A 144,179-nucleotide genomic window follows, 5' to 3' on the forward strand; every position below is an offset into this window, starting at 1 on the left:
TAATTTGTTTATCCGACATGATCATATCATATTTTTTTTATATGAATTATATTTAGAAAATCTCCCTTAAAGTAATTGAAATATGAATAAAATAATTTAAAAGTTGTTATTTATACTTTTCACTTGATCGTTATATTGGTTTTAATTAAGTATTGTTCCATAGGGCCAGGGGTGTATTTAGAGTTTTTCGCGTGGGTTGGAACGCTGGAGCTGTAGCTCCACCTAAAAAATTAAAAATTGAGCTGAGTTTTTATTTTTAGTTTAGAGTTTAAGCCTTTTTAAATACGCATCTTTAAATGGGCTCCTGCTTCAGCAGTACAACCCCAAACTGCGTCAAAGTAAGTTTATCTTGAAGTTTAGGAGTTGAGCTATAAAATTATGTAAAAGTTTTTATATAAGCTTTAAAAATAAGAAAGTTATGTTATCATGAAGTTGTACAAAAAATACAGCCAAATGTGTACATGAACGTCTTTAATTTCCCTGCCAAATCAGTTTTTTTTCAAATTTTTATATATAATGTTCAAAGTGTTCGTAAAATTAGAGCTGCAAGCTCAATCTTTGTCAGCTGCATCTTAAATGTATACAAGTTTTCAATACAAAAAATGTTGAAAAGTTGAATTTTGGAGCTGCATGAAATTTCTGCACAATGTGAATTAATTATGATCGTTTAAAATTACTACAACGCGAGAACAATAATACAAGTTGAACTCGAGCAGAAGAAACTTAAGGAGGGAATACTCAAGCAGGGGCAACTCGAGCAGGGGCAACTCGAGTAGGAAAAACTCGAACAGAAAAAACTCGAGCAGGGGCAACTCGAGCATGGAAAACTCAAGTAGGGGAAACCTATTTTTTTCAAATTTACTTGCATGTTTTTTTTTTGTTTTTAACATTAGTTAGACAAGTCATAAAACAAGGTTTGTAAATTTATAATTAGACAAATACAGAAACTTACATGGACATAAGTAAAAATCAACGTAGCTGTAGTTGTTAGGAAAGGGTGATGATATACAAAGGTATGAGATATGTGTGTCTTTTTTGGAATTATTTTATTTCATTTTTTATTAAATTTTCAACCAAATAGGCTATATTGTTATGTTTATGTCTTAACTACGTTGTCTCCAGTAACTTATTTAACTGACTGCTCTACTTACGAGTAGCTACAGTAATAAAGTTACAAAACTTATTCCTAAGTTATGAATAAAACACACTTTGAATAAATGCAATTTACTTTATTGTCAATAATGATTCTTAGTTCTGAAGAAAGAAACTATTAAATCACGACACAAACAAAATCTATAAAAAGTATTAACAATCGTATGGTTATATAAAACACTAACATCAACTCCGCGATGTAGACGTTTTCTTGATTCTCGAAACTAGTTAATGAAAGGTTGAATTTAATCGTAACTTGATGTGCGGAATAACTAGTTAACTCACCCGTATTTGAAAGACAAACGCAAATGTATACGCATTGAATTGAAATTAACTCCTTTAAATAAACAATGTTGTTTTGGAAATTGGGAATACTGTTTTACGAAAGCTTATCGAATGTTTTTGTTGTTACAAACACTTCCGAATTTACTCAAACGCTTTAGAATTATAAAATGAATTATCAGTTTCATTACACGCACTTGTTTTATATATGTATAAAAACTATGGAACGCGCATTGATATCTCTCAATTTTCAAAATACAACAAGCTCTCCATTTGTTTTTGCCAATCTTTTGTTTTCCGCGCTCAGCTTGTTGTGAACGCGGTGTCAGCTCAAAACAACAATTATTTGTGCAAGGCGTTTCAACAGCAAAAAAGGACTGACCATTGACTGCAAAGAAAACTGAAAGCTATTGAACTTTAAGAGCATGTTTATGATGTGTCGACGAGACGATAAAAATTCGCTTCTCTTGTTTAAACAGCCATCTAGTTTTGAATCATAAACAACGGCAGTTGATTCTTTTATGCACAGCCTGCAAACAGGGTTATTACCCTTGGCTGTAGGATGTGCTCTTTTTATCACCTCCCAAGTTATTCTAAAATGTTCTTACGCTTTTAGCTGCAAACTCCAAAAGAGAGAAATTTCATTTTCCACTCGCCGTCTTTAAAAGTTTTTTAATAGTCAGCACATCTTAACTAAGTTGAGTTGAGCATAAGCCGATGCAGATCTTCTTCTCAGGGTTTGCTGTTGCCTTGTGCATGATGTTTTCCGAACGACAAACCCCCCTATCAAATTATACTTGCAGCCACCAACGTAGTTTCATTGACTTTGATCATCTTTGTTAAACATTATAACGTGACTTGATTAATTTGTGCAAAGTAGCCGTGCACGAGCAGCTAATTTGCATATTATGTCTGTTGAAAATTTTCCGTAACGGATTGTTTTAATTAAAATGTTTTTTTACTAAATCTGTAAATTTTCTTCCAATATTTGTTTTAAGCGAACTACAAACAGTGTAATTATGCCAAACTGCATTTTGCTGTGGTTTTACTTTATTTGAAAAACAATTACCTTTTTGTTTAAGTTTGAGCTTTTTTGAAATTAGTAACTTTAACTATACTAATTGTTTCTAGAATTGAGAGGTGGTAAGTTTTTTTAGCTCTGGATAGAACTCAAATATTTTATCCACACAACTTAAAATTTCGTGAACAGATTGATGTTTTATCTTAGATTTTGCCTCACCATCAAATTTACCAAGTTTTTTATTGCATGCTGTTTTGGCACGAATTAAGTCGTTCAGCTGCACAATCTAATTTTTCTTACATTTTTATCATATAACTTGTTAACCTGTACATTGTTGCTTACTTTATGGAAAATTGTGAATTTCGAGCTTGTTGGCCTTGTCGTTTTGAACACTTTTTAACACAAATTTTTCTGAAACCAAACGACTTTTTTTTTTCTGTTTAAACATGTGTGTTGTTCAAAATACGCTAGATAGGTTTATTTAAATCACATCAAGTCGTTTAACAAAGAGTTCGGCAAACCTTGGCCAGAAAAGCATAAGTCTCGTGCACCGCGAGGTAGTAACATAAGTTTTTAAAACATTAAAAAAAAAGCTTTAAAAGAATAACTTACGTTTAGTTTTAGATGCTCTTAATTTGATATTAAGTAATTATTAATGCTTTGTTATCGCTCATTTAATTTTTCGTTTAAAACACACAATTTTCTTACAGATGACTACAAAGATTTTAAATAAACTCAGCCCATGGAAGTCTTTACTTCATAGAACGCGGCCCGCATTTTCGGTAAAGTCGGTCCGCCACTTACAAAAAGCTGCCGAATTCCGACTAAGAAATAAAAAAATCATTTTATCGTATAAGAAAGATTTCAAATAAAAAAACATTTGAACTTTGATACCTCTTTAAAACCTGAAACAGTTATTTTTGTTTTAAAATCCATTTTGAACATAATAATAAAAAAAAAAAGAAAAAGCTGATAAAAAGTTCAAAAAAAAAAAAATCTTTTTGAATTTAAACACACTCGAAGAGCGAACCGAATATGGCTCGCTAGGCAAATTTGTCTATGCAAATTTTATTTTTAGTTTAAAAAACTTTTAAAAATCAAAGGGTAAGAATACTTAGTTTTAAGAAAGTCTTTAAAGAGGGTAAAGGCCAAACTTTGAATTTGATAATGATAATTTTGTTATAAATTCGTAGTTGAACAAATATAAGTTTAATATAAGTATAATATAAGTTTACGAAAAAACAAATACCCGCGAAAGGCTTTGTCTGTAAAATTCAGCCCGCTATACAAAAAGCATCTGCTTAAACATGATTAATAAATATATGCTTTTTTACTACTAACTTTGATAATATCTTTAGTCTTTTAATTGTTTAAATTTTACATACTGTAATCATTACATTAGTTTATAGTAAAAAAAAAAAATTGTTAAATTGTTTTATTAGCGTTGATATTGATTTAATTTAATTCCAGTGGTTATACGTTAGCTTAGCTTCATCTTTTTATTACACACATGGATTACAGAAATATATTACAGAGTGCTCCTTTTTTAAAACAGCTGACTTTCGTTCAGCCTCCTCCCAAAACCTTTCTTAATGCTCCTTCTTTTGGGAATTCCCCTGCTTCTCCTGGGAATACTCCGGATATTTCCTTCATCCCTAGCGTCATTCCTCATCTGCCGGTAGCCTCTTTCATCTTCCGCCTTCTCCAGGTTTCGGAAACGGGAGTTTTCGGTCGAGCGCGGGAACCTGATGCCTTTTTCGTCTTTCGCTATTCTTGGGTCTCTCCTGAAAGCAGGTCCTTTTCTTTTGCTCGAGAATCTTCCACCTTTAATCAATATTTAAAATTTGTGCCGGTATAAAACGTAAATCTGCATGTGCAAGTAGATTTAATATTTTATGACATAAAGATTCAAATAAAAGATGTACAAAAACAAATGTTTTTCAAATTTTAAAATATAAAGCATCTTCTATATTTACCGTCGTTTTGGTTTTCAAAGTCTTCGTTATCCCATTCCGGCATCAAGTTATCTTCAAAGCGATCTTGGCTTTTACCGGCTGAAAACCTGGGTCGATTGAAATCTTTTACATTGAGTTTTTTCTGAGCGTCAAATTTGTTAGCAGTGCGCCAATCGTCACCATCAAACGAAGATTCAGTTTTCCCGCGCAAAGATCGCAAACGTTTTCCGAATCTAGGGCGGTCCCGGTTTTGATCATACTTTTGGTCCAAATGACGCTTTTCGTCATTTTTCTTCTTCTGTTTGGTGCCGTCCCAAATGAAATCTTTGTCAACGCCCCTCGGATAAATGTACTCATCTTCTACAATCTTTTTTGGTTGTTTGGTTCCGTCCCAATTAAAATACGGTTCAAAACCATCAAGGGGATTATAACTGGGCAAAATTCGCTTATTTTTTTCGAACGTGGGGCGGCCCCGGTTTGGATAGTACTTTCGAGGACGTTTTTTGTCAATGTTCGTTTTTGGTACGAGGTAATCCCCAAAAAAATCAGAGTCCACATCATCATACACCAGACCAGAATCATCTGCATTCCGGCTGAAGTCCTCCTCATACCACTTTTTCTTTCGGATTTGATCCTTTTTAGGTCTTTTGTTTGGAAGTTGGAAGCTTTCTAAAGGTAGATCATCATACGGATGATCAGAATCATAAACATGACCTTCAAACTCGTATTTCGAAGGTCTGTTGCTGGAGATTTTTGGAGATCGTATAGCAGCAAGACGTTTCTCAATCCAATCATCCTGATCATTTTCTGCTGGTTTCTTACCATACGGATGATCAGAATCATAAACAAATCCCTTGAGCTGGTCTTTTTCACGTATGTTGATGGGATTTTTAGGAAATTTTCTGACAAGAGGTTTTTTAACGGGGTCTTTCGGAAACCTATAAGGAGGACGGTCGGTGAGATTTTTTGGAATTTTACCAAAAGGTGGTTTGTTGTTAGAGGTTTTCGGAGATCGTCTAGCAGCAAGACGTTTCTCAATCAAATCTTTTAGTTTTAAATCTGCAGGTTTGTTACCATACGGATTATCAGAATCATAAACATATCCTTCGAGCTGGTCTATATTACGTATGTTGATGGGATCTTCCGGAAATCTACTGACAAGAGGTTTTTTAACGGGGTCTTTCGGAAACCGGTAAGCAGGACGTTTTTTGATGTTTATTGGAATTTTACGAAAAGGTGGTTTGTTGTTGGGCTTTTTGTTAGACGGTTTCCACCCAACACGGGTTCTATCATTGACATCCCGTAGATTTTCACCCGTAGGTTTTTTGTTGACAGGATATTCGGGTTCGCCGTATTCGTGCTCCCCTTTCGGTTGCCTGGTAAACCTGGGACTTGGGTTTTTCGAGTAAGACCTGCCTTCGACGGGATTTCCGTCGATGGGGTAATGGTACTTGTCGTTCGGGTCGGCGGTGACAGGCTTGTACTTATTTTTTTCACCGCCGTCCCAAACAAAGTCTTTGTTCCTCGGGTACATGTTTTCATCAAACACACTCCTCTTTGGTTTGTTGTCAACATACGGAACCTCACTGGGATGCACTTTGATGAGATTACCGGGAAGTATCTCCCACCTGGGCAGCGGGGGCAGCTCTTCCCACGGATTTTTCTTCGGGCCGTTCGCAGGTTTGTCGTTGGGATTCCATGGCCTACCTACGGGAGGTACTTTAACGTAATCTCGATCACTTGGGAACCCTACAACTTCAGGATTTACAAGGGCAGGGAAATGGTTTTTGTACTGGAGGTCTGTCAATGGCGGGAAATGGCTTTTGTACTGGAGGTCTGTCAGAGGCAGGAAATCTGGGTACGTCGTTGGCGGGAAATTGTCGGCCTGCAGGAGGTTTGCCGATCGGAGGAAACCGAGGTTTCTGATTGGGTTTTGTAACAGGCATCGGCTCTCCAATTGGCCATAACTTCGGAGGGTTTTTGGGTCTGGGTTTTTTTGGTCTGCCTGCTGGAGGATTGCCAAATGGAGGGTTGTTTGGACCTGTCGGTTTCAAACTTGGGTCTGTTCCAGGGCTAGGCATTAAGCGAGGTCGTCTACAAAAAAATATCAGGTCTACTTTCCGGTAACTTTTTAAATGATGTACAAAATCATAATAAACTATATCGCAACATATTATGTGAAACTAAAAATGCATAATAAAAAACAGTTTTCAAATTCAAATTTCAAAGAATTAATCAATTCAAATCCTTTAATTGATTAACTCTGTTACTCATTGAAAATACAGCGTTCAAACTTAAAACAAGGTAAAAAAAAGTCTGCTAAAAATGGAAGGTTTTTAATCTATTCAAACTTAAGCAGGTGTAGTTAAATTTAGAAGTTAGACTGAAATAAAAATATCAACTAACGGTGTCGGAGTATTGATTATTGTACGCGGGAGAGGTCTCGGATTAAACCGAGGGTTCCTACAAAACATTTTTTATTTACATTTCATAAAAAAATATTTGACCTTAACAGGTGTGCTTTAAACAAATAAACTAATAAGCTGTGGTTTGATAAAAAAATACTTAAATTTTTTTTTTTCAAAAAACAGTGTTTTTATTAAATTAAAGTAGAAAAACTCGTTTAAGATGTGGTGCTTTAGTTAAATTAATACAATAAGATGTAAATAAATCAAAATTTAACCTAAAAAAGAAGCAAGTCAGTGGTGAGAAGCAAAAAAAAAAAACAAATCAAAATAAAACAACCAACCAACGGTTTAACGTAATTGGTTCCGATTGACGCGTACATACCGTACGTTCCGTACATGAGCAGGAGGACCGCTCCCACGAACGATCCGATCCTCAGTGGGCTGAAAACGAGGTCCTCTTCGTCGTCTTCGTAGTCGAGCTCCGTCTGCGCCTGGCCGTTCCTCCTCGGACTGGAGCGTTGTTCAGAATAACGTATAACAAACAAAAATGTATAATCGGTAGTTAAGTTGTAGAACAAATTTTTCTTAAAACCATAACTTAGGCCTATTGACTTGTTTTAAACTTTTTATAAATGCAAATAAATACTTATAACATTAGATTGGTTTAGAACAAGACAAGCTAAGTAAGCAAACAGGAAAAGAAATATACAAAATTTGTTGGCTACAATAGCTTCCTTGCTAAAAAATTAATAAAATACTAGCACTGAGATGTTTCTTACTTTTACGTTAACGGTAATTGAGTTACTTATTTAACTGCGCAACATTTATAAATAGATTTTATAAAAGACCGTGCAAATGAACTTATATATATATATATATATATGTTTTAACGTCCTGTACAAGATGTTAAAAAGTATCCATGGTGTGCGACTCGATAACTGAAAGGTTTTTCGTGCTTCAGGTCCTAGGACTAACTTTTTTGAGCGATTTTTTTGTCTTTCCATAAACTATATATATATGTATATGCATATACAAGAAATACTAAATTAATAAACTAAAAATATTTGAAATACAAAAACAACCTAGTTTGGTTAAATTATTTTATAATCGTTGATATAGGTTTAATATTCTTTTTTTTTTTTACTGGTAAAATATTTTAATTTAAGTTCACTACAAGAATTTCCTTACTAGAAAAAATAAATACAAAACTAGATGAGAAGTTTACAATTTTTATTCCAACAGTAATTTTGTTATTAACTTTGCTAGGTAACATTTTTAAAGCTATCATATCAAAGACTTTGAAATTGTACCTACTAATTATTATTTTACATGGTATGAAACAAATAAAAACAAACAAGTTTTGTTAAGTTATTTTATTATTATTTTATTAATATTTATACTTACTTTACGCATTTTTACTGCTCATATACTTTAACTTATTTTTAATTTTTTTTTAACTGCGACGGTGCTTCTTTTTTTAAAGTTTTGATTTTTGTTCAGGTTCCTCCCGAACCCCTCATTCATTTTCCTTCTTCTGGGAACTCCCCTGCTTCTTCTGGGGCTGCCCCGGAGCTTTCCCTTGTCCCTAGCATCATTCCTCATTTGCTGGTAGCTTCTCATCCCGTCTGCATTCTCGAGGTTTCGGAAACGGGGGTTTCCGGTGGAGCGCGGGAACCGGAAGCTATTTTCGTCTTTCGCCATCCTGGAATTTCTCCTGAAAGAAGAACGTTTCTTCTTGCTTGGGTAGCTTCCACCTTCAAACAGTATTTGAAATTTATGCTGCTTTAAAACGTAAATCTGTATTATCAGGAAGACTAAATTTTGTTATGAGATTAAAGTTCAAACAAAAACTGTGCAAAAACAAAAAATAATTATTTTCTACCTTTGCCGTAGTTTTGGTTTTCAAAGTCTTCGTTATCCCATTCTGGCATCAAGTCATTTTCAAAGTGATCTCGGCTTTTACCGGCTGAAAATCTGGGGCGATTGAAACCTTTCACATTGGGCTTTTTCTGAGCGTCAAATTTCTTGGCAGTGTGCCAATCGTTACCACCAAACGAAAATTCAGTTTTCCCGCGCAAAAATCGCATGCGTTTTTCGAATCTGGGGCGATTGAAATCTTTTACGTTGTATTTTTTCCGAGAGTCCGCTTTCTCGACATTGCGCCAATCTTCACCATCAAGCGAAGGTTCAGTTTTCCCGCGCAAAGATCGCATAATTTTTTCGAATCTGGGGCGGTCCTGGTTTCGATCGTGTCTTCCCTTATTAGTATTTTTCGGAAATTCCCGTTGGGTGCCGTCCCAAACAAAGTCATTATTTCTGGGATACCCGTATTCATCTTCTACGCTTTTTTTTGGTTGTCTAGTTCCGTCCCAAACAAAACCCTGGTCAACACCGTCAAGGGGATTGTAATGGGGTAAAGTTCGCTTCTTTTTTTCGAACTTGAGGCGGCCCCGGTTGTTGATGCCATCTAGATGTTCACCGGCTGGAGCTTTGCTTTTCGAAGGTGATCCGGGTTTTTGAGGGCGTTTTTTATCAATGTTCGTTTTCGGTAAGAGGTAGTCCCAAAAAAAATCAGAGTCCACATCGTCATAAACCAGACCGGAGTCATTTGCGTTTCGGCTGAAGTCCTCCTCATACCACTTTTTCTTTCGGACTTGATTTCTTTTAGGACTTTTTTTGGGAAATCGGAAGCTTTCTACAGGCAGATCATCATAAGGATGTTTAGAATCGACATGACCTTTAAGCCGGTATTTCGTTGGTCTTTTGTTGGAGGTTTTATGAGATCGTATAGCAGCAAGACGTTTCTCAATCCAATCATCTAGATCAACTTCTCCCGATTTTTTACCATACGGGTTGTCAGAATCATAAACATATCCTTCGAGCTGGTCTTTTTCACGTATGTTGATGGGATCTTCCGGAAATTTTCTGACAAGAGGTTTTTTAACGGGGTCTTTCGGAAACCTATAAGGAGGACGGTCGGTGAGATTTTTTGGAATTTTACCAAAAGGTGTTTTGTTGTTGGAGGTTTTCGGAGATCGTCTAGCAGCAAGACGTTTTTCAATCAAATCCTCTAGGTCAAAATCTGCAGGTTTTTTACCATACGGATTATCAGAATCATAAACATATCCTTCGAGCTCTATATTACGTATGTTGATGTGATCTTCCGGAAGTTTTCTGGGAAGAGGTAATTTAACGTCCGGAAATATATAAGGAGGACGGTTGGTGAGATTTTTTGGAATTTTACCAAAAGGTGGTTTGTTGTTGGAGGTATTTGGAGAACGTCTAGCAGCAAGACGTTTTTCAATCAAATCCTCTAGGTCAAAATCTGCAGGTTTGTTACCATACGGATTATCAGAATCATAAACATATCCTTCGAGCTGGTCTTTATTACGTATGTTGATGGGATCTTCCGGAAATCTACTGACAAGAGATTTTTTAACGGGGTCTTTCGGAAACCGGTAAACAGGACGTTTTTTGATGTTTATTGGAATTTTACGATTAGGTGGTTTGTTGTTGGGCTTTCGATTGGACGGTTTCCGCCCAACACGGGTTCTATCATTGACATCCCGTAGATTTTCACCCGTAGGTTTTTTGTTGACAGGATATTCGGGTTCGCCGTATTCGTGCTCCCCTTTCGGTTGCCTGGTAAACCTGGGACTTGGGGTTTTCGAGTAAGACCTGCCTTCGACGGGATTTCCGTCGACGGGGTAATGGTACTTGTCGTTCGGGTCGGCGGTGACAGGCTTGTACTTATTTTTTTCACCGCCGTCCCAAACAAAGTCTTTGTTCCTCGGGTACTTGTTTTCATCAAACACACTCCTCTTTGGTTTGTTGTCAACATACGGAACCTCACTGGGATGCACTTTGGTGAGATTACCGGGAAGTATCTCCCACCTGGGCAGCGGGGGCAGCTCTTCCCACGGATTTTTCTTCCGGCCATTCGCGGGTTTGTCGTTGGGATTCCATGGTCTACCTACGGGAGGTACTTTAACGTAATCTCGATCACTCGGAAACCCTACAACTTCAGGATCTACAAGGGCAGGGAACTGTTTTCGTACTGGAGGTCTGCCAATGGCAGGAAATCTGGGTCCGTCGTTGGCGGGAAATTGTCGGCCTGCAGGAGGTTTGCCGATCAGAGGAAACCGAGGTTTCTGATTGGGTTTTGTAACAGGCATCGGCTCTCCAATTGGCCATAACTTCGGAGGGTTTTTGGGTCTGGGTTTTTTTGGTCTGCCTGCTGGAGGATTGCCAAATGGAGGGTTGTTTGGACCTGTCGGTTTCAAACTTGGGTCTGTTCCAGGGCTAGGCATTAAGCGAGGTCGTCTACAAAAAAATATCAGGTCTACTTGCCTGTAACTTTTTAAATGATGTACAAAATCATAATAAACTATATCGCAACATATTATGTGAAACAAAAAGTGCTTAATAAAAAACAGTTTTCAAATACCTTTAATTGATTAACTTTGTTACTCATTGAAAATACAACGTTCAAACTTAAAACAAGGTAAAAAAAAGTCTGCTAAAAATGGAAGGTTTTTAATCTTATCAAACTTAAGGAGGTGTAGTTAAATTTAGAAGTTAGACTGAAATAAAAATATCAACTAACGGTGTCGGAGTATTGATTATTGGACGCGGGAGAGGTCTCGGATTGAACCGAGAGTTCCTACAAAACATTTTTTATTTACATTTTATAAAAATATTTGACCTTAACAGGTGTGCATTAAACAAATAAACTAATAAGCTGTGGTTCGAAAAAAAATACTTTTTTTTTTTGTTTTGAAAAAACAATGCTTTTATTATATTAAAGTAGAAAAACTCGTTTAAGATGTGAGCTTTTAGTTAAATTTAATACAATAAGATTTAACTAAATTAAAACTTAACCTGAAAAAGAAGGAAGTCAGTGATGAGAAGCAAAAAAAAAGGATAAATCAAAATAAAACAATCAACTAACGGCTTAACGTAATTATTACTGGTTCCGATTGACGCGTACATACCGTACGTTCCGTACATCAGCAGGAGGACCGCTCCCACGAACGATCCGATTCTCAGCGGGCTGAAGACGAGGTCCTCTTCGTCATCTTCGTAGTCGAGTTCCGTCTGCGCCTGACCGTTCCTCCTCGGATTGGAGCGTTGTTCAGAATAACGTATAACAAACAAAAATGTATAATCGGTAGTTAAGTTGTACAACAAATTTTTCTTAAAACCATAACTTAGGCCTATTGACTTGTTTTAAACTTTTTATAAATGTAAATAAATACTTATAACATTAGATTAGTTTAGAACAAGACAAGCTAAGTAAGCAAACAGGAAAAGAAATATACAAAAATTGTTGGCTACAATAGCTTCCTTGCTAAAAAATTAATACAATACTAGCACTGAGATGTTTCTTACTTTTACGTTAACGGTAATTGAGTTACTAATTTAACTGCGCAACATTTATAAATAGATTTTATAAAAGACCGTGCAAATGAACTTATATATATATATATATGTATGTTTTAACGTCCTGTACAAGATGTTAAAAAGTATCCATGGTGTGCGACTCGATAACTGAAAGGTTTTTCGTGCTTCAGGTCCTAGGACTAACTTTTTTGAGCGATTTTTTTGTCTTTCCATAAACTATATATATATATGTATATGCATATACAAGAAATACTAAATTAATAAACTAAAAATATTTGAAATAAAAAACAACCTAGTTTGGTTAAATTATTTTATAATCGTTGATATTGGTTTAATATTCTTATTTTTTTACTGGTAAAATATTTTAATTTAAGTTCACTACAAGAATTTCCTTACTAGAAAAAATAAATACAAAACTAGATGAGAAGTTTACAATTTTTATTCCAACAGTAATTTTGTTATTAACTTTGCTAGGTAACATTTTTAAAGCTATCATATCAAAGACTTTGAAATTGTACCTACTAATTAATATTTTACATGTTATGAAACAAATAAAAACAAACAAGTTTTGTTAAGTTATTTTATTATTATTTTATTAATATTTATACTTACTTCACGCATTTTTACTGCTCATATACTTTAACTTATTTTTAATTTTTTTTTTAACTGCGACGGTGCTTCTTTTTTAAAAGTTTTGATTTTTGTTCAGGTTCCTCCCGAACCCCTCATTCATTTTCCTTCTTCTGGGAACTCCCCTGCTTCTCCTGGGGCTGCCCCGGAGCTTTCCCTTGTCCCTAGCATCATTCCTCATTTGCTGGTAGCTTCTCATCCCGTCTGCATTCTCGAGGTTTCGGAAACGGGGGTTTCCGGTGGAGCGCGGGAACCGGAAGCCATTTTCGTCTTTCGCCATCCTGGAATTTCTCCTGAAAGAAGAACGTTTCTTCTTGCTTGGGTAGCTTCCACCTTCAAACAGTATTTGAAATTTATGCTGCTTTAAAACGTAAATCTGTATTATCAGGAAGACTAAATTTTGTTATGAGATTAAAGTTCAAACAAAACCTGTGCAAAAACAAAAAAATAAGTATTTTCTACCTTTGCCATAGTTTTGGTTTTCAAAGTCTTCGTTATCCCATTCTGGCATCAAGTCATTTTCAAAGTGATCTCGGCTTTTACCGGCTGAAAATCTGGGGCGATTGAAACCTTTCACATTGGGTTTTTTCCGAGAGTCCGCTTTCTCGACATTGCGCCAATCGTCGCCATCAAGCGAAGGTTCAGTTTTCCCGCGCAAAGATCGCATAATTTTTTCGAATCTGGGGCGATTGAAATCTTTTACGTTGTATTTTTTACGAGAGTCCGTTTTCTCGACATTGCGCCAATCGTCGCCATCAAGCGAAGGTTCAGTTTTCCCGCGCAAAGATCGCATAATTTTTTCGAATCTGGGGCGGTCCTGGTTTCGATCGTGTCTTCCCTTATTAGTCTTTTTCGGAAATTCCCGTTGGGTGCCGTCCCAAACAAAGTCATTATTTCTGGGATACCCGTATTCATCTTCTACGCTTTTTTTTGGTTGTCTAGTTCCGTCCCAAACAAAACCCTGGTCAACACCGTCAAGGGGATTGTAATGGGGTAAAGTTCGCTTCTTTTTTTCGAACTTGAGGCGGCCCCGGTTGTTGATGCCATCTAGATGTTCACCGGCTGGAGCTTTGCTTTTCGAAGGTGATCCGGGTTTTTGAGGGCGTTTTTTATCAATGTTCGTTTTCGGTAAGAGGTAGTCCCAAAAAAATCAGAGTCCACATCGTCATAAACCAGACCTGAACCATCTGCGTTTCGGCTGAAGTCCTCCTCATACCACTTTTTCTTTCGGACTTGATATCTTTTAGGACTTTTTTTGGGAAATCGGAAGCTTTCTACAGGCAGATCATCATAAGGATGTTTAGAATCGACATGACCTTTAAGCCGGTATTTTGTTGGTCTTTTGTTGGAGGTTTTATGAGATCGTATAGCAGCAAGACGTTTCTCAATCCAATCATCTAGATCAACTTCTCCCGGTTTTTTACCATACGGGTTGTCAGAATCATAAACATATCCTTCGAGCTGGTCTTTTTCACGTATGTTGATGGGATCTTCCGGAAATTTTCTGGGAAGAGGTAATATAACGTCCGGAAACATATAAGGAGGACGGTTGGTGAGATTTTTTGGAATTTTACCAAAAGGTGGTTTGTTGTTGGAGGTATTTGGAGAACGTTTAGCAGCAAGACGTTTTTCAATCAAATCTTTTAGTCAAAATCTGCAGGTTTGTTACCATACGGATGATCAGAATCATAAACAAATCCTTCGAGCTGGTCTTTATTACGTATGTTGATGGGATCTTCCGAAAATCTTCTGACAAGAGGTTTTTTAACGGGGTCTTTCGGAAACCGGTAAGCAGGACGTTTTTTGATGTTTATTGGAATTTTACGAAAAGGTGGTTTGTTGTTGGGCTTTTTGTTAGACGGTTTCCACCCAACACGGGTTCTATCATTGACATCCCGTAGATTTTCACCCGTAGGTTTTTTGTTGACAGGATATTCGGGTTCGCCGTATTCGTGCTCCCCTTTCGGTTGCCTGGTAAACCTGGGACTTGGGTTTTTCGAGTAAGACCTGCCTTCAACGGGGTTACCGTCGACGGGGTAATGGTACTTGTCGTTCGGGTCGGCGGTGACAGGCTTGTACTTTTTTTTTTCACCGCCGTCCCAAACAAAGTCTTTGTTCCTCGGGTACATGTTTTCATCAAACACACTCCTCATTGGTTTGTTGTCAACATACGGAACCTCACTGGGATGCACTTTGATGAGATTACCGGGAAGTATCTCCCACCTGGGCAGCGGGGGCAGCTCTTCCCACGGATTTTTCTTCCGGCCATTCGCGGGTTTGTCGTTGGGATTCCATGGTCTACCTACGGGAGGTACTTTAACGTAATCTCGATCACTTGGAAACCCTACAACTTCAGGATCTACAAGGGCAGGGAATTGTTTTCGTACTGGAGGTCTGTCAATGGCAGGAAATGGTTTTTGTACAGGAGGTCTGTCAATGGCGGGAAATGGCTTTTGTACTGGAGGTCTGTCAATGGCGGGAAATCTGGGTCCGTCGTTGGCGGGAAATTGTCGGCCTGCAGGAGGTTTGCCGATCGGAGGAAACCGAGGTTTCTGATTGGGTTTTGTAACAGGCAGCGGCTCTCCAATTGGCCATAACTTCGGAGGGTTTTTGGGTATGGGTTTTTTTGGTCTGCCTGCTGGAGGATTGCCAAATGGAGGGTTGTTTGGACCTGTCGGTTTCAAACTTGGGTCTGTTCCAGGGCTAGGCATTAAGCGAGGTCGTCTACAAAAAATATCAGGTCTACTTTCCAGTAACTTTTTAAATGATGTACAAAATCATAATAAACTATATCGCAACATATTATGTGAAACAAAAAATGCATAATAAAAAACAGTTTTAAAATACCTTTAATTAATTAACTCTGTTACTCATTGAAAATACAACGTTCAAACTTAAAACAAGTCTGCTAAAAAAGTCTGCTAAAAATGGAAGGTTTTTAATCTTATCAAACTTAAGGAGGTGTAGTTAAATTTAGAAGTTAGACTGAAATAAAAATATCAACTAACGGTGTCGGAGTATTGATTATTGGACGCGGGAGAGGTCTCGGATTGAACCGAGGGTTCCTACAAAACATTTTTTATTTACATTTTATAAAAATATTTGACCTTAACAGGTGTGCTTTAAACAAATAAATTAATAAGCTGTGGCTTGAAAAAAAAAAACTTAAATTTTGTTTTTTTCAAAAAACAGTGTTTTTATTAAATTAAAGTAGAAAAACTCGTTTAAGATGTGGTGTTTTAGTTAAATTTAATACAATAAGATGTAAATAAATCAAAACTTAACCTAAAAAAGAAGTAAGTCCGTGATGAGAAGCAAGAAAAAAAAGGATAAATCAAAATAAAACAATCAACCAACGGTTTAACGTAATTATTACTGGTTCCGATTGACGCGTACATACCGTACGTTCCGTACATCAGCAGGAGGACTGCTCCCACGAACGATCCGATCCTCAGCGGGCTGAAGACGAGGTCCTCTTCGTCGTCTTCGTAGTCGAGCTCCGTCTGCGCCTGACCGTTTCTTCTCGGACTGGAGCGTTGTTCAGAATAACGTATAACAAACAAAAATGTATAATCGGTAGTTAAGTTGTAGAACAAATTTTGCTCAAAACCATAACTTAGGCCTATTGACTTGTTTTAAACTTTTTATAAATGTAAATAAATACTTATAACATTAGATTAGTTTAGAACAGGGTTTCCCAAACTTTTTTGCTAATGGCCCCCTTTAAAGAGTTTGAAAAAGTAATGGCCCCCTTCAACATATAGATTACTCATAAACTACGATAAAATATACATAAGACCTTTTTTTTTTTTTTTTGCTCTTCATCTGAAACTCAAGAATATCTAGTGTAAATTTCTAAACTGCCATAAAATACACATAAGACCTTTTTTTTTTTTTTGCTCTTCATCTGCAACTCAAGAATATCTAGTGTAAGTTTCAAGTTATGGCCTCATGGCCCCCCTGTGGCTCCTTTACTGCTCATGGCCCCCCCCCTCTTCCCCCTTTACTGCTCATGGCCCCCTGAGTATCTGTCATGGCCCCCTAGGGGGCCACTTGGCCCACTTTGGGAAACCCTGGTTTAGAACAAGACAAGCTAAGTAAGCAAACAGGAAAAGAAATATACAAAAAGTGTTGGCTACAATAGCTTCCTTGCTAAAAAATTAATACAATACTAGCGCTGAGATGTTTCTTACTTTTACGTTAACGGTAATTGAGTTACTAATTTAACTGCGCAACATTTAAAAATAGATTTTATAAAAGACCGTGCAAATGAACTTATATATATATATATATATATATGTTATAACGTCCTGTACAAGATGTTAAAAAGTATCCATGGTGTGCGACTCGATAACTGAAAGGTTTTTCGTGCTTCAGGTCCTAGGACTAACTTTTTTGAGCGATTTTTTTGTCTTTCCATAAACTATATATATATATGTATATGCATATACAAGAAATACTAAATTAATAAACTAAAAATATTTAAAATACAAAAACAACCTAGTTTGGTTAAATTATTTTATAATCGTTGATATTGGTTTAATATTCTTATTTTTTTACTGGTAAAATATTTTAATTTAAGTTCACTACAAGAATTTCCTTACTAGAAAAAATAAATACAAAACTAGATGAGAAGTTTACAATTTTTATTCCAACAGTAATTTTGTTATTAACTTTGCTAGGTAACATTTTTAAAGCTATCATATCAAAGACTTTGAAATTGTACCTACTAATTATTATTTTACATGGTATGAAACAAATAAAAACAAACAAGTTTTGTTAAGTTATTTTATTATTATTTTATTAATATTTATACTTACTTTACGCATTTTTACTGCTCATATACTTTAACTCATTTTTAATTTTTTTTTTAACTGCGACGGTGCTTCTTTTTTAAAAGTTTTGATTTTTGTTCAGGTTCCTCCCGAACCCCTCATTCATTTTCCTTCTTCTGGGAACTCCCCTGCTTCTCCTGGGGCTGCCCCGGAGCTTTTCCTTGTCCCTAGCATCATTCCTCATTTGCTGGTAGCTTCTCATCCCGTCTGCATTCTCGAGGTTTCGGAAACGGGGGTTTCCGGTGTAGCGCGGGAACCGGAAGCCATTTTCGTCTTTCGCCATCCTGGAATTTCTCCTGAAAGAAGAACGTTTCTTCTTGCTTGGGTAGCTTCCACCTTCAAACAGTATTTGAAATTTATGCTGCTTTAAAACGTAAATCTGTATTATCAGGAAGACTAAATTTTGTTATGAGATTAAAGTTTAAACAAAACCTGTGCAAAAGCAAAAAAATAAGTATTTACTACCTTTGCCGTAGTTTTGGTTTTCAAAGTCTTCGTTATCCCATTCTGGCATCAAGTCATTTTCAAGGTTATCTCGGCTTTTACCGGCTGAAAATCTGGGGCGATTGAAACTTTTCACATTGGGCTTTTTCTGAGCGTCAAATTTCTTGGCAGTGTGCCAATCGTTACCACCAAACGAAAATTCAGTTTTCCCGCGCAAAGATCTCATGCGTTTTTCGAATCTGGGGCGATTGAAATCTTTTACGTTGTATTTTTTACGAGAGTCCGTTTTCTCGACATTGCGCCAATCGTCGCCATCAAGCGAAGGTTCAGTTTTCCCGCGCAAAGATCGCATAATTTTTTCGAATCTGGGGCGGTCCCGGTTTCGATCGTGTCTTCCCTTATTAGTCTTTTTCGGAAATTCCCGTTGGGTGCCGTCCCAAACAAAGTCATTATTTCTGGGATACCCGTATTCATCTTCTACGCTTTTTTTTGGTTGTCTAGTTCCGTCCCAAAAAAAACCCTGGTCAACACCGTCAAGGGGATTGTAATGGGGTAAAGTTCGCTTTTTTTTTTCGAACTTGAGGCGGCCCCGGTTGTTGATGCCATCTAGATGTTCACCGGCTGGAGCTTTGCTTTTCGAAGGTGATCCGGGTTTTTGAGGGCGTTTTTTATCAATGTTCGTTCTCGGTAAGAGGTAGTCCCAAAAAAAATCAGAGTCCACATCGTCATAAACCAGACCGGAATCATCTGCGTTTCGGCTGAAGTCCTCCTCATACCACTTTTTCTTTCGGACTTGATATCTTTTAGGACTTTTTTTGGGAAATCGGAAGCTTTCTACAGGCAGATCATCATAAGGATGTTTAGAATCGACATGACCTTTAAGCCGGTATTTCGTTGGTCTTTTGTTGGAGGTTTTATGAGATCGTATAGCAGCAAGACGTTTCTCAATCCAATCATCTAGATCAACTTCTCCCGGTTTTTTACCATACGGGTAGTCAGAATCATAAACATATCCTTCGAGCTGGTCTTTTTCACGTATGTTGATGGGATTTTTAGGAAATTTTCTGACAAGAGGTTTTTTAACGCGGTCTTTCGGAAACCTATATGGAGGACGGTCGGTGAGATTTTTTGGAATTTTACCAAAAGGTGGTTTGTTGTTGGAGGTTTTCGGAGATCGTCTAGCAGCAAGACGTTTCTCAATCAAATCTTTTAGTTTTAAATCTGCAGGTTTTTTACCATACGGATTATCAGAATCATAAACATATCCTTCGAGCTGGTCTATATTACGTATGTTGATGGGATCTTCCGGAAATTTTCTGGGAAGAGGTAATTTAACGTCCGGAAACATATAAGGAGGACGGTTGGTGAGATTTTTTGGAATTTTACCAAAAGGTGGTTTGTTGTTGGGCTTTTTGTTAGACGGTTTCCGCCCAACACGGGTTCTATCATTGACATCCCGTAGATTTCCACCCGCAGGTTTGTTACCATACGGATTATCAGAATCATAAACATATCCTTCGAGCTGGTCTATATTACGTATGTTGATGGGATCTTCCGGAAATTTTCTGACAAGAGGTTTTTTAACGGGGTCTTTCGGAAACCGGTAAGCAGGACGTTTTTTGATGTTTATTGGAATTTTACGAAAAGGTGGTTTGTTGTTGGGCTTTCGATTGGACGGTTTCCACCCAACACGGGTTCTATCATTGACATCCCGTAGATTTTCACCCGTAGGTTTTTTGTTGACAGGATATTCGGGTTCGCCGTATTTGTGCTCCCCTTTCGGTTGCCTGGTAAACCTGGGACTTGGGTTTTTCGAGTAAGACCTGCCTTCGACGGGATTTCCGTCGACGGGGTAATGGTACTTGTCGTTCGGGTCGGCGGTGACAGGTTTGTACTTATTTTTTTTACCGCCGTCCCAAACAAAGTCTTTGTTCCTCGGGTACATGTTTTCATCAAACACACTCCTCCTTGGTTTGTTGTCAACATACGGAACCTCACTGGGATGCACTTTGATGAGATTACCGGGAAATTCCTCCCACCTGGGCAGCGGGGGCAGCTCTTCCCACGGGTTTTTCTTCGGGCCGTTCGCAGGTTTGTCGTTGGGATTCCATGGTCTACCTACGGGAGGTACTTTAACGTAATCTCGATCACTTGGAAACCCTACAACTTTAGGATCTACAAGGGCAGGGAAATGTTTTCGTACTGGAGGTCTGTCAATGGCGGGAAATGGTTTTTGTACAGGAGGTCTGTCAATGGCGGGAAATGGTTTTTGTACTGGAGGTCTGTCAGAGGCAGGAAATCTGGGTCCGTCGTTGGCGGGAAATTGTCGGCCTGCAGGAGGTTTGCCGATCGGAGGAAACCGAGGTTTCTGATTGGGTTTTGTAACAGGCATCGGCTCTCCAATTGGCCATAACTTCGGAGGGTTTTTGGGTCTGGGTTTTTTTGGTCTGCCTGCTGGAGGATTGCCAAATGGAGGGTTGTTTGGGCCTGTCGGTTTCAAACTTGGGTCTGTTCCAGGGCTAGGCATTAAGCGAGGTCGTCTACAAAAAAATATCAGGTCTACTTTCCGGTAACTTTTTAAATGATGTACAAAATCATAATAAACTATATCGCAACATATTATGTGAAACAAAAAATGCATAATAAAAAACAGTTTTCAAATACCTTTAATTAATTAACTCTGTTACTCATTGAAAATACAACGTTCAAACTTAAAACAAGGTAAAAAAAGTCTGCTAAAAATGGAAGGTTTTTAATCTATTCAAACTTAAGCAGGTGTAGTTAAATTTAGAAGTTAGACTGAAATAAAAATATCAGCTAACGGTGTCGGAGTATTGATTATTGGACGCGGGAGAGGTCTCGGATTGAACCGAGGGTTCCTACAAAACATTTTTTATTTACATTTTATAAAAATATTTGACCTTAACAGGTGTGCTTTAAACAAATTAACTAATAAGCTGTGGTTTGAAAAAAAAATACTAAAATTTTTTTTTTCAAAAAACAGTGTTTTTATTAAATTAAAGTAGAAAAACTCGTTTAAGATGTGGTGTTTTAGTTAAATTTAATACAATAAGACGTAAATAAATCAAAACTTAACCTAAAAAAGAAGTAAGTCCGTGATGAGAAGCAAGAAAAAAAAGGATAAATCAAAATAAAACAATCAACCAACGGTTTAACGTAATTATTACTGGTTCCGATTGACGCGTACATACCGTACGTTCCGTACATCAGCAGGAGGACCGCTCCCACGAACGATCCGATCCTCAGTGGGCTGAAGACGAGGTCCTCTTCGTCATCTTCGTAGTCGAGCTCCGTCTGCGCCTGACCGTTCCTCCTCGGACTGGAGCGTTGTTCAGAATAACGTATAACAAACAAAAATGTATAATCGGTACTTAAGTTGTAGAACAAATTTTGCTTAAAACCATAACTTAAGCCTATTGACTTGTTTTAAACTTTTTATAAATGTAAATAAATACTTATAACATTAGATTAGTTTAGAGCAAGACAAGCTAAGTAAGCAAACAGGAAAAGAAATATACAAAAATTGTTGGCTACAATAGCTTCCTTGCTAAAAAATTAATACAATACCAGCACTGAGATGTTTCTTACTTTTACGTTAACGGTAATTGAGTTACTAATTTAACTGCGCAACATTTATAAATAGATTTTATAAAAGACCGTGCAAATGAACTTATATATATATATATATATATATATATATATATATATGTTTTAACGTCCTGTACAAGATGTTAAAAAGTATCCATGGTGTGCGACTCGATAACTGAAAGGTTTTTCGTGCTTCAGGTCCTAGGACTAACTTTTTTGAGCGATTTTTTTGTCTTTCCATAAACTATATATATATGTATAGGCATATACAAGAAATACTAAATTAATAAACTAAAAATATTTAAAATACAAAAACAACTTAGTTTGGTTAAATTATTTTATAATCGTTGATATTGGTTTGATATTCTTATTTTTTTACTGGTAAAATATTTCAATTTAAGTTCACTACAAGAATTTCCTTACTAGAAAAAATAAATACAAAACTAGATGAGAAGTTTACAATTTTTATTCCAACAGTAATTTTGTTATTAACTTTGCTGGGTAACATTTTTAAAGCTATCATATCAAAGACTTTGAAATTGTACCTACTAATTATTATTTTACATGGTGTGAAACAAATAAAAACAAACAAGTTTTGTTAAGTTATTTTATTATTATTTTATTAATACTTATATTACTTTACGCATTTTTCTGCTCATATACTTTAACTTATTTTTAATTTTTTTTTAACTGCGACGGTGCTTCTTTTTTAAAAGTTTTGATTTTTGTTCAGGTTCCTCCCGAACCCCTCATTCATTTTCCTTCTTCTGGGAACTCCCCTGCTTCTCCTGGGGCTGCCCCGGAGCTTTCCCTTGTCCCTAGCATCATTCCTCATTTGCTGGTAGCTTCTCATCCCGTCTGCATTATCGAGGTTTCGGAAACGGGGGTTTCCGGTGGAGCGCGGGAACCGGAAGCCATTTTCGTCTTTCGCCATCCTGGAATTTTTCCTGAAAGAAGAACGTTTCTTCTTGCTTGGGTAGCTTCCACCTTCAAACAGTATTTGAAATTTATGCTGCTTTAAAACGTAAATCTGTATTATCAGGAAGACTAAATTTTGTTATGAGATTAAAGTTCAAACAAAACCTGTGCAAAAACAAAAAAATAAGTATTTTCTACCTTTGCCGTAGTTTTGCTTTTCAAAGTCTTCGTTATCCCATTCTGGCATCAAGTCATTTTCAAAGTGATCTCGGCTTTTACCGGCTGAAAATCTGGGGCGATTGAAACCTTTCACATTGGGCTTTTTCTGAGCGTCAAATTTCTTGGCAGTGTGCCAATCGTCACCATCAAGCGAAGGTTCAGTTTTCCCGCGCAAAAATCGCATGCGTTTATCGAATCTGGGGCGATTGAAATCTTTTACGTTGTATTTTTTCCGAGAGTCCGCTTTCTCGACATTGCGCCAATCGTCACCATCAAGCGAAGGTTCAGTTTTCCCGCGCAAAGATCGCATAATTTTTTCGAATCTGGGGCGGTCCCGGTTTCGATCGTGTCTTCCCTTATTAGTCTTTTTCGGAAATTCCCGTTGGGTGCCGTCCCAAACAAAGTCATTATTTCTGGGATACCCGTATTCATCTTCTACGCTTTTTTTTGGTTGTCTAGTTCCGTCCCAAACAAAACCCTGGTCAACACCGTCAAGGGGATTGTAATGGGGTAAAGTTCGCTTCTTTTTTTCGAACTTGAGGCGGCCCCGGTTGTTGATGCCATCTAGATGTTCACCGGCTGAAGCTTTGCTTTTCGAAGGTGATCCCGGTTTTTGAGGGCGTTTTTTATCAATGTTCGTTTTCGGTAAGAGGTAGTCCCAAAAAAAATCAGAGTCCACATCGTCATAAACCAGACCGGAATCATCTGCGTTTCGGCTGAAGTCCTCCTCATACCACTTTTTCTTTCGGACTTGATATCTTTTAGGACTTTTTTTGGGAAATCGGAAGCTTTCTACAGGCAGATCATCATAAGGATGTTTAGAATCGACATGACCTTTAAGCCGGTATTTCGTTGGTCTTTTGTTGGAGGTTTTATGAGATCGTATAGCAGCAAGACGTTTCTCAATCCAATCATCTAGATCAACTTCTCCCGGTTTTTTACCATACGGGTTGTCAGAATCATAAACATATCCTTCGAGCTGGTCTATATTACGTATGTTGATGGGATCTTCCGGAAATTTTCTGGGAAGAGGTAATTTAACGTCCGGAAACATATAAGGAGGACGGTTGGTGAGATTTTTTGGAATTTTACGAAAAGGTGGTTTGTTGTTGGGCTTTTTGTTAGACGGTTTCCGCCCAACACGGGTTCTATCATTGACATCCCGTAGATTTCCACCCGCAGGTTTGTTACCATACGGATTATCAGAATCATAAACATATCCTTCGAGTTGGTCTATATTACGTATGTTGATGGGATCTTCCGGAAATCTACTGACAAGAGGTTTTTTAACGGGGTCTTTCGGAAACCGGTAAGCAGGACGTTTTTTGATGTTTATTGGAATTTTACGAAAAGGTGGTTTGTTGTTGGGCTTTTGATTGGACGGTTTCCGCCCAACACGGGTTCTATCATTGACATCCCGTAGATTTTCACCCGTAGGTTTTTTGTTGACAGGATATTCGGGTTCGCCGTATTTGTGCTCCCCTTTCGGTTGCCTGGTAAACCTGGGACTTGGGTTTTTCGAGTAAGACCTGCCTTCGACGGGATTTCCGTCGACGGGGTAATGGTACTTGTCGTTCGGGTCGGCGGTGACAGGCTTGTACTTATTTTTTTCACCGCCGTCCCAAACAAAGTCTTTGTTCCTCGGGTACATGTTTTCATCAAACACACTCCTCTTTGGTTTGTTGTCAACATACGGAACCTCACTGGGATGCACTTTGATGAGATTACCGGGAAGTATCTCCCACCTGGGCAGCGGGGGCAGCTCTTCCCACGGATTTTTCTTCGGGCCGTTCGCAAGTTTGTCGTTGGGATTCCATGGTCTACCTACGGGAGGTACTTTAACGTAATCTCGATCACTTGGAAACCCTACAACTTCAGGATCAACAAGGGCAGGGAAATGTTTTCGTACTGGAGGTCTGCCAATGGCAGGAAATGGTTTTTGTACAGGAGGTCTGTCAATGGCGGGAAATGGTTTTTGTACAGGAGGTCTGTCAGAGGCAGGAATTCTGGGTCCGTCGTTGGCGGGAAATGGTTTTCGTACTGGAGGTCTGCCAATGGCAGGAAATGGTTTTTGTACTGGAGGTCTGTCAGAGGCAGGAAATCTGGGTCTGTCAATGGCGGGAAATTGTCGGCCTGCAGGAGGTTTGCCGATCGGAGGAAACCGAGGTTTCTGATTGGGTTTTGTAACAGGCATCGGCTCTCCAATTGGCCATAACTTCGGAGGGTTTTTGGGTCTGGGTTTTTTTGGTCTGCCCGCTGGAGGGTTGCCAAATGGAGGGTTGTTTGGACCTGTCGGTTTCAAACTTGGGTCTGTTCCAGGGCTAGGCATTAAGCGAGGTCGTCTACAAAAAAATATCAGGTCTACTTTCCGGTAACTTTTTAAATGATGTACAAAATCATAATAAACTGTATCGCAACATATTATGTGAAACAAAAAATCCATAATAATTTTTTAAACAAAAAACAGTTTTCAAATACCTTTAATTGATTAACTCTGTTACTTATTGAAAATACAACGTTCAAACTTAAAACAAGGTAAAAAAAAAGTCTGCTAAAAATGGAAGGTTTTTAATCTATTCAAACTTAAGGAGGTGTAGTTAAATTTAGAAGTTAGACTGAAATAAAAATATCAACTAACGGTGTCGGAGTATTGATTATTGGACGCGGGAGAGGTCTCGGATTGAACCGAGGGTTCCTACAAAACATTTTTTATTTACATTTTATAAAAATATTTGACCTTACATGGTGTGCTTTAAACAAATAAACTAATAAGCTGTGGTTTAAAAAAAAATTACTTAAATTTTTTCTTTCAAAAAACAGTGTTTTTATTAAATTAAAGTAGAAAAACTCGTTTAAGATGTGGTGTTTTAGTTAAATTTAATACAATAAGATGAAAATAAATCAAAACTTAACCTAAAAAAGAAGTAAGTCCGTGATGAGAAGCAAGAAAAAAAGACTAAATCAAAATAAAACAATCAACCAACGGTTTAACGTAATTAGTTCCGATTGACGCGTACATACCGTACGTTCCGTACATGAGCAGAAGGACCGCTCCCACGAACGATCCGATCCTCAGTGGGCTGAAGACGAGGTCCTCTTCGTCATCTTCGTAGTCGAGTTCCGTCTGCGCCTGACCGTTCCTCCTCGGATTGGAGCACACTTGGTTGGTCCTGGAACGCGATTGGTTAGTTTTGGAGCGCGATTGGTTGGTCCTGGAGCGCGATTGGTTGGTCCTGGAACGCGATTGGTTGGTCCAGGAACGCGACTGGTTGCTCTTGGACCGGGTTGGCTGGCACTGGTTGTTGTTCGACCGGTTAGACCGTGATCTGGCCGGTTGCAGAGTGTTCATTGCGTCTGCTGTAAGTTTTATGTGATTGAAGTTTTTAAAAAAGCATTAGCTCTACTGTATACTTATCAGCTTGAGGTTCTTCTCACGTTATTTTGTTTGTTCACTCTATCGTTGCCTGTTGAAAAAATTTAGTGATTTTTTACATTAATTGCTGGTTGCAAGTACTCGTTGCTCATCATGCTGATAATAAGTTGGGAGTGTAATAAAGTTTCTAAGCTAACCAGAAGTATCTTTGTTTTTCAACTTACTTTAAACTTGTTTGGTTTAACGATACATTAATTTAATGTTGTATGCTTGATAAAGTTTTTTAAATCTTAAAAGTCTATTTTTTTAGTTTTTTAAAACGATTTCAATTGCTTAAAAGTTAAAAGAAGTATAAGAGAGAAGTATAAAGTATATTTGGTTTATATTTATTCAAACTTTTAGTTTAGTTTAAGTTTAATGTAGACAAACACTTTTCATTTTGCTTTGGCCTGGTATATTTAATTTGTTTTTAGCATCATCAATCAAGTTAATATTACAGGTTTCTTGATATTGTTTGTTTATACATGTGAACATTTTTGACGTTTTACAGACCGCTGTCCTTTTAAAGTTTTTTAAAACGTTTATTATTTGAAAAAAAAGAAATCTTCAAGTACTACATACCAATTTATGTACTTATTTTTTATTAAAATAGTATATAATAAAAACAATAGATTTTTTAGTAAAATGCAAGAAGCAATCGGTAGCAGACTTTAAAAGTTTTAAGGTGTTAGAGAACATTTTTTTACAAATTGAATTATAATTTTTCTACAAAACATTTGTTGTACTTTAATCAAACGAAAGATTTATGACTGTTAGCTATTAACATTCTTTTGTTGCTGTTGCATAGCAAGTAAAGGCTGATAATTGAGGAAAGCATCTATACAAGAGAAATTTAGTTTAATGTTAATTAAACAAAACAGTTAACCTAACAACAAAAGTTTAGTTTAATTTACATAATTAGACTTAAAAAAAATTCACTTTAATAACTAACTAAAAAACTAACTCGCGACTATAAGAAATTAAGTTATAAGATTCAACAATATAACTAACCTTAAAGTTGCAAATTGCAATGAAGACAGCAATATGAAGAAAAATGAACAATTTCTTGTTGGATTCCTATATATTTCTATGGCTTTCTGTAAATAGATGATAGATGCTGATAATTTCAGTCTTATTCTGCTATTTTCACTGTTAGCTTTGATCAAAATTTCAGTTAGTAAACACGAAGTGGTCACTAAAATGTCTTTGTATTTGTAAATAAATCAAAATTTATTTTTAAAAGTCCGTAATTTACCATGGAGACTATTTTTTTATTGTTAGTAATAATGAAAATATTCTTAATTGAATAAATTATGAAATGAAATTGATAAACTTAAGTAACATTTAAAACTCCGGAAAAAATATGTTAATTGCATATAAAACTATAAGGTTAGTCTTCAATAAAATAGGGAACCGCTCAGTTCCAACCCGCGCACAATTCCCACCAGATCAAATCCGAGAACCGCTTACCGACCAAGTGATAGTAAAAAAATGGGTGAGAATTGTGAATATACGAACAAAAGACTGTAAAATTTATGAAGCAAAAGTCTGAAGCAAAATCATTATATGCCTGTTTAGTCTAAAAGAACTAGCTTTTCAAGCAAGGAAAACTACCGTAATTTTTCAAAATATAAAACAAATGCAAAAGCTATCTTTTTATAAAAGTAACACAAACACGAAGCTTACCACTAACAAACAAATAAAAACTATAATTTATGGTCAACAAACTAAAACTATTTATCAGCTTTTAGACTTTCTTATCAACCTAACGGATCTTATCTACAACAAACACAAAATGAAAGCATTTTAAACTAAAAAATAACTTTGTCTTTCAACATCTGCGTATTATTTATTTTTCTATAACAAAAAAAGTTAGAAAAATAACTTTGTGTTTATATTTCTGTGTATATTTTTTTTAAGATCAGGTGTTTAAAATTAAAAGTTGGACTTTACGGGTCTTGGCAAGCAGGGTTAGGACTTGAGATTGTATAAAACTATTTTTCAATGATTAAATTGCATAATTAAGTTTTATGTTTATCTGTGCAAATATTTCTCTGACTCAAAGCTTATACTTTAAGATCTATTTATTTTTAGTGTTTTAAGGATTTATTACAATACTCAGTTTCATTCAAAAAGCTCATCAGTTATATAAACTTTTGTCGAAATATATATTTTTATAAATTATAATGTTTTATTTTATTCTTGCATAAAAGTGATTTTACTGTGCGCAAGAAAGTTTTTTCAAAATAAAGGTTTTTTTTACCTTTACTTTTAAATCAAAAATGCTTTAAGTTTTAATTGTTTTTAGAACTTTTCTATACTACCAAAAAACCTGTAAGTAAGAACATAGCGACATAAGTTTTACCTGGAAAAATGATAAAATAAAGTGTGCACAATGCATACCCAGTTTTTGAAAGTCATGAGAACCAGTGGCATGCGAGCGAAATCACCGTGAAAAGGTGCACGTAAGTTGGTGTGAACATCGTTTGGTACGACGAAATACTTTCACGCTACTTTTTCATGTGTTCATTCAAAACTTGAAAACTTCTCATCCTCTAGTTAGAAAAAGGATCAATTTTATGTTGTGCTGATGATTAGTTGTTTGATTATCATCTAAACTTTAATATTTTGTACTTTTTCCTTCAAAATTTATTTTATCGTCTTAAAAATAACCGAAGAAAACTACATTATCTTTAAATATTTAAGGAGAATGCAAAAAATAATAAACAAAGGTGTAGTTTTAAGGCTGTTGATTAGTGATTAGAGTAATTTAATTGGTCAAAATCATATACAGCTTATGCATATTTTTTGTAACTAAAATATGTTTAAGTTACAATCATTAAACTATACATTAGATACTTTTTGTATTTCTGTGTTACTTTTGTGTCTCAAAAATGGAAGCCGATCAACTTTACCTTTTCAATTGTAAGCTTTTTTGATGTTTTAATTTTCTAACTTGCAAATTAGTACAAGTTAAACTAATTATTTTCTACCACAATAAGTTTCACTTTTTCGAACCCAGCATGTTTCTAAATTTTTATCTTTTGTCTTGTTTATTTTATTTCTGTACGTTTAAGGCGAAGTTTTTGCTCAAGTGTGATCTTAACAAGAAGTTTATATATAATTTGAGTTGTCTTTAGAACTTCAAGGTTTGAAATAATAAAATAAGAAATAAAAAAAACTATTGATATACTAGAAATGATAACTTTTAAAAAATATCAAAGTAAAAAAGATCAAGCTTGAAAACTATAAAAAAGAGAAAAGCTCGAATTGTGACCAAATGTAAAATTTTAAAGGTATCAAGTTAGAAAAATAGAATGTTGTCGTGAAAACGATTAATAAATGAATACTTTTGAAATTAAAAAGTTAGGTATGGTACTAAAAAGTCTCAAAATAAAATTAATTTTGTTTATAATGCTAAATATACTCTCGTTTTAAATCGGACTCAGAATTTAATCATCAATTTTAGTTTATTGAAGCCTAGAGTAGTCTTAATGTATTTTGAATTTTTTATGTGCTTAAACAACATATAGATTTAAAAAAATAAGAATCATCTTTTGATTTATTAGCTATTTGATGAAAAAAATATAACAAGACGTTCTGACTATGTCTTGGACTAATATAAGAATTATAGATTTCAATATTTTGTCTAATGCTAAATATAAGATTAAAAAACAATCTATGTTAAGTTTCGAGGAAATATTTATTTTTAAGCATGAATTAGCTCACACAGTTTTCATTTTACAAAATGACAACAAGACTAATAAAATTAAATTTATAGTTGTTCTAGGTCTAGAAACTTACATGTATTACTTATTGTTTTATTTTAAGACTTAGTTTAGCAAGGCGTAAAAAAACCAAGAATGTTCTCAGTCATGTTAGTTTATCTATCGCAAATGATTTTAGTTGTATTTCTGTTAAAAACAACGTTTATAAAAATGTAAACTCACTAAGTTCGTATATTAATAGTTACTAAGTTCTTTTGTTAAGCTAGTTCCACATAAGATTTATCTTACTTCCAAGTCAACTTAAATCTTTCTAAAATACAGTCAAACAGTATTATAGAGATTAATTAAAATTTTTCATAAAGTCAAGTTATGTAAGACTATTTTTATACTTAAGTAAACAGTTTCAGCTTTTTACTCGTTTTTAAATGTGTAATTTTGCTTATTTGCTTTTGGTCTAAAATTTATCAAAATACAATGTATTATTTTAAAGCGCTAATGAATAATAAAAAACGAAGCTTTGTTTTAAATTTCTTTTGATTAAGTGAAAAAGTAACGACAAGCTTAGCTTAACTTAAAAAAAAAATTTGTCGTTCTAAAGTAAGTAACTTTAAAAACAATCAGCATTATAAATTAAAAAGCTTTTTAGTCAAACTGAAGTTTATGTCAAGTACTGCTTTAGTTGTTAAAGTTCTATGTAGTCTATTGAACAACATTCTGAAAATTATGATGCTTATAGACATTTCCTTGATTTCTTCACATAACTTTAACAGCTTGCTAACCTTAAAAACTTAAATTTTCTTAAAAGTGCAACTTTTACTTATAAAAATGTAAGAACCTTGCTCTTTCATCATTATCAAAAAAAATATGTATAAAAACACCACATTAAATAATTTCAATACTGGTCTCATTCTAATTCAGGGTTTCTAAAAGTGGGCGGTGTTGCCCATCGAGGAGGAGTTAAAGTTTCCACCAAGTGAGCAATCATGAACAGGTCAGATTAAACAGCACAGCTTCAAAAGCATTTTTTTAATCAAGAAATCCAAATTAGTAAATACAATATTGATTCGCTATGAATAGCATCAAAATATTTTGAAACTACTGAACAAATAAAAATATCTAGCTTAAAAATTTTAATCAATTACGACAAAAACCGAAGCTTTGTAAACAAAAATTTCTTAAAAAACTAAGAAAAACCTACTCTTTTTATAAAGACTACTATTGGAAAATACCAACTTTAAGCTAAATAGGTTATTACTAATTTTCTTGTGTATTCTTATATATTATGTAATACTAAATTATTTATTTAGACAAAGGCAACGTCGTTTCACCCCACAGAGATCTTCAGGCCTATTAAATAAAACGATGGATAACTAAATAAAATAGTGCAAAACAATTAATATAATAGTCTTTTAAGCTACCCCAAAAGAATTGTAGTAAAATGCAAATTTTTTTCATAACCTATGAAGACATTATAAGTTCAATTAACCACTTAAAAGATAAAATCATAAGAACGCCAGAAAACATTCCATCCTATTATATCAAGCATGTTATCCAATCAATAATTTTTCCACTTTCATTAATATTTAATTGCTCTCTAGAACTATCTGATGTTCCTAAACAATGGAAAACATCTTTTATTATTCCTGTGCACAAGAAAGGTAATATACACGATGCGTTAAATTACAGACCAATATCTCTAACAAGTGGCTTTTCAAGAATTTATGAACATATTGTATCTGTAAAAATTCTCAATCACCTCTTTGATAACAAATTATTAACTAACAAACAGTTTGGTTTCTTCCATACCGCTCATCAACCATTCAACTGTTTACATGCTTACATTCTTGGTTAGTTCCTTATCTCAAAAATGAATTTACTAAAGTAGTTTATACGGATATTCAAAAAGCCTTTGATTCAGTTTCACACAAAAGATTGTTAAAAATTTTAAATCAGTATGGGTTACATGAAAACTTAATTGATTGGTTTGATAACTTTTTAAATAATAGATCACAAAGAGTACTCATCAATAATACGCTTTCTGACTGTTTAACAATCTACAGTGGAGTACCACAAGGTGGTGTAGTTGGTCCCCTTCTCTTTTTAGTTTATATTAATGATATTTGTTCAAACATTGATATTAAAAGTGAGTTAAGCTTATTTGCAGATGATGCCAAAATCTTTAGTCAGTCAAATACTTCATTACAACTATCTTTAGATAATATTTACATATGGTTAAAAACAAGAAAACTAAACTTAAATCCTAGCAAATGTAAAATTCTAACCATTAACAAAAAAGAATCTTCTCCAACTGACCTCTTAATCAATAACATCAAGTTACCAGAAATTAAAGTTTTTAAAGATTTAGGAATTTATATTTCCAAAGATTTGAAATGGAATGAACATATCAACTATTTATATAAGATTGCAAAAACTTCATGTTATCAAATATTAAAAAGTTTTAAAACTAATTCTGCTTCAATTCTGACAAAACTATTTAAAACATACGTTCGCCCTAAACTTGAGTTTAGTACCCAAATCTGGTCATCCCATTTAAAAAAGGATATTAACAAAATTGAGTCTGTGCAAAGGAGTTTTACCCGTCATATTTGTAGTCGTTGCAACATATCTTACACGTCATATAATGATAGAATGAATAAATTTTGCTTGAAATCACTGGAATATAGAAGATGGGAATTTGATTTATTAACTCTTTACAAAATTATCAATGGCAAATATAAAAGTTTTTTTAACCAGTTTTTTAATTTTTCCCAAAATAAATATCAACTAAGAGGAAATAGTTTGAAAATAAAATGTAAACATGATTTTCAAAACAGTCAGTGGCAAGGCGCATTTTTTCACAGAGCAAAAGCTATGTGGAACAGGCTACCTCAGGATATAGTATCTTGAGAGAGGGTAGAACAATTTCGTTTAAAGCTAAAAAGATTTGATTTAAATACGATAAATACCAGTAAAATTCACTAATTTTCCACTGTAAGCAAAAGAAAAAATATTCGTTTCCCTACGCCTCCCCCCTACAAACTATTAGCTTACTTATATATTTTGTAGTTATGAATTTTGTTTTATAAGCCATGATTTTAGACAAACTTCTTTACTGTGTGTACTAAGTAATATATAAGTTTAAATTTTTGAATTGAATGTTTAATTTAGTTCATTTGTTTATCATATTGTGTTTAACTTTGTGTTTTCATTTAAATTATGTTTGTATATATATATATTATTTATCTTAAAGTTTTGAATATAAGTTTATTTTCTTTTTCTCTTTTTGTGTGTCCTGTTTAAGTGGCTCAGGTTTTGATGCCTGAGTCCAACATTGCACAATAAACAATATAATAAAAATCAAATTTATAAATTAAAAAAAAATTAAAAAAATCATTACTTCAATATAACATTATGATTAAACTGAACAAAAATAATAACATTAATATAAATAAAATAAAAAAAAAACTTTTTAAATATCAGTCATTATACTTACAACTATTTATATGTTTTATACAAATTTAGATGTAGCTTATAACAAAACAAAATGACATGTAATGTAACAAGTAAAACTACGGTAAAAATTAACAAGCAAAAATAACAGTTATGAATAAGCTAAGACTTGAAATAGAATTTCCTAAAGTTCGGACAGGTATAAAAAAGTTCTTGTCTTTTATTTAAATTTCGTTTTTTGTCAGCAAGTGCTATTTCTTTTTTTTTCCAGGTCGCAAGTTTTACAGATCTTATCTACATTTTTAATTTCTCTAATCTTATGCATGATGTTCCATTTTATTTCGTAACATGTGTTATTGTTTTTTAATCTCCAAATGTACTTGGAAAATTCTATTCCCTGTCATTTTCATTTCTACTATCACTAATGTGTGCGTACCATCTCTTTTTGAATAGGCCTCCCGTGAATACTATGCATTCCTTGGTTTTGTTCTGAGTAGTAATTGTCGCCTTGTATACAACATTTTCCTGCAAGCACTTACCATATAAGGGGCAGAAATCTTTGTTGCGGTAGTTGCACGTTTTATTGTCATGATCTTTGTTATGGTTCAGTTTACTTTGTATCTTCTTGTTGTGACCACTAATTATGATTTAACATTTTCCATACTACAGTACGATACTTTGCAGTTGTTTCTGTTAAAAATCTTTTCCATGCTCTCTATTTAAAATGTTTTTGAATTAGATCTTAAGACTATTTTCCCAATGTTAGTTTTAACTAATTGGCAATATGGGGGATTGAAGAACATATTTTTTCTTGTTTGTTTTCGTTTCTTTTTACCTACAGGGTTGGTTTTGTTTTCTTATTAAAGTTCGTGTTTGAACTTAGACTGGCGTAGAGCAACTTGGTAGCTATGCTTTGCATTATGAAAGGTTTGTGGGTCTGTAGACAGCCTATTTAATCTTTTCTCTATTATTTTAGGTAGGTTTTTCTTGATTATCGTCAGGTGGTTGGATTATTGTTGATGTATCTGATTGAGGAATTTTCTTTTCTGTATGGCATATAACAACTGTTGGCTAGATCAAAAGTGATGTCCAATAAGTTGCATCTTGTCATTCCAATATCTATTGTGATACTGAAACCGATATCTTTAAAGATCTTTATCGTTTGCTTTTTTTATTCTCACGATCCTGGTTGTTTTTGTATTTGATGATTGCTAAACCATCATTCCTATATAGGCCTATTTGGTTTGACATGTATGTTTTTCATACTGCCAATTAGTTAAAACTAACAATGAAAAAAGTTCTTGGATTTAATTGACAAACAATTTAAAATAGAGAGCATGAACAAGATTTTTAACAGAAACAACTGCAAAGTATCGTACTGTTGTTTGGAAAATGTTAAATCATTAATTAGTGATTACAACAAAAAGATTCCAAGTGAACCATAACAAAGATCATGACAATAAAACGTGCAACTACCGCAACAAAGATTTCTGCCCCTTATATGGTAAGTGCTTGCAGGAAAATGTTGTATACAAGGCGACAATTACTACTCAGAACAAAACCAAGGAATGCATAGTATTCACGGGAGGCCTATTCAAAAAGAGATGGTACGCACACATTAGTGATAGTAGAAATGAAAATGACAAAGGAACAGAACTTTCCAAGTAAATTTGGACATTAAAAAACAATAACACATGCTACGACATAAAATGGAACATCATGCATAAGATTAGAGAAATAAAAAATGTAGGTAAGATCTGTAAAACTTTCGACCAAGAAAAAATTGAGAAAGCACTTGCTGACAAAAAACGAAATTTAAATAAAAGACAAGAACTATTTTACACCTGTTCGCACTTTAAGAAATTCTATTTTAAATCTTAGCGTACTCATAATTGTTAATTTTTACCCTACTTTTACTTGTTGTATTCCATTTTGTTATAAGCTACATCTAAATCTGTGTAAAACATATAAATAATTGTAAGTATACAGACTGATATTTAAAATTTTTAGTTCGTGTAATTATTTTTCGTTCACTTTAGTAATAATGTTATATAGACGTAATGATTTTTTTTTTCAAATTTGATTATATTAATTGCTTTGCTCTATTTTATTTAGTTACCCATCGTCTTATTTTGCAGACCTGAAGATCCCAGTGGGGTGCAACGTCGTTGCCGTTGTTTAAATAAATATCAACTTTGTTTCCGAAATTAGTTTTGTTGAGACCTTCTGTGCCTAAGGAATACTCCTTACATATACGCAGTCTTTTAACATGAAAAGTTAGACTTTATCTAGTATATAAATCTGAAGGTATAACTTTGTGTCCAACGTTTTTAAGCTAGTTTAGATGGGTATGTGTCAGTAATTCAATTGTCGAGTCACCAGTTTTAATCTTTTCAAATGAAACTTGACCCTAAAACTGGTTATGATAAATTTTATTGACAGATAAGTAAAAATAAACTAACCTGTTTTTATAAAAATCAAGTAGACATTCTAAATTTGGCTAAATTACCTAGTTTCAGATTTTGATAAACAAAATAAATTTAGTCAAATCATGAAGTCATTATTAATATTTGAAATTAAGTGCTCTATTCAGGATAATCACTTCAAAAAACTTTCTTATACTTAACTTAATTTGTCTTTGGTTTGTAGGATAAACCCAAAACTTGTAGTGAACATCCATTAAAAAAAAACAGTACATATTAGAAAATATTCTTAATTACAATATCATTATATTTTTGAAGCATATTTTTACGTTAAACCTAAATTACTATGTACTAAAATTTAAAACACCGATGATTACTTGTTTTAAAATTATCATTTTAAATTCCGAAAATAGTTTTTAATACTTTTTGTAATAGAAACAAAACTTCAATTTAATAATGTATCACAAACAATGCACTCACTAATTTCAATTTTGGAAACTACTTAACTGCTCTAATTTTTACTTGTGTAAAACCTCTATTGACTTGAGAAACTCTTAAAAGCCCAATAATAAAATGATATGGTTTTAATCAAAAAAGCATTTCAATTTATTATTGGGCTGTAAATAATTTCTCAAACTTACAAATGTTGCTTTATTTTATTAATAGTGTTTCAATTCAATGTGAAGTAAATTAAATAATTATTATTTGTATGCTTTTAAATTTTTTAAAATTTAGTACATTCTTACAAAAAATAAATTCTTAACATCCGCTTAAACAAATTTATTTTATTTTTTTTGAGAATTTTAAATTATTCATGTCTAAAGTAGATTGTCACTTTAATGCATTTTTTGGATTAATAATTAAAATTTTTATAAATAAATTTTTACTTTACTATTAATGTGACAAAGAAAATAATGCAGAAAATAATTTCAGTATTGGCGCTTTCTTATTTAAAATAAACAAAAAAAAATTGTTAAAAACAAACAAAAAGTTTATAAACTATCAAGTAATTCATACATTCCAAAAAAAAATTGAAAAGTAAAACTTTGTACTAAAGTCGGTTCATAGAACTTAAAAAAGTCAAGCCCGGGAGATTACTTCTTAATTTTCTAGCAAAAGGTCTTGAAAAGTGGAAATAAAAATTGGCAAAAGCTTGTGTAAATTTCACCATTAAACTATAAGCAGTCAACGAGTTGCCACGACAAACAAACTAATTAGACATGAAGCTTCCGGCTTGCTGGGAGCTTGTCGGATCTATCTTGACGTTCTCCATCGCTTGCTTGATCAACTGGCCGAACGGACTGTAAAATCGTTTATTAAAAAACTGACACTTTTATTTGTTAACATTATTTTATATATTTTACTAAGTTGTGTCAGCTAAAAAGTATTTCAAGTTTTTCCATCGCTCGCTTGATGATCTGAACGGATTGTAAAATATTTTATTAAAAAAAACTTAAATTCTAATTCACTAATAAAAAGTAAACATGACATATTTTGCTAAGTTGTGCTAACTAAAAAGCATTTTAAGTTTTTACAGCAAGTTAATAGGAAATATTATAGCTCAAAGTTATGGACTACCAAGTTGTTTAAAATAAATAACTTAGATAATGGTGAAAAATAACAATTGGACAGGTTGTGTGTTACTAAATTAAACACAACTCTAGTAAACTGTTGTAAACTACTGCATGTTAATTTGACCAACTTAACAATTTTGCATTGCTCAAACACAGCTTCATAACAGAAGAGGCTTTAAACATATCGAATAAATAAATTAAAGTAGCAAATATTGAAAAAAGGAAACTAGAACAAACAAAAAACACTGACACTAAGGTTTCTTTTTAAGCTCTTAGGTCAACAAAGATTAGGGTATGAAGATGAGTTCTTATGTTGACATATAATTTAGATTGGAGGAACAACAAAATTAACAGATTAAAATTACTTAACTGACATGGCAAGCACACAACAGAGGGTAAGGGACAAATAATATTTTAATATCAACAATATTCAACTTAAGGTAGCAGGGAGTTCAGAGCGAAGTTATGTTCACTTTGTCATCTGCCAACATACGAACTCATTTTACCGAGCCTTGAAAATTTGCGCCTATTGGCCTAGGACCTTTTTTTTATTTTTAATATGAAGTTTACGGTTAAAGTTTTATTTGAAATATTCTTACATTAACTATTAAATAAATTTATAATAATGAATAATTAAACTAACGTTGCAAGGACTTCAGAGGGTAGTTGGGTTATGTGCGAAGGAATGTCGTTGCCGGTGAGAAATTGGGCGGCCTCACTGGAGAAGTTGTTGCAATTGTGCTCGAACAATTTGTATGTTGAGCCTGTGTAATATGTAGGTTACTAGGTAAAAACGTAATTGATACAGACTGGTCAAAAAAAAAGTAAGGTCATAAAGCTTTTTTGCCAAAGCACAAAAATACTTTTGCACAGGTATAGCAACTTTAAGTAGTCTGAAAGAAAATCTAAACTATCTTGATTTTTGCAAATAAAAAAAACTGTTAACAGGCCTGGTTAAAATAAATCTTTTCAAACGACTCGAAAAAGTTTTAACGACCTGAGTGAGAAAGTCTTAAAAAACAATACAGAAACTTTATAGCATGATTTGTTTCAAGCCAAAAAATGAACACAAGGTTTCAGCAACTATAATGTACAAAAAAAAATCATATCAACAACATACCTGCGAATACATCCTCGCCGAGTTCTTTGATGTAAGTTTCAAAAGTTTCCTGGTCGATTTCGGTCGTTCCGAGGGGAATCACCTCCTTTGGAGGTCCCAAGTGAGTTGTGCCCTGAAAAAAGCGTAAACTTTTTTAATCAAAAATTCCTTTAATGAATTGTAAAAAACACAACAACCAGTACTATTGTGGCTTTATTAAAGTTAACCTTTGCTATTGTTTAATTAGCTGTTATATGTAGGTAAACTGGTAGTTTTAAAAGTTTACAAAATACTTAAATTTCATATAACTAAACGTAAAAGTTTTAATGAAAGTTTTTAATTGTTCCATCACTGTAAATTTTAGCTAAACATAAAAGACGTTTCATAAATTTTATGAATATTCACTATACAAGTCCAAAAACTTATACCATGTGATATTTCTAGACAGTAAATGTTAAAATTATTTACTTTTATTTGCTGCATCAAATTAACAGCTAAATTGACTTTATGTTCACGAATTTGACAGCTTTAACATGGAAACTAAGCTTAATTAAGCACTTTTTAGAATTTTTAAAAGATATAAAACTATTGATACAAAAATCTAACAGGTTGAAACCTGATTGAAAACACAGCACGAATTTGTTTGATGCAACTAGAAGATAAAAGCGAGAAATTGACTAATATGTCGATGTGGCTGATAATTAAAAAATCAATACATTTGACAGTTGTGCTTTGTAATAAAAATAAACGCAAAATTCCTTTTTTTTTTCGTTTGAAAATAGCAAGTATAAACGCAGATACATTAATAATTTATTAGCTTAATTTGTATTAGCACTTGCATGAAAAAATTTTGAGTTTAAAATTATTAGTAATGTAAGTCATATTGAATCTATGGAGTTTTTAAATTCAATTTCTTAAAAAAGAACAAAAAAAGTAGAACCTAAACTGATGTCAGTTTTTGTTTTATATACCCAGTTTTTAGATTCTTGACAAAAATTTTGTTACTCAGTATTAATTTTTCTTCGGTAAGTCTTAGATTAGAAATAAAAAATAAAACTGAATGCTAATTATTTACTCATTTATAACGATAAATGAAATTTCATAATTCATAAATAAGTGGTCTTACTAATACTTATTCAAATAAATAATTAATAAATATAATAATAAATAGGAAAATTTGAAAAAAAAAAAACACTACATAATTTATTAGCAATCAAAATATTTCTTCCAAATACCACCCAAGTACTCCCTACCCCTATTATCAGTGTACCAAATTAAAACTTAACTCTAAAACTTAGCTGTCTTTTTGGATAAAAAATAAAATATTCATTTTCAACTTTATACAATTTTAGCTTTTCATTTAAGTAAAAGGTACCGTTTCGTTGTTTGAAATAAAACACTCATCGGTAAATTTTTCTCAAAATTCAAAAATATGAGAAAAATAGTGGTTTATTAAATTAAACATTTTAATAAAAAAATAATTCAATTGCTATGTGCTTGATTCTATTTTAAGGCATACAAGCAGAGAGTGTATAATTTTTATTTTATAGTTTAAAAGCAATACTTTTCCTCTGCATGCTGTTTAACATTTAATTGACTTTAATTCAACATACGTCAAAAAACATTCATTAATATATGTAATAAACTTTGTTGTATCATAATGAAACTGATGGTAGTTCAGAGGGAAAAAAGTGTATAAATAATAAATTATTCAGACAAATTATCTTATCATACTACCAAACACGTTTAAACTTCCGGAAACAATTCAATAAACTTTGTTGTATCATAATGAAACTTGTGGCGTGAAAATTAAAAGCCCGCGTGGATTTAAAAAGAAGTTACGAAGAAGACTGGTAGTTTGTCTAAACACTTTTGTACTGTAAAATTATAAGCTGATGTGATATAAAATCGTACTATCCGTGCAGTAACTATGTTTTTGTACTGAGTAATTTATTATTCATTGTAAAAAAAATTAACTGCAACATACAAATGTGAGGTGCAAAAAAATCAACTAAAAGAAAGACATAAATTTTTTGATAAACTTAAATCAAACATAATGTACTTTTGAGAAACAACTTTATTAAACGTGAAAAAAGAAAATCAGATTTCAGGGTAAATAGTAAAACTTTTGTTTCAATGGTATAATCACATATCATCAAATTTGGTAAGTAGTTTAAAAACTAAATGCCAACGCATCTATTATGTGTGTTTAAGTAAAGTTTAAAAAAAGTGTATCCTAATAATTCTCAACTTTATAAATTATTTACAGAAGACAACAAAAATAAAACACAATTATTGGATAAAATATTTTTAGTTGTACCTACTTATCATTGAAGCAGAAAAAAAAAATTCATAAGGTTCACTATCGTTTAGCATTTATTTTTTATATTTTTTAATTAATAAATAGACAAACTTATTATATTTATACTAAATTAATAAAAGCGTAGTCTCATTAACACAAGTTATGAGTTAAAAAAGATATGGAAACTAATGTGAAAGTTTTTTCACAAGTTTGTATGAATAGTTTTTATCAAGTTTATTGACTATTTAGAAAAACCTGGTGCGTTAAAAATTTATGTATAAGTTAATTACAAATGAAGATTTACAATTTTTTTAAATAAAACGCTTCAAATTCAACTAAATTTAAAAGTATTTAAGTGCCCAGAATAGAGTCTTTTAAAAGCAAAATCAATACTATTTTAAATGCGACTTTTTCGTTAACTTTTTATTCATAATTTTCTTATTGGTCAAGGTTGTAATAGCAAAAAAATCATGGGTATTAGAATTGTTACTATCATACAAAACTTTAGATTTGTAAATGAAACAACTAATAATATAAAAAACATGATATTTATACAAAAGGGAACTAGGTGATTTTGAACAACATTATTGTTGTCTTTTCAATTATTCTTTTTGCAGCCTAACTTAACTTTCCCTCATTGTTTTTACCGTTTTTCCTTATATAAAATAAAAACATCATATGCTAATTACTCATTTGTACAGTTCTTGGTTATAACAGAAGGATAATGTTTCATTACAAGACTGTTGCATTTTAACAATAGTTAGATATAAATAGTTGGCATCCAAAATCAAACCAGGGAAAAATTAGAAATTAAAAAAAAAAGCTTTTCAAAACACAGCACAAAATAATGTGAAAATAATCAACTTACAGGCTGACACCAGGCTATTCCGTTTCCTCCAAAGAAATATTCCTTTCCGTATACCACTATTGCTGTGTGCCTTTGATTGATGGAAAAAATAAAATAAAAAATCAATTTAATTATTCGCTTGTACAACATTTTTATTTGAAAAAAGCAAATTTAGTTTATAAAAATAAAGAAATATTCATTTCTAATAGAAACACTGACTTAGTTGTGTTTTTGTTTTAGTAAAAAAAAATATTATAAGTAAATTTCTTAAAATAAAAAAGTTATTATTATAGTTTATTTTAGCATATTATATGGAACAAAATTATGTATATAGAACAATTTTAATTAATTTCAAAATGTATAAAAAAAAAATTATGGTATTTCAAACTGTACTCTGAAATTTGATAAGTAAAGCTGTTGAAAACTTGAAAAATAAACTGATAAAAATATATAGAATAGATAATGAAGTTTAAACTATGTTATTAATTTAACCACTTGAAAAACTGTTTTGATACATATAATGAGTCAGAAAACATTCAACTTTTGTTTCAGAGATAATTTAAACACTTACCAAACTCCATCAATTTGGCGCCCTGTTAAAAAATATAAACCATTTTAATATTTTAGTTCTTTTAAAAGAAAATTTAAGAAACTTTGAAAAGAATAATATAAAAACAAACTATAATTATTATTTTTATGCTTTTAGTTTTAAAACTGAGAGAAAAACTATAATTAACTGACATTTTAAAACATTATACAATTTTTAACATCTTACACATTTAAAACTTAAGCTGTAGAACTCATCTTTTATTGATATTTTTTTTACAAGTTAGACACTAACTACTTATGAACTTATTGGCATAAAGTATATAACACCTTATGCCAATAAATGAACTTAGCCATCTTAGATTTTGAAAATATGGAAAAATAAGTGTGCCAATGGCAGAAGGCCCATCTGAAATATTTATAAAACAATCAAAAAATATCAAAAACTAACCGAGAAGCATGTTGGACATGGACCTTGCCATGCCGTTGGACAAGTCGTATAAATAACACTGAACGTTGCTCATTCTGCTATGACTTATATTAAAATCTGTGACAAAAAACTCAAGATTGGAAATTTAGAACAAAGTTAGTAAACAGTTGAGAATAATAAATTATTATTTTCTCTGCCAAGACATCAGTGTTTAGAGAACATTGAAAAAATCAAAAAGTTGGTTTTGAAAGCAAATAAAGTTAAGAGAACCAGCTTAATGTCATAGGGGGATAGGGACTTTTTTGCAATTGATATTATCATCAAAATTTTCAACTTAGTGTAAGTTGCTATTTATAACTTTTAACACTGAAAAAATAGACATAGCTCATTTTGCTTGTGATAAAAATAATTTAGAAAATACATTATCAAGTTTTAATAAAATAAGTAAACTCTTAAGAATAAATAAATCAGATTTTTTTTTTTGCTCAACAATGTGTTTAGAATGTTCGAAGAAAAAAAAGTGTCTTTGTGCAAATCTGACCCTTTATGCAAAAACTTCCTTTTGTTCATAGTGAACTCCTACCCGGAAAAAGAATGTTTGTAATTAAAGGGTATATAAGGGATAGATAAATCACTTTTTTCACAATTTGATCTTATTTTATAGAGTTTTAACTAATCAACAAGATGCTTTTTACTGATTCAAAGCTACAAAATATTCTTTATCTACTGCTTCAAAATAATTTTTGAGATATAGCAGGTTGTAGTCAGAGGCAACAACAGGTTCCTTATGGTGTGCGCAAACTAAAACGGCAAAAAAGACTATTTTACTAAAAATCTATCTTCTAAATTTTTTGAGATAAATTCTTCAAACTTTCAGGAAACGTTCCTTGCTATATTTAAAACGTTCTGTCAGGAGGAATTTTAAAAAACTAAAATCTTATTAAATAAAAAACTTTTATTTTTGTTTTTTGTCATAAGATTTTTATTTTTTTAAAACTATGATCTGATAGAATTTTTTAAATATTGCAAGAAACATATTTTGAAAGTTTGAGGTAGTTATCTCAAAAAACGTAGGAGAAGATAGATTTTTAGTTATTTGCTGTTTTAGTTTGTGCCTCCCATAAGGAACTTATTGTAGTCTCTGACTTTGACCGGCTATATCTCAAAAATTATTTTGAGTTTTAAAAATCTGTAAAAAGCAACTTGTAGCTTTATTAAAACTCATTGAAGTAAGACTAAATTGTGAAAAAAGTGATCTACTCCCTTATGCCCTTGAAAATGTAGATATTTAAGTTTTGCATAATTCTTTAAACATTAGTTAACAGAGAAAAATTTAATCACTTAAAACCTAATTACTTAAACACTTTTATACAAGAACAAAAAAGTAAAAACTAAACAGATGTTATTAATATAAGATTTTTACATGATAAAACAATATTGGTTCAAACTACTGCCACTCTTTGAGTCAAAAAAACAATCTTAGTTACCTTGACCTATCCTAAGATTTTTTAAATCCTCAATGTTTTTTTTTTTAAGGAAAAAAAAGTCAGGTGCTTCAAAAAAATTGGTTATAAAATAACAAAAAAATTAAATACTAAATCTTTTTCAAAATATAAACAGAAACTGGCCTGAGATTTAAAAAAACCTTAAAACTATACATAAACTTTATAAAAAACTCAACTATTCTAAACCATCCTGAGATTTTCCCAAGTTTCAAAATATCTGAATAAGTGGCTATCCAATGGTAAAACAAAAAGTATAATTTAAAATGTTAATGAAAATTTACATTGTATTTCAGATCATAGTTATTTCATTTAAAAAGTGAAAGAGATATGCAATAAATTATTAAAGTAGAAATTCAATACTGACATTTCACAAATTCCAGGTTTTTTTTAGCCTGAATTGTCAAGTTCTAGGCTTTTCCAGGATTCCATTTTTAAGGGCCAACCTGATAATAGTTCACTTTGTTATAACTTAGGATAGCTTTAAAAAATTTCAAGTAATTTTAAATAGTTTAATGTATGTAAGTATAAATGCAAAACTAAAATTTAGCATGTCAATTTGATAAGATATACATAACAACTTCTTTCTACAGAGTTTAAAATAATTCATTTCTACAGAAATTTCTAATAAAAGAATTCAAAAACCAAGAATTGTTGTTGCTGTAAAAGTAAAAGGTTTTGACTATTACAGGATTGCCACTTTTTAAGACAAAAACTGCTCTGAGTCATCCTGAGTTTTTATCAAATCTTTAAAAAAAAAAATTTGCCACTGGCGCAAACTACTTATATCTCATGTTTATTTTTCTTCTGGATTAAATTAAAAGAAGGTTGCATGCTTCTGCATTAGATGTTCACTAAACTTAGGAGAAATACTGTTTTCCAAGATTAGACAGCACTAGTATACACTCATCTATTTTTTTTACTGAAAACAAGTATCTATAAGTAATAACAAATAACTTTATACACGAATCAAGGATGTACAAAACAATATAACTGTACTTAACTATATAAGTAACTGAAATTATAAAGTCAGATTTTTAAAATAATCTACTAATTTAATAATAATTAGTTTTCTAAAAAAAAGATTATTTTGAACCTTAAGCTTATTAGATATAGAAAGTTGTGAAAAAAAAGGTTTATTTAAGGGCATAGGGGGGTGTACACCCTATGTTGTTTTTTATATAATTTTTACTAAGCTACAAGATGCTTTTTACAGATTTTAAAAATTCAAAATATTTTTTGAGATATAGCTGGTCAAAGTCGGAGGCAACAATAGGATCCTTATGGGAGGCGCAAACTAAAACGGCAAATAACTAGAAATTACTAAAAATCTATCTTCTCCTACGTTTTTTGATATATTTACCTCAAATTGTCAGGAAATGTTAAGAATTTGAAAAAATTAAAAAATAAAAATTTTTATCAAAAAAACTAAAAAAAAACTATTTTTTTTTTTTTTTATAGTTTTTATTTTTTAATTTTTTAACAATTCCTTCTGACAGAATTTTCTAAATATATTAAGGAACATTTCCTAAAAATTTGAGGTAGTTATCTCTAAAAACGTAGGAGAAGATAGATTTTTAGTGAAACAGTCTATTTTTGCCGTTTTAGTTTGTGCCTCCAATAAGGAACCTATAGTTGCCTCTGACTATGTCCGGCTATATCTCAAAAAATATTTTGAATTTTTTAAATCTGTAAAAAGCATGTTGTAGCTTAGTAAAAATTATATAAAATAAAATCAAAACCAAAAAAGGGTGTTTACCTCCTCCCCCTATGCCCTTAACAAAAATTAATACAGTTAAATTATAATCTATAAATTAAAAAAAAAACAAATAATAAAGATTAATTTAAATAATTTGTAACCAAGGATATTTACCCCCTAACTAAATTGGATGTAATAAAAAAACTCTGAAAACATTTTTAAACATGAGTTTTAAAAATATAAATTTTAAACTACCCTGAGAGTGTGGCAACCCTAACAGTGCATATTAAGACTTATTCAATTTTATTTTTATTCTTAATACTATCATTTTCACAGTAAGTTTTCAGTTTTAATTCAAATTAATATCATTAGTATGGCTAAAAATATATAACTGTGAATGATATAACTTTTTTAGCAATAAGGTGTATTTTATACTATCCAGGCCATAAGGGAGTCCAAAAATTTTTTTTAAAGATAAAAATAGGCTCTTATTTGAAAGCTTTACATTTATACTTGAAGATACTTTTCATAAAATAATACAACAAACTATTCAGATATAACTAAACTAGTAAAAAATTCTAAAAAAAAATATAGAATAGAAAATATTTATGGCTGGTTTTCTCTGAATTTTCTAAAACTTCTTTCTTTCTTCATTTATAAAGTAATTTACTTTAAACTGTTAAGAAACGTTCTTTTTAATACTATAACTTGGACTAAAAAAATTATGTCCAAAATTAATAATAAAATTAATTTTTCTTGTTTCATGGATGCCTAAGGTTTTAGGTAAATTTTTTCAGGTTTTCTGAATTTCTTCCAGGTTAAAAAAAAGACTTTTGGTCCATTTTTAGTATAAACTCAAGGTTTTCTTTGTTTTTTTAAGCCCAAATTCCAAGATTCCATGTTTTTTGACAACCCTGTTTGTTTATTTATTGATAAAAAGAAGTTGAAAAACTTGCTTTGTAGAAGTTTTTCATTTTTGTTAAAGATTAGATTAGAAATATTAGAGAAAATGCTCAAAATAAATACTATCTAAGATGGGTCGGTGTCTAATATGCACAAAGAAACTTTTCAACAAAGGTCACTTTTGCACAGAACAACTTTTGTACGGCTTCAATTTTGCACAAATGATCACTTTTGCAAGGAATTAAAAAAAAAAATTATTTTATCAACTTTAAATTTTAGGTATTTTATTTTACTATCACTATTACTCCTAACTCTAGGTTGGTATTTTTTTTATAAATTATATTTTATTAACTTATTTAATTTCTTGCTTTTTTATTGTGATTAATTTTTTTTTTATTACTGTTACCCCTTAACTCTTACCCTCGGTAGGTAACATTTTTTTCTTTTTTATTTATCTTTTTATATACTTTTTACTTTATGTTTTTACATTTTTTTTATTATTTATTTTTTACTTTTGTGCAAAAATGATCCATTGTGCAAAAGTTTCTTTGGGAAAAAGTGTCTTTGTGCAAAAATATTCCTTTGTGCAAAAGTGTCCTTTTTTGTATATTTGACTCTTTGTGCAAATATGTTATTGTGCATATTTGACTCGTTTCCATCTAAGATATATTTAACATGAAGTAGTCTATTTATACCTTTTTAGTTTGTGTCTTCAATTATGAACCTACTGAACTCTTTAGATTTAATTTCTTATACCTTTAAAACAGTAAAACAACTGATAGCTAACCTTCAATATAAAAAATTTTATAAGACTAAATTTAAAAAATTATTTACTCCTTTATTTAAAAAAATAAATTTTAAAATCAACATTTTGTCTTATATGAAAGCTTCAAGTATAAACTAAAAGTCAGCTTTTATAGAGTATTAAAACTGAAATAAACTTTTAAGTTAAAGAATTTTTTTATAAAAGTTTTAATAATAAACATACAAAGTGTATTTTTTTCATTTTAATTTTTTTTAGAAATTCGTAAATTTATTTTTTTCATAATTTTTAAGCAATTGTTCTTAAAATTTTAGGAAACATACTTAAAATAGTTTTAAAAAACTTAAGTGTTGAATTTAAAAAACTATTGAAAAGAAATTTAGATAGATAAACAAAAACAATGTAGTTTGAACACTATAATTTTTCAATACAAAATGTTCTTAATCTTAAAGTTTAAGTATTGGTAATGGATTCACTGTAAAAAATTGGCGATCAGTTGAAAAATTTACAAGAAGATAAACTTCTAGTGACAACTTTTTTAGTTTGTGCTTTCTTTAAAAAACTTATTGAACTCACCAGTTTTGATTGATTATATATCAAAAACTACTTCGAATTTTGTTAAGTGGTAAAAAGTGTCTTATAGCTAAGATTAAAATGTACAAAGTATGATTAACTAGCCTGAGTTTATAAAGAAGTTTAAAAAAAATCAAAATTAACTAAAACTCAAAAAATTACTAAACAAGCTTGGTTACCTAAAAAATAGCAAAATAATAATTAAAATACATAATAAAATAAATTCAAGTCATGATAAATGTTAATTTAAGGTTTAAAACAACAACTACAATGCTATTTCTAAGAGTAGTGAAGAGCTGGCCATAAGGCTAAAAAATATTAAAAAAGCATTTAAAAACCAATAAAAATAAAGTTCTTGAACAAAATTGGTAATGTAAAATGAGAAAGTATTGTATAAACTACATAGAATTTGGGCTACTTAAGAAAATATAATTGTCTTGTATTTACAAACCCGCATTGTTAAACATAGTAAACAAATAATAAGATTAACCTAACTCATACTGATACTTAATGACATTTAGAACTACTTATATAACAAGGCATGACAATGAACAAACATACTGTATTAAAGAACAATGTACAAAGTAGAAATATAAAAAAACTTTGCTTTAGAAATGCCTTAAATGTTATTTAAACCTTAAAACGGGTGCACAACAATTCAAACTGAAAAAAAAACTAAAGGTCACAACTCAAAAAGTAATGTTTATTAAAAAAAAACACAGATGTAGCTCTTAACAATATCTACAGGCCATTTTTTTTTTTTTTTTGCAAAATTTCATGAATTTTTTGAGATATTTTAAAAATAAGCTTAAAACTGTAGTTATTTTTAGTAACTTTTAAAAATCTCAAAGAATGTTTAAAACTTTGCAAAAAATAAAAAACTGCTTGTAGATGTTAATAATACCTACACATGCATTTTATATTTTATAAATATATTTATTAATTTTTGAGATATAGTTTCTTAAATATTTTTCAAATATTTTGAAACAACAGAATTTAAATTGTCAAGTAGCCCCTTAAAAAATTTTTAACTCTTAGAGAAAGATATTTAATAAAGTAAAAATTAATATTATATTTAAATACTTGGAATTTTAATAAAAAAACAACTGTATAAGTTATAAACATTATTTATAAAACAACTTAACAATAAACAATAACAAATAGGTTGAATTCTGGAGCTACATCTGGAAGGTTGTGACTAGAATATCTCTGTGGCTGGTTTATAAAATTATATCTTGAAAATGTAAACTTGCTTTCTGGTTGACTGATTCTATATTATTTGATATTCACAGGATTGCCACTGTTTTTTTTTTTTAAATTTTCTCCAGGTTTTCCAAAATTCTTCCAGGTTTTTAAAAGTACAAATTTTTAGGTCTATTTTCACTTTAAAGTTAAGTTTAAGGTAAGAAAACTGTGTTAAATAGTATAAAAACATTAAAAATATACTGTAAAGCAACTTTAAATAATTTTTATATAAAAATACTTTTGATGATGACAAATTTTTTTTATCTATGCAACAGATTTTTTGTGTCAAATCAAAATTTTACTTTTAGAAATGTTAAAAATTCCAGGTTTTTTTCAAAATTTCTCAAATTCTAGGTTTTTTTTGCCTAAATTGTCAAATTCCAGGTTTCCATGTAAAGTGGCAACCCTGTATTCATTTAAGTGGACGTCAGTGAAGCTAGTATTCTATTACAATTCAATTTAGATCAACTATATCTCATTCAAAATCTAGAAAATATCAGTCCTAAAATTTAGAAATATCTTGAAGCTAATTTGAGTTTTATAAAAAAACTGTCCTGAGTCAGTCTGAGCTTTTAAAAAGTCCAAATTATCCTGGGGTTTCAGAATTTATGAAATTTCTTGAGTGTGCAGCAACCCTAGTTTAATGTTACTATCCTTTGAAAGTTAAATTGGCAAGCAGAGTGAGCATAAACTAGCCTGAGTTTATAAGAAAGTTGAAACAAAAGACTAATATTAACCAAAAGGTGAAAAATTACTATTCAACCACAAATACTATAAGATAGTTAATATTTATAAACAGAACTAATATAACATAATTGTCAGCATTCAAATCTTCTTCAAAGTCTTAAAACTCATTATTATTCTTGAAAAGTATAATCAGGGTGGCCACTAGTTTATTATAAATTTCTTCCAGGGTTTTGAAAGTATAAGTTGTTTAAAATTTAATATAATTAAAAATACTGCTTTAAAATTTCTAAGAATATTGAAATAATTCTGTAGCACAAAACTTTTTAAATTATTTCTTTCTTCTTAAATTTTAACTTAAATTAACAATGATACTATGACTTTTGGACAAAATTATGGTTAAAAAAGACATCAAATATAAATGTAAGGCTAACTAAATAACTTCATGTCAATATTGGTGCAACATCATGCTAGGTAAATACCACATAATTATTGTATATAATATATATTTATTATCTAATCTAAATTTCATTGTATTATATGTAAAAATGGTTTAAAATTCCAGTTTTTTTTTCAAAAAATATCAGATTCCTAGCTTTTTGCGTATCAAGTTTAAAAATCAAGGTTTTCCAGGATACCAGGTTAAGTTGCCACTCTTTATAATCTTAATAAATTAAAATATGATGCTATTAACTTTTAAAATATAGAAAAAAAGGAAAAAATTTACGTCAAATGATTTAAAAGTTTAAGAAAAGTATTTTTAAAACTTTTGAAAGATAAGCATGTTTAAAAATTGAAACTAATTGTTAAAACTTGATAGGTTATAATAAAAAAAAATTTAAGATAAATTTTGTCATTAGATTTAAACCATTTTGTTAGAGTTATTGATATGTTACAATTGCTTATTTAGATAATGATATAATTAATTACATAATTTGAAATTTAAGATAAGTGTAATGATATCTCAACCAGTTGAATTACTTTTCCTCTCTTTCAGAATTTTCTAGCACCTTCCACAGTGAAACATGCTTACTCATTAAATCACTAAGCATTTGAACACTAGCTTCGTTAGGGAATTCCCAAAAACTCAAAACGACTTTGTTGACTTTTCGTTTAATTTCAGTATAACAAATTAATCTGCATAATCAAGTGTTTTGCAATTTATGTATGCATTGTTATAACTTAAAGTAGGCTTTTAACTTCTGAAATTGTTAAAAATCTATGCAGCTAATAAACTTAATGTATATAGTTTATTGAAAGACAAAAAATTGCTCAAAATATTTGGTCCTAGGACCTGGTAAACGAAGAACCTTTCAGTTATCAAAGTTGCACACCACACCACGGAACCTTTTAATGTTTTGTTCAGGACTTTCATTCTTATTAAAATAAATCAAAAAAATAAAACAATTAAATGTTTTATATTTTCTTCCTTTTCCGTTTAATATTTAATTTTAACTTAATATTAAACTTATTACATACAATAGTTTAAGCTTTCTTTAACTTATAAACGTAATAATTTATATTTTCTTATACTTATATCGTCAAACGTCTAGTTTTTAAAATCAATAAATAAGGTAAATTAAATAAATACACTTAAAACGAGTATTATTTAGCATTACTAACAAATTAAAGCAGTTTTATACAGGAGTGTTATATTTATTGAAGATTTTGTGCAAGCATATAAACTTGTTTACGATTTTAGAGTTTTTAAATAAGTAACTCTAATTTTTTTACTGAAAAAACAAAAATCTTAAAAACAAAAATTTTTGTTTGTTTTCATCTAATTAAAGTTTTGTTGTGATCTATGTTTCGATTAAGTTTAGTTTTATTAAGACTAATATTTTTTAAAATGTTTAGTTTTAATAATATTATTTAGGCAAATAACCATCCAAAAATGTAAAGTTTTTTTTTGTTGCTAGTTAAAAGTAATCAATTATTTTAACAAATACAAATTAACTAGTGTTTGATTAATATATATTTTTAGTGGTTAACAAAAATTTAAAAACAAATTTAAATACAAATTTCGTTGATCAAAAGTTTATTACCATCATACAGTTTTAGTGAAGTTTTCCTTATCGACTTCGTAATTTATGATGATATTTTAAATAGAATAACAAAATAGTCCATATTATATAATCAAGCAACTGCCTCTGCTTCTTATAAAAGTTCTATAAGCATATTGTGCTATAAAAGTACTCTTTTAATGATTTACTCACTTATAAAAAACACCACAGAAAATTGAAAAAAAAAAAAATTCAAGTGTGTATTAGTAATACATATATTAAATAAATGGGAACGGGTTAAATATACAAGAAAAAACTTTTGCACAAAGGGTTAAGTATGCAAGTAGAAAAACTTGTACACGAAGACAATTTTCCACGAAGGGACACTTTTGCACGAATAATTATTTTTGCATGAGAGTAGAAATAATAAATTAATTAATTAACTAAAAAAATAGAAAATAATACATAAAAAAAAAAACGATGGAGTTAGGGGTAACAGTGATAGAAAAAGAAAATCAACCCGTGAAAAAGTATCTTTGTGCAAAAGTGACACTTAAGACAAAAGTATCTTCGGGCAAAAGTGTCCCTTCGTGCATATCTAACACCTAACCATAATAAATATATAATCATGATTTCTCAATTTTTAGTCAACAGCTTTTGCCGTAAAAAGTAAAAGAAGTGAGTTTTGTCTCAATTAGATTTTACTCAAGTTTCCATAGAATTCAGTATTTATACTGTGCTTTATATCAAGCTTCCTGACAATCTGTTAGCTAGATTACAGGCACTAGCTACAGTGCCAATCTGATAACCGAGTATTTATTTAGTAGTTATAATACTTGAGTTTACATTGCATTTAAGCCAACTATTACTATTTTCAAACTTTTTTTAAACTTTGTTAAAGCAATAACATGCTTAATTAAAATCTTCCGACACTTATAACCATAATTACAATAGTTATTATGGTTACGATAAATAAATAATGGTACAAAACACTTACAAATTTTAGCTACTCGACTACGACATTAGTTTAGTCTCATTTCAACATTTTCTTTAAATTTTACTTTGCTAAAAGTCTTTTATGTTTATTTATAGTTTAAAATTATAACATTTTTAAGATTCATTTAGAAATTTACAAAACAGGTTATCAAAAACCAAATAATTTTGCTAACAAAAGATGTTTAAATTTAAAGAAATTGGTTATTCTAATTTAAAAGAAAAAAATAAAAGCTCACTATACTATACCTTTAAATTGTTAGTGGTAAGAATTTTTTTTTGTAAATTACTATTGCATTTTTTGTTATGAATTCTTAATTAAATTTTAAACTATTTTCGATTAAGTTAGTTATCATAATGTTTGTATCGTTTTATGAGTTATAAGAACTTGATTTTTATACCTTTTATTTGAATAGAAACCTCTGATAATATTACGAGGAAAGGCAACTCTAAAATGAAAATATTAATTTGAAGAAACAATCATTTAAATTGCATTATAATTTACAAATACTACGACATAGTAATAGTCACTTGCTTCCTTTTCTTATGTGTTTTATTTGAAGTTACTATGAAAAAAATCACTTTTAATGAACAAAAAATATTGTTTTCACCTCATTTAAAAAAGCCCACAATACTTCTTTATAATCAATGACAACATTTTGGAAAATATACTTAGCTTTTAAAATTGTAAAGTATACTCAGTAAAAAAACATTTTGATAAGTTCTGTTAATCATTTCATAGTCGAGCGCACACAGTTTGCTCCTGACCGCCAACAAACTGCGGCAAGAATGTCGGTGGTTCGTGCCAGGCATCCGCTTCCACGCATCGCCGATACCGCAGCACTCCACGGTGTTCTCATCGCCCGGGAGACCGCCGGCAACAATCCTGCGGACACGACCAGTTTCCTTCGCAGCCGAACACCGCGCATGTCAAACTCGTTCATTCGACCCACTTCTTCCCACCTTTTCCCGTCAAGCTGCAAACAAAAGCTTTTCGCGCAGCCCGTCTTAACGGACGACGAGCTTTTTGCACGCGATCGCGCAATAGGCTTTGCGTCTCGCCTACCAGCGTCCAAGTTTTGGTGGGAGCTTGTATTTTCTTACCAAATTTACAAGCTTGCGCGCTCGGAAGTGGGAGGCGAAGGTCTTTTGATCAAGCTCCCGTTTATCGCGTCCCTGAAAGATCGTTCGGAGTGATCGCCACAAACCAACACGTTGAACGTTTTCGGGTCACAATTCTCACCGCGTGTTTTCCTCGTCTTCCGTCGCTTCTTCCACCGTCGTAATATATGCATTTTAAAAAGGACGAGCTTCCGTCAGAACGCGCTTCAGAGAGTGAGCGGGCAGCAAGTGAAGACGAACTTTGTCTTTTTGACGTGAGAGCAGATGTCTTTTTGATTCAAAATTGCGACTCAGCCAACCGCTTGCTGCGTTGAGCACCTCCAGCTGAAAAGTGATACTCAGTTTGGAGTAGGTTTTTCAAAGTTTTCAATCCCTTTATTTAGTGAAAGTACAATGAAGAGACGAAAAAAGTAAGCGTTTTAAATTAAACATGATTTTTGCAATTAACTGCACTTTGTTTTATTGATTTGTTTATTTTTTCAAACTATTTTAGGAAATTTTACATTTAGAATGCTAGTACATACATTTAAAAGTTTTGTGCAGGGATTTATAAAGAACTTAAGAGTATAAAAAATTGATTCATCGTCTTAATTAGTTCAATGACAAATTTTTAAAGTTTTTTTACAATACAATGTTTATTAATGATTACAATACAATCATTCTCCTTTTTAAGTCGACAACTTTGATTGCAACCTTTAAAGCAAAAAGTACGTCTTAATTAGTTTTCAAGTAGTTTCTATGGCAACAGACAAAAGCTTTTTTATTAATTACAAAAAAACTACAAACCATTGATAATTTTAGTTGTTAATATTTGGAAAAAGCTAAGAAAAATTTGATCAAAGTCAACAGTAACAAAGAACAACTCATTATTTCTTTACTGCCGTCTCTATTGCACCTTTGAGTCAGTTTTGTTGTGAATTTTATTTTCGTTTTAACTTAAACACCAACTAAACCGTAAAAAGTTCTACCGTGTTGCTGACTTATTTGAAACTAAAACTGAATAAAAGTAAACATTTAAATTAAAAATTACAACCTGAACATAACTAAGTACATCAACACAAAAAATTCATTGAGTTTACAGCATGATGAGCAACTTTTTCAATTCGAAAAAGCAGATAGTCATTTATAAAGACAATCTAACTAAAAAGCTTCAACTACAAATTTATAATTTTAGCAGAACCGCAGCAATGAGCGACCCCCGGCCGTGCCGCTCGAGATCGAGACACCGAAACCAAAGCGAGGAAGAGGAAGAAGAATTGGAGTTCAGCCCTTTCAGGATCGCGTGCGCCGTGGTATTGTTGCTGCTCGTGGTGTGCGGTGTTTGCTTGTACTTTGCGCCCGATGATACTTTCAACAACCCTTTCGCGGGAACGTTGGTTGATGTTTAGTGGTTGTTTTGTTAGAATAAGTTTTTTAAATTTTACATGAAATAGTTATTATGAATGATGCTGCGTTTAAGAATATGAAGTTTATTATTTTTTTGTTTTACGGTCGTTGTATAAGAAATAATTTTTTCACTACCTTTACAAGCGTAAAACTGATTGTTATGCGGAGTTATACATTTAAGAGTTTTAACAACATCAATTTTATTAAAATAAATTTTTTTATTTTTTAAGATGACATGTCTTTAACTATTTGGGGATTAAAATATTTTTTTAGTGAAAACAAAAACAAATCTATTAAACAGTTGAAAACTTGAAGGTTCAATCAAACATAGTTACTTTTTTTTTGTCTTTATAAAAAAGTAGTGAAAATTCTCAATTATTATACAATACATTTTGCTCACCAATTTAAAAAATAAGCTGCTTAACAATTTAGTATTTAAAATTAATATTAATTTGTTATATATAAAGAACACCAAGCTCTCCAAGAAGGAGTCCTCCAAATACGTTCGTCTTAGTTTATCTTAATGAGTTTTTTTTTTAGCCTTGCATTAGTAAAGCATATTTTTATAGTGTGTAAATAATATTAAACATAATAACGCAAACAACATCTATACTTTTAATTAAAAATTACTTTACTAGTTTAGGTGATCTACTGTCTTTGAAAAGTTAAAAAGCATACTGATTCATGAAAACAAGAACTAGTCTGTTAAAATCTTGAGAAAGTTAAAGTTAAAATAAAAATCATTAAAAGTTTTGCCTTAAATTAAATTTTTGAAAGGTTATTAATTTAATACCAATACAGCACGCCAGTAACGCCAAGCCCGCCAAGAGGGAATTCCGCAGACCCCTCGGTCACACCGAGTCCCAGGTTAATAACTTATATAAATAATATTATACAAAACAGTATGAAAACTAACAGGCTTCAAGAAATTAAAAATGATAGTTATAAAACAACATATTGTGATAACCCGTCAAAAGCGCAATATTTCTGATAATGGTTGTATATATCTCTATAAACATTTTATAAAGAACACCCTCATGGAGATTAATGCCTCCAAGAAGGATCCCCGCTACACCAATTCCTCCAAGGAGGGTCCCTACCACACCAATTTCTCCATGGAGGAACCCTGCAACTTTAAATCCTCTAAGAAGGAGCCCAAGAATTCCCAATGAAAGAAGGAACGATCCAGGACAGGGTAACCCAGGGCAGAACAATCAAGGACAGAACAACCCAGGGCAGAACAACCAAGGGCAAGGGCAGAAATGTACAAGGTTCCCGAGGAGAGGCAACGACCTCATCCAGTGTTAAGTAGAAGCAGCAGTAAACAACGAAATAATAAATAAGTGAACGTTTTAAAGAAATCAAACTTATAAGCAAGCATTAATGGTAATAAACTCTTAAAGTAAAACTTTTGTGGCGTTTTTATAGTATAATTAAACAATAAATAGCCTGTAAGGACTTAATATGCAATAAACTTACCCAATATTTTTCTTGTAATTTTCATATACAGCTTTGAGTTTAGGAGAGTATAGTGATTTATTGCTTCTGTAATAGTTTTATCTGTTTTACTTATTAAGTTATAAAAAATCATAGTAAAAAGTAAAAACTAAAAGACCCAACTTTGCAAAGTTATAATCTTTTTTTCTAAATAGTGATTTCGTTTTCAACTAAGTTTTTTTTAAATATTGATGAAAAGACAAAATAATGTTGATTTGTAATTGCAATTTAGTAGTAGCACACAGGTTTGTAAAACAGATTTTTTTCTTAACTTGTTTATAAAGTGCTCTTTACATAATACAGGAAATCTACGGCGTGTATCAGTCGAAGTTGAGATTTTTTTAATGTAAACCCTGAACGTGCGACTTTAGTTTTATCGTGAGTGCACGGCAGGATGTTGCAGACTGTATTTTTACAGTTTAAGATTTTTTTTTTAACAACAGCGGCCAACAAAAAAACTTCTTTAGATTTTAACAAATCTGGTCCAGAAAAGACTTTTTGTAGTAAATCTGGCCCGTTATTTACTAAATAGCAGCTATTCGTACTATATAGAAATAAGCTTAACTAAAAAGTTAGAAATTAAGACCTTTTTATACAGTTTATTTCAGAACAAACTTTGAACTTTCAAATATTAAAATCTTATAGTCCTACTCAAAATAGCTTCAAAATTTTCACTAGTGTTTATTATCCTTAAAATAGTTTTACAAACGTGTTTCGTAAGTGCAAGTTAAATCTTATTGTCTCCATACATTTTTGTTTTGATTTCTCAGAACTTAATAATAATTGAAAAGCCCTATGGGGCGAAACAGTATTTGGTAAATAATTTTTTACAGATACTAAATTTGAAGACATTAACTAATCAAACGCGTTTCATCAAAGAGAAACGCGGCATTTCAGAACCGACAAGCTATCTCCCGCTGATAAATGGGGTTAAAAATATGTTTCTAGGTAAACAAGATACTCTCAAAGTAGGTGAAAACAGGTGCAATTTTGTTTAGACAACAAAAACAACGTTTATAAAAAAATATTAACGGTTAGTGATTTACTGGTAATTGTAATACAATTTAAAATAGTAACTAGCCGGATTCTAATCAAAATCTTCTGAGGGTTCTAATTGATTGAAATGAGCATGATTAAGTACCATTGTAAAAACAAAACTTTTTCTATTTTAAATAATACGCACAATAAGCTTTATGCAGTTTTATCAAAAGTAACTGACCTGTCTCGTAAAGGTTTGTTTATTTGTAGCCCTTTTAATTTTTATCTTCGTTGCCATTACAAAGTTTTAAATGAAAAAGTTAGACTTCCAACTTATTAGCATGTATTTTTTGTAAATAGACTAACAAAAAAATCATTGGTTAACAATTGTTTATTTTCATTATTTTATATGCTCTTTCTTGGTTTCATATGGACTTATTTATTCTTAATCATTTAAATATATATTTTATTCAATGTTATTTCAAAACGCTTATTGAGTTTAAAACCAACAAGCCAGAAGCTATTTGTCTAATTTCTGTTAGCCAGAGCTTAAAAATAAGTAGTAGACGGATAAAAACCAACCAAGAGTGTAGTTTAGCATCTAATACCTTGATAGTATGCTTTTTTAGGGGTGTGCACGACTTTTCAAATTGTTAAAAAAAATTAAAAGGGCCACTAAGTAATATACATTAAAAACAAAGTGTGTATGTAGATCTAATTGATACTTAACAACACTTTTCTGCCTTTTGCAAAATATTAAATGCTTTCTAAAGTATGCACGATATAAATTTTAGAATATAGTAGTTTTTAAACTCAATTTAAAAAGATAATATTTTGCAAAACAAAATTAGTATTTGTATGTATCAATAAGATCTACAAAGGCTTTTATTTCGAATTTATATAACTTTTTTAGTAACGGCCCTTCAAACACTTTATTAAGAATTTGAATCTTCATGTAACCCTTTTTTAAAAATCACATAGTTCTACTACAAAATAAGGCACTATTTAAAGCAGTGGTCGTCAAGCTAATCAAATTCTGTGTACACCAAGCTGCAAAACATAAAATTGGTGCACCCCAAGATCTAATTTTAATAAGCGCCGCTAGTGGTGGTACTACGTAAACACTTTTATTAATACATTTATCCTTGAAAGTCATAATTGTAATTGTATTTACATGCAAACCATTTGACAACTGAAGCTGAAATTTTTTATTTCATTTTTTTTTATTTGACCACTTAATTTGTTTTACCTTATTTTCACAATGATAATTTAGTTATATAGCTTACACACTTATTAATTGAACAACGCTCTGCAACTACTACAAAATCCCCAGTTCAGTATTCTTTAAATACTTTATTAAATTTAAATTACATACTTAAGCTAACTCTAAGTATTTTTTGTGTAATCTCAAAATTTCGTGCACCCCTAAATGAGTTTCGTGCACCCCAAAAAAGTTTCGTGTACACTAGTGTGCACCTTGACAACCACTGACCTAGAGTACATCATTTCAAAAATTTTTATTCATTTGTTATATATATTTATAAAAGTAAATTTACAATTGATTTCACAAAAAAAAAAATCTTATAAATGCTGTTCAAGTATTCCATCCAGTTTTACGCGTTAGCAAAGTATATTAATTTTTTAACTATCCAAATCTGGATGAACTATCAGGTCACATTGTAGAAATTCATTTCTAACCGCAACTAAAGGAAAATTATTGCTGAAAATTGACTGAAATGTAAACTTACTTCAGTTGTAAATTTACATCACTAACTTTTTTAATTTTACACCACTAAAAAACATAACTAGAATTTCATAAAAAAAATCTACTCATTGTTTAAATGAGTTAAGTGAAAAACTTATAAAAGTCTTTGAAAAGTTATTCTGAAAAAATACTGTTTAAAATGCATAGCTGAAAACATTTACTAATAGGGACGGCAAATATTTGACAACACCATTTTTTTCTCAAACTTAATCAAATTTAAAAGTAAACTAACACGCAGTTTCAAAATGTTTATTAAGCAATTTACGACAGTGGACAGTGAAGTTGTGACAGCAATAGTTGCAGTGTCACCGTCAAAAAGTTGTAGTGTCACCATCGAGAAGTTGAAGTGTCAATACCAACAACAAAAAACGTCACTATCGAAGAAAATAAATAACAAACGTTCGTAGTGTCACCAAATAAAAAAGTTGCAAAATGTCACTACAACAACGGAAAAGTTGAAACGTCGCACGCGAAACCCCTCATACGACGTCACTGCTAGGAACGACGTCGTCAGGATTTCGACCAAAGCAGCTGCGAGACGTCACAAACAAAAAAAAAAGTAGAAAAAAGACGTCATAACGATAGTTTTGTGCCCGTAACAAGAAATAATGGTGAAAAAGCACAAGTTTTTTCGGTCAAAAATAAAACTTTTTAGAAAAAATCAAAAGTTAATATTAGCCAAATAGTGAGAAATTATGATCTTTCTAGTTTTAATCAATCAAAAAATATATAAATAGGATTTGTGAAATCGGTAAAAAGTAGTATTTTTTAAACATTAAAATTGTCTAAAACAGTGTGAAAAAAAGTTCACATATAAATAAGTGTTAGTATAATTGTGCTAAATTTGTATTAAAACTGTCAAAAAAAGTATTTTCGCCGTCAAAGTCAGGTTTGGATTTTTGGTAGGTAAAAAAAAACTTTGTACTTTTATCAAAAACGTTTTTGCCATTTCCTAGTCTTGAGGTATGAAGCCTAAAGTGTTGCAGTAAATTTAACTTTTCAAAATACAAACTATCCGCTCAAATTAACGTACAAAATTGTCAACAAAGATTTTATAAGTAAAATTCTTCATACAACTTTAGTCTTGTAATTAAAAAAAAATCTTGAAATAAAAGCAAAGAGCCGACGGAAACGCTCTTGCAAAATAAAAGACCAAAAAAAACTTTTTACTCAAGACCCAAAACTAAATTCCCCCGGACCGCAACTTTCATCATCAATTTTTCAGCATTATGACGTCACATCAGCTCGAGCTCCACGACGTCATTATGGACGATTTGCTCCACTGGTCGCTGGATGACGTGGGAGGGGTGCTGGTTGCCAGGGAGTCGGGGGCGGTCGGCGGGTTGCTGGGCAGGTTCATGGCAACGGCGAGGTCTTCCAAGCACTCCATGTCCACGCACAGCTCGTACTTTCTGTGAAATCATAACTGTTGGTTACAATTGAAATATTTTCTACAATGAATGCTAATCTTAGAAAATATTGGCATAGTTGTTAAAAAAAAGTGTAAAAGTGGAAAGTTAACAACAAAAACTAATACTTAAGGCTATGTATATATACATATATTTAAATAAATGCTTTAAAACTGTAATGAAGGAAAAATTGAATATAAAGAATACTGAAAGTTAACAACTTTTAGAAAATTTGAAACAAACTTATTGAAAAAATGTGAAAAATTTAATATAAAGAATACTGAAAATGAACAAGTTATAAAAAATACGAACTTGTTGAGTAAGGTGAAGTGGGCGAAGACGGTGTTGAGGTGCTTGTGCATCTGCATGTGGAGGAGGAGCTGCGAGTGGGCGTAGTAGAGGTGCGCCAGTACGGCGAACAAGTACCTGTGCATCTTCCGCATCTCCACGTAGAAAGTCCCGTCGAAATCGTGTGCTGTTTAAATTTATTAATTAATATACATATATAGACTATAAAAAAATATCTTTAGCAACTGACAACGGATGCACTTATTTTACCAGATTCTGAAAATTTTTTGGAAAATAAGTGCGTACATTGGCAGAAGGTTAATTTTTGTGTTCTGTTTGAATTTTTAGTATGTTATTATTAAGTTTGCTCTTTGTATCATAACAAACATCCCCATAAATTCATCGTGCCTTTTCACGATGGGTGCATTTATTTTCCCACATTTTATAAATCATGTTTTGTTTGAATGAGGATTTCTTAAAAAAAAACCGGTAATAAGAGTGGAAAACTGTAATTAATTGAAATTTGTTACAAATGAGGTGAAATTAAACCGTGGGCCGATGGAAGCACTTATTTTCTTAGTTGTGATATCAGGGAGAGTAGAAGCATCTATTGGCGGAAGAATTGTTTACTAATTTGATATTACTGGCTTAGTTTGGTCTTTAAAATATATTTTAACAAACATCCCCATAAATTCATCGTGCTTTTTCCCGATGGATGCACTTATTTCCTCACATTTTAAAAATCTTGTTTTGTTTGAATGAGGATTTTTATTGGAAATCTATTAAAAATATTGTTTTAAAGAGTGAAATGCTCTTATTGGTTGAAATTTGTTACAAAAAAGGTTAACTTAAACCTTGGGCCGATGGAAACATTGTTTTCCCAGTTAAGTCAAACCAGGGAAAGTTAAGTCATCTATTGGCAGAAGGGGTATTGAATTTTATATGTGGGGAAAGTTTGTTAGATAAGTTGTACATTAAAGTTGTTTATTTAGGTTATTAATATTATCGTATTATCCACATTATGCCTTCTGCTAGTACTGTTCTTGAAAAAAACTAAAAAATAAATAAAAATTTAAATCCTGCTTGCATGGATCACAAAAGTTTATCACCTTTTGTCTTTACCTATGACGTTTATAATGTCTTTTTATATCAAAATTTTTTTCAGACCCCTACTATTTCGTACATTGTTTGGTCTGAAAATGATAAGTTATGCTAGAAACCCAGTTAGTCAAGTATAATACTTTCTATATAAAATCAAGCATTTAAAAAATTACAAGATTTTTTCAACTTTTAAACTTTTTTGTCTATTTATCAATAAAACTTCAATAAACCTTACTGAAACCTTTTAGAATGTAGCACGTACAAAACTATTTCATTGGCATTTAAATTGTAAAGTGGTGTCAATTTAGATTAAGGAGACAGATTAGATCTGTTGAGCTGAGTAATTTCTACATTTAAATTATTTGTACATTTTATCTTGAAATTACATAAAACTTGAATACTTAAACCAGTTTGAAAAAATTAGGCTTTCCACAAAAATAAAAGTTAGTATGAAATTATTTTAAAAAACAAACAACAATCTATTTTTAGAAAAAAACTGAATAAAAGTCTTGAAATATAATTTTCTGTTTCAACTGATTACTAAAAAAAAATTATCAGATATTTAAAAATCAACATGTAAACTTTAATGTATCAAACAAGTACCTATGTATTTTTTTCATATTTCATAAATATATCAACCAAATAATGTTTTACAATCTAAAATACTCATCATTAACTAAGATTCATGTTTCTGTTTTCCTAATTTTCAACTTTTATTATTACCAGCTAGTAAAATTTATTACCGTAATTTATTATAAATTAACTTTTACAGTAAACGCCTATTTATATATGTTTTAAATTGAAAAAAACCAAGAAAATAAATTTACATACTTGAAATAGAATTTTTTTATTGTATACTTGAGATATGCACACAAAAACAGATCAATAAAAAATTCTTTAACAAAAAAAATTCCAAATAAAGCAAATAGAAAACACTATAAAATTCTAAGCAACGCAAATACGACTACTCAAAAACAGTTGTAGAATTTTAAAGAACATACAAATTTTCGCAAAAAAAAGGATTTTATGTAACAATAGAGAATTACATGTACCTTAGAAAATGTTGAAGTATAAATAAATTTTATGTGCGTATATTCTAATAAAATGAAATCTGTGATTAAATCTAAACTATAATGTTATAACCTGTAATCCTCAGATATAATATTCTTCTAACCACAATTCATAATTTACATAACTTAAGTTGAAACCAATGTCATAATTGAATACTGTGTGTAAAGTTTAAAACGTTTAAGCATTTTATATAACATTCAAAAGTGTTTATTAAACTTTAGGTAACTTTTATTTTATGTAATGAACTAAGCTTTCTTATTTGAAACAAAAATGATATTTATATTTAAAACGGCTTTAAATCTTTAAATTTAAAAGAAAAGTGAAAGGAAACCAAAATATTGATTTTTTCGAACTGCAAATATTGCTTAGGTAAACTATGTATGCATGATAAATTAAAAACGTCCAATCGATCAAAATACACATTATTTATTGAATTAACATTATTTCGAAAATTCTGACGCACAGAAAAACAATTCAAAAGTTCAACATTTTTACAAAATAGTATTAAAACCATGTTTTGACAACAAACAAATACCAAAACATTTTACTGCCATTTAAAGCGTTTCGTATTGTTCAAAGTCGTTTCTTTGATATATTACGTTTTCTGCGTACGTCGGTTTAATGCATTGTAAAATTTCAGAGAAAAAAAAAAGTTTTTAGTAAATTTTTATATAAACTATATGTTAGTTTTTAACGTTTCATAACTATGATTAGATTAGTTTAGGTTGGTTTAACGTATTTGTAACATTTCAGAGAAAATTATTTGTTATAAAAAATTTTACTAAACTTTTCAATAAATAATTTTTCTTGGTTTTATGCTTCATTTTTACATTCAAGGAAGTATTTAGCGGTAGTTAAATTATCTGATTAAAGATTATTACTTTTTATTTAAATGATTTTTCTCCTGCTTTCACGGTTGAAAATTTTGCCTACTGATGATTAAGCTAGAAAAATACCTATTTTTAGTTACTTTTTACTAAAGAGGTGTAAATTTAAGTATCAAAACATCGGTATTCACTGGGGGAGAGTAGTAATTTTATTAAAAAAAACATTCAAGTTTTACAGCACAAACTCAATAAAAACATCATCCAAGTCTTTATTAAATGATTTATTTGTGTTAAACTACTTTGATAAAGATATTAATTCTAAAAGCAACGTGTCTGGTAGGGAATAAATTTTAATTTGATTTAGACAAAGAAGTGGATAATAAGTCAATAGAAAATTGCTTCTGATTTGATTTTTAACTCCAAGTTAAAATATTTTTATACATACTTTATCTAAATTTTCAATATATAAGTATATGTCTCGTAAAACATAGTTATTCTGAACAGTAAAAACTCTATTTAAATTTAGTTAAAACAGTTAAACATTTTAAAATGTCTTATGTTTTTATTTATCAAATATAAAAATATCATAGAAGGAAATAGTATTTAATACGAATTGTTTTCTAATTAAGTTTAAAATTTCAACACTAGTAACAACTAAGCTTTAAACTGTCTTCTTTCTGACTATATACTTATTATAAGAAAAACTAAATCAACCATACTTTATGGGAAAAACTTTATGATTGGATATGGACAACTTAATATTGAATTAATTATTACTTAAAATTTTTATCAATATCAAACCAACTATATTTTTTCTGAAAAGTTTCTCATTGGGTTTAGAAGTTTAAACACCAAAACTTATTTATAAGTATTTTTTGGTTGCATAAATGATCTAGTTTCCTACTATTTATTAACAAAAAAATTCTTAATATTTTTACCAATTATATTTGGTGGTAAACAGTTTCTCATTTTACATGGTCAAAATATTATTTAAATAAACATGTTATAAAATATACCAAAATACCAACCGTATTTAGTAGGAAATAGTTTCTGGTTTGATATGAAAATTATCTTTTAATACAAACAATAAGGTTTTAATTTAACAGCTGGGTTCTTACTAATATTTTATAATACCAACCGTATTTGGTGGGAAACAGCTTCTGATTGGATATGGACTTCTGGCAGAACGTCATGACGTAATCGATGTACTGGGCCGCGGTGCACTTCAGCTTCTTGCCCCTCTCCTCGACCCACGTGTAATACCTGTGTGACGTCATAAAAGTGTTAGTTTGACGTCATCACAAAAGACACAACTTGATTGAAAAGTATGATGTCTTTTTTTTGGTTTTGTTATTACTCATTACTACCAACAAGGCAAGCTTTTAAGAATAGTGGTGAGATCCGGATAATGTAAAACATACTTTTGTTTAGCTGAATATTAGATATAGTCAATATTGGAAAATAAGAAGTAAACGAATCGACACAACTTTTAAGAATTGCACATCAAATAAAAACTATAAATGCAAAATTTAAGTGAAAATATACAAATCAGTTTAAACTTAAATAATATAATTTTCAAAATAATAAAAGAGCTTCACAAATATTATATACATTTAGCAGTGAAATAAAAATACATTCATACTTTTTAAAGTCCATTTTATTTATTCACAGCTGATTTTGTTACTATTCATTACTATCAACAAGGCAAGCTTTTAAGAAAAGTGGTAAGAGTTGGATAATGTAAAAAAAACACTGTTGTTTAGCTGTTAATTGATATAGTCGCAAAAAAAGAACAAACAGATTTATTGCATAGCAAAAAAAAAGATGTCAAAGTCAGAAAAGCTAGCCAGAGCTTTAGAAAAAACACCCAAACAAGCCTGAGTGTCTGTTAACCTAGTAGAAGCTGCGTAGCATCTTGTGCATGCTTTAATTTCAAAAGGCTTCCAAAACCAGTAAAATATGAACTTTGCTAACAGAAGACTGCAAACTGACAAAACTTTTATTCAAAGGTGCAAAAGTGTTTATTCTGATCACATATGCGATACTTTTCAACCGTTGAAAGCATCAAAAACAATTACAAGTATTCAAAATTAAATGAAAACAATAAAAGTTTACTGATTTTAGCTATGGTGTAAAAGTTATTGTATAGATGTTAATAATGTGTTAAAACAAATCAGCTTCATGAACTACAAGCGTTTAAGAACTGTAAAACATCTATGGGTTAAAATAATACAACTCTGTTGGTGAATTGTGTGATCAAAAACTTGAAAATTTCATAAAGTGCAATATTTTAGAAATCTCAAACTTTTATTATTTATATAAAAAAGGTAAAAAAAAATTGACGTTAAAAATGTATGTATACAAATTGTTTTTAACGAAAACTATTTACGTAAAAAAAGTACTTTTACAGACAAAAAACAAGCAAAATTGAACTATTCAAATATTTCTATTTATTTGTATAACATTTTATCTTCTACAACATTAATCAAATATTGACCTGATAATTTTCAGATAACCACGAAAATAACTTCCGTTAAAAATAATCGTATTATTTCATATAAAAAAAATATTGCATGAAATATTTTCTGAATTTTAAGTATAAACATATGTTTTGAATAAAACTTAAAATTTTTTATATAACATTCAATAAAAGATAATTAAACTTGTTTTTACAGGTTTGCACTTTTATAAGTTAATTGGTTTGTTTGTGACTCTATTATGGAATTATAATGTTTTTATGGGAAATCCCTCTTACAGCATTTATGAGTTTACATAATCCTGTCAAAAAACCACTAAGCTAATTTGCCTGAAAGCAAAATACATATAAGAAGCAATTATCTAATTTGTAAATTGTATTTCATAACTTAAACTGCATTTAACACTATCAAAATTTGTATAGATTTCATAATACAAGTATAAAGTAAGTTTTTATTCATACATGATACTAAAAGTGACATTTTTATTTTTTTGAAAACTTATCAAATTAAAAAAAACTTTACTTTTTAAAAAATATCAATAAAAGTAAGTTAGTTAGTCTTAGAGTACTGAAATTAGTATTTACTGTTTTAATTTTTAAAACTAAATCAATAAAAATGAAAAACAACATTGAAAAGTACAAACTAAAAACTTTAAGACTACACAACACTACTGTATTACAATGTCTAAAAAATTTTTCTCTTATAAAAGATTAGAAATACTTTATAAATATCAGCAAAACTAATTTAATCTAATATAACAAAATAAAACGATGTAAGGCTGAATACTAAGGTATATTTGAACATCACAACTTTTAAGTTTTTAGTTGTACAAGCTACAACTAATTTATAGCAATTTTAAATACATGTAACTCAAAAGCAAACATTGTTTAAATTAATTTTGTTTTTTAAAACAACTTGAACACTTCGTTACCTAAGCCAGTGTCAATAAATTTAATGAAAAGAATTCAAGTTATAAAAATAATTTATTACAGGGTTGCCAAAGGTTTTCTGAATCTATTCAAGAAATTTAAAAGTACAAGATTTTCGTTTCAATTTTAGTATAATATTAGTCTTAAGGTAAATACTGTCTTAAATAGTATAACAATATTGAAAAGATACTGTTAAGCTTCTTTAAATGTGTTTCATGGTAAGCAACATTCTGAATAATACGAAAAATAAAAACTGTACATGATAAATACTGTAGGTATAATCTAAATATAAATATAATGTGAAGAAGAGTAGTCCTTTAACACAAAAGGTCTCGACAAAAATTATTTCGGAGACAATACTAAAAATAATTTTATTTACACAAAGCCAACGTCGTTTCACCCAAATGGGATCTTCAGGCTTTATTCAAATAGCATGATACTCAAATAGAAATAGAGACTTATAATCTAAATATGATTATTTTAAATGTACGAATCGTTTAAAATTCCAGGTTTTCCAAGTTTTTAGTGATCTTTTGTTCAAAATATTTAAGTTTTTTTCTAAAATTCTCAAACACTAGGTTTTTGCCTGGATTTCTAGATTTAAAGTATTTGCAAGTTAGCAGTTTTTTGTCATTAGTCGAAAGCTGTAGCGATTGATATGTCAAAAAATAACTAACATAACAAAAGTGCGACAATAAAAAACTTGATTAGGATGTTTTGTAAACTGTTCGAAAATGGCATCTTAAACTTAGGTTTTGTTCAGATAGTTTAGCAGGGCGTCAGGTCTTAAACAATTAAAAAAAACAAGACGAAAGAATTGCACCTATTGGCCTCAACAACAAAAACATCGAGTCTGCTGTAAATAAAAAAAATATACTAAACAACATTTTTACTTGTAATTTTACGAAAAAACAAACTAACGTTTGGCACGGTCCCTGCATCAGAGGGCAGGTTTCCGCGGTGCAGTATTCCGAGATGGTGCCATATATCAGGTTGATGTTGTGGAACAGGTTGATCGCTGTTGAGAATATTTGTTATTAGAACATTTGTTGTTTTTGTTGAGAAAATAAAATAATATAATCTAATGTTTTGTTTATTAATATTCGATTATTATGCCGTATACATTACTTATATTGTTGAATAACTTGGTTGCTAGTAGGACAAGTATTAACTATTTTTAATTTAATTATATCAGGTTGATCTCTAGAGCAGGAATATCGCTACAGAAATTAAATATACGTTTGAACAAACTTCATACAAAGAAATATAACGTATGCCAACATACACGAAAACAAGTTAATCTATGCCAATGAATGAGAAAATATTCCCAAGTTTTTAAAAACATGGGGACGCGTTTGCATCAACTGGTTGCATCAACATAAGTTGCAGGGTGTTGAGTTAAAAAATAAATTTTCACTTGTGTAAATATTGTAATTAAAAGCATAAAACTTTTAAACCAATACAGTATTGCTGCAAAGTTTTAAATAATTAATTGTTTGTAACACTGTTAATGTAGCACTTGTATGCTGTATTGGAGGTGTTTGATGCTGCGAAAATTTTAGAACTAAATTAATTGACTGATTATGTGTTTTGCAAAAAGTTAAAGAAAAAAGAAGGTTAATAAGTTACAAAAAAAAACAGAGTTTGAGAATCAAGACCTTAAAAAAAAATAAAAAAAAGGAAACTACTATATGTATTGTAAATGGTAAGTCAAAACTATATATAACTTTGTTAATCAAAAACATCGTGTGTTGTTTTGTAAATAAAAATATAAACTGTTGTAAAATTGAAATCATATATTGTGGTCAACTTCAAAGTGCATAAGCTGTTGTTGTTTCGAAAAAATTGGATTGTTTTTATTTTGAAATTATTACAAGCCACTTTAATTTGAAAGTATTATAAACTGCTAACATTATTTCAAAACATCATTAGTTTTTATTAAATAAACGACATTACAAATTGCTGTGTATTTTTAAAACAACATAAATTTTTACCAAATTAAAGTATTACAAGTTGTTGCTAATTTTCAGTTATTTATTAAAAGTATTTTGTTTTTTTCTTCTTTTTATTTTATTGTAACAATTTCAAATGTGAACAATATGTTTTCAGACAAAAAACAATCATTGATAATTTTAAAGAAGAAAAGCAATATATCGTTCGTGAAAGATTAAGATAGAAAGTTGCTGAAAAAATAAAAAACTTTCACTAAAAACTTAACTCTCATGCTCAGTGTGATGATTTACGAGCTTCAAATTTAAAATTTAATGCATTTAAACGTAGAGTTATAAAACAACCTAACACTTTACTGTTCCAAACAATTTAATTTGAAAATAATTCTTTCAGAAGACAAGGGAAACGTCTTGTTATTAACTGTAATCAATTAGTAAAATCAATCAAACTAATGACTTTAATCCATCAAATTACGTAAACTGGTTAAACTTTTGTCACACAAACAGTTTGCTTTTTAATCCAAAACTTAAATGACCCACAGTTAAAATCAGCATTTTTATTTCTTTAAAAAAGCATTCTAAATTAATAGTCAAAAATCATAATTTGACAAATTTGATTAAGTTTTTAGATTATGGCTATAAAACGCTAAAAATATTCTACAAGCTCCCCAATACTAGACACCCTGGTTGAAAATGCTTTATGAACAAATCTGTTAACAACTATACCGTTTAAACGTTTAAATTAAATTTAAAGTGGTTTAGATGATTGTATTGAGCCACTGCTGAATATTAATAATTTTAGGTATAAAAAATTGGTACTGAGGAAAAAGTAAAAATATTATAATAAGTATCAAAAATAAATCAGACTAAATGTCGTTCTATACTTTCAAATTTTTTATTTTAAACTATAACACCGAAAATGAATACTTTAACACAGTTTCAAACTTGTTCATACATAATCATTCAAAAGAAAGTACAACAACACTGAAACACGAAATAAACTACCAACTAACATGTTTATTGAACAAACTAGCATTGTAATTAGTCAAACAAAAGTAAAACAAACAGTATATAGGCTTGTAAGGGGTTTTGTTTTAATAATAATCTTTCCAACTTAATTCCTAACTAAATAGGTTTCTTTTGTTTAAACTTAAGTTTATTTACTTTCAGATTAATTTCTTTTCAAATTTTAGTTACAAAACAGAAATAATTATTAATTGTTGAACTTACAGTGAACTTATTAAACTATAAAAAAAAACAACTCTATGAGCAACCTATATGCGTAAAATGTAAGAAAAATTGATAGATAAAAGCTTTGCCTAAAACTTAATTATATTTTTATATTTCAAACAAAAATATTTTTTTTAATAAAGGGCTACAACTTTTATCAAACATTTAGCAAAACCTTTATAAAAATTAACTTTTTTACAATGAAAGCAATAAATTAAAGCAATTTGAACGGTGTTGCATAACACTCAAACAATCGATGAAAAATCACCGTATTATATATGTATGTGAGTATGAGGTGCCTAATATAAAATTAATAATTTGTTATTACCTCATTACTAATAGCCGCCTCTATCGGTGTAAAAACCCGTGTGAATGTTGCAAATTGAGAAAAATAAAACTTTAATTTCAAAAAACAACCAACAATTTAACTTTGTTTAAATAAAATTTAAAGTATTTTTTTCTTTTTGAGTAACAATTTAATTGTAACCAAGGAACTCACTGATTAACTGAGCGAAACAGTGATTTATGAAAAAATCTGTGATTGATAAATTTGCAAAAAACTTATACCAAATTAACATTTTATCTCATATGTAACATTAAAAAGTCTGTATCTAATTTAAATAATAGCAAAATATAGTTTTAAAATATAAATAACCTTTTATCTGAGACAAAACCTCAATAACGCCACCGAAATTCAACCAATAAAAATTTAGAATTAACTATTATCGGCCAATCAAAACAAATTAAATTTAGCAGAAGGTAGAGCCAAGAAGTGTTAAGTAGAAAGGGGAATTAATTACTGCTAGCAAAGAAAATCAATAGAGTTTTTCAACTTGGTTTTCTTTAGCTTTTATAAACGGTTTAAAAACAAAATGTCTTGTTTTAATTGTTTGTAAACAACAAGTGAAAATGATAGTTGTTTTTGATAGAATACAAATAAGTGTAAATACATTTAATAACTTTTAAATTAAAATAAAATTATGTGTTTTATTATAATGAAATAGAAATTAAAAGTTTTCAAATAAAACTCAACCAAAACGTTTGAAAATTTAGATACTCTAACTTTTGTTATACAATTATACCTGAAATAAAGCTTTTAACTTAGCAGTAAAATCAATTAGTTTAACAGTATACCAATCTGTAAACTTTATTTACTTTAGAATAACTTTTTAATTTTATCCAAAAATAAGAAAGCATTCATACAGACTATTGACTTACCATAAAAACATGATAATGTAAAAAGAGTATTTAAAAATCTTATACACAGCTTACTTTGAATTCTACAAAAAATATTTGAAAAAAATAATTTTAAAGGAAGAAAGAATAAATTAGCAAAAAAGTTCAAAAAAAAATTTGTAATATCATCACAACCAAATGTGGGTTTAATTAAAAAAAATATCACAATCAGCATAAATGTTTAGTACTATAATAAGAAAAGATCATTAAAAGCTTTGAAAAAGTTTGTAAATATTCAAAAGTAAAAAACCATTAACTTGCATTAAATAATTAAACAAAGTTTAGCAAAAGTTAGTTTCAAGTTAAAAGGAAACTTTTACTTAATCATCAAAATGTTTTGTAGCCCCTTTGAAATATGCTAACTAAATGTTATAACTCTTAAATTTCAACTTAAGTGTAAATCTCAAACTTTTAAACCTGAATAGTGTTAAGAAATTTAATACCAATTAAAATTTCAGACGTATTCCCAATCGAATAAAATTATCCTAAACGAATTGAAATTGTTAACAACTAATATCATATTATGGAATACAAATGCGAAAATTCAAAAGACTAACTGTGGGTGGCGATCCACTCCCTAACATCAACATGCACGGGTTTGGTTACCAGGGCGACGAGGTCGATGTCCGGCGGTCGCGTGGCAACGAACCCGTCCTCCAGGTAGACCTTCTTCTCCTCGATGATCGGCTTCTGCTTGTCGTTCTTCTTGCGGTTCCTGTGACGTCACAATGAAAGTTAACAAATAATAAAAAACATGAAAGTATTTAATTATAAAATTACTAACTTTATTTTAGCCTGTTTTAAGGAATAATGGCAATTTAGTTGATGTTTTTAGAGTAAATTTTTCTAGAATATTTATTAGAATAAATGTTTTTCCTTATCAAAACTTTCCGGATTTTCGACAGCAAGTGTTTGCTATCGTCATAATAGCTCTTCAGGTGGTTTGTGATGATTTTTTTAAGAGATTTGTAGATATTTTTTGGGGTATTAGTTTTATGCTCGTAAAAATGCTTCTCGTTATTCAGTAAAGAAGATAAATTTTACAAGGGATTTGAAAAGGTGACTTTTTTGTTTAACACGCTTAGTCTATAACTGAATTGAATGTAAAAAGTTAAACAGTGGTGAAGTGGGTACAATTACTTATTAAAAAACATTTTTATTATAAAACTTTTTAGTTAAACACATACTTCTAATAATTAATTTTTCAAGGGGGTAGTGCATCCAATAAGTATAAAAAAACCGCAATACTGCTTTTATTAAACTGACGTTGTTACGTTAAGGTTTGTTGAACAAAACGAAAAGCTTTTTTACACTATATAACCTAAGTTATCTAAAATGTTTTAAAACTTTTGACATTTTAGTTTAATATGAGGAAATTGCCTAACGAGGCACAAAGTTTAATAAAAGCAAAAGCTTTCAACTGTGCAACAATTTAACAAATTACAACATTATAAAGGAAATAGGATAATTAAGCATAAAGTTTAATAAAGTGCAATTTATAAGAACAAAGGATATATTACAAAGCAAATATGTGTGGAATTAAAAGCTCTTCTTGAGCGAAGATTTGTTGTTTAATTCCTCACATATTTTACAATATTAAAAGCATTTCTCTTAATAACTTGAGTTTACTAATACATGATCTTAAGTAACTTTTATTTATGAGAAATAATTTACCGTTTATTTCCAAAATAGTCTACCTACAAATTAAGATTATCACGAATATTTATTTCTACCGTAACACAATTGTACACAGTATATCTAGCATTTCAGTTTTGCTTTAAATTTCACTGTAAATACTTTGGCAGCATATTTTTTACCAACCATTCAAAATCTGACAATTTGATTGGTCTTCTGAAAAAATGGTATTAGATCACCTACGGATTACAATTATGCATTATGAAACCGAGTTATACATGGTTACATGAAAAATATTTTTGTAGAAAGTAAAAACATTTGGATAAAATATATAAATAAGGGTAAAACTAAAAAGAGAAATTTTTTGTTTGTCGTTGCATACTAGTTTTATAACATAACAATAAAACTATTTTAAAAAAAAAATAAATGAATATTATTCAATGAGTTCACAAACTTAAAAACATTGTAAATAAAAACAAATGCTTTGAAACCTGAACTCTGAAAACATTTTTTAAAATAAATTATAAGCAGACTAAGACCGTATAATGGAATAACATTTCAGCATCTGAAAAATTTCACTGGTTTCTTATTTGAAAGTGGTGAATTATTTATCTGTAAACTTTTTAAGCTTTTTTGTGCTAACTGAAAGCAAAGAAATCGTTATCAATTTCTCAGAAAATTTTACTTATCTACAGATAAGCATATTGAGGTTTTTTCAATACAATTTTTATGAGTTTGAGGTTAATATATTTTCTTAAAGTTCTGTAGTTAAATAAACGCTAGTATATCGAATATTTTCTTTTTAAAATGATGGCACGCATACTTTTGCAAAGAGATTTTAAAGTAAAAAAGACCCAAACTCGTTTGAAATTTGAGTACATACTCACAAAACTCAGCGAACAAAAAATTAGAACCTTAATTTGACATTTGAGTATATTTGAGTATCTAATGCTGATATTTTGACAGTGCCTAAGACCGAACCAAATGATATATATGACAAAAACCATTTTGATAGATAAAAAAACATATTTCAAACTTAAAAAAAAAAGTAATTCTAGATCTTACTTGATGAATCATGATAAGGTTAGAGAAAGCTTTTTTGGTGTTATGAAATAATTTGATAATAAAGTGCAAAAAAAAATCATTAACAGAAGAAAAAAGCACACTAATTCAATTAAAGTTTACAACTTGACCAAACAATTGTTTTGTTTACTATGATCAGCTGATTTGGGCAAATAAATAACGTCATTGTCATTATTTTTTATTGCATTTTGAGAAACGATTACAGTTTATTCGCATTCAAAAAACAAACAGGAAAAAAATCATTAAAAGCTTTGAAAAGTTTGTAAATATTCAAAAGTAAAAAACCATTAGTTGGCGTAAAATATTAAAACAAAGTTTAGCAAAAGTTAGTTTCAAGTTAAAAGGAAACTTTTACTTAATAATCAAAATGTTTAGTAGCCCCTTTGAAGTATGTTAACTAAATGTTATAAGTCTTAAATTTTGAATTAATTTTAAATACGAATTGAAATTGCTCACATTTTATACTTCAAAATATTTTAATTTAAATTACTTTTGTTTTGTTATTCCTATACTGTATAACAATTAAACTAAATTAAACTTTATGTAAAAAAGCATTTTTTATTAAAAAACCTGATGTCAAAAAACAAGTGACTAATCAAACTTTTTTATAGCTACTAAAATCTGTACATATTAAGACATCACAGAAAAACAATTAGCTATTCAACATCAATGTTTTCCTAAATTTAGTTTAAAAACAAATTACAGCCATAAATCCTGAAACGCACTAATAAATGTCACAAACTTAATCAGATACACCAGATTGAAAGTTGAATTGAGATTAGTCAAAGTTTTATCATAATTGGAATAAGTGCGCGACGGTTTGTATAAATAGAAATTACAACTATCTCTAGATGGAAGCGTCTGGTGCAATCTGCTTTTTAGTAAGTGGCTTGTGGAAGTTCGTACCTAGTTTTCTATATAACCTCATTTCAACTTATATCAGTGGCATTAACATGCTAACTATGCATGAAAAATTTTTCACAATTTTTGTTTAAATTGTCAATTATCAAAGTCGAAGTTTATAAAAAAAAATATTGAAAGCTAATAAGTGATCAATAAATTTACTTCAAATAAATATACATTAGTCATGGGGTTAGAAATTTAAATCTGAGAACTTTTGACTTTTACATTAACATAGAAAAGTATAAGGGAAAAATTTAAATTTATAAGATATCGATGTAACAATAGTAGCTAGAACGTTTGTAGACTTTTTAAATTACTCATTTCCTGCTATGAACAATAATTGAGTTAAGCAGAAATTATTCGTTGAAAAATGAACGAAATTTTTAATAAAAAAGTAAAATTGGCTAAAATATTTATCTAAAGAAGGCTATATGAACAATACTTCACGCTCAAGTTGTACATTTATTTTCATTGGTTCTTTGTAATAAAGTTAAGCAAGTTTAATGTGCAGACTTGTAACAAAACATTTTTTTTAAAGTAGTGGATTAACTTTTAAAAGCAAAAATTAAACCAAAAAAACTAAGTGGGAAATCTACTTTAAGAGAAACAAAACTTTTTATCAGTATTCATTTTGGCGCTTGTTTTAAAAAGAACTGCTTAACAATGATCATTTAAGTTAAACCAACTAAATACTGCAATAAACACTTAAAATCCATTGAAGTTGAAAAAAAAACGCATTATATCAACCACAGCAGGTTAGAAACGTGTATGTAATAAATGCGAAATTGTGTAATGCGCGTGTATAATTTGCAAGTATGTTGTACTGATGAATGCACTCTACTGTCTGCTCAGATAAGTCTTGTCTGGTGGCGATGCCTAATTGCTATCAGAGCTGTCAGTTTTGAATTCTTGCTAAATGTGTGATGTGTTACGCAATGTATTTGAAGCACTTCTTCGTTATTAAAAAACGAGTAAACTAGTTAATGAGCATTCACTGAACAAACTGTGTTTTTTTTTACTTAAATACTAAGTTTTTTTACAGATTAAATAGAACAGTCGCATCTGTCGTATAAACAATAGTCGTAAAAAACTAAATAAGTACGCCAGGGTAATAAACTAGTAAACGATTATTTTAACATGTAATAATGTTGTAGTTTTATAGAAAAAAATTTCTCTCAAAAAAGTAAACTAGTTAAAAAAAATCATCAAATAGTTTACTTCAATGTAAAATTGAAATTAGAAGGACTAACAAAAAGAAGTAAAATCTAATTGAATAAAACATATTCAAGTAAAATTCTAATGATTTTAATGTAAAAGTTAAAATATATATTTTGCGTCCGAACAATCGACATTCGCTCAAGTTCACATTCGCCGCCGTGACGTCAGTAACATCGACGTGACGTCACACAGAGCTTTGAATCAATTGTGACGTCACTGCGCGTTGAAATAAGGTGATTTTGTCAAAAATTACAAAAACAGTTTACGCTACAAACGGCGAGTGTTTATTAAACATTTACTGGAAATGTTTTTGAAGAAATATTTTAACTGTGGCATAAAAACATGAAATTATTTTTTTTGTTTGGTTTGAATTCAAGTTCTTTATTTAGAAACTTATGTAATTAAAATTTGGCATTATTTAAATTAGGTAAAAAGTCATAGTTATGTTTTTGCAATGCAACAGTTTACATTAAATAATTAATGTTACCACTTAAAATAGTAATTTTAAATGACTTTTTTGTAAATATACTTGATACTTATGACTTAGCAAAACAATGATCACTAGTATTTTTTAAATTAGTGAATTAAATTACAAATTGAAGAGACAAACTTGAGTAAAAACTGATGATCTATTAAATAATATCAACAAAACTCACTTCCATTTTTTGCCGTCCTGTCCATTAGATTTTTGCGGCGACAGAATTTGCAAAAGTTGGTCTAACATTTTTATCATTTATTTATTTTCTGAATGTTTAAACATGTTACAAAGCCTGCTTCACATCATAAATCCGCACACGACAATTTCAACGCATTTTTATTTATTTGTAAACATTTTCTTTGTTTGAAAATAAATCAGCTGATCAATTGTTTTGTTATGAAAACAAAATAAAACAAAAGCCTTTTGTACAACCTTATCAACAATTCAGCTTTTATATTTTTTAATACCAACAATTTAGTTCTCAATAAAAAGTGTTCCACTTGGTACTAAAACCAAACAATTATATGTTACACCTTCATATTTGATCCTCAACAAAAAAAAGGTGATAAACTGTTTAATGTCAGCAGATTTACGGATTTGACAAGTCATTGCCACTTTCAATTTAATTTAAATGGAAAAACAGCTACTAGTACCAGAGTACATTACGAAATCGCACATATGAGCCTTATAACAAGTAGGTGTAACAATATACAGTTTAAAGCGATTTGAGACATGGTTAACTCATTACAATATATTCAGCTTAAATGGGGATTATCTCAGATTCGAAACGCCTGACCGACCTCGGAATCTGAAATGAGCATTTAAAATAAAAAAAAAGGTACAAAAAATAGTAAAAATATACACGCAGGTCTATAACAATTTTATTTTTTCAAAAATAATTAATGCAAAAAATGTATTTTTTTGCCAGGTTTTAAAAATATAAAATTTTTAAGTTTAAAGCCTTCAAAAAATATATCTATAGAAACAATTGCCTGGTTGAAATTTCAAATACAAATATTTTATTGTTTGTATTTTTTAAAACTGTTTTTAAATATAGAAGTGACTTCTACCACAAATGAAGCTTAAAAATTCTCATGATGTAAGTATGTGTCTAGATAAGTTTGTTGAACTTAAATTTTAAACTTACTGCTAACTTTAACTCAAGCATAGAATGGCACTATGAAAACTCAACGGTAAAGCATTGTATGTAAGTATTATTATAAATTATTTTTTTTAGTACATACTGGTTAGTATAGCTAAATAATTTTATTATAAATATTATTCAACTTGCCCTTAGAGGAAATATACTTTTTTTTAAGTCATAAAAAAACTATTAACAAATGCATTAAAAAACAACTTAATTTACTCTTAATCAAACTAAAGTTTTAAAAAATAGCTGTCAGCTTAGAAAAAAAAAGGTTGAGTGCCTGAAAAATTGCAATCTTTTCGACTTAGTATAACAACTAGTAACTAAACAAACTCATTGCCTTCAAACTTTACTCCACACAAAGCAACATAAGCTGAAACTAAAAAAAAATGCAACAGTTTTCCAACTGAAAAAGACATTCAGCAGTTGAGAAAGGTCAGAGCAACATTCAACACGAGCGAGCCAAGGTAAACTTTTCTGCATCAATATTAATGAGCGAGAGGGCAAAACTAAATTCAAAACTTTTTCTTTTCGATTCTCTCGTTTTTTCACCTCTCTCGTTTTTCGTCTTAAGCTAACAGGTGCGAATTTTTTTTGCTCGCCTACAGAAGACGATTTTATATTGAAACCGAATGCATACAATTGCTCCTCGCACGTAGCTCGACTGCTTGGATATTATCATTAATACTTCATGAGTACGCGTCTATTTTTCATTTCTGCTTGCACTCGGCTGACACAATAATTTTGGTAGTTTGGAGTGAATTCGAGCTTTAAGCTGCGGGAGTTGTTGTTGGAACAATGGATAGATGAGAACATTTTATCGCAATGACAAAAAATTACTAAAACTGTCGTATGTGCAGAACAACTCGCTTATTATTTTGTACAAAAAAGAGTATAACATGTGCTTTAATTATAAAAACAAAATTCTATAAACAAAAACAAGTTGACTGGAACTTTTGTTTCACACATTATAGCTTTACACAAAAACAAAAACATTTTAACTTAAAAAACAGGCTAACAAAACTTAATTCCTTAACAAAAGGAAAAAACACAAATAACACAACTTTCTCCTACAAATCACGCCACCATGGGCTTACAACGCAGACTAACAGTTTACTCATTTTATTACAATCAAATAAATTCCAATAAAAAACTTGTTACTAACCAGTGTGTTAACCGGTATGTTTTTATCAGTAACTTGTAATGTGAAGTTGTAAGTAGCTCTCTACTGATGCCTATGCAAATATTTACCGCAATTTTGTTGCTTTATTTAGCATCGGTGTGTGCAGAATTGAAAAGTGGAAAAAAGCACGTTCACTGCACGTCGGTGGAAAGTGATAAAATTTATATATTTCGGTTTTTTATTCCTGATGTAACTGCATAAAACTTACTTACTACTTAAAAAAGTTTGAAATGAGCAAAAAAAAATTAAGATATTGCAAGATTACTTTAAAACTTAAATATTTTTTTTAATTACAAGAGAGCTTTTCACAATGTTTGTTGTGGAATAATAGAGTAGATAATGTAATACTTTATTCAAACCAATCTTTTATTCTTATCAAAAACAAATATTTGATTGTTATTCTATTAAACATATCTTCAACATAAAACTTACATTATAATTACAAGCATAAAAATTTTAAGACTATGATAACGTATACTGCTTGTTTTTATGGCTTAATATTTGTTTTACGGGTAATTTATTTGCGTGTACAAGTGTTTACGAATTGTACACTTAAAAAATAGTATAAGAAACAGTAATTGTTTTTATCAGCTTATTTTTCGATATGTCTATTTGATGAAAGATTAAGAGCTTTATTTGTATTATTTTACGTAACTGACTGATACTCCAAATTATTTTTTGGACTATCATTTTTGACATCAAATTTTAATCATTTCATATTCTAAATATAAAATCACTAGATCTAAAATAACTACTAACCAAAACTCCATATACTGAAAAATTGAACTAGGTCTTTTTTTTTAACTAAAATTTAAAATTCAACTGATTTACACACAAAACTGCATGTTTAAAACACACAATCAATAAAACACAACGCAACGGTTTACATTACAATTGATGTTCACCATTCAGAATGCTGCGTTGTGATTGTAAGGCGGTGCGCGCTGTGATAACAAGCGAATTCCGCGTTGAAAACAAATCAATATCCCGTTTGTATGCATATGTGTGTATTTCCTTGCTGTTTATGAGTAGAGTTTTATTCGTGTTTATATGCACATATTGATGTTTTTTTTTTGCTTGAAAGTATGAGTTGTTCCAAAGATAAAAACTGTTTACTTGTCATTTAAATTTTAGAAAAAAATTATTTTTTGAAATTTATTGAAATAAACCAACATCCAACAGAGGTGCATATATATTTAATTGTTGTTTTAAATTACGGAACTTGACTCTTGCCACTTTTATTTTTTTGATTATGAGAATGCTCACGTGTTGTCCCGTTTACAAGGAAAGCAGCAAATTAAATTTTATTACTGTTTTCAAAAATCAAGAAAAAAATGTTAGAAACAAGATTTATATTTTGTTAATGTGCATAACTTACAGGGTTAATAAAAAACTAGTGTAATACTTGTACTAAGTAAAATTTTCAGTTTTGTTTATATTTCTTTAAAAGATCATGTTTGAAAGCTAAAAATTCACACAAAACTTTTGTTTATATAATTTGAAACACCATAAGTCAGTTTCTGTTTCACAAATATGCATAATTTATAAGAAAGGTAGTATTCGCCTTAACTAAAATACTTAAAAGGCAAAACTGTACTTTTACAAGCTACTTTACCATTAAACATATCTTTGTAGAAACAGCTATTTTGAAATTTACCTTCTAAAGTTAACTGTTCTAAAAGTTTTGAATCGACATACAGCAAAAAATATAGCACTTAAATATACATGCAGGCTATAATTTAAAGGAGGCAACATTTTTATTTTTATGAACTATACAAGACAAAACTGAACTCTCATCAGCTGAAATTTTAATTTATTTTTGAATTTTTTATAGAAGTTTCAAGTTAAAAACACAATTTGTGTAATATTTGAATACACTAAAGATGAACTCAAACGCACATAGGTAGTTTCAAGACAGCAGTTTGTTTTAAATTATTGATCAGAGCGTTTTGTGTCACTTTTTTGTTGTTTTGGAATTTTAGCCTATGATTGTGTTGTAATGTTTTCTAAACAATACCTTGTTTTCCAACAATTGTTTAAGTCTTATTTATTCGAAACAAAGTCTGTTATTTTCATTTTATTTAAAGTTTTAAGGTTTTTAATTTTCACAGGACTTTTATTTGTACCTCCACCTACATTACTAAAGAAATTGCCTTGAAAAAAACCTACACTAAAGGTCAATTTTATTTAAAGTTTGCTGGAATATTTCTATTTTCACAGGACGCAAACTTTTAAACTCACCTCTAAACAAATCACTTGCTTCTTGAAAAATCTAAAAAAACGAAAATTAATGCTTACTTCCATACCAAAGGTGGCACTCGTATAGGTGTGCGGCAACTTTTCAAAAAACCACCACCACATTACTCATAATCAACGAGAGGCCTCGAACAAAAACAAGAAAAACAAAAAAAGGTGATAAACGCAATTTTCAACCGAGAAAAAAGGTCAAACCTGGTGAACTTGCACTGACAGTAAATGGGATTTAAAGGTCGCAGAGGCCAGCGGCTGAACAAAACAAAAAGTTCACTTAACATACCAGCATTGAATTAAGCTGAAAAATAAACATTCAATTAAGTTTTGCATTTACCAAAGTGAAACAAAACACCGAAAGCCAATAAAAACTTTCTAAATATCTTTTTTTACAGCAGCTGCACGGAGCGATGCTTTAAGTGATCAAAATATTTTTCGCGTAGAAAAACCTCTTTGGTTTGAAAATGCTGAACGAAACATAAATTTTAATTTTTCAGCCCATTTACTCAACATCACTGAGCAAAAATAAACAGCAGACTGAACTTTACATTTACTTAATTAAACACTTAAAGTTAATGCATTTAAAACGGTAAAAACTTTATACTGAAAACTTTAAATCTTGTTAACACACCAGTAGTTCACGAAATTAAGCTAAATAAAAGTGTGCAAATTAATTATTTTATTTACTGCCAGTTTTCGGTGGCGAAAAATTACGACCTTTTTAAGTATAATAAAATATTAAATTAAATATTATATCTGCAGTTTAATATTTTATTATATTTGAAAAGGTCGTAGTTTTTTACCAACGAAACCTGGTAGTAAGTAAAATATTTAATTTGCACAATTTTATTCAAATAAGCTCTTTACACTTCAGTAAATCGAGCAATCTTTTTCAGTTAAGACAAACAACTATATAGAATCACGCTAAAAAACAAAACTGGTGCTAAACGCAATTTAATTTTTCATATTAATGAAAACGCTTCTAATTTTTTTTCACACCAGCTGCACGTTATAGCTCAAACAAACTCTCCGAGACTTTTTATTTCAATCATGATAAACTTTGTTGGAATTTCTCAGGCGAACGGTTTCGCTGAATACACAAAAGTTTTTTTTTGAAAACAAATTTGAAATGCATGTCTTTTTGTTTCATACTAAACTTAATGCTTCAGCAACTTTGTTTTCTATGAGTAAAGCTCTTCATTCTTTTCAAACAATATGAATATTTTCTGCCAAATATAAAGAAACTGTGCAATTAAGCAGTTTGGTAAATGTTTAAAAGTAATTGTTTCTAATTTTGTTTTGATGATTATGTTGTTCAGTTTTAAACAATTTAATTATGTCACCATTATCAAATTAAGTTTAAATGCTTTCACAAAAACAATTGTTAATCAAGCTATAAAGGAAATACTGAGTGTTGTTGAAAAAAATTGTTTTATACTTGAAAGCTAAGTTTTTAATACTTTGAAACAATTTGGAAAATGAATACGTTGACAGAAATTTTATAAAACAATGTGTTAATAATTTCAAAAAAAATAAACTTCTTATTGTATAATAATATAAAATTTTGGTATTTTTTAATTTTATAAAAAAATAACTCCTTTTAAAAAATATAGTAATAAATTTAATTTTTCTAATAAAAACCTGTGACATTTCAAAACATTTTGAAACTAAACGTTTAAAAAAAGCAGATATTTTTATTTTTTGTGTTGTAAATCGTTTAAAACGGATGTGATGTAAAAAGTAAATAAAAAATTCAATGCAGCACTAACTGATAATGCAATTTGTACAGAAAATCAATTTTAAGTTGTTTAAATAAACTTGATGTTTATCAATTCGGAGAGAATATTTTGAGTTGAGTTAATAAAACTAACTCGGAGGTACTTGAAAATATTCTCGCAAATCAAGTTAATGCAATGATATGCAACAAAAACATTATTCTTATATATTAATTAGACATTGTGTTTTAAGTTATCTTATTTGTACTAATATAAATAAATTAACAAATAGGTTTGAAGCTTATGTAATCTCAATTAATTAAAAAATAGTTTAAAAGTACAACTTGAAATTAAAAAATGTCGTAGAGTTTTAAAATAAAAATTAAAGTTCACTAAAATTAGTTTGTTTAAAGTAATTGATTTTTATTTAACTGGGCAGAGTTTTTTAGAGACACCTTAATAAAAAAACGTTTGATTTGTTAATAAATTTGCAACTTTAGTTAACTCCACAAATATATAATAAAACTACAAGCAAATTTTTAAATCAATATATAAAATAAACTTAAATAAAAAGAATAAGTCAAACAGAAAATTCTTATTGCTTTTTAAATATATAAATATACCTTTAATTGAAAAAGCATAAAACATACTAGTCTGCTAAATTACTACAAACAAAAAGATTAACAAAATATTAACTTTTAACTTAAAACAGTTTTATAACAAAAACTTTTCTGAACGTAAAATTTTATATTTTAGTAGCATTTTTTTCAAGTCAAAAACAATTTTCTGTAGCTTAATTAAGTACCAGCAATGGCAACAAGATACAAAAATAACCATTCTGAGACAATTAACTAATGTAAAGACTGGTAATAGGACACTTTTAACTATTGTTTTTAAACACACTTTCTCCAACAATTTAAATCTCGTTAGTAAAAGAAAAATTCTTCACTGTTAGAAATATGGAAACGTTGAAAAAAACATTTATTTAAAATTTATACTTCTGACTAACTAATGATAATTTCTCAACAAAACTCAGCGTTGAATGACTCAAAATAGCTTTTGTTTTTGCATGACGACATTTAAAAAACTATTTGTTATGTAATTGAACCATTTTTAGAATATTTTCTTCAACTTCAAAGACCACCAAACAAGCAAAAAATAAATAAAACTCTAAGATCAAGATTAAATTTTTTAATTACGACTCGGCAATTGATCTGTTTACATTTCGCCAACCTACACCGGTGATTAGTTATTCTTAGTAGATTAATACCAGCAACGCAGCTGCGGTAGAAAAATTAAAAACTTTTAAAACTACCTCGGATCGAAGGTTCCTTTAAAGCAGCAATTTGCTGGTTGCGAGCCAAACTTGCCAGCCTGATCAAAACAAATTGCGTTGTCCTAATTATGAAAACGAGTTAGACCGGTGTACGAATTATCAGGTAATTTAATTTGTTTGTTTAGTTTAGAAAAAAAACTGACACGTATCAGGCCTTTTACTCACAAACTGGTGGTTTGTTTACAAACATTCTCAATGAAAACACACAGCAAAAACAGATCTTTACCGACTTGGTGTTACTTACAATAAAATATAAACAACTCAATGAAGATAAATGAACTAAAAACATTCTTAGTATAAAATTTAACATTTTACAATGAAACAAAACAAGCGAACAACGAAAATGCTAAATTAAAATTTTTCTTATTGTAAAAAAAAAACTCATTTATAATATTTAAAGACTTTCTTTGCAATCAATATCAACAAAAAATAAACATGAGAACGTGTTAAGAAACCAACTTATTTTGTGGCCTCGAGCCATGTAACAAATGAAATGCGGAGATGTTATAAATTTGCTGGTAAACTTTAAACTTTCACATACTGAAGTTTTTCTTGTGTGAACTTTCAAGTTACCATTGCAATAAACAACTTGCTCTATTTAACTTTAGAATCAAGTTTTTAAGTTTTTATTAACAGAAGCTGAGATTTCAGTTTTTAGGATAAAAAATCTAGGCTAATTATATAGATATTCTAAAGGTTTTCAAAGTAGTGAAAAAGCATCAGGTGCTTTTATAAAAAATTACTAAATTCTCATTTGGAGTATTTTGAATGAAAATTTTACTTAACTCTTGCATTTTTTTACTAAGACAAAAAACATCTTGCTTAAAAAACTAAAACCCTAGTTCAACGAACGCACTTTTGTTTTAAACTTTCAAACGGAAAACACAATTTCACCTCTTAGCGGGTGGCTGTGACTTTTCTAATAAATTCAAATGCACTTTCAACTTATATAACTACAAGCACGAGAAAACGTTTTTGCACGATGCAAGTCAATTTTATTTCGTGCATGAGGCAAGGTATAAATAACCGTGTTAGAACGTGACTCTGTAATGTGACCTGTGCGTAACGTTCTAAACAAACCTGTCTTTTATTTATACAAAACAATTTTTTGCTGCAACTAATGAACTTTGTTGAACCTGGTGATATTTTTTTGGACTTTTTCGCTTGGAAAACAACTGACCTTTGTAGATAAGAAAACCAGAACGTTGATACGCTGCATTTTCAAATGTAAAACAGTAAGAAAGTTCTATGACTAAAGCTTAAACCTAAATAAAAGTTGTATGAAATTGTTCATACTTAGCTTATGCACTAACAATTCAACTCACACCATTAAGATTCTAAAAAGTTTTTAACCAAAAAGCAGTAAAACTCAAATTTTTATGTACATTATTTTTACACAATGAGTGGTATTACAAACAAATTAATTGCTGGCTTATAAAAACATAGACACATTTCACTTGAAGACAATATTTTTAGGAGAATAAAAATGGAACGCTGTCACATGAAAATTTCAACAGAGAAAATTCTCACATACAATAGCTTGTATGTGAAATTGTTTTCTCATGTTTAGCAACAAAATGTTCATTAAATATTTACAGTAATAGTTTGTTATCTGGCCTCTAATGAAAACAACTTAATATTCACCACATTTTAAATTTTGAGAAAAAAAATTAAGATATATCAAGATTTGATACAAAAAAAGAAATACAAGTTCTGATGTTTAACTAATAACAACCTGAACGGCAACGTTTTTTAAGTATATGTAAATTTATTTTCTTAAAAAGTAATTTTGGTAGACCTAAAACATAAAAGAGACATTCAATATATAAACCGTGAGCTTTAACTAAATAATAACCTATCATTACCCGACTAAAATATTTAAATTGAGTATATAAAAATACTTGCAGAAAAAATTTAACTTTAACGAGACATATAATACATAAGTCGTGCAAAATTAACTAACTTTACAACAAATATGCGTCAAATCACGCAATGAAAATAAATCATTCTGATACCGCAAAACTTTCAAGTAATTTTGGTAAGTAATTTGTTAACAAGATTACGGCTGTTTTGCGTTTCAATTTGAATTAAATTGCGTCGGACTACAAAAAACGTTGGTAATGATTTTCTAAGTATGAGTTTTAGCAACGTTTATATTTGATAGAATGCATAAATCTCTAGAGTAGTTTGGCATCAATGTTATGGTAATATATTGTTTAAATTTAAAAAAAAATGGCTAAAGCTTAATTTATAAAAGTACTTTCAGCAAGGCTAACATACTCTCATGCACAAACATTTTTTTTTTAATTTTAAAGCTAAACACAAAAACATAATCAAAAAACTAGCTTATGTTTTCAAATGAATATTATCTAATATTCTATCAAGATGTCTTAAAATGCATTAAAGTAAGCACCTGCATAAATAAAAAGAAAACTAATGTAAACATAATTTTATTAGACTTATCAGGTTATTATACTACAAATATTCAATATTTTATTTCGAGATAAGGTTTGATAATTATATGAGTAAATAGAAAAATTAAACTTTAATTTGTTATACAGATTGTTGCAAATTAGGGTATGTAATTATACGTTTATATAAAAAACTAATTAGATTACTATTATATTATTGGAAAAGATTACTAAGTTGTTTGTAGGGAAGCAAAAAAATGAAATGTATAAATTTAAAATATTACAAAAACCACAACTTTTACGCAGTTTAGAATAAAGTTTTATTTTGAAGATATATAAACCACTAATGTTAATAATTTGATTATGACAGTTTATACGAAAATTAACAACAATTTAAATCTAATTTCAAACTGAAATGTTGAACTATTTTTTCTAGACAAAGCATTTAAATATGGCAGTAAGATTGCCAAGATAAAAACATTCAAATTTTCAATATACTGCTTTTTAGTTTTCATAAAAACAAATTTGTCATTAGCCATGAAATTTAAAAAGTTGCACTTAAATAGTATACGGGGATTATGATAAGTTAGCACAAATTTCAAATTACTAATTTCAAATCTACCAAAAATATTCGCTTGATCAACTACATAAAAATATACAGTCAGCAGCAAGTTTAAAAAGATTAGTTTTAATGCTAATTGTTAACGCACGACTTGCAACTTCAAAATTATCTCATCGCTCGACAAGTTACGAAAAAGATTAAATTAAAAAAACAAAAATATTTATTTTCAAAATCATTCGCTCGACGTGCAGTAAAAAAGCCCAGCTAAAATTAGCATCGGCCTTCGGAGGACAAATATGCAAATCAATCATCGAGTTACGATTTTAAGGTGTATGAACGTCTCGTGCGCAGTCGGGCGCGTCCGGTTTCGCGCGTCCATTGGCTAATGAGAAACAAGCAAGGTGCTCAGCTGCGCCACTACGCGGGTAAAATTTTCAACTCTAACTTTTAAGATCATTTCTATTTATTAGACATAGTTATTTTCTTGGAATTTTTAAAAAGGACAAGTGCATCTACTAACTCGGAGCAAATAGCTTTTTATTAAACTTTTCTTTTTACATTAAATGCTTTAAGTATTTTTGTGTTTTTCTAATACTTCATTGAAATACCTAAAGCAGAACTTTTTCTACATAAACTTTAAATATATTTTTACGAGTTTTAAAACAGGATAACCTAAAACAAGAGTAAGCAACACAAGCAAAAAAAAAAGTAAAAACTTAACTAATTATAATGTTGCTGTAAATAGTTTGTAGGCTGTAGAAAAAACGATCATGAGTTCATATTTAAAAAACAACATCAAGGAAAGCGGAAGATAAAATGAGCAACTTATCAACAACAAAAAAAGCTTTTAACTCTACAACTTTCAAAGAGATTAAATCAATAAGAACCTTGAACTTGGAAAAAAAATCAGGCCATCAAACGAGCTTGGCGAAATTCCATTGACCTACATAAATTTAAGCTAAATAAATTGACCTACATAAAAAAAAGCCTAATAAATTGACCTATTTAAATTTAAAAGCTTAAAACGGATGCAGCTTGTTTTGGTGAAAGTGAATAAAAACACAGTATGAAAACAAAAATTGTAATTTTAACGTTTTTTAACTAGATTCAGCGGGTTTAACTTTTGTATTATAATTTGGATTAAAACTCATGTGTTTCCTTAAATAAAAAAACTGATTTCTTAAATTTTTTTTACGGAAAACATTTTTACCTACTCCAAACAAAAACAACAACAAATTGTTTTTAATTATGAGAAGGCACAACGTCATTCTATCAAATTAATCATAATTTTGAACAGTCAAACAAGTTTGTGTTGGAAATTCTTCAGCCGTGACTCAAAATTGACTTCGCTTGTTTTGAAATTGGATAACAAATTAAACTTTGCAAACCAACACTTCTCGTTGCTACTTGAATTAATTGAACGAATGGTTTTCGTGAAAGAAAAAGTTAAAAATATCAACCCAAAATATATGAATCTCAAAACATATTACGCTTTTATTAATCAATTTTGAAGCTTTTTTTTCAGAACTTTACAGAAATTTGACCACTAGAAAAAATTGACGAGGATAAAAAATACTACCTACTAAAACAACAACGAAATACTTTCTAAAGAGTAAAATTCTACTGTAAAGTTAAGTATAAACCTCACAAAGTAAGACATGCGATAGCGAACTGCGCGTATCAAACTACCATTAACCGAATATTTTCAACAAAACTTTACCGTTTAAATCACCGTTTTGACATGCGTAATCTGAATGTGTATTCGAACAGATAATACACATAAGACCATAAACACCCCTCTGAGAGCCGTGATTTAATTTAATAAACATTTCTTGGGGCCAGACATTAATGTTTATTTTATGAACACCGCAAAAAAAAAAAAATTTATTAAGTATTTTCGTCTTTCAATAAAAAGTATTTTGTTTTCTGATATAAAAAGTGGCAGCAGAACTACAGCAAAAACTAAAATAATTGATTAAGTTGTGTTCGTAGCAACTATTGATTATTTGTAAGCAGTTGCTTATGTGTCAAACCTACTCGTCTGAATAAATTTTTAACTCGTTTACATTCACAAATGAAATTTAAAAATACACAAAGACAAACTAAAAAAAATTGATATATATATAGATATGTCAAACGAGCAATAGACAAATAGAAAACGAGGATTAAAGGTTTAATTTTGTATTAATAAAAACTTTATTAAACCTCCGTATATATAAAATATCTTCATTTTACATTAAGTAGGAGAACTGATATAGTTTCGATAGTTTATTCATCTAGTTTATTTAAATAAAAAGCATTAAGATGTACGTATAATGTAGTTTTTATGTCTGCATGCAAAACTGCTACCGCGCTAACTAAGCATTAATATACTCTACGTGGTTGAACGTGTAACTGCTCAAATGCAAATATTTCAAAGATTATCATGGATAAATTAAGTCATATACAAACCTACTTGAGATTATTTTGCGAGGTAGGATTTATTTGAACATAATCCAGCTTGAGACTATTATGAGGTAGATTATATCATAAAAAATTATTGTATATAATTATTTGATTTACGCAACACATGATTTACTTAAGATACAGTTTCAGATTAAAATTTTAAAATTGTGTGTTAGCATGGGAGTTTAAGGAGGTTGTTAATGTAGTTTTTTACAGAAACTTTGAAAAAGTTAATAAAAAACTAAATAAGAAAACTAAAAATGCAGTAACTTCTAATACAAACAGTACATAATTTGATATGAGAGTTTGCAAAAATTTTTAAAATAGAAAATGGCCCTGCATAAAATAATTCGTTATCAAAACTATTTGTATTTTATATACAGTTTATATAAAAGGGAGGTCAACATTGGATAACAATAACAAAAAATATTTCGCAAGATATTGCACAAGTGTTCAAATATTTCATTATTATCAAAAATTTTGTTTAAATAATATAATTTTACTGAGTAAAGAGTCTTAATCTGTAAATTTTACAAATTTTATATTCATCTAAATATACAGTTATTTTTATAGCTTTATTTAAGCAAACTAAGATTTAAAATTTCAGTCTTTAAACAATTAAAGAATTATAAACTTAAAAATGGTATATGTATTAAACTTAAAAATATTGTTGAGGTGAATAAACCTTAAATTTAATATGAGTTATCTAAGATTTAACTTTTAGACAGATGTAAAGCCTTACAAATAATCGAGCAATTTGATATGAACTTGCATTGTAAATCGTTTTGTTACAATAAGCAGCCGAACAATTGCAAATAAATTAAGTGTAACGTATTCTAAAGGCAAAACAAGGGCAACTGTTTAAAACCTTTATTGTTACCTATCCAACTGTGTTACTTGGAATGTTAACTTTATATAAATGATACATTTTTTTCATCTTAAGAATGCTGCTGGCACGTTTCGCCGTACAAAGTTGATAAAACAGTTTTTTTTTGTTTGAAACAACTAAACGTTTTTTAAATAACTGGATTTGAATTTTTAATTTAGGTTCATTTGGTTTGGTTTTGTTTCATTTTGGTTTTGAACACAGGTACATTTCACTTAAATTATTTCTTAAGTTTACCTCGCAGACACCTTAGAGAGGATTAACTTTGTGTGATATGTGATACAAGTTTTTTTTTTGCCTTTTACGTTTAAATACTGCACATGTCCTAACTGTTGTGTCAGTGTTGGTTTTCAACAATTAAGCAATATTGATTTCTTGCTTTAGAATAAAAAACTTAAGGACATTAAAGTTATATACGTTTGATAGTATGACAAACAGAATCAAATAACAAATATAAATAATATATAACATTAAAAACTAATAAATATAAAAACACTTACCAGCAACAGCAACATATTGTGGAAATTATATCAGTTGAAAACATCTAAATAACATTTATTTCATCTAAAATAGTTTGTTCAGTAAACAGGATAGTATTTTTATCACAATATAAATTTGTCATAAATAAATTAGTAAAAATTACTGGTTTGTTTAAAATAAAGCTTGGAATTGGTTGCACTCATTTTATTAAGCTTGTTTTTTTTTAATTATTTATTTTTTGCATCGCTTTAAACTTTAATTAAAAAACTTTTATTACTTTAGTTTTTGTTTACGCTGTAGCTAAACAAAACTTTAACTTAAAAACATAATAAATTTTAAACTTTTTTTTTCCAAAAAATATTTTACAAACAAAACATGAATAACCTCAAAAAATAATAAATCTAATTTGTCTGGAAGTTTGGCTGTGAATTATTTTATTTTAACTGCATTATGTAATGCAGTTTTGCACATTTTTTTTTTGCTTATACAACTCATTCAATAGAATTATGAAATTGAATGAGAAATAAAATCTGTTGCATTTTCTATGACATAATTCTGTATAAAAAGATCTCGTGTGATCTAAATTTATAAAAAATAAGAATTTAATGATCAGTTTGTTACTTATTTCATCTATATAGCTGCATTTAAATAACTTAATTGATTACATGAAAAAAAGTATTAGCTAAAACAAAAATTAATTTTCAATATTTGTTCACAAACTAAAAAAAAACTGTAAATATAACTAGAATAAACTCAACTGACTATCACAAAAAAACAAACAGAAAAGTTAAATAAAGTTTAACTTATAACTATTAATTAAAAACTAACTTCCTTAAATTTTCAAAAAAAAACAGCTCATGTTATTTAAACAACTTTTTTGTAACGAAACACTTTGGTAAAAACACATTCATTCGTAACTCTAATAAAAACATCTTGCACTCGATGTACATAATAATAATAAATAAAATAAACAAGCACACGAGTGGCGTCTGTTGTGTGAAGGTAAAAAAATAATATAAATTTCCCAACAGCAGACAGCTAAAAAAACACGCAAAATGTGAATTAAAACTTGCAGTTTTAAGACAAACAAGAAAAATCAATGAGGTGTAAGCAAAAAATAAACGTTTATTTTTATGTAAAATCGCTTTTGGGCATTTTGTTTATGCTTTTGTTCAATCAGTAACAAACAAATGATATATGTTAGTGGTTGATTTGTAATAAAATAAATTACAATTGCGTTAAAACCAAGATATTTTTGCACACTAAATTTAAAAAACTTGTAACTTTTAACAGCATAAAACTGTACTCATCCAAGTTAGGTCAATTCAGCTGAGTCAAAAAGTTTCAAAATTACTAATTTTTTCACATTACGCAACCAGCACATGTCATTTTACAAATAACTCACTATTAATAATGTTTTAAAGATAGATCATTTATTCAAACATTATTTAATTACAAATTTGAGTTTTTAATTACAAAACTCATACTTCTTCCAATATTTTTTTTGACTACCTAAGATCTACTAATACTTTGATTTAATATAATAGTGTTCAAATACTTTTTTTTCTAATACTAATTAGAATAAAATTTCAATCAAAAAATATACAAAAACTTTCATACGTCATGGCATTAAACTTAAAAAAAATTGAAAGTATCACGCGCTATTTAAAACTTCACATACTTTTCAAAATTTGTTGTTTTAAGTCATACTAATCACATGGTTACCTGCCTTTATTTTAAACATAACTTTTAATTTAACTTCCGACATACTTTTAGCATTTCTCATAAGCTTTGTCAATCATAAAATACAAGGGGTTAAAATAAGGGCTTATAACTGATATAAAAAAAATATCAAAAACATGTAGTAAAAACTCAACTCGTTTTAAAGTTCTTAAAAAAAGTAGAGAGAGAAAAAAACTTGTAATAAGTTCTCACAACTTGTGATATGGTATCAATAGTTTGAAAATAGACAAAAATCGTTTGAAATGTATACAGGCAAATACTTAATTCTCTGAAAGCCGTCAAATAGAGTCAAGTTACTTACAAAAAAAAAATTAAATCTTAATTATATGGATTAATGATTTAAAAGAAAATGCTGTTTTAGGCCTATGTAGGTAGCAAACTTACATTTCGACATTTCACAGAAATGTTACAAACTTGATTTTAAATCCAAGTAGCTAAGTTATACTATTGTGGTCGAAGAACCAGGTAACAATCTAAACTTTACAAAACAACATTTCTAAACTTCCATGAAAAATGTATTGGTAACTATAAATTTTCAACACAAAACTACTTTTTTTTTAATTCATATGAGTAAACTTTTTATAAAAAGGCTGGTAAAAGTGTAGGGAAATAATTAAATCCAAAAACTTTCAAGAAGTTTCTAATATGAAATAAACTTTAAAAATAAGTTGTAAATGTATACATTATTTTAAAATACATATACATAATTTTATGAAAAGTTGAAAATTTAATTTTTTTTTTTCAAAAAGTAATCAAAATACATTTTATTTTAAAAAGTAATTTTATTTAACAGTATTAGTTTTTTACAAAAAATTCTGATTTAAGCCTAGTCATGAAAAAAAAAAACTTAGATATGACAACTCATAACTACCGTTGCACAATTCAAAAACAGACAAAAATAGTTTACTCAAGCAATCAACGTACATAGCCTGAAGTCTCGAAAACAAGTTTACAAAACAATTTTGCGAAATTTACACAACACAATTTCTACTTTTTCCGCCTAATTACATTTGTAAGCAATGTGACGTGTGTGTGTATTTTCTATTGTGTTTTTTAATAAAATATTTGTTAAATTGCACTACTTTTTAACGTATGAGCCAAAAAAAATGTTCTAAATAAAAAAGTTAAGGTTACAAAGAATTATTTTGAGATTTTTGTTTAGGTATTTTTATTGTTATTTTCTAATTAAATATTTTTGAAATCGCACTACTTTGAACGCACGAGCTTAAAAAATGTTTTAATAATTTTTTTAAGGTTATGTAGATTTTTTGTGTGATTTTCTATTGTATGTCGTCGAAATCAAAAATATTTTGAAACTCTACTATTTTGAACGTATGCTTAAAAAAACAAAAATTCTATTTTTAAGATTACAGAGAATTTTTTCTGAGAGGTATGTAAAAATTTTTTATTTATAATCAATTTTGATTGTTTACGTTCGTTAGGGCTATATTAAAGTGAGAACTAATTGTAAAATAAAAATATTTACCTACGTCAAAAACTTTGTACTTTAAGTTATTCAGGTGATAATGTTCGCTTTTTTTAATTGTTGATAAAATTTTCATGGACTTAAAAATATTTGATTTAAAGAAAATATAAACTTAAGATCAAAAGTTTAAGCTAAAAAAGTCAAGTTAAGAGATTTTTTTATTAAGCCAAAAGTTCATCAATTTTATTATGCTGATTACCAAACTGATTATAAATTACAGAGTTAATAGATGGAACAGTAAAAAAAAACGTCAAGAAATTTACATTATACTGAAATAACACAAACCGAAGACTGATCTTAAAGGAGCTGTTTTACACTCTTTGAGTTGCAAAGCTTTGAAACATTTTGATATGAAAACTTCGTACTTATTTGTTCTTAAGTCTTAAAAAGAATTTGTGTAGTTTTTGATATTTTAAAGAGGATACATTGAGTGGTAGACAATAGACTAATATGTAATTATCATTCTTACGCGAAAATAAATTCAAACAATCATTAAAGAACACTTATAATTTTCAAAAAACAGTCTCAAGACGTTCAAGCTGCAAAAAATCACAAACCTCAAAAAATTAAAATAACCCCACATCACTCATAACTTAAATACTTCAGAACCCTCAAAACAATCACAATATAAAATGGGCAGCTGCAAGAAAGTTGGCTCGAAAGGCAATTGACCCTCTTTACGAGAAGTACTCAAGTGGCCCGCACAAGATTTCACATTCACATATTCATATTTACTTGTTTTTAACTGTGAGCTCATTTTAGTCTTTAAATTAAGATAAGTTTAAGACTTAAAGTTTGTTGCTGAGTTCAGATGTCATATCAAAAATAAAACCCGACAGGTTCCCACCAAGGTACCAACTAAAAAATTAAAGCTCAAGTTCCTTTAAACACAATTTTCTTCTTGTAAAATCTTGATTTTTTCACGTAAAAACTGTAAACATTTAAAGTATTTAAGAAGTGCGTTATGTTTACACTAGTTTGAGTAACTTTATTGGTCTTAAATTTCACTGCAAATGTTAAAACTTTAATTAAAATCAAATCAAGGATCAATTTAATACAACTTTCTAATCTATTTCAACAGCTTTATGTGTCATTAAAAACTTAAAAATAGCTTCTCAAATTAAAGTAGTTGACATTTTTAAGGACTTTTCAAGTGCTGGCACATGACTTACATGCAAATATAGCTCTTTTTCATAATTACAGTTTATGACTTTAATATAAAAACGCTGTAAATCTCTTAATAATTTTTTTCGACAGCACACAAAAATAACGTCAGCTTGCAGTTGGAGACACAAAAAATTTAATTAATATAAATGTGACTTTGGTCATTAACCTTTTTTGTAGTCTATTAGAATTCCCACCCTCCTAAACAAAAATTGTTTTAACTTTTTGATCAAATATCGCAAGAAACTATGCAAGCATGGAATATATTTGACTACAATTGTAATTGTGAAAAACTATACAACAATTCCAAAAGCATGTTTCAAGATTTTATTTTTTATAATTCATTATACTTATCAAAAAAAGCATATGCTTGTTGTATTCACAACATATGCTTATAATTTATAGACGTACTTTTTGACAAAAATGTTTTCGAAACACGCTATTCTAAGGATAACAAACTGTTAGTGAAATAGAACATTTTATTAAACAATTTTTTATTACAAATAAAAATTAAGACATAGCTTAAACAAGTTCAAATTAAAATATTTGACTAAACAGCATTGAAAAAAGTTTGCTGTAGAAGGTACTTAAAAGATGAAAGTTTGTTTATCTTATAAAATTGAAACTTATTGGTTGTAAAACTAAAAAAAGTTTTTAAAACTTAGTCATCAAAACAATCGATTTAAAAAAGATCTGTTTTCAAATTAAGTTCAGTTTATCTTAGTCAAAACTTTAATTTTACCGGTGTTATATAATTGAAAAAAACTAAAAACAAAGGTTAGTACAAATAATAAAGAGGTTTTTTTTAATTATGGTTTTAAACACTCAAAAATAGTTTAAATTCTTCTTAAAGTAGTTTTAATTTATTTTCAACTAATAACTTTGAGGTATTTGAAAAACTCATTTAACTAATGGTGTAAAACAACTTGTAAAAAGAACAATCACAGCGATAAATTAGCGGAAAGTAATTAGCTCGCTGGCAACTTGCCAAAAGTGCAATATTAACATCGAAATTCCGAAAAATTACCAGCTTGTTTACAAACAAAACTACCTGATTATGTATCAGGTAAAAACATTTATAATTTAAAACTTTATACTATGCTTTTTGATGCACTAGTTTTAAAATTGAAAATTTAGAAAAATCAGAGTAATCAACTTGACAGGAAATTTATACTCATGCACCTTTTAATTATTCTAGATTCTTCAAAATGCTATAAATTCAATTACTTCATTAGCCTTTATTTTCTAATCTGATCTAATTTAAGGGGCAAAAGCGAAATCTCGTTGTTTTGAGCGCAAATATTTTGCTTTTGTTTACACACACACAGGTTAATCTGCAGCCTACTATGGGTTAAAAGTATGCCAACAATTTAAAACTTCTGGATTTAAACTTTTAGTTCAGGAAACGCAAAAGACTTAATATCGCAAACCTGCATTCTTTTGTGAGCGGTCTCTCGATGCAAACAACTTAAGACTCGATTGTTTTCTTTATAAGTAGCATTTGTCTGGCTACTTTAAAAAATATTTTTTACATAAGTGCGAAGAAGTCTATCACATTAATACAGTAGGGTGGTTGAACCTATTAAAACGGGTTTTTTGCTGGCGTGAGCAGAAACATTTGTGGTTGCAAAACAAAAACAAATCAGTTGATTGGTGGTTGCAGCCTACTGTTAAAGATAAACAAATTTTTGTTAAACTAAGAAAATGATTCACCAGATAGAAATATTTTTATGACTTATTCCTTAACCAGGTCGTTTACGAATCAAAATAAAAACATTTTTTTACAAACTAGACAAAATCAAATACGACTAAAACTAGTGAGCCTCAAGAATTTATTCTTTATCCCAACAATTGATATTCCCTTTGTTACTTATCTCAGCGCAAACAACTTAAACATTTTCATCTCAATAAAACCTGGGGCACTTAAAATAATTCTTTATAAGTATTAGAACAAGCAACCGGAGATTTTTATCTGTTTGCACAGGGTAAACAGCCGGAGCGGTGCTACAAAAGAATCGCATTGCTGTGTGGAGTGCAAACATGCAAATGCTTTTTAATATTATGCGATGTGTAGCATGCATAAGATTATTACAATGAGTTAAGTGCGAGTGCGCACTCATGAATCATGTTGTTATGTGGAGTGCATAGATGCATATTGCTTTAGAATATTGCGTGAGTAATAGGTTAGTGGTGCATATGTGCACACATGAATCATGTTCTTATGTGTAGTGCATGTGTATGCACTACTCGTTTAGAAAAGCTTGCAAGAACATAAAAGTTAGAGTAAAACGAGTTTTAAAAGCTTCTTTACTAAAGTAAGCAAATTTTTAAGCGAAAAGTGTACTGTATGATAATTAAATTAGTAAGTGAAAATAACGCTTAAAATAACTTTTGCACGAACGCTTCTTCTTGAATAACCGTCAAGTTATTACTATAATACTAATATAAGTAACACTTGCAAGATCTCGATGCTTTTTTTTAATTTGAAATAAATAATCTTCATACTTTAAACACAACCCAAAGTACGCACTCAAAAGTAAGTGTATAACCCAAAAGTGCGTACTAAACGGAAAGATTATTGTAGTTTGATGCAAATTGCTCCATAAACGAAAAAATTGTGCTGTGTAACTTGATTTTTATTAGTGTTTGACGGGCAAAAGAATGCTATGCTCAGAAATATTGATCAAGTTAATTTCAATAGAAAAATCAACTTAAAATAAAGTATTTCATCCATGTTTGTAAGAAACCACTGACTTTAGTTTATTCAATAAACTATTTTGTATAATTTAAAATATTTGTATGTTTACGATAGTTTTACTAACTTAGAGATCTTTTTACTGCTGAAATAAGCTGTATGCAAAAGACTGTTTTATGAAATTTATTAAAACTTGCTTAGAACTTTTAGCAGTCCAAGATTTTTTGTGATAGCATAAACAGGCTTGTATAAAATCAAGATATAACTGGTAAGTATGAATAAAAGACGTAGTCATATATGTGAAAACAAAATAAAACTTGAGAGATATAAAACACTTGACAAAAATAGATTAAGCTATAAGCGTTTTAAACTGAAAGCCACACAATTTTGCAAACCGATTACCCTGCAACAAAGCATTAAATGCAGGACCGTTAAAATTTGCAGAAAGTACAAATTACATTACAAAGCAGAACTAAAAGTTTAGATAAGATCGTTCGTTCAACGAACTTCCAGTCATGCTTCATGCATATAAATCGTACATTTTCTTTATGGCAAATGGGTATGTATTAACACAAAAAGCTTTTAATATGTATGAATGTTTGTTAAGAACTTTTTTCTATGGCTGTATTTGCTTTCCAGACTTCAAATAATCGAATATTTGAGAAAAGATATGCGTACAATAACACAGGGTTTTACTACTTATTACAGGAATAAACATGCAAAAAAATTTATGTTGAACAATAAGGTATTTTAATTTGTATGTATGTTCGGTATAAGGAAGCTTTACACAATTGTTATCAAAAAACTAAGTAATTTCAAAAAAAAAATCTGGTGAAGCTTATAAGAATTCAAAGCCCACTTTTCAATAAAAAATCCTTAATTATTTGACAAGAGGGCGTCGAAAAATCCAGTGGGTATTTGCATTATAACAGTTGTTAACTTCTGAGCGATTTTTACAACTTGACTGCAAAATAAAATAACTTATATTTACTCAACATTTAAAACATATTTTTGGCAAAAATATTTAATCCGAAAAGGCGGTAATTTTAACATCTCGTATTTGCACAACCGACCAAGAAGAATTCTTAGGAAAGTTTCAACTGCATTAAAAAGCTGCTGATGTTTACTTTTCGGGCGTTTAAAAAGTTCTAAGGAGCAGTAAAAATAAAAGTTTGAAGACGTTACAGGTTATTGCAGATCTGTTGAACTTTTTTTTTTTAAAACAAATCGGTTTGTCAGAGTGAGCTGAAAGTTTTGGTCAATTCAAGTGGTTTCAAACAACAAAAAATTCGAAACAAAGAATTTTTTATTTGTTTTGAAGGCGTTCGGACAAAGTTTCTGATTGTAAAAAGTCGTTAAATTCAAACGCCCTTTCTGAACCGTCACATTATGGGGGTCACTTTTGACACTTTGTTCGGTGACTCATACTTTTATTACCTGCATGTTAGCTTGCTGTGTGAAATTGAAGATTTCTGATGTGCGATTTGCGAGGGTGTTAGAAAAAAAGACACTTGTCTTACGAGGTTATGGTTTGAAAAAAATCTCTGAGCTTACGAAGAAGTTTTGAAGTTGGTTCTCGTGTGCTAAGACTTAATATCAAAAAACTACTTTAATTTTGTTGATAAATTGCAAGTTTAATTTTCAAAAATGACAAATCTATAGAGAGCAGAGTTTAGATAAAAACACAAATTTTGGATATACTGACTCGTATAAAATGACTTTTCAAAACGTAAAAAAAACTTTATTAAGCTGTTTATTTTTTTATTTTGATATCGAGATTTCCTGACTACCAATCTTTTTAAAACCATCTTGTCAAAACCAAAAAATCCTTGAACTTTTAAGTACGGCTTGTAAAACCATTTATAAAGAAAAAACACTAAAAAAAAAACAGTTTCAACATTTTTTAAACACATTTTTTTTAAACTAAACTACTGCAGCTTCCTCAAACTTTTTCGAGCAACACAGCTTCAATGCATTGGCTGCCAAGAAAGTGTAAAAATAAATCACCCTTTAATGGAAGGCGTTTAAGAAAACAATCCGGAAAAATCGCTGTAAAAACAACAGAGTGTTAAACAGGTTGTGCGAAAATTTATATTAGCTTTTTAAATAAACAATCCAGCTTGCGGCTTCAGGGAATTATTTGTTGAATTTATGTTTATACAATGTTAAAATTGCACAATCACTGATATAATCTACAACTTTAGGGTAAAAAGATAATTTTTGTTAAGAGACCGAGTGCAAAAAAGATTTAAAACTAGAAAAGCAAGATCTAACACTAAATAAAAAAAAACTTTGACATTGTTTATGCTTTTTAGTAACTTTTCTGTAAATTAAGTTTTTAATAAAGTTAAATATCATAATTTGGGATTGCACAAGCCAAATTTGATTGTAATAATTTATTTTATTATTGAAAAAAAAATTTGAAAAGATTTGAAAATAATTTACATTATAAACAAACTATTAAACAGCTCAAAACTTTAATACGCTAAATTCAATAACTATATAATATTTTCTCTTGAAAAATACTGCATAACTACTGAATATATCAATTTTTAAATCTACAAACAACCCTTTTTTATTCAAAACTGCGCCAAACGGTTGTACTGAAAAAATCAAGCAAAAATATTCCATAACTACATAAAAATACCAACAATTTTACACAAAAAAAACTCACATGTTTTTTATTTCAAACTGTGCAAAGAGATTTTACTCAGAAAAGCAAGGTTTTAAACCAAGCAATAAAACAAACAAGCCAAGTTTACGGTTGACGGGCTATAGCAAGGTCCATTTGTTTTCTATTTTTAACTCTGCCAACACCACAAGTAATTACAACTAATCCCGGCAAATTGCCTGGAAAACTTACTGGACAAATGAATGGGTGGCTACTAATGTAAAACTGGTTGGAACTAATGTTATAGGCATACTAAAAACATATAAACACAATAAAAATGTGTTTTAAAAAGTAGTATAAAAACAACCAAAATCAGTTCTTGTTAAAACTTTATATGTTGAAAAACTAGTGAAATTTATTAAAAAAAGTTTCTCATACTTAAAGATATACAATGTGTAAACTGAATGAACAGTTTTAAAAAAGTTTTTTTTTAGAAAAATTAAACCCCATCTTAAACAAAATTATAAGTAAAATTAATCAATCTTAAGAAATCAACTTGACTGTACTCAACGTAGATAGTAACTGTTTAAACAAAATGTTTTTTTCTAAATTGAATTAAATAAACTTAAACTTTTATAGTTGGAGAGTACAAAATTAACAAAATACTCTACTATCAAATAATCTTTGAGAAAAAAACAAAACAAAATTACATTAATTACAACAAACTGTTTAAAATTTAATTAAAACTAGCTTGTACAAATAGTGGTTAGAAAATACAAAATTAAAACATAATCTCTACTTTAGTAAATTAAATAGATTAAGTAAATAAAGTTTGCAATAGTTTTAATTACTAAAGATATATAGAACTTTAAAGTCTAAATTACTTCTAATGAAATTTATAGAAACTATTCTAAATGAAATAATCTATTTAGTAAGGAAGTAACTCATAACAGAAACTTTAAAAATAATCAAGATTTTATTTAAAACAAGTTTCTTCTAATTTGAATGATTTTTAAACAACTTTGTAACAAAAAAGTACGAGAAATTTTTTTTATTAATAACTCATATAAACTAATAGAACTATACTTGAACTTTTTATCTTAGCTAAAAAAAATAACTTATAAATCTAGAAAGTAAAATTAAAGCCAGGCTTGAAACAACTTTTAGGAGTAATCAAATTAAATAAACACAAATGAAGAAACTAGACAATACTATTTCAAACAAGACAAATCAATTTTAAAAACAAAACTGATAAAAACTTGTGCAGATTTTTGAAAACTTTCTCAAACGCTTCTAATGTCGCACGCACAAAAGTTTTCAACTGCAAATTTGAAAAGAGCGCCCTGAAACTTTTGTTTGTTTTTCATAAAAAGTTTGTGTTTATTGTTCTACATCTCGATTTATTGTTTTCACACCTCAGTTTCTCAAAACAAAGGCAATGATTCACTTTTGTAGAAGAAATACTCTTTGTTGTTTTAAAAAGCTACAGTTAAAATCTGTACAAAGTTTCGATCGATCAAAAAACAAATATAAAATTAAGAACAACTTTTGTTTAAAGTTATAAACAAAAGATAGTTTAGGTTGAAAACAAATCATTCCAACTACATTTGACATGCACCTTTAGTTTATTTTACAAATAAAGATTCTTATTCTTTCCTAGAACTACTATGTATAAAAACTTAGTCCAACAAAGCACTTGCTAACAATGAGTTTGCTATTTAATTTATCACCAATGTTAATTTTAATCAATTTCAAAACAACTAATCTGGTTAGTTAGCCGCAAAAAAACAATTTGTTATTTTTATCCGCTAAATGCGCCACCGTTCGTTTTCGTAGCTCCGGGGTTAATTGCGAGCTGAATTGCTTGCGAGCGACTTTTAGCGGTTGAAAATAGCATAACTTTAAAACGGGTAAATTTTCTTAATTTGAGTGTATGTACTTAAAATTTTCGAATTCAAAAATAGAACTTCATGCCTTTGTTGAGAACTTTTGATATTTTAATAAAAGTACTGGGTACAAAAATTTACATCAACCTTCGATAAGCATCACACACATGATACTGTTAAGACTTGTTTGATAATATAACACGTGGTAAGCCAAAAGCTCAATACATCAAGTGTATATACCACCTAACGGAAAAATAATTTACTCGCCAACAAGGATAATACTCATCGAACCAATGTTTCTTAGATCTTATGCAGCAAAAACAAAGTCTCAAACTGAGTAGAGTATGTTTTTTAGGAAAACTTTGAGTCTAGTTCCAGCACTCAAAAAAAACGGTATTTCATAAAAATACAATCTGTATTATATCAAACTAAATAAATTAAAAACATACACACCTACCTGCTACAGATTTTCAATCAGTTGAGTTTTAACCTCAAAATACAACTAATACTTTTTTGCTCAAGTGTAATATATTTTATAAATTATACATAAAGTGTACATAATGACAAAAACCTTGTAAGTTGATTCGCATTTATGGAACTTTTATAAAACTTATGTTATTTATTTCTAAATTTATTAAAAACCAATCTAAAGATAAGAATTAAATTAACCTTTTTAAATTCAATTTCATGGTGAGAGCTAAAATTTAACTCTTACTTTTTATTGAAAAATCAACTCAACACAATATAAACCCTGATTAAACTAGTTTTCAGCATATTTTTAAAGTTTTGAAAAAAAGTATTTATTTTTATTTAAGATATTTCTTTTATAGAACAAAAACTTGCCAAACATAATTTTATTACAAATTAATCCTAGAAATTTTCAACTTTTTAGAAATTTCTGGCTGATTTTCGAAATTTATTTTTTTATATTATAAAATCACCAACCCCATCAACCAGTCCATGATTTTTATTTTCTTCTTCTTTTTGCTTCCCTCCTTTTTGATCACCAGCTTGTTGCGATAACAGAGTCCTTTCCTGTTTAAATAATAAGTTTATATGAAAAAAGACAAAAAGATGACTCTAAATTATTAAATAAACTGTAATTACAACAATAAAATAAAAAGTAAAGAATAAAAATAGTTTATACAATAAATAAAAAAAAAATTTAATAATAAATAGATAGTGCCTAATAACAGAATTAATAAAGTATTGAAGCTTAATTTAAATTAATTTTTGGTTTACTATTTTTATTTTGTGTTTGTACTTTTTTTTTTTTAATTGATTTTACTTTTTCAGCTTTTTCATTAGCAATATAAATATTTCACCATTTAATCTATACCAGCGTTTCCCAAGGTTAGCCAAATGGCCCTCTTGGGTGCAATGACAGAAATTTAGGGGGCCATGAGCAAAAAAAAAGGGCCACAGAGGGCCCATTAGATCATAATTTAAAACTTACACTAGATATTCAGAGTTGACAATGAAGTGCAAAAAAAAAAAAGTTTTTAAGTGTTTTTAATGGTAGTTTTTTTAGTAATCTTGATGGAGGGGGCCATAGTAAAAAAAAGTTTGGGAAACCCTGATCTATATTCATTTTACCTCTAAGTTATAAGTAAAGTGTTTCAAAAAAACATTTAAATGTTAATAAAAACAAATTGAATAATTATTCTTACGTATTTGAATATGTATATGACTCAGTCTCTTCATAGGTATTTATTTTCAAATTCAAGTTAATCTAAGTAAACTAGGTTTTTGATTATTTTAAAAATACAGTTCTATCGAAAAAAAAAAGCTATTATAACTATTTTATTAGTTACATCTGAAAAAAAAAACATTTTACTAAAATAAATATTTACCATAATTTATAACGCGTATTTAATATCAAATGTACCACTGTAAAAATAAGCAGGTACAAAATTGATAAGTTTCTATAATTTTTCAACATTTATTTCAACAAACTAAATAAAAAAAATTATTAGGAATGCATAGATTTTGTAAAGCATTGGAACAATTGAACAAAGTTCTACAAAACGTATCAGTTATAAATTGTAATACAATTAAAACCATGATATGTTTTTAAAGTTTGTGTTAGTTAAATAATAAAATACTCAGTTTTGATTTTGCTAAATGACAATATAATTTTAAATAATTTTCGTATTAGAAAACCTGTTTTAACCTTTTGCATACTTATATATCACATTGGTAATAAATACTTATTAAATTTTGTTATAAAAAAAACCAAGTTTAATTAAATACAGGTATTTAAAATAGTTCAGAAATGTTTACATAAACAAAATATGTACTCAAAATTTTGATTTTTCAACTTATAAACTTCCAAATAAATTTTAAAAAACTGATATTTATATTTAATTTATCTAATTAACTATGAAGCTGTAGTGACTTATTTGTTTTTATTAAACATTTAATACAGTAAACTTAGATTTCAATAATCATCCGAGGAAATTACTTGAAAAATGTAATAATAATCATCAATAAAATTAGCAAAGTTTTATTTCATCAAACAAAGGATTTTTTTATACAAACGTTTTAATTTATAAATGTTTATTCTATTCTTTGAACGGGGTAATTAACTATAAAAACAAGTTGTTTTAATTTATAGGTTTCAATTTATTTTCTTGCTTTTTACTCTTTCAGTTTAGTTAAGATATAGCTTTATAAACTTATATAAAAATTATTTTAGCTTACACTTTATTTTTCAAAAGACCAAAACAGTTATTTATGAACACATATCGATGTAAAGTATTAATATATAATAACTTATAAATATATTAACAAAAAAAATCTTTTTTACACTTTTTTATAATTAATTTAATACCTTTTCAATTAAAAAAAAAGAAGTTACAATAAAAAACAACTTAATACCTTTTTAGCTATTATTCATCAACATACAAGTCAAAAAGGCTTTTCAAAATTAAATTGTTATCAATTGGCCATTAAAGTCCACCATAACAAATTGGATAACGACAATGAACAAATAACTTAATTCAAACAAGTTGTTTACAAAGGAGACAATTTGTATAAAAGATTGAAAAGGTTTTGTTGAAAGGAGTAAAAAATAAACAACTTCTTTGATCTTGCTCAAACAAAATAGAGGTAAAAAAATTAAAACAACAAAAATGTGCCACAGTTCAAAAGTTCTTTTTAAATAATAAAACATCATAAATATGACCAGTAATAAAAATTAACAAATCTTCATTACTGTTTAGATTAAATATAAGTACTTTTATAATTTAATACTTTTTGAGATAAGAAAAAAAAAACTTGTGTTTCAAACAAATAACATATATTAGTTATAATGTTATATTTAAAAGTACTGATATAAACTATGAACACAAAAAAAACTTTTAAATCAAGACCACTAAAAATATAATACTAAATTTATGTAAGATATAAATATCATCTTAATTTTGGTAGTATTAAATTTAAACTAACATCATTGGGTGAAACCACCATAAAAAGTTTTAAGTAAAACAAAAATAACAAAATGTACAAAAAGTACTATAAATAGTACAAAACTTTAATATTTTTTGTAAATATTGTAATAAATAAGATAAGAAATAAATAATTGTAATAAGATTTGTAATTTCTTTGTTAACCATCAGCAACTTTAACACAAAAACAATTGTTAATATGCAAAAATCCAAAATCTTAAACAACATATTACATTAGCAAAACAAAACAAAAATTAAATATGTCTGATAATTATAAAGATAAGCTTGTGCTAATAAAACTTAAGAGCAATGCATTATCATTTACAGTATAAAGATTTTTTACTTTAAATAAAGAAAAATTTTATTATGTTTTGTTTTTAGTTAATTATTTTTTGTTTCAAAATTCACATAATCAGTTTTTTATAAATAAATTATTTACAATATTCATAACTTATCAACCTCATTTTATTACGCAACAAGCAAAAAATTTACGTTATATTACAAACTGTTCTAGTTGCATTGTTCATAAAAAAACTTTAATATATGAAAATGTTTTGTTGTAAAAAACTTAATTTAAAATTGTTGTCACTATTGAACAAATTTATTATTACCAAGATACAAAATTAAGGGCATAGGGGGGGGGGTGGTAAACACCCTTTTTTGGTTTTTGATCTTATTTTATATAGTTTTTACTAAGCTACAAGATGCTTTATACAGATTTAAAAAATTCAAAACAATTTTTGAGATATAGCCAGTCAAAGTCAGAGGCAACAATAGGATCCTTATGGGAGGCACAAACTAAAACGGCAAATAACTTGAAATCACTAAAAATCTATCTCCTCTTACGTTTTTTGAGATATCTACCTCAAACTTTCAGGAAGTGTTTTTTGCAGTATTTTGAAAATTCTATTGGAACAGAATTTTGAAAAACTAAAAAATAAAAATATTATAACAAAAAAACAAAAAAAAAACTTTTTTTTGTTTATTTTTTATAAAAAATGTTTTTATTTTTTAATTCCTTCCGACAGAATTTTCTAAATTTATCAAGGAACATATCCTGAAAGTTTGAGGTAGTTATCTCAAAAAACGTAGAAGATAGATTTTTAGTGAAATAGTCTATTTTTGCCGTTTTAGTTTGCGCCTCCCAAAAGGAACCTATTGTTGGCTCCAAATTTGATTGGCTATATCACAAAAATTATTTTGAATTTTTTAAATCTGTAAAAAGCATCTTGTAGCTTAGTAAAAACTATATAAAATAAGATCAAAAATCAAAAAAGGGTGTTTTCCCCCCTATGCCCTTAAGTTTACGATCTTTACAAATTTTATAAATGAAAGCATTTAAATAAACAAACCTGGTAGATCTAGTTGTAGATGCTTGCAGTGAAATTATAATTTAGTTTATTAAACGCCTGTAAAATATTATTGATTAAAAAGTTAGTAGACTATAAGATACATCATAAGCTTTAATTAAGTTGACAACATATTTTTTCATTTGCTAGTTTGGGATAAAAAGTACAAGCATTTAAATCTTGCAAATAAAGTTATTGCTTGTTAGTTTTTGTTAAATTGGTACATTTAAGAAAAAAAACTTAGAAAGAATATTTTAAAACTAAAGTGTTGAACACAATATATAAATTTATGAAAAAAGTTTAAATTCATCTCTATACATTTCATAATAAAAATTTAAAAGTACAAAGGTTCTAATTTTCAAGATTCTATACTTGAAATCCTTTAAAGACTACTTTAATTTCTTAAATTTAAAAAGTAGATAATCTGCTCCTTGTAAACACAAAACTAATAACAAACAAAAAAAAACATTAGAATACAAGTAGTGAGAGGGCAGAATTAAAAAAAAAAACATGGCACAACAAAAAATACTTTGTTATCACATTTCCTGGATCCTTTTTCACACTTAAACAAAATTCAAAGCTTTTATTTCAAAAGCACTATCAAACAACTGTTAAAATAAGGTTTAAAAACGCACTTACTGTAATATCAAAACGCAACTGATTAAAACAGCAAACATACTGTGAGTTATATGAGCAACGTTTATGACATACCCTTATTAGTCATATAGCAGTTCCAAGGTGTTTTTCATTGAAAAGTGAATGAAAAGCTTGCAAAAAAATCAACACTTTCACCAGCTTTGTTAAAACTTTGAAACATGAAAAGCTCTGTCTACTTTGCTACACGTTTAAATGCAACACCATGGTCTTGTGTCTTAAGGATTTTAGCAACTTTTAAAATACACACAATTAAAAATTAAACAATTTTTGAATTGTAAACTTAACTTTTAGTTCGACCAAAGTAAAACTTTTATCTCGAACAGTACAAAAAAACAGGAAATTAATTACACCACATCAAAAAACAGTAAACAAACATCAATAATTGCTCAAGTAAACCATAAAAACTTCAGCTTAATAATAAAGTAGAAGGTTAAGGGAGCTTAAAAATCAATAAGTTTACCTGTGTCTGACAAAGTTTTGTACTGCTTAATTCTTTTTGCAAACCATTTAAACACACCATCTTTTCCAGACAATAGCTTTGATTACATTGGATGAAAAATAAGCTTTGTTTAGACCACCAAATATAAATGCTTAACATAATAAAATTTAAAAAAATCTCAGAGGTTAAAAAAGTTACATTATCAAAATACAGTTTAAGCTTGAAGCAATATATATACAAGTTTTTCTTTTCAAATTTAACACACAAAGTTTGTTCAATAAAACACACAATAAAAGCATTTCAAAATAGAAAGCCAAACTTGAACAGAAAACAAGTTTGTTCAAAAACTAGCAACAAAATGTTTGGCTCCGAAATCGATTTACTAAAAAGAGAACAAAAACGCTTGCCAGGTTTTGGTTGTAATTTGGCGAAAAAAAAAGTGAAAGAAAATCAATAAACAAGCAAAGAATACGAACTGATGGAAAAATAATAACTTCTCTTTAACAAGTATTTTATTGTAAGCTTTTGGATAAAAAATTGACTTTAGTTGTTTTAATGTTTATAACCCTATTTGAATACATAAATTTAGTAAACTAAATTCTTAGTAATTTTATACAAATAATTTGGTCGAAAATACAAGAATAAGTCTGCTTTAAAAACTTTAAAAAAAACTATAAAAACGTTAATGATAGTTTATACTAAGTTACGACTTTGTAAAAATAAAAAGAAAAAAAACTTTTACTAAAGTCAAGCTTAATTTTCTAATACTTAAACAACTTGAAAAAGTTCACAGCTAAATGCTCAAAATTAAACATATTTTAACTATTTACATGAACTGAATTTTAACTTATTTGTGTAAAGATAAAACAAAATCTATTTTGTAGAGTAATCCAAGTTATGTACTAAACTAAAAGCCTCACTTTAAAGGTTATTAAAGTTTTAACTAAAAACAGTATGATATTTTTTTATAATTTGCTATGTTGGAACAATGGTTAAAATTTAACTAACTTAATACAAACAGTGTGTTACGATGTTTAAAGAGAAAATGCATTATGTTATAGTTTGCTTGATGCGTTGTATAAGATATTTTATTAGATATATCTTTTAGGACTGTTTATCTTTATACTGCTTTAAGTTTTTATACTATGCTTAAAACTAGAGCTTTTTTAGTGAAAAATGGTTGAGAAATATATACAAAACATACAGAAGTATACTTAAATATATTAGAACATAAACAGATTTAAGAAAAATATTAATTTAGTTAGTTAAAAGTCAAATTTTCAATAGTCTTTAAAAAAACATCACAAATAGTACATATTTGAATCTTAAAAATCATTTAAAACTACTTATACTTTTGTAAAAAATCAATTATCTATCTACAAGAAATCATAGCCAATTTCATTAAACAACAACTTGTACATAAACTTTAAAAATGATACATATTGTTTACATAGTTCCTTACTTGTTACAAGTAAAACAGTTGTTGTATTCTTATATGAATCTTAGTTACAAGTATAAAATTTGCTTTGAAAAATTATTACAACCACAAGTTGTGTTTAACAATTTTGTAAACAAAAATGTTGATTAACAGCAGTTCAAACAAGTTCAATCAAAACTTTTTTTTTAAGAAGTTTCATTAGTAATTTACATAAAATTAGAAAAATAAAAATACAAACCAAAAAACATACCCAAAACAAAGAATGCATAAAAGAATAAAAACATGACTATAAAGTTTTAATTAAGTTTGTTAATAACAGATCAAGAACTTAAATGAGTTACTTATTGAAAAACAAGTCAATTTAAAGAAAATTGTAAGAATTTTATTTTTTATTTATAAAAATAAATTAGATGGGTGAAAAAAAAACAAATTTTTTGATGACTAAAAGATAGAAACTAAACAATACTGCATTTAATCAACAGTATTAATATATAGCTCAGTTATTACAAACATCCTATTCAGAGAGAATATTTTTAACAATTGACAAATTACTTAACATACCTGTTGTATTGAAACATCTCAATGCAGTAAACAGCCCAAACAAAGATGAAAAGTTTACCAAACATAATAATATATAAAGTTTTAACCATGGTTTAACAGCTGATCATAATTAAAATCTAAAACTTGTTATTAGATATGCAAACTAAAAATGTAGAATTAAAGTTTTAAATAAACTTTTAAAAAGCTAAAATCAAGTAAAAAATAGTTTGGTTTTATATCTATTAAAATAAAATTGACATTTTTAATTAAGTTAAAAGTAAGTGAAGAACTAATTGTGAACATTCTAAAAAATTAAAATTAAATAAATATGAATTTAATAAAATGATTGAAGTGTAGTATATAGTTCAAGTTTTTTAGTAAGAGCAAAAGTCAAACCCTTTTGTTCCCCCTCAATGTTTTGAAGCTGTTGATTCAACAAAAGTGGGTTACATGACAATTTAAGTTCTGAAAATTCATAATTAAATTAATTTTCATTTTTAAAAACTTGCCTATTCTTAGAGCTTTTTAGAGGTTAGTATATGCTATTAAACTTGTAATTTTTGTAGACAATTTTATATTTTTATTTCAAACTTTGTTTTTAAACCATAAAGTTCGTTTATAGTTACTACTCACATAAACATTATACATAATTATACATGCTTTTTTTGTAATGTGTGTTAATATTTTATTGACTACGTAGATATGTTCTTAAATTTATTTGAGAGCAGTGAAACACCGCTAGTCGGAATGTTTTGGCACAAAAACATCTGTGGTACTATTTTTTTATGTATTCAAATTTTTGAATTGTGGTCCTTAAAATATTTCTTTTAACAATTCTTATTGTAAGAATTTTATTTGCTGTGCACCCATAAAAGTGTAACAACATTGTTTAAAAACAATAATGAATAATAGTCCAAATGAGGGTTGGCACTCTTTGAGTCAAAAAAGCTATTATTGTGATCAAAATCATCCTGAGTGACTTTGAACTATACTGAGTCATCCTGAGTATTTTAAAATACTTTAAAAACACTTACCTCCAACGCAAACTAATTATATCTCATGTTCAATTTTGTTAAATTAGAAAAAGCTGTGTATATAAATATATACAGGGTTTGTGCGCAAAATTTTTTCATTTAGCCTGATTGGGACCATTTTAGCCTGACATTTTTCAAAGTAAGGAAAATCCCCTTTAGAAGTCATTTTTGGTATTGGGGGGTCTTGATTAGTACTATTGTAGTCTCCGACTTTAACTGGCTTTATCTCAAAAAATTTTTTGAGCTTTAAAAATCTAAACAAAGCAACTCTTAGCTTAGTTAGAACTCAAGAAAATAATACTAAATTGTGAAAAGGGTGATTGACTCCCCTATACCCTTAATATAACAAATTCAGTGATAAGTTTTAAAATAAGTGTTAATCTAATGTGTTACTAGTGTAAAAACTTAATATGTATTACTAAACACAACTTTTCAATAAAATTAAACACCAGAAAATTTATAATAAAACCACGTGCATTGTCGTGTTTTACTAAGATTTAAAATGAAAGGCTTACACGAGTATTAAAATAATAAAAAAATTATTATAGTATTTTGACTAATACTTAAAATTCATACATAACTATAAATCCTAAACTCTATATAAATACAATGATTGTTGATGTCATATCCTATTTATATAGCTTACACTTAAATAAAAAAAAAACCTTAAATATTTTGTTTTTGTAAAGAAAAAGGAATTGTTCCTAAAAATGTGTACTCCCACAAAACTTAAGAACTTATATCTTAAAGCTAAGTTTTAGTGTTGTGAATATCTCTAATAATTTTAATAAACAAAAAGTAAAATACTTGATAAACTTCTAAGAGTTTTAATCTAAAAAGTATTTGGTATAAAGCCTTTAAATTAGAAATTAAAACAGTTCAACCAACTAAACTCTGAAATTCATAGCTGGTGTAAACAAATTCAAATAAACAGCCAAGTTTTTTAACTAAACTGTGATGTTTAAACTGTATTTTTTTATGAATTTTCATAATTATGATATATATAATCTACTCAAACAAAATAATGAAGATTCTTAAAATTTTCATAGACCCAACAAAAGGTTTTAAGCATTGACTTTTACAAATACTGACTAAATTTGTCTTTAATAACTAAATTTATACTTAGAAATAAATTCACATCTCAATTAAATCTTTAAAAAAATTCTGAATTTTTTTAATCAAAAAATGTTAAGCATTTGAACTGATTAAAACTGAGATTCTCAAATTTTTAAAGAAAAAAACTGATTTAACCTGATGTTTTTCAAACTTTTCAAAAAAAATATTTAGCCGGATGAGCACGAACCCTGTATATATGCTTTTACACTTGATGTTTAAATAAATAAAATAAGAAAGTACTAAAACTGGACCAAATTATTTCATTCAAGATCTAAAAAAAAATATGTCCTGAGATAAAAAAAATGTGTTAAAACAATCCTGAGATTTCATAAAAAAAACAAATTATCATGATTCAGTCTGAGTTTAAAATAAAATTCATAAGATTCTGAGTTCACCTGAGTCAACCAAAGAAATATCCTGAGTGAATTCAACCCTTTGAGTGAATAAAAAAATATCCTGAAAGACCTTTAACTGTCCTGAATCATCTTGAGTTCTTCATAACCTTTAAAAAATTAGATTTTTCAAAATCATTAAAATCAAGTTATTCAAAAAAACTGGTTATAAAATAACAAAATATTTAAATTGATCAATTGAATCTTACTCAAATCTAGAAAAAAAAACATGACCTGAGATTTTTAGAAATTTTAAAAACATTATGAGTTTTTCTTTCAATTAAAATGGCTTGAGTGACCCTGAGATTTTTTAAGTTTCAAAGTAGCCTGCGGAGTCACCCTGAGGTTTAAAAAAAATTAGGCTAAATTAGGCTTAATCAGACTTGTTAATTTTTCTATAGCTATTAGCAAGCTTTAACGTATTGTTTGACTGCAAAACAGGGACTAACTGCAGTTTAAAAACCAACATAGCAAAAACCTCCTATGATGTACTTTTTAGCAGAAAAACATACATTTTTAAATAATAAAAAGGTTTTGGGCTAAAAACATAGGATTAGGTTCAACAACAAGTAGTTACTAAGTGCTTTAAGTTGCATACGTTTTCATAATTTTGTTTTTAAATAGCATTCTTTTATAGATTACTACATACAGCTATTAACTTAAAATAAAAAAATTATCTGATACTTCTAAAAGATTGCTTACCCCAGAAAGACAAACACAACATAATTTTCAAAAGAGGTTACTATCAATAACTAAAGTAGAAATTGAATCATCTACTGCGCAAAAAAACTTGATTAGTGATTCTTGTTTTTAAAGATGTTGGAAATTACTGCTTGTGGTTTTTATGTACTTAAACTTTGTTTTCAAATCACTAAGAGCTACTTAAATTTACTTTCAAACCATTACAAGCAATCCAAGACTTGTTAATTTTTCTATAGCTATTAGCAAGCTTTAACGTATTGTTTGACTGCAAAACAGGGACTAACTGCAGTTTAAAAACCAACATAGCAAAAACCTCCTATGATGTACTTTTTAGCAGAAAAACATACATTTTTAAATAATAAAAAGGTTTTGGGCTAAAAACATAGGATTAGGTTCAACAACAAGTAGTTACTAAGTGCTTTAAGTTGCATACGTTTTCATAATTTTGTTTTTAAATAGCATTCTTTTATAGATTACTACATACAGCTATTAACTTAAAATAAAAAAATTATCTGATACTTCTAAAAGATTGCTTACCCCAGAAAGACAAACACAACATAATTTTCAAAAGAGGTTACTATCAATAACTAAAGTAGAAATTGAATCATCTACTGCGCAAAAAAACTTGATTAGTGATTCTTGTTTTTAAAGATGTTGGAAAATACTGCTTGTGGTTTTTATGTACTTAAACTTTGTTTTCAAATCACTAAGAGCTACTTAAATTTACTTTCAAACCATTACAAGCAATCCTGTTTAAAAATTTAACATTTTATGTTTAGAAAATACTATGAAAAGCAGGTATGTCTATTTCAAGTCAAGCTACTATTAAGGAATTTTTTTTATCTTATTATTAAACCAATACTGTAAATTAACAAAAACAAAAAAAAAGTTTTGTTAAATGTATAAAAATAGATACAATTGAATCAATTCAAACTCATTTAAAATCTAATAACAAACAAGCATAAGTTTTTTAAAAGTTGAAACTAGCCTGAGGTTTTTTAATTTAAAAACTAGCTTAAGTGATTTAAGCAAGTGAAAACCCTGCTACTATATGTTTCAAAATATACTACTTTTAATTATTACTGATTAACAAGTTAATTTAGTGAGTGATTACTTTCTGTATGTAATTCAATTTTTAGTTTTTACTTAAAGTTTAAAAATGAAGGGCTTGCTTTTTAAGGTTAAGTAACATTTTACTTAATTGTTGTGCATCCAAAGAAGTTTAGTATAAATGAGAAGCTAATTATATCATTTAATTTCATATCTAGTTTAGATATTTTGACATCAACCTAATAAAAAAAACTTTTAAACATGTGGTAATCTAATAATTTAAGTTGATGTCAGGGTTTCCATTTTTTGAGGCAGAGTTTTCTAAATGGGGCATTATCACCTCATAATATTTTTCTTGCTTTTAGAGCTACTGCTTTAAGACTAAAAACTAAGATTTTTAGCCTTCAGTCACTAAAAACTAGCATAAGAAATCAGGTAGAAAAAATATTTTTCAACTTTGATTGTATTTTTCCTTTAGTACTTGTACATACTTGAACATTTTCATATTTAGTTTTCAGATCTTTAAGATTATGTTAGAAAAGAAACTCTTTTCAAACCCATTTTGTAACCCCAAGAATACTTCTAACCAGTTTATAATCTTCAGTAAGTTGTACCTATGACCTTTTTTTTCTCTTCATTAAAAATCCGAGCAAATATACAGGCTGCCAATCTTTGAGTAAAAAAATTGTCTTGAGTCATTCTGAGTATTTTCAAATCCTTGAAAACAAAAAAATTAACTTGACAATACCAGTAGAAATCAGGTTGTATAACTAAATTGGTTATAAAAAAAACATTGAAATTATATTAACTAAATATCATTAAAAATTTATAAAAAACTGGCCTGATATTTACTGCAATCTTAAAACTATCATGAGTCTAAAAAAAAAAGTTCATAATATCTTGAGTTGTTCTGACTGCCTTGAGTGTGTGGCAACCCTGTATATAGTGTAAATAGTTAATGCCCCTGTACTACTACTTAACACCAAAAATTTAAAACCGAGCATTTGATAGATATTGCCTATCAACTTATTAAAATGGGTGGGTGTCACTTTTGCACGAGCGTCACTTTTGCACAAGGGGACACTTTTGCACGAGGGTCACTTTTGCACAAAGGGTCACTTTTGCACGAGGGGACACTTTTGCACGGCGACTCTTTTGCACGAGCGTCACTTTGGCACGAGGGGACACTTTTGCACGGTGTCACTTTTGCACGAGGGGACATTTTTGCACGGCGACTCTTTTGCACGAGCGTCACTTTTTCATGAGGGGACACTTTTGCACGGCGTCATTTTTGCACGGAGGGTCACTTTTGCACGAGGGGACACTTTTGCACAGCGACATTTTTTCACGGTGACAATTTTTTACGGCAGCATTGTTTCACAACGTCATATTTTTACAATGAAATTTTTGCACAGCAACATTTTGGCATGATAACTTTTTCGCACAAAAAATCAATTTTGCTTGCAGGCCGATTAAAAGTTTTTTAGCTACTACCAAGTCTGGAACATAAAAAGAAACTGAAAACTAAAATTTTATAATATACCTATATTAAAGGCAAAAATAAAAGATCTAAAATCTTTAAAAGTATAAGTTAATGTTAGAAACAAACTAACGAAAAGATAAAATAAAATTATTTATAAAAGATTCATACCAGGGACAATAAAGTTAATTCATTTAGAAACTAGGATAAAAAATACTTTAAGTGTAAGTAAGTTGTTCTAGCTTATTTTGAATTTTAATATATTAATTAACAACTATGCCTTTTTATATATTTTACTATACGGTTACAAGTTTATTGTTCATATGATGAACCTAGGCATCAAAATCTAGACCACTTAAACTGGAAGACACATTAAGAAAAAATAAAATAACACATATAGTATATTTATTAAAACAAAAAAAATAATTATATAAAATTTATAGGTTAACATAAAAAGCAAAATTTTAACCACAAACTTATATTTATTTACGCTTTGATGTAGAACGATCATCATCAAGTATTTAAATGCATTGACTAACAGCAAAAATAAAAACCTAACGCTCCAAAGACATTAACGTTAGGCTCTAATTGGCTTATTTCATGATCATGGAATGCTGGTGTAAGCATCTCTTGATACTTTTGATGAACATAAGTTCAAACTTCCAAATGCTACTCTCTCATTGGCTTATCATGATCATGTAACATTATTGTAATAAAATAATCTAAGTTTAAATCATGAAAAATGCGCTATTTTATTGCTTTTTTTATTCTCACGCTAAATTAAAAAATAAAAATAAACATCAGGTAAAATATGAAATACCTTTACACTTTATAAACTAACTAAATCTTTTTTTAAATTTAACATTTGTTGGAAATAAAAATAAATTTAAAATATTTTTTAAGAGCTATATAATGCTAATTATAACATCAAGAGAAAATAAGTAAAAATAAAAATCAAAATTCGTGTTTTAAGCCTTACTAAATTAAGTTTATCTTTCTGTTTAAAAAGTAACAAAATTCAGATTATTTTTATTTAATGTATTCAAAATTGTTTTTGTTTAAAATTAAAAATGTGTATTCAACTAGTTTATTTAAATTAAGCTAATAAATAAAAATTAATAAATTGTGGTACTTTATTATATTGTTCTACGTAAAACTTCAAAAAAAATTTAAATTATAATTTCATTAAAAAACTACCACATTTTAGTTATTTACAACAACTTGCGTTTAAAAGCAAGTATTGTATACTTTAAAATAAAAATAATTAAAAAATGTCACTGTGCAAAAGTGTCACCTCGTGCAAAAGTGTTCCCTCGTACAAAAGTGACCCTCTGTGCAAAAGTGTACCCTCGTGCAAAAGTGACACTCGTGCAAAAGAGTTGCCGTGCAAAAGTGTCCCCTTGTGCAAAAGTGACCGTGCGTGCAAAAGTGACGCCGTGCAAAAGTGTCCCCTTGTGCTAAAGTGACGCTTGTGCAAAAGAGTCGCCGTGCAAAAGTGTCCCCTTGTGCAAAAGTGACCCTTTGTGCAAAAGTGTCTTCGTGCAAAAGTGACGCTCGTGCAAAAGTGACCCGTTCCCTATTAAAATATCCCTTGGATAAATCCTGGTATACATAATTCCAAGCATATTTATTTACAAAACAAAACAAACATAGTTTTCTAATGTGGAACAGGTTACCACAGGATGTGGCATTGGGTGAGAGGTCGGAATATTTTTGCTTAAAATTAAAAAGACTTGATTTAAATACTATAAATATCAGTAAAATTCAAAACTTTCTATCAGAAACAATAAAAAAACTCTTAAACTATTCTTCACTTTGATATTAGTGGGACATCTTCCTAGGTAATTACCTAATATTTATCTTATCTAAATTAGCTACTGATTCTATCATTTTTTTATTTATAATATTAATTAACTTCCTTACACCTCCCCCCCCCCCTTACAGACTATTAGTTAACTTTTATTAATTTTGTACATATGTGCTATGTGTTATAAACAATGCTTGTGAAAGGTTATTTATTTGGTTATACATTCATATGGTTATGCATTTATATTTTGTATGTACTAAACTATTGCCTATCATGTTAATAAAATAAATTTAAACTTAATAATAAATTCTTGATAATATTAACTTAGTTTGATTTTTTGTTGAGATGTATATTTTAGCTTAAATTGTTGAATATAAATTTATTTTATGTTTCTTTTTGTGTTTCGATGCCTAAGTCCAACATTGCACAAAATAGTAATATACTAATAAATGTCAGAGATTTTAATTAGTAAAAACAAAATAAAAATACTCGTTTCTTATCTGAGTTTATCTGAAATTTATGACAGTTAAGAAAAAATTAACCATTAATTTAACAAACATAAAAAAAGTATATGTAATTGAACTTATAGGAGGAAAACTAGAACAACTTAACTCAATTCAGGGTGATCACAGATTAAAGGTTTTTATTAAGGTCAATTTCCTTCTTTTTTAGTACAAAACATTTAAAGGTAAAAAAATGCTTGTACAGGTATAAAAATATTATATTACAGTACGAAATTACTATTAAATACTGTAATGCTCCATTAAATTTTATAAATTTATTATTGTATATAACAATTATTAATATGCTAATCTTAATTTCATTACTTGTGGTGTTAAAGTTGTTAAAATTCCTAGTTTTTCCATGTTGATTTGAAAAGTTATTTTTCAAATTTTTGTTTGTTATTTCAAATAACTTTCACTTAGATGTAAAAAAAGTATTTGTATGAAAGAAATTTATAAAACTAACATCTTGTATTTAATAGTTATAATCTACTATTTTTGAATCTATTACATAAAATGTATATAAACACAAAAGTTTTTTCTTCTAGTGGATACTAATTTTGTGAAGTTTACTAAAGTCTTCACTTGCAAAATATTCAAGTTTTTATTGAAAAACAGAAGGTTTTTTTTATGGAAATTTTTTTCTACTTTCGTTTAGTTTTTTAAAATCTGTTCATTGTTTAATTGTATTATTTATGTACTTTTTATTTTTTATTTTACTTTATTTAACTGTGAGGAAACTTGAGTAAACAACTTTTGTTGTATTGTTACTTACTGGTAGTGTTTTTTAGTAAATATACAGTGTTTCATTTGAACACAGCGTAATATAGCTTAAAAAAATAACTTGTTAAACTGAAACATGTCTGTACATTGTACAAGATAACAAATGTTTCTTTTTTTTCTGATTTTTTTTTTTGTTTTTTCTGAAAATATCAGATACCAAAATAATTAAAAATTTTACTATATATTTTTAAAAATGTATAAAAAATAGTAGTTTTTACTAACTTTACTCACAAACGGTCGCTTCAGTATTTTGTATTTAACCTCGCTTAGTAAGATAACAACAGCAGTTTCTCGCGACGCGACCATGCCTTCCTAATGGGTCCTAATAAGGACGAAACCGGTCGTAGGTTGTCTCGGATGCTGTTGTTGTTGAAGTGGTTACACGACAGTCGACAACCCAAGTTCCGACAGTTCAAATTCTTAGAAAAATATTTAAAATACTTTATCTCAATAATTTATATAAATTAATAAACTAAGTATGTAGATCTTATTGATATCTACAAGCCACTTGTTTATTTTTCGCAAAGTCTAAAATATCATTGAAGATATTTTTAAATTAGAAAAAATAACTATGTTTTTTACTTTATTAACGCTATATCTCAAAAAAAAACAAAAAATTTTCAAAAGAAAATTATAATCTGTAGATACTAATATGATTTTAATTTAAAATTTAATATTTTGACCAATATACATTACTTTTTTATTTTTGGCCGTTTCAATTTTTTTTTTGAATTGTTCGAATTTGAAAAGTCGTGTAACCGTGTGGAGTTCATTATTTATTGTTAAGGCGCTAACTTTTCAACTTAGTTGATGATGGCCAAAATAGATATTGGTTAAAACTGATCAAACGATCACAGAGTCACAAACTATAATCTTACAATAAGCTGACAATGTTTGAGACGTTGGGCTGTATATGATTTAGCTGTTTTAATTTTATCAACTTTACTCACAAACGGTCGCTTAAGTACATTGTATTTAAGCTCGCTTGGTAAGGTCGCAACAGTGGTTTCTAGCGACTATACCTGCCTGAAGAGTCCTAATAAACATAATTATAAGGACTAAACCGGTTGTAAATTTCTCGGATGCTGTTCTTGTTGGTCGAAAGAAGTTATTTATTGTTGATGGCGCGAACAGCTCAACTTTGTTGATGATGGCTGAAATAGATATTTGATACAAAAATACTTGATTAGACGAAATAGGTCAAAATACTAATGTAGTAAATTAACAGTTAAGTATTATTAGCTCGTAAAAAGCCTTCTGTCTATTATTTAAACGTAACTAAATCTTGAATATTTACTTATATGGGTAGCTATCAAATTTGCACAGGCAGACAATTTTACATGGAGACTTTTTTGCATACATTATTTTTTTCTATAATTAAGCCTTTCTTTTACTACCATTGCTACCCCTAACCTAACCCTTACCTTCGGTCGGCAACTTATCCTTTTTCTATTCTTAAATTGACGCCGCGCTTTTCTGACTCGATCCCCCTTTAAAGCTAAATAACTAACAGATATGCGAGTAATTTGTTGCGAAATTGTAAACGTTTCTGCAGACTTTCAGAACCGTTCTAAGCTACGTGCCTACATTAAACCAAGAATAAAAAAATAAATTTGACAGAGCAAATAAGTACAAAGCATTTAAATTTTTGTTTTAAATTTAGAAGCTACATACTTTTATTTTTAACAACATAATTGTTTTACTACAAAAGAAGTCAATTGAAAAAACATAAAGTTACACCATTATTCAGAAAAATTAAAAACACACTACTTTTGAAAAAAGTGTTTTCATTTTATTTTAACATATATAATAAAACAATTAAAATTGTTGTTTATTGAACGACAAAAAAACGCACAAAATACTTGGTCCTAGGACTTAGTGCACGAAAAAAACTTTTGATAATCGAGTCGCACACCACTTGGATACAGTTTAGCGTCTTGTCCAGGACTTTAAACACAAATAACCTGTTTATTAACGCTAAAAAATAAGTTGTCTAATAAAAAGGCAACTTGGCACATGAAAACGAAACAATGTATTTAGTGGCATCACATTCCTCTTTCGTCCATACTTCTCCAGCCACGTCATAAACCCACACAAACGCCCTGTTGTGTTGAAACACAAATATCTTTCCCGCCACCTGCAGGGACTGGTTGTAAGTCAACGAGGGAATCTTTAGCGCCATAAACTTATCGGTGTTTGTGGTGTAGACTTCGCACGCGTTCGAACCACTCTCAATAACAAATAGTTTATTTCTGACGACTACTAAAGAGTGTGCGCTTCTTGCTATCGTCATGCTCGGCATTCGGGTCCATTTATTGTCACCGGTGACGTCATAATACTCAACTGTGTCCAAAAAGTTGTGAATGCTATCTTGCCCACCCGAAACAAGAACCCTTTCTTCGAAAACGGCGCTGGCCGCATACATTCTTGAATCAATCATTCCCGTCAACTTTTTAAATTTATGATCCTTTGTATCAAATTGCAAGCAAGAATTAGTAATACGACCGTCACTTGAGGAACCCCCGAATATGAAAATTCTATCAACGAACGCACATGCACAAAATGATTCAAGGTGATCAGGCATTTCGGCAACTTCGTTCCAACAACTAGTCGTCAGTGAGTATCTCGCTACGGACTTTTCGTATTTGTTGTTGTGATCGCGGCCACCAAAAAAATACAGGTCACTTTTCAGGCGAACAACTTTGAAAGTGTGCCGTCCTTCCACCATGGCGGCGGGAAAAACGTTGACATCGAAGTTGCCCACGTCGACCCGGTTGATTTTTCTGAGAGGCGGCGTGTTTGAGCAAATTTCTCTTCCTCCACATACGAGCACATTAATCGATTTCTGATTACAATATCTAGTAGTGTTGTAACTGGTTGCCATATTTTGGTAAAAACTTATTTTGTTCTCCGAAATTTCTCGCAACGTTTTGTTGCATCCGTCTAGCTTTGTGAATGTGGATTTTTTTTTGTTCAAAAGTTTCTTCAGCGTGAGGTCTGACAGCAATGACAGTCGTACTGCAAGCAGAAGATGTTTCGCAAACTTTTTACGCTCCTCAATATCAATACTCAGCCAGTTTTCAGCGGCTCCGTAGACTTCTAACTCTGATGTTATCAGTAGTCCTGAACTTTTAAGTATTTTTAATAGATCAATAAACTGCAACTCCAAGAAACTTTCAGTTTCAACCACACTTGTGAACCAGCGCTCAATGTAGTTGAAAGTAGATTTGTAAAAACTTGAAATATTGAAAAGTTTCGCGAGTTTGTAGCAACACAACACGTTTTTAATGTTCGGTTTGTCTCCGAGAAAGTTGCTCAGTTTTAGTTCCTTGTCTTCATCAATAAATATTTTGTTTGATTTAATCGCAGGAAATATTTTGCTTCCATCTATACTTGTGCAATCTGTAAACGTAGAAATAGTTGTAATTTATTTGGAAATGCTGCGATAGTAAGGTTTAAGAAGTTTTTATTCATAACATCATGAAAATGAGGTAAAATAATAAGACAGCAATGAACCTAGTCCCCTTTGCCTAAACAGTTCGGACGTAAATTACTTGAATTACACCTTACTAAACACATAAAAAATAAATAGAAAAAAAAAATTAATTAAAACTAAAAATAAACATAAGTAATATATAACCCAATCAGAAACGCTTAGAATTCGTAGCTGACAAATTTTAATTGATAGTATACATAAGATGTATCAGATTTGTTAATAAAGAATCTAACCTTAGCTCTTTTCGAAAATTTATATACTTTTATCTTAACTGATTTATAAAGACTTTTTGCTAAAAAATGCTGAAACTTTTAGAAAAAAAGAATTAATTAATATAAAAAATTAAATAAAGTTTCAATGGGAATTTTATAAATAAAAACTATACCTCTATTTTTATTTATCTATTAGCATTAGATAACTTTATAAGTACATCTCATAAAATTTTTTTTAATAACAGAAAACTGCAAACACGTTTGACTTACAGACTTTATTACAGACGTAGTTTTAATCTCACTTTTACTCAATGATAATTAATTAAAATATATATTTTTTTAAAACTACAGTTTTCAATACTTTTTATCTAAAAATACCCTTTCAATTAAAAAACGATGGCACTCTTCAATAAAGTTTTTCAAACAAATACTATAAGACCATCTTTTGCTCTTTTCCAGATTAAGTTTTAAATGATGGCCTTATACCCATCTCTTCTCATCGCAGCTTACAGCCCCCTAACTTTCTAAAAAAAACAACTTTGGGTGACCTGGTCTAAAGGGACTTAAATACAGTAAATCATTTAAAATTAAAATTTATTATTCTCTGTACTGTTTATTCTTTAATCTTACAAACTCTAATGGTTCATTCTTATGGAAATTATTGAAAACTGATATTTTATCAAAATTATAACAAGTTACAAATTCACTAAGGAAAAGTAGAGGACTTTAAAGCTGATTAGTCTGGTAGTTTTTTAAGCAAACAAAGTAAGGAACAAAAAATATAGTTGTTTGACATAAACCAAATTTTGTAAAAACAAAACTTTTTAAACAAAAGGTATACAGTAATACAAATTTGTAAATAGTTTTCTACCAGTAAGCTTTGAAAAGGAAATTAAACATAATGTTAACAACTTATTTCAAGAAACTTTTTTTTTAATAAAACTTTTTGTAAAAAAAAAAACGATTTATACCTTTTTCAAATGAACAATTAAATATCTGTAGGTCACTTCCGTCAACACCATTGGTACAATTTTCTCTGCAGAGACCAGCGAATTTCATTTTATTTTTATCAATCCCGTTCTTATATTCTTGTTCTGACGGCATAGTTTTGTTTAAGTATTAAAATATTAAGTATCTGTGAATAAAATCTCACTTTATAATTTAAGTAGATTTTAATACCTTTAGTTATAATGAATAAGTAAAAAGATTTGAAAGATCTTGAAACACTTTAACAAATTTAAGTGTAAAGTAGAAATGCACTAATTAAAACACTAAAGAGTTCTTAATACTAAATAAACATTAAAATTTTGATAAATACTAAAAATATATGCTGGATTATTGTCTATTATATCCATTTAACTATTGTATAGTGTTATTACCTATAAGTTTAGGTTGTTACTTTTATATTTTGAAAATTTAAAAATAACTTTCAAACTAAAAAATAACTAGAAAGTTTAATTTTGAATAAACATAATCGTATTTATGAAAAATAAAAAATAAAAAGTATTCGATTAATGTTATTCAGTAAAGACTATAAAATGTAAATGTTGTTTAATTTTATTTGTAAAAACAGCATAAAACACATATTAACATCTTTAACTTAAAAAAACACTATATTTTAATAAAAAAATAAATTTTGTTATAAAATTTTTAAACTTCAATAGGTTTATTTACTTTTTATTTCAGCTAACGCTTTATTTTTTAACTAAAAATAAAAAAAAATGTACAACAAACTAGTACCTATTTTAGCTTCCAAATAACTAAAAGTTTGTTTTAAAGTTTAGTGTTACTAATTTTAAGAAATATTCTAAATAAATTTTTACATAGCACATTAAGCTTTAATAGAACAGATAAATATCTGTTTAGTGTCATCTTTAAGTAAAACACTTTTGAGACATTGTAAGGGATGGACTAAGGCACAATTGACTTATTGATACTACTCATCATAATTAAATTCCGTTCCATTTAGTAATTATTTTATAAATGGTATATTTTATTTTTAGACTATTTTTAATAATTAGGAAAGTCAGTTTGAACAACGTATCTACTATACAAAAGAACTACAAAACAGTATTACAAAATCTCTATGTCAAAATTACAAGTTACTTTTAGAACTTTTATAAATCACTTTGCACAAGTGAAAACTTAAAAATAAACCATGCTTAGTGCAGTAAACTATAAAACATTTAAAGAACTATTTAAGTATAATTTTAAAGACGGTTAACTAAAACTTAATTTAAAAACTATTAGTGAGCAATAAGCTATAAAAGGCTTAATAAACTATTGAACATATCAATTTAGCTCAAGCGTTTAACCAACTAAACGCATGTTTAAATATTAACTTTATGTCTGAACAATACTTAAATTTTACATGCAATCTAATAAGTTTAAATAGCATTATTTTAGAAGATCCTTATCTCAGCTACACAAAACAACTAATTGCACAAGTCGGTGTATTTGTTATGTTTTTATGCAGGGTTGCCACTCGTTTTTTCAAAAATTTTTCCAGGTTTTCCAAATTTCTTCCAGGTTTTTAAAAGTAAACATTTTTGGTCTATTTTTAGTTTTAAGTTAATTTCTATAAAAGAAACTGTGTTAAATAGTACAAACATATTCAAAAGATGCTGTAAAGTTACTTCAAATGTGTTTATTAATGAAAAAAATTTTTGATGATCACAAAAAATGTTTATTTATATAATAGATTTTTTGTGTCAAATTGAAATTTTAGTACTGAAAATGTTAAAATTATTAAAAACTCCAGATTTTTCCAGGTTTTTTGATCAAAATTCCAGGTTTTTCCAGGTTTATTTCAAAATTTCTCAAATTCAAGGTTTTTCCAAGTTATTTTTGCTTAAAATGTCAAATTCCAGGTTTTTCAAGGTTTTTCCAGGTTTCCAGGTAAAATGACAACCCTGTTTATGGCATTAACACTAACCCTTGTTCTCATTAGGTTGTGGTGTGCATATGAGTTCACTTCCGGATATGGCCATGTTTAACTGGCTCTACGTATTCAGAGTTCAAAGTAATGAACAATGCAAGTAACTGCAACACAAATTAAAAGGTCTAAGTTGTGTAGATAGATGTAGGTAAACTTATTTTATTGGTACTACTCATCATAACCAATTCCTACCTTATTTAACTATTACAAATACTAGATATTTTTGAGACTACTTAATATAAATCAGACAAGACAGCTTGAGCAATTTATAGTTATAATAAAAAAGAACTAAAAAACACTTTTATAAAAAATAAGTTACTTTTATAGGTAACTTTGAATAATAAACCTAAATAACAACTTGAGTTAGAGTGAAAAATACTTTAAAACTTCAAAAAATGTTAACTATAATGTATTCAAAGAACTCTAAATTAGTTAAATATCGTTTAATCAATAACTCTTATATTTACATCATAAAAGATCCATTTTAAATATAATACAGTTCTACATATAATTCTAATTCCAACTTTAAACAAGATCTCAATACAAGTACTATACCACTGTATTACAAGTCACCCTCTTTGTAATAATTTTAGTACGATTACATTAATATTTACATGCTTCATTAATTATGCTAATTTCGTAAAATTCAACATTCAAAATTGCACGATTGAGTAGCACATGATAGATGCAATCCATTAAACTTCTTCTTCTTCTACTTTTTAGAAGAGGATCTTCACTCTACCTTTTCTTCACACTTGCTGGCAGAATTGTAATGTGTTGTTACTCCTAAATTTTATAAGTAAACAGTAAAACAAAAAAAAAAAGAACAATATAAAGCATATATGAACTTAAATTAGCCATAAAACTAATTAAAAAAAATAACTAAGTATATTACAAATAAAGTAATGAAAAAGTTTTAACAATTATTTTTTTAACTTTCAATAACTTATTTTTTAATATTTATCAAAAAATGTGAAAAAAGTTATCAGAATATTTAACTTAAAAAACTTTTGAAAAAGTAGTTTAAAATTGGTATCAGTATTAAAGTATTTTCATAATGAATAAAATGAAACATGGTTAGTCACAAAGAAACATTAGTGAATTGTCATGCCTAACTTAGCCCTGTAATACTAAGCTATTTGGGTCTATTTTTAATATAAAATTAAGTTAACATTATTTGGGTCCATTTTAATACTAAAATAAGTTATGTTTTTTACAAAAAAAAACTTATATGGTAGGTTTTTGTAAAAAATCAAAATTTTATTTCCTTACAATCAACAATTGTTTAAAAAACTATGTTTTTTTTTTAATTCTTAAATTCCACGTCTTTCCAGATTTTTTGCCTAAATTGTCAAATTCAAATTTTTTCAGAATTCAAGGATTTTTTGCAACACTGATTGTTCACATTTATATGTTTACAACTAATACGAATAATATTTCAAAATATAGCAGCTGCAATACTTCAAATAAAAAGTATGTTATAATTAAAATCAAAACTGTGAATTGAACAAAACATACACCTTAATTTTACTTTACTTCTGTAATAAGCAAAAAAGTTAGCCTGAGTGACTAAAAACTAGCCTGATATTTTAGAATAAAAAAAGCAATACAAGTCAAAAATTAAAAAAACCCTTAATTGGCTTGAGATATGAAAATCTTCAAAATACCCTGACTTGGTCTGAGTGGGTGGCAATATTAAGTTGTATATTAGCTTAAGTTTGAACTAACTTGATTACTAATTTATAGACTTAATAAAATTACCATTCATTGATCTAAAATATGTTAAATAAGTAGTTCCAAAAATCAGCATCTGTGTATATTATTGTGCATAGCATAGAAATAAACTTAATTTTCCAAATGCTTGAAAAGTTAAAATGTATACTTAGCAAAAACTATTTTAATTTATTTCATTTGTATTGTAATAAATGTGTCTAAAAATAGCTATATATTCTTTGTAGAAATAAATATGATAAAGAATTTATGCTTTAACTACACTTAATCTAACTTAAGTATCAAAAGGAATAGTGGATCAAAAAATGAGCATCTCAGTACATTGGTGTACATGGAACTATTTTAAAGTGCACAGAAAACTTCTAAAAAATCAATATCAAGGTCAAAATAAAATATACCTTATTTCTTATCATTATGTTATTTTTAATGTTTTTTGTACACTCAAATACAACATATAGTGATAAAATATATATTGGTATGAATTAAATTATACTTAGGTATAATTTAGATGCTAAAAAACACCTAAATTGTAAATAAATGAACTTATACTTAATTACTGTGCATTTAGTTTATTTACTAAATACTTATTATACAAATAACTTACTCAATCCAAGCACTTTTTATTCTCTTTTTTTAGATATAACTTGTAGTTGTAAGTTGAAAGATATTATGAAACTGAGAAAAAAATCACTAGCTGACTGCTAATCTGTCTTTTTTACATTTTTGAGCCAAAGCAGTAAAGTTTTAAACAGGGACTTAAAACGGACTTAATAAAAATAAACCAAGTAACCAAAACAGAAAAGCATAAAATAAAAATTTTGCTCAGCGGGCCGCATTATCATGCTCGTCTCGTCTCAGATTTACCCGTCTCGGGGTGCAGTTTGCTGACTCCTGTACTAACATCTTTAACCTAAACACAAAACTGTGGTACAAAATTTTAATAAAAGTTTATACTAAAATTTATAAACATAACTACCACAGATGTTCTTGTGTTAAGACTTTATTTCAACTAACGGCGTTTCACTGCTCTCAAATAAATTTAAGAACAGATCTACGGAGTCTAAAAAAGCTCTTATCTTTATGGTGATTGTTACGTTGTATACCGAATTCTCCTGCTAACAATTACTGTTCAAAGGGCAGGAATCTTGGCTGCGGTAGTTGCACATACTATTATCTTGATATTTCTTATTGTTCGGTTTGTTTAGTAACTTCTTATTTTGACGGCTTGTTAATGATTTAAAATATTCCATACAACAGTAGGGCACTTTGCAGTAATCATGTTATAAATCTTTTTCATGTTTGTCATCGTTTTTAAAATGTTAGACTAGAACCAAGACTGTTTTCCAAATATTAGTTTTAACTAATTGGCGGTATGAGGCATTGAATAACTTCAAGTATTTATGATTTTTTATTTTCTTTATTTTTATTTTTGTTTACTTAAACAATACTGTTAAATTTACATATTGATTTTTAAATATTTCATAAACTTGACTAAATTAATTGTTTTACACTGTACATCAAGTTATCAATCGTTGTCACTTACTTTTAATTTTCAGACCTGAAGATCCCAAGTTTGGGAAAAACGTCGGTGTTTTTTTCTAAATTAAATTAGTAATATTATTGTCTCTAAAAAATATTTTTGTAGAGACCTTTCGTGTTAAAAGAATACTATTCGCATATACTTAACTCTGTTTACTTTAAGAATTTTTAGAATAATTTCCTTTGTAGCCTATTGTGTTTATTAAATTATTTTAAAACTAAATATTATTTTAAAAAAATCTCAGCTTTTAATAAGGTTCATAATGATAAATCTTTATAACTTATAACTTCAAAGAACATTTAGTACAAAGTGTAATTGAATTCTACTTTCTATTTATTTGCTATATTAAAGTTCCTTTAGACTAGGATTTCCCAAAAAGGATCTTTAGAAGTTAGTGTGGTCATAAGCTGCATAGGGTGAAGGCGTAAAAAAGGTCATTTGAACAAACTAACAGTAACTATTTCTGGAGTTAGTGATTGAGACCAATGAAATTGTCCAAGGGTATTTTTTTAAGAAACCTTTTTAAAGTGGGGCATTGATTCATTATATTCTTCAAAGGGGGACCTATAAAAAAAGTTAGATAAACCCTGGTTTATGCGAAATAAATTATTGCTTTTATTTTGTATCATTGAAAAAATATTAGAATTAAACTAAATCTGTTAATTTTTAATCACCCTTGATTCAAAAGTACTCGCAGTTTTTTGTTATTTACAAAGTTAATATAAAATAAATTAAAAATATAGTTGTTAGAATATTATCAAATCATTAAAAGATTATTCTATAAAGACTTTCCCATAAAAGATAGTTTGTCATAATTTACAAAATTTAACAAACAAAGTATAAACATAAATCAGTGTTTTTTCTATATTTAAAAAATATTCCAAATAAAAAGTTTATTAATAGCATTAACTCTTGGTAAGGAAATGTTGACTCAATACAGGGTTGCCACACTTCAAGGCTAGTTTAAATTTTTTTTTTAAACTCAAGATTTTTGAGTACTTTTTTGTAAATATTGGCAACTTTTTGACTTAAGATTTTCTACTTTCAATTTATATTTTTATAAAGTCTTTGTTATGTTATCATTTTAGTTTTGAGGTATTCAAGCATGATGGACAGTAATTTCTTTCAGTTTTTGGCTCAAATTATTATTATTTAGTTTTGTCATATTGATGTTACTCTAGCTAGTATTTATAAACTTACGTTGGCTTTTTGCCTTACAGCTGGGTTTCCGAAACTTTATTTCAAAACTAAAATTTTTACTATTTTGTACCAATATTTTTGAATTAATAACAATATTCAAGGTCAATATAAAAGTCTGATTATCGTTTTTATAGAGTTTTGTAATTCAAACCAATTTATCTGTAAAGTTTTACTGCTAGAAAGTATTAACAAAGATTAAAACTTATATCGAATATTTGCTATAGTTTGTTTACAACACTGTTTATTTAGACACATAAAAGGTCGTCAATAGTAACTCAAAAACAAAATTAGTTTCTTTTAAAAAAATAAATATTGTTTTTTAAATCAACTACTTGTGTTTTTAATAAATAAATACTTTTTTTATAACTTTTGTAGTACATTATAAAAAGAAATAGTTTCTTTAGACTTTAAATCTACAAAACTGTTTAATTAAGACGTACTTTTATTAAAATTATGGCTTCGTTTGAACTACAATTTATTTAACAAATGTAAAAATGTAAGTTAAAAAAATTTAAGTTAAAGCAATCTATATTAAAAACTTTAAGGAAAAACGGTCTCATCTTTTTTAATAAACTCGCCTGCTGAGTTGAAAATCAAAAATTATTCATCAAAATATATGAAGTTGTACTATATAGTCATATAATATAATAAACACTTAACACTAGATTAATCTGCTTGATTTGCAGTAGCTAATTTGTTGTGAAAACTTGCACCTCTGGTGAGGTTATCAAAGCTGTCAAATTTGCACGAGCGTACAAACTCGTGCGAAGTTGACCCTTGTTGCAAACTTATCCTCGTGCAATTTTTGTCTTTTAGCAATTTACTTATAAATGTAATAAAGTCAATATGAAATATTTATTAACAATAATGGATTACTTTCTAAGTTTAACTATAAATAATAAACAATGAACTTTACCGCAAGATCAACAACAACAGCATCCGAGACATCAACAACAGCTGCATCTGTTGTTGTTGAACTTGCGGTAAAGTTCATTGTTTATTATCGATTGCATAAAACATCTCAACTTCGTTGATGATGGCCGAAATAAATACTGGCTAAGTTTAACTATGTAATAAAAATTGAATATCAAGTGTTTCAAACTTGTTCAGCAAGGTTTACCATTTAGTTTTTGTTGAAAACTTTCAATTTGACGTATTTTGTCATGTCTACTTTTATAACACTATTTTCAAATTGATTTTTATTGGTTAACCGTTTAAGTTCTAAAATAAAACAAAAAATGCAGTAAAACCTTAATAAAAGAAAATTCGATAATGTTGTAAAAACTACAGCGTTTTAAACAAAAATAACACAAAGTTGTTATTAAACTATAACTTTTTCGTTTTTAAAACTTTAACTGAATATGTTCTAAACTAAAACTTATAAAAATAAAAATTAAGTGTATTTTCTTCACAGCCAATCCAAACATTAAGAACGAAATATTTAAATTATTAAAAAAAAAATTATAGATTAATAAGTTTTTTAAGTAATGAAAGTTTGTTCAGTTTAAATGTTGTTTCAAAATTTCAAATCTTTAAAATGAGCTTTTGGTCGCAGGAAAATTGCTTCAATAAAAAAAATCATTCTTATACTGTTAGTTAAAAATAATACTTAAAAAAAATTGGCTTATTGTAGGCAAAAGAATCAGTTATTTTAACAAAAATAAAAACTTTACTACTAAACTGTTAGTAAAACTTAAAAATGCTAATGTAATTTAAGTTATATAGAATAAATGTGATAAAAGACTAAATAACTTTGTTAAAAAAAATAATTAAACAGTAAAACTAACTAAAACAAAAACAATTTTCTTTCAGCAAAAAGTTTGATTGAATGTTCGTAATTTGTTGTTACAAACTGATTTCACATTACTTTTATTCTTTTTTACTTGTTTATTTGTTACCTACGTTTTAAATTTAAATCACTTAAAACCCAATAAAACAGTCTTATTCAAAAAAAGGTTTCTTTTAGTTGTATTTTGTACTTTTATGTCGTCAAAATTACGGCAGTTTTTGAGTAAGAAATAAAAACAGAAACTTTATTTTACTTCTGACAAAAAAAAAACTTCACTACAAAAATATTTTCCATGTTCATTGAAAATAAGGTAACCAAAGAAAGTATGTTATTAATAATCGTGCTTTGTACTTTTAATAGCGCTTAAAGTTAAGGCAATATGATAGCGATATTATAAAACAATTTCACTTGTTGAATAAAAAAAATAAAGATTAATAATTGACAATTTTTTGTTTTTGACAAAGTTTGCGTTTTTAATGCTCGTTAAAATTAAAGCAACTAATGAAACAGTCTTGCTTCTTACCAAGGCTCATTTTACACCACAACGTTTTCACAAAACAAGCTCAAAGTTTATCACAATTAGATGTTTTCACTATTCTTTTTTTGTCAACAGGATTTTCTCAACTTATTATCCCGCTAGGCAGTTAAAACTTTTACAATTGACAAAGGGTTGACGGAAAAAGTTTTTTTAGCCGTATCAACTGCTAATTTTTTCTCGGCTTATGTGCTATGACAACACAACTTTTTCGTTTTTATTTAAGTTTTAGTATTATAACAGCAATGTTTTGAATATAGCAACAGCATTTTAGTGTTAAATAGTTTTTAAATGCTGACTTTATATGTTCTGTACTTCAGCTAATTTTTATTTTTTATTTTATTTCAGAGTGATTACAAACATAATTCATGGTATTTCCAAGACTTTAATGTTGTTACTTAATTTTTAAATGATTAAAATATGGTTTTTTTTCTATAATTGCTTTCTAACCTATACTTAAGTTTTTTCTTTTGTGATTTTGATTTGTCGAAGATAAATACTTTCGTTTTAGACAAATTTAGCTAGAAACGAAGTGTTTCATTAGTTAAAGTCTTTTGTTTAAAACACTAAACTTTCAATGACTTATTTGTTTTAATAACAGCTTTTAAGTTAGCTTTTAAATAGATTGAAACATTGTAAACATAGTTTAGGTTAAAAAGCTAAAATTTAAAAAACAAAACAAAAAACAAGTTATCCAATTTGAAACGTAACTATTTTTACTAATGCTAAGTACTTTAAGTTATTAACTAGTTTTTCGTCTTAAGATTTGAATAGAAACTCAAAGTATGCTTAAAAGTTTAGTCCATTCTGTTTATCAATTAAAACATGTTCTAACTTAGACTAAATGTTAATTGACTAAGAAAAGTACTACAAATTGCAACACTCCAAGTTCTTTAAAAAGACTAAACTCGAAGTCTTAAAAGTACTTGACTTGTAAAACGCACTTGACATAAACCCCCTATTACTTCAATAAAAAAAATTAACTATTGGTAATTTAGAAAATGATTAAATAAATATTTATTTAGTATTATATGCATATTTAAAAACTAATAATGTAGAGTTTCGGTACTTTGAGAACTAAATTATACTGTTAGTTTATACAAAATAAAATAAAATTACAACTATCAACAAAACAATACGATATAAAAAAGTTCTAAATTTTGATTTAAATAGAATTGTAAAAAAATAAGACCCCTTTAAACAAAAATAGTTTTCATTACAGTTTCTATCAAAAAATAAAAATAAAACAAAAATGAGAAGGTGGCCAAGAATATTGTCCATCGTTTTCAATGTCATATTTCTGGTGAGCTTTTATTGTTCGTAAAATTTAATAAAATTTCGGTAAAAAGTTATATTAGATCGACATCGATTGTAATTTTATTTTGTGTTAACAGCTTAACATAACTATACACTGTAAACTAAATACGTATAAATACATTATCACGATAAGTTTGTATAGTGAAGGTGCATGTTTTTAGTGTTTTAACTGAATCAAAATTTATCAAAAATATGGTTCTAAAAAAATGTTTAAAGTTGTATTTGGTTCACTCATTAACTTACTTTGTTAAACAAAATACCTAACCGGAAGTAAAAGTGAAAAAGTGAGAAAAATTTGATTTTAATGAGATTTTTTTTTTATAGTTATATCATTATGCGTTTAACAATAAGTTCAAATTAATTAAGAACTGTTTTAATGTAAAAAATATTTTAGTTCGATGTTAAAAACAACATTTTGCTTTTTTTTTAATTTGTTGAAAATCTATGGTTCAAAATCTGATCGAAATTCTATTTAACTTTTATAATCGAATTTATATTAAATAATATAAAATAAATTAAAAAAATCTATTTAAAAAGTCTAGGAAACTAATTAATGAATAGGATTTATAGTATAATATTCAACTTTGTTTTTATAGTACTCGATGCTTTAGAAATAAGCTCAATTTTTAAAAGTAAAAAAAAATTGAAAAGTATTTTTTTTTTGTAATACTTCTTTCATTAGCCTTTTAAAGTAGACCCTACAATGAAATATTAGTTTTATACAAATATAGCATTTTGTTTTTGTATAACACGCAACTGCTTTGTCAAAGAACTGTTTATATACGAAATAAAACGGCTTTAGTTGAACAAGTTATTTGAATATTTTATCTAGAACTAACATCCTATTACGTTATCTCTGGCATATGTACACCGTAAAATGGGCAAATTTATGTCTGTATCCAAAAATGCACATAAATTTATAAATAAATTTGATTAATTTTTTATTCAGCTTTCGTGTTAGACCTTTTAGTCGTAATCAGTTCAAAAATATCGTGATTTTTGTTAAACAATGTTACATGTAGACAACTGTCAGTTAATAAAAGTATAAAAATCTATAACTATGAGATGATTAAATGGTGTCCACAGTTTATACAAATATTGTCAACTGAGTTTAAAAAATAAATTTCAGTTAAAAAAACAATTATACATAATGGCTTTAATCAATAAGCAGTAAAACGGTAAATCGCCTTATACGAAATAAATATAAATTTTACTTTAAACTTATTAAAGTAGATGTATATAAGAAAAACTACATATATATATATATATATATAGAACTTATGTATAGTCATAAAGCGTTGTATATATTAAAGTTATCAGTTGAGTTTGTTTTTGAGTTCAATGAAAGCTACTCAAACATAAGTTTCAAAAAAGATGTGACATTACCTTTCATTTTCACATTATGACGTCAAAACAAGTAATTTCCTATGACGTTACGATTAAACATCAAAACACCATTATATGACGTCACAATTAACTGTTTACTTCATAAGTCACGACTAATCATCATTTATGGCGTCACAGTTGGCGGGGATAGCTATGCTGGGGCTGGGCGGATGGGTGAGGGTGAGTTTCTCCTCCTTCCAGCAGGTTGTGGGTCCCTCCTCCGCCCACTTCCTCTCCTCCTTTGACACGGTCGTCATGGTGACGGGGGGAATCACCACGTTCGTCGCCTTCATCGGTTGCTACGGAGCCGCCAAGCAGAACAGATGCGTGCTCGTTTTGGTGAGTTATCTTGTTTCATTAAGACAATTATTTTTTATATACAAGATAAAGTTGTTTGTGGTTTTTTATAAATACCAAACGTACCTTGTTTTTTTTTCTCGCTAAAGAAATAAACAAAAGGTTACATAAGTGCTGAATATAATTCTAATTACTTATTCATGATGTATAAAGCGTAAAAAAAACAGATAGATTTATTAAAACTTGACTTTGGCGTTTTAGTTGACTAATAACAACTACAAAGTTTTCAACAGTAACTATTTGTTTTCACTTGATAATATATTTTAAGTTTATGATAAAAGTTTAATAGTTTTCAATCAATTTTTATTCAGTCCATGACAACAAAGTATAGCTAACTTTATATAATATCGTTTTCAGTTTAAAATATTTCTTAATGATACTTTTAAAAGTTTTTTATCGCTTCATAAAAATTTTCTAACTTTTTTTTTAGTTCATGATAATAATGCTGATAATGATGATCCTGGAAATCACTGGACTTGTCTTCCTCTTTGGATTTTCTGATCAGCTAAAACAGGGATCATCTTCATCTTCCCTAGCAACCATCACCAACGACTACGGCATGGCAACGGTTGCTGGGGTGTCAGCCACTGAGGGGTGGGACTTCGCACAAACACAAGTTAACTTTTGTGTACTATTAATTGATAGTTAATCAAAAGTTTTTTTTATTGCTTGTTTTATACTAAAGTTCTAATGTTTTTGATTATGACTTAATTTAGGTGCAATCCGAAAAAAATATCAGCAATAAAAACTTCCAATTATACTGTTAATTAAAAAAATTCTTTATTCATGTAATACAAAAGGTTATTGTTTTCATACCATTTTAATCATATTAGTTATTTATTAAATTAAAAAAAAACAACATATTTCTTTTTAGTTTTTGTCATACCCTCTGTAATTTTAACCTTCACAATTGCAGTGCTTTTACAACAACCTCTACATTGTTTTTTGATTCATGCTTTGTAACTATTTTCATTTCAAGTGTTAAAGTGCAAAATATTTAGCAGACCGAGATGTTAACTTTTTTTTACTTAAATATCAAACATCCAACACCATCCTAGTTTAAGCTGAAATAAAAAGATAGTTTTTTTATTGTAACTGTTTCCAGTTCAAATGCTGCGGGTACAGCGGAGGGTCCGATTACTCCGGGAGCGAGTTTCAGAAAACCCACACTTTCAGCAACCCGTGGCCGGCAAGCTGCTGCGTGCAAGAGGGCGGGAGGGCGAAGAACGAAAACGAGTGCAGGAACACGGCGAACCCTAGCGGAGAGTTTTTTCACAACCAGGTGGTTTTGTTGCTTGTTATTTTCCAAAAATGTGTTTGTAAAACGGATGTTTTTAGTATTTAGGGAGTTTTAAACAGCTTCAAATAGCGAATAGTTTTTTCACGACCAAGTTGTTGTTTTGATCTTTTATTTGCTTGAAGATGATTGTTTGTTTAAATGTATTGCATGACCAGGTGGGTTTTTTGATTGTTGTTGCTCGGTTGTGTTTTATTTTTGTGATGAATAATTCTACTTGTGTAAATTTTCCTGCAAAGTATAAATTAAGAACTCATATGATTAAGTAAGTTTTTTCTCAACCAAGTAGGTTTTGCTGTTTTTGATTGAGACTATTTGTTGTAATAAGGGAGAGTTTTTTCGCAACTTGAGGATTTTAAATAGCTCTTAAGTGCGGTGGGTTCGGTTGATTGTTGTAGATTTTGTTTGTTTGATGGTGCCTAGTTCCGCTTGTTAATGTGCTACTATTTATTTTTTTGTATGAAAACAAAAACAGGGCGGCACGTGTTGAATTGCAATTTTCTTAAAATCCGTTATGAGATCACGATTAGGTTGCTTCTTTTTTGGGGGCGGGTCAAATATGCACGAAGTGTCAAATATGCATGAAAGGACTTTTTTGGACGAAGAGAAATTTTTGTATGAAGACATTTTTTTCACAATGGATCATTTTCGCACGAGAGTAAAAACACATATTAAAATAAAAAGGAAAAAAGATAAGAAATTATAGTAAATAAACTAATGAAAACACAAAAAGTAAGTTACCTACCGATGGTAAGGGTTAGGGGTAATAAATAGTAGAAAAATAATAAAAAATCATATAGAAGTTTTTGTTCAAAAAAAATACAAGACAAATAAAAAAAAAATTAATAAAAAAAAAAAAAATAAAAGTTACCGACCGAGGATAAGGGTTAGGGGTAATAATAGTGATAGTAAAAATAAAAGATGAAATACAAGAAAAAAAAAAAATTAAATTTTTTTATAAAAAAAAAGATCAACTCGTGCAAAAGTGTCTTTGTGAAAAACTGATCCTTCGTGCAAAAGTGAAGCCGTGCAAAAGTGTCTTTTATTGCAAAAGTTTCTTCGTGCAAAAGTGACTCCTTGTGCAAAAGTGTCCCTTCGTGCATATTTTAAACCAACCCCTCTTTTTTATATATTTTACCAAAACTGTATTTTGTGAAGAGAGTTTCTGCACAACTCGGTGGTTTTAAACTTCTTATTAAGTTGTTGATTGCGCTAAACTTTTGCATGATGATGTTTTAAATCTTGATGAGCTTTTTTACTTGTTCAAGTGTTACTACTAGATTTCAATTTTTATATTGTAATGGATTGTTGTACCAGGTAGCACTTCCTCAAATTTAATATCTTAAAAGAACTGCTAACTGTTTTATAAAGTAAACTGATGACAGTTCTACTTATTTCAGTGCAGCTAATAGTGTTGCTGCCCGAAAGACAATTAAAGCTTAAAGCCATGTGTGACTTTTGTATTTTTCTCAAAGCTATATTATTATGTTATTGAAATCAAAGTAGGGCATCACATAAAAAAACTTAAAACAACTAAAATAACCAATCACCATGGCAACAGGGATGCGCGGAAAGGATGCTTGGCGTCGCCCTCCAGTTTGCCCCCATCGTGGGAGGGGTCGTTGGGGCAATCCTTCTCATACAACTCCTAGCGGTCGTTTTCTCAATACTTATTTTCAGGGACGCCAAGAATAACCAGGTCGATTCGTGGAAGTAGAAAAAGTTCGAAACAATTACAAAAAAATAGTTTTTGTTTGTAAACTGGTGTATATATTTTTTCATTTGTTCTTTAATAATTATGTGCTTGAAATTATTTTTCTAACAACTATTTAATTTTTATGTAGTTAAAAGAAAAATTATTTGTGTTTAGATTTTTGTTTATTTGTAAATTTGTTGTTATAAACGTTTTGCTTGACAGTTGTATGTCTGGTATTGTTTTTTTTAGTTGTTTAAGTTTTCATAACTTTTAATGTTTTTATTTTATACATGTCAAACTGTTCTTTGTCTGGAATTAAAATCAAAAACTTTGTAAATTTTAAAATTTTAATAAGGTATTTTGAAACTTTTTAATAGCACACTTGATTTTATTTTTAATTGTTATTTTTTTCTAATCTGTTGTTTTATAGTTCAATATTTAGAAACATAACACTCTTTTATTTTTGCAATTTACTTAGAAAGTTTTTCAACTGAAAATTATTGTTTTGCAAAAGTTTTGTTTGAACTGTAATTAAAAATAATTTTTACCACTTAGGTGCAGGTTGATTTTTGAGAAACGGTTCATAAGTATTTTTCAAAACTTAGTCACATATTTTTGTTCGGTTTCTTTCCAAATAATTTTTTTTGTATTTACTTTAAAATGGTGGTTTTTATTTTTACTTAGATTAGCTTAAACCTTTTTGGTATTGTTTTGTTTTTAATGTTCCAAATACAAGTTGAAACAAAATGCTCTTTTTAAATCATCTTAAAAGTAAACCAATTTTTAAAATTTGTTGACATGTATATAAATTTTGTAATTCGTGTTTTATTTTCTTGTTAGTACATATGAAACTTAATTTACATATAACTTTCAATTATTTTTATAATTGCTAAATACTTTTATCAATTCAAAGGTTAAAGAAAATCTAATTTAAAGATTTTGCATTACTTTTTTTTCAATTACATGTTTCTACCAAAAAAGAGCAAAATAGTCCGATAAAATAAAGACTGATCATAAGTTTTCTGTTTTAAATTTGAAGTTTTAGAAAAGTTGATTTCATGGTCATTATCAAACACATTTTATCCGAGAAAAACATTATAGTACATTTTAACCTTTAGTTTTACTTGCGCAAAGAGATAATAGCAGTTTCCAAACCATAGCACTTTTGCAACAAGCAACTTTTTTTCATTTGTTCTAAAATTGCATTGTCTATCTTACACTGCTTTTTAAATTGCTCTGTTTATACATCCAATGAGATTTCACTAATCGCTTTTAATTTAGTTTAAACAAAATGTAAAAGAGCTCCATGGCGCAATGTGTATTGTTTTATTTGTAAAAACTAAAAGTTTTAAAGCTTTGACTTTTTTAAGCTGTATTTTTAAATTTTTCAACGTATGCTTAGAGTTTTAAAAACACTTGAATGACTTTTTCTCATAGAAAGACTTTATTTTTTTTCATACTGTTAAAGAAGCCTTTTGTGTACAGTTGTTTTCTTTAGATTAAAGTTGAATATTAATTTCGTTTTAACAAAAGAAGCAGCTTTTCTTTTCTGTTTTTGCTTGTAAATAAATTAGTTTATAAAACAATTTGTGGTTTATTTGTGAATAAAAAATGTTTATATAAGATTTTTTTTAATTGACGTAGTTGTGTTATTTAAATTTTAAATTTCCTAGTTTAACTAACGATCCAAATAATTTATACAAAACCGTAATAGTTGAAAATTAAATAGTTTTGTCAGATTTACTACCAATTATTTTTTTTCTATTTTATATTTTTTACATAAGTTATTTTTATGTTACCTTTCAAACTAAACAATAAAAATGGAGTATTTGATCCATATTAATTACTTCATAATTTTGATCGCTTTCATCATAATTACTACAAAAGTAAGTAATTATATTTCACTATAATTTATGTCAAAGCAATTGTAAAGACACAAACATTTCAAAATAATAAACTTTTGTCAGAAGGTAAATGTTTATCCTTGGTGTAGCTTTACCATTAAACTATTTAAATTAAAATAATTAGCACAAAGTATGACGTAAATGAAATTTCACAATTAGTTAACGTTTTAAACTTTTTTAACTTCCAAACCCACTGGTCTAAAAAACTTTCTTAAGTTTATTATTGTCCTATTTAAGTTTTGTTATAAGGTAAAATAAATTTCATTATATGTTATTTAGATTAAAATACTACTATTAAATCATTAAGAAGAATATCTTTTTTATTCTAATACGTAAATGGTCAGATTGACAGAAAGATGAAATAAGTGAACGTGTGATAAAAGTTGTGATGAAAATTTACACAGAGTTTTTAAAATATGCTTAAATGTTGTTTTAATTATAAAACAAAAACTTCTACAATGAATAACTATAAAAAACAGACCTCAAAAATTTAAAAATACATCGAAAAAATAACTGTACAAACTTTTTTAAACTTCTTATCGCCACGCTAAAAAGTCAACCAAGTTAACAGCTTTGTTTGGCATAAAAGATTTCAAAATAAAAAACGAACAAATTAGTTCATTAAATCAACTAGGTCTACAATCGGTGAACAAAAACTAGTTCAGTATTAATTTCTCGGTTTAATTTTCATGACCACCTCTCTCACCGACCTGTTGGCTCCCAGCCAAGTGTACCAGATGATTCCCCGCCATCTTGGAAAATGGTCGTTAGTCCTGTACGGTCCGTTTAAATTACCTTTGAAGCAGCTGTTAGAAAACAAAAACGCTAATAGTATTTTGTTCAGTGCTAAAGATTAACAACAGTAACAAGCTTTTGTCAAACAGTACAAACAATTAACTAAATTGTCGCTAAAAACACGTTGAGTTTTTACCAGATACATAAGTTTGTTTATATTCGAAATAGACTGGTCAGTAAAATTAGTTTTAAAGTAGCTTCGAAAAACCTCCTATTTAAGAAGCTGATTAATACCAGCTAAGTTTATTGTAACTCATAACCTATGGCGCGCTTCTTATTTCCTGCAGAACTTTTAAAGTTCTTTTTAGCATGTCGTTGGGTCAAAGCTGTAAGCTTGCTTTAATAAAAAACTGCTGAAATTGATCAGACTTTTTTGTATTTCACTTCCGTCAGAGCGTAACAAATTCTTTTAGTTTATAAAGTTTTAAGTGTGTAAAAAGTCTTTGTGGAATATTGGTAATTTTTTTATTTATACCTATGATGCCACCACCCATTGTGCACAGAGGCGCAGTTGACAGAATCGTGATCGTCGTGGTCGCGATCCTCGGTGCTGAATTTCATTCCGTTCAAGTTTTCTGATGGGTCGCCGAGTGAATCGCCTGTGTTTGTTTATTGTATAACTTAAAAAAGTTTTGTTTCGGTAATTATTTTTGTTAGAAAACTTATAAATAAATTACTTGTTTTGAAAGTTTGAAAGGTTAGTTTAATGTTTTCGTTTAGAAAACAAGTCGGAAAATCTTATGCAAGTATAGTGCAAATTTTAGTTAAAATTCAAGTAAAGTCAGTTTAGTTTTAGTTTAAGTATATTTTTATTTTTACACTTTCAAGTGTAATTGCCACAATGGAGCAAAATATCACTTGGTATGATTGTTAAACATGTGAGAATTCTTAAACTATTATTATTTAAGCTTAAATACTTTTAGCTTTATCTTCTGAGTATTAAGAGTTCTACTTTTAAAGAATAAAATTGTCAACGGTTTTTGTTTTTTTTACTTTCACTTTGCTTAGTAGTGTTTTTTTAACAAATTTATACCAACATTACTTAAGTTATGCTGTCTTTCAAAATATCTTTACTGTTTTTGTAAGACATTAAAAACTCATTTTTTAAGTTTACAAGTTAAAAAATACTAATCTTTAATAGCTTTCAAACTAAATACCTATTCATTTTGATCTGAAGTTTACTAACAATCTATAGTTAATAATTATCAAAAAAGTACAAAACTTTATCATGTATTCTAGTTTGGAAAAAAGAGTAGTATTTTTCACCTCGGACGTTCTTATAATGAGTTAAGTTAGATTTTTATTCAATATATATAGTTGAAGCGTACCCTTAAATATTATACTATAACTAAAAGGCATACTAATTTGATCAGGTAAACATTTTAGTACAAGTTTTTTCTATTAAGACGTTATATGAGTTGTTTTCTTTTCATCAAAAAACTAAATATATTTTTATTTAATACTTAACTTTTAGTACTTAAATCACATTTTAATACAAAACTGCTTTAATTTGTTTTGAACCTGCATTCCCGGAAAAACCACCGAACTCCAATCTGTAAAAAGGTGCGGGACCAACGTTAAAGGATCTGAAACAAAATAAATTCGGTCATTTT

At 28.8% G+C, this 144,179-nt stretch overlaps 4 protein-coding genes across 6 annotated transcripts in view; 1 reads left to right on the top strand and 3 right to left on the bottom strand.

Moving 5' to 3' along the window:
• Nucleotides 1–36,667: 36,667 nt before the first annotated feature.
• Nucleotides 36,668–42,800, bottom strand: LOC145842563 (desumoylating isopeptidase 1-like). The gene is made up of 6 exons (XM_082950023.1): nucleotides 42,709–42,800; nucleotides 42,283–42,304; nucleotides 41,733–41,802; nucleotides 38,584–38,695; nucleotides 38,107–38,227; nucleotides 36,668–37,190 (listed from the first exon to the last, which is right to left on the bottom strand). Exons 1-6 carry the CDS (start codon nucleotides 42,779–42,781, stop codon nucleotides 37,100–37,102), a joined length of 489 nt encoding a protein of 162 aa, XP_082806149.1. The 5' UTR covers nucleotides 42,782–42,800; the 3' UTR covers nucleotides 36,668–37,099.
• A 17,231-nt stretch (nucleotides 42,801–60,031) lies between these two features.
• On the bottom strand, nucleotides 60,032–108,494 carry LOC145842131 (MOB kinase activator 2-like). Of its 3 annotated transcripts, XM_082949519.1 has the most exons (7): nucleotides 108,436–108,494; nucleotides 104,580–104,669; nucleotides 72,875–73,032; nucleotides 68,824–68,920; nucleotides 65,635–65,759; nucleotides 61,522–61,684; nucleotides 60,032–61,212 (listed from the first exon to the last, which is right to left on the bottom strand). In XM_082949519.1, exons 2-7 carry the CDS (start codon nucleotides 104,594–104,596, stop codon nucleotides 61,041–61,043), a joined length of 732 nt encoding a protein of 243 aa, XP_082805645.1. In that variant the 5' UTR covers nucleotides 104,597–104,669; nucleotides 108,436–108,494; the 3' UTR covers nucleotides 60,032–61,040. The 3 variants fall into 3 exon arrangements, with proteins under 3 accessions (XP_082805645.1, XP_082805644.1, XP_082805643.1); XM_082949518.1 differs by lacking the exons at nucleotides 104,580–104,669; nucleotides 108,436–108,494 and adding an exon at nucleotides 92,070–92,133; XM_082949517.1 differs by lacking the exons at nucleotides 104,580–104,669; nucleotides 108,436–108,494 and adding an exon at nucleotides 77,813–77,902.
• A 28,149-nt stretch (nucleotides 108,495–136,643) lies between these two features.
• Nucleotides 136,644–139,888, top strand: LOC145843120 (tetraspanin-1-like). The gene is made up of 4 exons (XM_082950581.1): nucleotides 136,644–136,856; nucleotides 137,305–137,490; nucleotides 137,980–138,156; nucleotides 139,733–139,888. Exons 1-4 carry the CDS (start codon nucleotides 136,644–136,646, stop codon nucleotides 139,886–139,888), a joined length of 732 nt encoding a protein of 243 aa, XP_082806707.1.
• Nucleotides 139,889–142,438: 2,550 nt separating this feature from the next.
• LOC145843121 (fibrinogen-like protein 1) overlaps nucleotides 142,439–144,179 on the bottom strand; it is a 4,616-nt gene continuing 2,875 nt past the window's right edge. The window contains exons 5-7 of the mRNA XM_082950583.1: nucleotides 144,088–144,152; nucleotides 143,042–143,165; nucleotides 142,439–142,577 (exon numbers count right to left, since the gene is read on the bottom strand). Of these exons, the coding sequence (XP_082806709.1) occupies nucleotides 142,439–142,577; nucleotides 143,042–143,165; nucleotides 144,088–144,152 (328 nt within the window). The remainder of the gene's footprint in view (nucleotides 142,578–143,041; nucleotides 143,166–144,087; nucleotides 144,153–144,179) is intronic.

Source organism: Thalia democratica, chromosome 8 (assembly GCF_965202585.1).
Source record: "Thalia democratica chromosome 8, ktThaDemo2.hap1.1, whole genome shotgun sequence".
Lineage (NCBI taxonomy): Eukaryota > Metazoa > Chordata > Thaliacea > Salpida > Salpidae > Thalia > Thalia democratica.

Excerpts from the sequence above, each read along its gene's own strand:
- LOC145842563 (XM_082950023.1), bottom strand. The coding sequence starts at position 42,781 with ATGAGCAACGTTCAGTGTTATTTATACGACTTGTCCAACGGCATGGCA. Across the intron at positions 38,696-41,732 it reads GAATAGCCTGGTGTCAGCCT|GGCACAACTCACTTGGGACC; the intron begins GTAAGTTGATTA and ends CGCTTTTTTCAG. Across the intron at positions 37,191-38,106 it reads CCCTCTGAAGTCCTTGCAAC|TCCGTTCGGCCAGTTGATCA; the intron begins GTTAGTTTAATT and ends ACGATTTTACAG.
- LOC145842131 (XM_082949517.1), bottom strand. The coding sequence starts at position 77,889 with ATGATAAAAATGTTAGACCAACTTTTGCAAATTCTGTCGCCGCAAAAA. Across the intron at positions 68,921-72,874 it reads GGAGTGGATCGCCACCCACA|CGATCAACCTGTTCCACAAC; the intron begins GTTAGTCTTTTG and ends TATTCTCAACAG. Across the intron at positions 61,213-61,521 it reads CACTTCACCTTACTCAACAA|AAAGTACGAGCTGTGCGTGG; the intron begins GTTCGTATTTTT and ends ATGATTTCACAG.
- LOC145843120 (XM_082950581.1), top strand. The coding sequence starts at position 136,644 with ATGGCGTCACAGTTGGCGGGGATAGCTATGCTGGGGCTGGGCGGATGG. Across the intron at positions 137,491-137,979 it reads GGGACTTCGCACAAACACAA|TTCAAATGCTGCGGGTACAG; the intron begins GTTAACTTTTGT and ends AACTGTTTCCAG. Across the intron at positions 138,157-139,732 it reads GAGAGTTTTTTCACAACCAG|GGATGCGCGGAAAGGATGCT; the intron begins GTGGTTTTGTTG and ends CCATGGCAACAG.